Source organism: Tauraco erythrolophus, chromosome 6 (assembly GCF_009769465.1).
Source record: "Tauraco erythrolophus isolate bTauEry1 chromosome 6, bTauEry1.pri, whole genome shotgun sequence".
Taxonomy (NCBI): domain Eukaryota; kingdom Metazoa; phylum Chordata; class Aves; order Musophagiformes; family Musophagidae; genus Tauraco; species Tauraco erythrolophus.
Genome location: NC_141470.1, coordinates 70174187 through 70291012, shown reverse-complemented (window position 1 = coordinate 70291012; position 116826 = coordinate 70174187). Strand labels below are relative to the sequence as shown.

Below are 116826 nucleotides of genomic sequence, written 5' to 3'. Positions count from 1 at the left end.
GAAGCCACATCCCGACAAAGCCATGCCCTCACCGGCAGCCTTGGGGATGGCTCTGCCAGCCCGGAGCTTTCTCCACCAGCACCGTTCCCACGTCCTGTGCCGCGAACGGCGGCGGGAGCTTTGCTGTCGTGAAGGCAGCAAAAGCTTCTTAACGGGGATGACAAAGTCTTGCCACCTTTTCACTTTTGCTGTTACAACAGAGATATTTATGAAGGGCTGATCCTCTCTTTTCCCATATGTGTTACTAAAGGCTCTCTCGAGCTCGCCCTGGGCAGAGTAAAGTCAGGTTTTACATATAAACAGCGTGGAGGATTTGGGCTAAGGTGGCCGATGCTGGCAGAGGGAAATTGGGTAACGCTGCCCTAAACAGTGGGAGCGTGGACAGCAGATGACCTCCCCCACCAAATCCTCCCGGGGCCTTAATCCCCATCAATGTAACCCCCATTTCATTCCCCCGAATTTGGAAGCTGGAGCGTAATTTACAAGGTGACGGCTTGGGAGGGCAGAGGAAAGCCTGTCTGTAACAATAAAGCTTTCACAGATTTTATCTCCGTGTTCCTCCAGTGTGAAACAATAGGGCAATAAATAGAAAGGGTTACTCTCAGCTCCGACGGGTTTGGACGAGGTTCCCAGCTGATGCAATTCAATACGGCTCTGCCAGAGCTAGTAACCTTTTAGTACAGCTGATTGCACGCCGTGGGGGAGAGGCTGCCGGTTCCGTGGGCTCTTAAAACCGTTTTGCGGAGTTTCTTTTTCCCTGAGGACGGGGAAAGCCACTCTCTCTGCCCTCTCCATCCCAGCCAGGGCCCGGTGCCGCCATCCCCCGGGCTCTCCTTTCCTCCCAGCGCCGGTGGGTGTGCAGACAGGCGGGCGGCGTGGTCGCCAGTGCTCGGTCGAGATGCAAAGCAAGGTCAAAAATGCTCCGGCGAGGCTCTTGCGTCAGAGGCAGCCAAGCATCCCCGGGGCTCTTCCCACTGTTTGCAAGAAGTCCTAGCTCCGGACGAGCAGTAATAGCCAAATAAGGTGCCGAAACACGCGGCCGCTTCCATCGGGACGGGGATGATACCTACCAGATCTGCCGGCAGCGCAGCTCCCGGCCCGCCGCTCCTTCTGCCTCCGCTCCGCGGAAACCGGGGTGCTTTTCCAATGAAATGACTCAACGGGCATCTTTGGGAAATCAGCGATGGAGCCGAGCGGCTCCTTCCCTGTCGCGGGTTTATTCAACGTGTTTTGCCCTTTTTTTTATTCATGTTCTATTTGTGGGTTTTAAACTGTTAGGTGCAATTGTTGAAACCAGCTGGTTTTCCTGTTCCGGGGCTGTGGGCAAGCCGGTCAGACTAGCTTTTCCCAGGGTGACCGGCCACGGAAACCTGCCCTGTGCCTTTGGGTGCCTCAGCTGGGTGACTGGAGCAGGAAAAGTGGCATGACTGGGTGCCCAGCCCGGCTCTGTGTACAGCAGCAGAGAAATTCCCCAAACCTCTGTGTAAACAAAAGCTCCTTTTCCTCAAATGCTCCGGCACGGCCGAGCGCAATGTGCTGTGCCTGGGTGGTGGGCAGCCCCGGCTCTGTTCCTGTCACCCCTCCGGTTCAGCCGGGTCTCGGTATTCCCTGTCTGCAGCTTCTTCCTTGACAAGGGTGAAGTTTCAAAAGAAAACCCAATAAAGGAGAAATGCAGGCGCCTGTTTTTCCCCCGGCAATTTTTGCATCTCTGAAACATTTTCCCTTGTGTGCTCCTTTACAACTCACTAGAAATAAACTTGGGCAGTGACTGAACAGCAGCACAAACCAATTATTGCCTCCTCCCCCATCTCCAGCACCGCGTAACAGCAGGTGAGAAAGGTTCAAACCACCCGGGTGGTCTTCCCTGTGTGTCTCCATCTCCTTCCACCTCTAAGCAGCTTTCAGATGTAGCCAAGGTTCACTTTCACAAAGGACCACTTCCCAGCAGAGCGAAGGTCGCGCTTCTGGCAAAGGAAACGTGCTGGGTAACTCCATTTCCTTGTTTATTCCCAGCCACGTTCATTCTTCCCTGATTTTGTCATTTCGGAAATGTCCACGTGACTTGGCTTTTTGATTTTCCTGAATGTATATGTGGACTAACGAAGCTGTCACAGATACGTATTGTACGAATGCACAGTCACCCGGAAGACATATGGAGTTATTCAGTGTCCTTGTGATGAAAGGATGAATAATATTTGGGATGAAGGTCTTGAAGAAGCACTTGAGATGTGGAGGTTTAGTCTTTCTAGACTGTAGTAATTCCCTCTCGTGATCTTGCAAAGATTATTCGGCATCTCCGTACCTTGCTGCCCAGCGGTAAAATAATATTTGCTCATGTCCCTTAGGACACAACTCCAGTGATGCAGTCCCTCTGCTTTGCTCCTGCGTAGGCTTCCTCCAGGCTCATCATCTCAGCTGGATGTAATGTTTGCTTCTGATGAATGAGGTCAGAAGAATTCCCAGGAGTTTGTCTCAGCTGTGGGCCTGTCCGTGACGGAGCCTTGGTACCCTTTTCTGGGTGGGTTTGTAGCTGGTGTGGTGTCTTTGGGTGGAGGAGAACAGAGATGACAGCAGGTATCGGAGCTGGGGGGGGTATGTGGGGACCAAGGTTGAACACACAAGGCAACACTGGCTGTCTTCACAGAGTTTGGGGGTCAGGAATAGGTTTGTAGACTCAAGTCCTTACATCTTCAGAATGGGATATTTGTCTTAATTACTTCAAGGAAAGTTCAGGCAACCTGATGTGGAAATGCAGCTGGGTGCTCTGGGCAAGGAGTACTGATGCCAAGAGGGGTATCTCTACCTAAAATGAGAGCCATGGACCTTAGGAGGGCCATGTGGCCAGATCTCTCCTCCTGATGGCCAAGGACACATGGGTTGAAGACGGACCAAGATTTGAGACTGTCAGACACATCCCATTTGGTCCTTCATGCCCAAAGGTTACAAAACACACCCTTGGTGCTAGAATAAATCCTAAATTACAGGAGATAGCCACGCTCAGATAAGAGACACGGAGCGGGAGTGAGCTGCCTCCTCCCTTGATATATCAAGCCAAGGTTTCATTGCCCTACAGCTACAAAATTGCATCGCGTTTCCATTCTGCATGTGCCTGACATCACTGCGGTGCACCAGAGCCTGCTGGGCTTGTGCCGCAGGACGGACCTTCCTGCGGGGCTCTTCTCTGTCTGTCCCTGTTTCACCTTCTCGCCAGTAATTGGGGTCAATTAAGCTCTCAAAGCCTCAGGCTGGGAGGTTTGTTTCCCAACCTCCTCCTCCACAATCATCTCTTCGTAACAAATAACTCCACTGTCTCTCCTGGCTCGCTGTGTGTCAGGCATTAGTTTCCTGTTGACATTAATCCCTGTGTCATAGTTTATCTTTTATCCTTTTCCTATCATGCGGTTGTGTCCTTATGACATTTCCAGCTGCCACGAGTGACCTCCACCAAGTGCGACTCTGGCCCAGAAAGGATGCAATGTACCCCAAATCATTCTCCAGTCATCCCCAGGATCAGAAAGGTCCTTGGATTTTTGTATCTGAAAGGGCTGGTGGGTCCTGGAGCACCCTCTTGACATCTGTTTTAGCCAGAGGGAGTTGTTAGCAGAACACTTGAATCCACGCGACAGAGAATTTGGATAAATCCCAGGTAAGTTCTCCTAGAAGCTGATTCATCCCAGGGCTGAAAATGTCCTTCCAGCTCCCTGCCTGGTGCCTGAGTGTCTCACAAAAGCCATGACCAGGACCCTGCTCCCTGATCTTCCTCCGCGTCACCTGTGCTTGGCTTATGGATCTGGTACCGCTCGTCATCCTCACCTTGGACACTTAATGTCACCTCGTGGCTTGCAGCAGCAAATCATGCTGCTCTGCATAGAGGAGGCAGAAACGCTGCACAGGGATGCAGGAACGTGTCCCTCTCAGCTCCTGCCATCCCCATCGGTCTCTCAAACAGCCCCAGCACCCCCAGGGACGTTGGATCGTTGCCTCCATCCAGCCCACTACCAAGGTTTGCAAATTCTTTTAGCAAAACCTGTCCCAAATGTAGCTTCCCTGGGCTGCTTGCACCGGCTCTCGGAGGGTGCTCTGCTGAAGATGCTTTGCGTGGTGCAATCAGCAAGCGGTCAGTGTAACTTCTTTTCTAGAAACCCCGAATGGGAAACGCTGTGTTTTGATGCAATAATCCCAGAATGTGATCGGTCTGTAGAGTTTTTTGGCTAAAAGTGACTTCAAAGAGTCCTTTACCGCACTACGGGTTCGTATCTGCCCAAGAGAAAGGGGGTAACTCCGGCCCAAAGGTTCAAATATTTCACACCCTCCCTCTTCTCCCCTAATATGCAACATATTAAACCACTTTCTATTGTCCATCAGATTTTTTGAGCCTTTGCCATTCCCACCCTGGCTTTTCTCCACCTCCAGAAGGCCTCCTATTCATTTGCCTTTACAAACACAAAGTCCAGGCTGGAAGGCTGAATTTCTCCTGCGGAGCTGGGGCTGGAAGAAAACCCGAATGTCACGCAACGCTCAATCACCAGCCCTGAAACTGGTGACTCTGGGGTGTTAGAAGAAACACCCGGCGTCATTTATCCACTGCTAGTCAGCATGAAGAAAAATAAAAGAATCCCCAGTAATTCATCTGATGGCTCCGACACCCTCATCTGCAGAGCTGGACAGAGTGGAAAGTGCCTATTTGAAGTGATTTACTGGGAAGCAGTGGGGGGAAAAAGATAAATCCCCAAATCACACCATCAATAACTCATAGCTGCTATTCAGGCCCTTTCGGGGTGGCCGCTTGGTGGGAAGCGGAGCTGCGGGAAAGCACCCTGTGCTGGCACCCAGCACCCTGTGCATCTCCCCAGGTCACAAAGGAGGGGAGGAAAACTGCCCCTGGCACCCTGCGTTGCCCCGTCCTGCCTATTTGCAAAGTGGCAGCCCTGCAGCTGGCGTCACCGAGTGCTATGGCATCAAACCCCCACCCTGAGCCCTGGCACCGGCACTCCCCGTTATCTCTCCAGCCCCAGCTCTCTCCTCCCCAACGGTCTGGGGAAGCTGGCTCCCAGCCTGCGGGTTTTCCCTCATCAGGGTGGGGAGCAGTGGGTGAAGCTCGTTGGTCAGGCTTCGTTAAGGGGGACCCGATGAGTAGGGCATCCCTTGAGACATGTCAGACTGTTCCCACCCCTATGGATGCGCTCTGGAGTGGGGTCGAAATCAGCTCAAGATATACAGGAGTCAAAGACAAAGCCCAGTGAGAGCAGATCCATGTCCTGCCCACCCCTGGGGTTTCACCACACTGGATTTTCTCTGCAAGCGTTGCTTGAATTTTCCCCCCGCATTATGTGAAAAATTTTGCTCAGCATACGATGAGTTCTTCAGGGCACTGTTTGGCCCCATGGCATTGCAAAAATCACCAAATCCTGAAATAGAGTAGCAAATCCAGTCCTGGGGACCGGCTGCCCAGTGGTGCTCAAGGGACATGAGGATGAGGAGGGACTGGGATGATTTTCCCCAGTGTAGAAACCTCAGAAACCCCAGCCTAGGCCACCAGTCCTCTCTGGTCTGTACTGGGATGCTCCCCACTAGCTGCACCACTGACCTGCCTTGTGCTGATGTCCTGGTCAGTGGGGACCTGGACCACAGCCCCCAAAAGATGCTCTGAGTTGGGTTTATTCTTCACCTACCATGACCAGGGGGTACGACAGAGGGGTGAATGGGCAGACCCAGACAATCCCTTTGTGATGTAGAAAGCAAACACCAGTGGGGCAGCTGGGACACCCTCATGGCCCAATTATCCCCCAAACCCCTGTGTCTCCCCTTCGTGTGGCATCCCAAGATGGAGCCACGTGGCCCCACACTTCCCGGGGAGACACTGCCCGACACCCCAAAGCCAGTAGGAAGGAGAAACCGTCAGCGACAGCGCCCTGGAAAAGCCACCATTTCATTTCCATCACCCAATCCCAAAAGCATCCAAAACCTCGGGAATAACAGACTCGGAGCAAACCATGCCGGTGCAGGGAGCAAAGAGGTCCCCAAGGCTGCAAAGCCCCAAAGGCCAAACAAGAACAGCAGCAGCCCCATAAATCACACTCATCCTATAAATCACACCCTCTTGATAAATCCCACCGCCGCTGTGGGAAGCTGTGAAGGCTGGAGGAGGAGGAGGACGGAGCTGCTAGGGTTTGGCTGCCTTTGCCCATGAGCTGCTGGAGGACAAAAAGCTCTGAACGAGGGTTTTTATCGAAACACACGTCAGAGCCCTGTGAGAGCTGGGCTGATAACAGGCACTGAGCAAAGGAACTGATGTGACGTGGGCACTGCGGGCACACTGTGCCTCGAGGGGGGCATCTGGCCCCGCAGCTCTGACGGAGCCATCACACAGGGCACTTTCGCCCTGTGTGAACCACCTAAATTTGCCCCAGACCCCAGGTTGTGGGTGCAGGGGGGAGCGACCCAGCATCGTCCCCTGCAACCGTTTCACTTGGGCACCCATGGGGCTCCCCACAGCCCCCCAGGCTGCTCTTCTGTCGTATTTTTAACCAACCACGAGCATATCCTGAGCCCCTGGACAAGGGGCAATGGCTTTAAACTGGAAGAGGGGAGATTTAGATTGGATATAAGGAAGAAATTTTTCACTCAGAGGGTGGTGAGGTACTGGAACAGGTTGCCCAGAGAAGTTGTGGCTGCCCCATCCCTGGAAGTGTTCAAGGCCAGGTTGGATGAGGCTTTGGGCAACCTGGTGTAGTGGAGGGTGTCCCTGCCCATGGCAGGGTTGTTGGAACTAGATGATCTTTGAGGTCCCTTCCAACCCAAACCATTCTGTGGTTCCATGATTCTATGATTCTGTGAGTCTGGGGTGTTTGTGAGCAGCCTCCCTGGGAACACGTCACCCAGCTTTCCCAGTCAAGTCTGGGTATGAATGACTGCAGCCAAGGAAACTGAGGCAATTTTGTCCCCATTTTACAGATGGAGATGCTGAGGCTGGGTGCATGGCAGATGCTTACAGCCGTTGAGGATACAGCTCCGCACTGGAGCTGGGATCGTGCTGCCCGGGGTGGCTGCGGTGGTTTAGTACGGTGGAAAAGTACAACTGTCTCTGTGTGCAAGTTTAGGTCAAAAATAACCCCAAACTACTTCCTTTTTTTTTTGGGAAAATAACACTGGGAGGCTACAGGGAAACCAGAGGGTTAGTGCACTGGTGGACGTTGGGCTCAGATTTCCTGACCACGTCCATGTCTCTCCGCTGCAGATTGCTTCGGCTCTCGATGCTGTGGTGAAGCTTTCTGAGCTGAATAAAGGGATTTGAGGAACATCAGGCAGAAAACAAAAGCATCTATGAAAGGGGGAGGGCAGTTGATACCTTTTACTTGCATCTCAAACACCTGAGATGCCCTGTGGAGCTGCAGCGGCCAAGCAATGTTTGGGACCCTGTTGCGCCGAGGGAAGCTGGAGATGGATAATGCCCAGACAGCTGGGCATTTTTGACTTCAGTCTTCACCAGAAAGGTCAGATGCAAGAGGGATGGTAACGCAGTTAGTGCTGGAAAAATAGAGACAGAGCAGATCGGAGTGGTTTAATAAGGTAGATGTTATTGAATCAGCTGGGGGGGATGAACTTCTCTAAGCAGAGTGATCTGAGTGATGGGCAGCTCCTGTAGGAAGGAGAAGCGGGCTCTCAGCTGGCCAGGAATGGGCAACATGGGGAGATTTGGGGAATCCCTGAAACCCCACTGAAGCATGAAGTTGTGGTGACTTGCGAGCTCTTAGAAGACGCAGGGTGGTCTGCAGCCACGGGTGCTGTCATCCCCTGCAAACTGGGGACAGGCAGGCTCGATGGGGTCCCAGGTCCTCAAGGGCCAGCAAAAATACCAGCGACACAGCCCAGGTAGGAGTGGAGAGGTGACAAGCACTGGGCAACCAAGACCCTTCATCCCTGCTGCCAGACCCTTCATGCCTGCTACCAGCTACTGCCGTAGGAAGCTGATTTGGGGACTGCTCCTGAGATATGGCAGGATGACACTCATGGATGATGGCAGGTTGGTCACGTCTTGGACCTGCCGCTCCTCGAGAAATGAGGCCAAGATGAGGTTGTGTTTCATGTTTAAAGCTGCAGCCCTCATGCACCGGGCACAGTGAAGAGTCAAGCCCTGTCACTAGGGCAAAAAACTGCAAAAACCAGCTGGGGCTTGGAAAAGAAAAATAAAAAAAGAACAGCCAGAAAATAATCCGCCGCGTTGAGAGCTGACTGTAAGTGACGGTTGTTTAAACATGGCAGAGAATCAGAGCGCTCGAGGAGCTGGATGTGTGTACAGGAGGAAGGTGGCTGGAGGTGGGTGCCAGTATTTTCTGGCAGCGTCGGGTTGGAAATATCCTTCAACTCCTTAGATAGCAAGCTGGAGATTACGATGCGAAGGAACATGCTGTGAGCCACTGCTGTGCACTGCCGTGGGAGGGTGGGAGGAGAAGCCAAGCCCCATGGCAGCTTGATAGGAAACAGGCTGGAGATGCATGGGGAAGAGGAGAAAATCAGAACAATGCTTAACAGGCCATTGGGAAGCTCTTGAGAAGAACACTGACACAGTGGGAGATGCATCAGGTGAGAGGAGGTCTCCACAGCAGAGAAATCATAGAATGGTTTGGGTTGGAAGGACCTTAAAGATCATCCAGTTCCAACCCCTCTGCCATGGGCAGGGACACCTTCCACTACATCACAGAATCACACAGAATCACAGAATGTTAGGGATTAGGAGAGACCTCAAAGGATCATCTAGTCTAATCCCCCTGCCGGAGCAGGACCACCTAGATCAGGTCACAAAGTAACATCAGGTTGCTTAAAGCCTCATCCATCCTGGCCTTGAACACTTCCAGGGATGGGGCAGCCACAGCTTCTCTGGGCAACCTGTTCCAGTGCCTCCTCACCCTCAGACGGAAGAATTTCTTCCTTATATCTAATCTGAATCTCCCCTCTTTCAGTTTAAAGCCATTGCCCCTTGTCCTGTCACTACACGCCCTTGTCCAAAGCCCCTCTCCAGCTTTCTTGTAGCCCCTTTAGGTACTGGAAGGCTGCTGGAAGGTCTCCCTGGAGCCTTCTCTTCTCTGGGCTGAAGAACCCAACTCTCTCCGCCTGTCTTCACAGAAGAGGTGCTCCAACCTGACCTTGAATGTTTCCAGGGATTGCTCATCTACCACCTCTCTGGACAACCTGGTCCAGTGTTTCATCATAGAATCACAGAATGGTTTGGGTTGGAAGGGACCTCAAAGATCATCTAGTTCCAACCCCTCTGCCATGGGCAGGGAAATCCTCCACTACACCAGGTTGCCCAAAGCCTCATCCAACCTGGCCTTGAACACCTCCAGGGATGGGGCATCCACAACTTCTCTGGGCAACCTGTTCCAGTACCTCACCACCCTCAATGTAAAGAATTTCTTTCTTATATCTAACCTAAATCTCCCCTCTTTCAGTTTAAATCCATTGTCCCTTGTCCTATCACTACACGCCCTTGTAAAAAGTCCCTCTCCAAATCACCCTCATCATAAAAAATTTCTTCCTTATATTTAGTCTGATGGGGTGGTGGTTATTCCCCCTGATGGAAGCCATGGTTTCAGCTGGAACCGCTGCTCCACCAGCAGCACAAACACAGCGAGAGCCCCGGGGAGCGTGAACTGAACTGATGAGCGGGAGGGAGATTTAGTGTCACCTTCTGGGGCACTGGGCAGGTTTGGGATCCCAACCCAGGCCCCCGCTGCCCTCCCACCTTGACCTATCAAGTTATGATCTTGCATGCCAGGGCATGCAGACCTGGGGTTGGCCATGAGTCCCTTTGCTGAGGTGCCATGCTCACGTGGCACGCAGGAGCACAAGAAAGCATTTATCGCTTCGTTTGGCTCCCCAGAGCTCTCTGCACTGAGCACCTCCATCTCCACGCAACAATCCCAAACCTGATGCATCTGCCTGGCGCTGGCCAGACCCTTGGAGGTCCATGGCACCCTGTGCCCAGCGCTGTCCCCATGCCAGCGGCTGTGCCGACGGGGAAGGACAAGTCTCGAACACGTCTCCTTGGCAGGGAACCCGCGGGAGGGGAGGTGATACCGGAAAGTATCTCAGCTGCTTGTTTGAATGCGCGGCCAGCAAAAAGATATTCCCAAGACCTCACTCATTTTCCCAGCTACATGGAAACATGGCAACGGACAGAAGGAGAGACCTGTTTTGGCCGTCCAAGTTGCTTTTCCTTCTCCAAGCTCTTTAACTAAGGCCCTGAGCAGCCACTGCTGTTCACACTGAGCTTGCAGCCACCAGCTCTTTATTTCAGTCGGTTTTAAATAACATGAATGTTGAGCTCCGTCAGTTCCTTTGGGAGATTTCCTTTTTTTTTGAAAGGCAGAGTCCAGGAGATTTTGCTGCCAGAAGATTTTTTCCAAGCATCAAGTCCTCTCTCCCTTCCGGCAGGTCTATGGCGTGGCCAGGCTTTGCTTCCATCTCTCCAGTGTGTTTTGGGCACTGGAGATGCTGCCAGCTGAGCACAGATGGGTTATTCCGACATTTGTTCTTTGCAGGGAAACACCTCTGACTCCCCCTCCATCTCCCGAGTGATGATGCTGGATGGTGACAGTGCCAGGCCAGGAAAAAACAGTGACAGCAGCACTGGAAAGAGTAAGAAAAAAACCAAAACAAAACCCACAGCAAAAAAAAAATAATCAAAGTTCCATCAAATCGTGTGGAAATTAGGCACTGTGTTGCAGAAGTCACTCCTGGATCTCAGAGAGGTTCCAAGGCCATGTGGATCATGAGCCTGTGCAGGCTGGTTATAAATGACATGTCCCTCCTGGAAGGGACCCCACGTGAAGACGGTAGCTGCTGTCTAATGGAGCAAGACCTTTCTTTTGAGAGCCTGAGTCCTGGGAGCAGGGCTGGCATCTCAGATGGCTTTGGCACGTGACACCACGATTGCCACCTTCTGTACCCGAACGGGGTCACAGCGAGGCATCTTGGTGTGACATCCCAAGTGGCACAGGAAAGAGCAGCTCAGGCTTTGAGGAGGGGCAGGAGGTACCTGATTCCCAATTTCTTTTCCTTGGGAGTGGTGCCAGGATCAGGCAGGGCCACCCTGCGGTGCCAACTGACGGTGTCCTTACGTGTCTCCTGCCGTCAACCCGACACACAGGGATGCGCCGCTGGGGAGTCACTCAGCTGGAATAACTTTCTCCGTAGCATCGCGCCAGCGGAGCGGCTGCCGGCAAAACTCCCAGGGTAAGCCCGGAGTTAACTTTCCAGGCAAAGTTGTAGGAAATGAGAAGTGCTACAAGGGAGAGCGCAAAGACTGGCACGTTCCTGCTCTCCTGCGTCTCAGAACATCAAACAGATGGGATTGTCCTGCGAGGCGGAGAAATTCGAGGGGGAAAAGAAAAAAAAAGGAGGAGATGCTTCTTTGCAGGATAGCTGCTCCAGAGATCATGGGGGACATTTCCAGCAGGGCAAGGCATGCTATGCGGTCACGTCCCAGCTAATACAAGGAAGATATGGGCTCGTTTCCAAGCGTTCTGGCTTCAGGCCAGTCACTTAACTCTCGGCATCTCAGTTCCTTTAGCTGGAAAACAGGCGAGCTGTTCTTCCCGGCCTCCCTGGCATCTCCTGGGCTGTTAGGACTTCGGGAGGTGGGGATGGGGTGTACATCTACAATCTCTCCTGCAGCAAGCTGTCACTGGTAGGGTGCGATGGACACTGGTTTTCAGGAACCCGGTCCCGTGCTCGCAGGTGCAAGCCTGTTTTCTGCAAGGTCAGGTTCAGGAAGCATCATCTGAATGATTTATGGGCTGCTTTTATGAGGAGCTGTTTCCTTCTGTTGGCCAAGTGCTGGAAGCCACCCACTGCTAAGGACAGGGTGCTGGGATCACTGGGATGGCTCTGACAAAAGCCCCGTGCTCCTGACTTGCCCTCTCTGAGGAAATTTGACATCAGCGGTGATGGTCACTGCACCAAGAGCTCTGGGGAACAGCAAAAGTATCTCAAAGTATCGCATTGCCAACAGATAAAATGCCAAGTTCATCCAATCCAGATCTCTTGGAGATTCCCTTGGGCTTTTCCTAGATGGCCTGGGCACAAAAATGCACGTTTGGGATGCATAGGGCACCGGTGGGCATTGGAGCAGGACTTCCCAGCTTCTGGAAAACCATTTCTGGGGCACAAGAGCTACGAAGCACACAAAGCACCCAAGAACCAGGTAAGCAACTTTCTTCTCCCTCCGCTCTCTGGGACACCCATCCTCTCCTCCCAGGAGCTGGGATGTTTTAGAGCTCACGGAGCCGATTCACAAAGCAAACCGCAGACTAGAAAACCTTCTGTCAGGAAGAAGTCGCAGGCGTCTTAACCAGAAACATATTTGGGGAGTGAGTCAGTGGAGGGGGAAGCAAAAAAGAAAGTTGCGCCCTTCTACTTGATGAAAAAAGCATACGGCGACGGCCAGCGCTGTGAACAACGCTCCTCGCTCCGACAACCGAGCCAGAAAAAAAAAACCTCATGACTCAACTGCTGCATTTCATCCAAATCGAAAGAAAAATTCTCCTTCAGGAGGAGTATAGCTTCAGGGAGAGTCAGCAAGAACTGATTTAGCCGGTTAATTAACTAAATTGTTTGGAGCGGGTAAAATTATTCCGCAGAAGCTTTCAGGCTCGTTTAAAGCCCGCAGCTTTAGAAGGAAAAACGGAGAGACGTTTTTTTTTTGCGCGGAGAAACGAGCGTGCTCTGCAGACATATAATCTATATAATGCACAGAGTGTTTTCACCCGTGCTCACGTACACACACGGCTTTCTCCGGATGCCGCAGGATAAACCCAGGAGGACCTTAACGCTTACAGAGAAACAGCTTGCATCCAGAGCTCCTGCTTCCCCCAGAAGGCTGCGAATGTGTCACCATAAATCATAAATCCGAGGAGGCCAAGAATGCCATCGCGATTATAAAACAGGACTGGAGATTGGCAAAACGTTCACTGCAAAATCCGGACAACTCCGGGTAGCCGGAATAAAAGAATAGGACGCATTGGAGGACCAAGACGATGTTTTCAGGCACTGTGGCTCGCTAAGGCTGTTCAGAATCAAAATTCACTGCAGAGAGTGGCTGTCTGGAGCCGCCAGTCCTCAACATTTTTTTTTTTTTCCCCAAGAATTTGTGGTTGCAGATATCAAAGCCGTAATGTTTGGTCAGCCCGGCGACTTGGGAAAGAAAGTGAACAATCTCTAGAAAGCAGCCCCGGCGATGCTGGGGGAGGAAGCTGTTGCCTGCAGGAGCTCAGGCAAGACCCACCGGTCCCTCCTGGCCTGAGGTATCCATCAATGTCCGAGTTTGGGCGGCTCTGGGTTGGGAAGCGAAGGCTCCTGTTGCCCACACATGGCAAACAGGCTGGAGACCATGCACCAGATAACACCCAAGATCGGGACAGGCTCAGAAAAATGAGTTTCAGTTCCCCAGAGACACACGGGGACACCATGGGCTCCCTGCTCCGGTTCTGGGAGGTCCCACTGAAGCAGACGGGACACAAGCTGCCTTGCAGGAGTGTCCCCGGGCTCCGTGTGGTCACCGGGGTGATTAGGAGAAGCCTTGCAAGAGCGATATTTTGGGTGAGCAGCAGCACCTTAGCTCAGGTGCGTTGTTGGCGAGTAGGAAGGGATCACTGAACCCTGAAGAATACAAGGGTGCTGGGGGCAGGCACAGGACCGATCCCTCCCTGGGGACAAAGGGGCCATAGCTCTCGCCCCGCTCGCTGCCATCCGCCTTGCGCCCACGTCTCCGACGGGAGCATCAAGCCACAACATGTGTCGAACACGTGCTGGCTGATACACATCGGGCCGTTCCGCAGCGCTGCCAAGCTTCGCCTTGATTTAATCAGCGCTTCTCCTGCCTGGTTTTTTCTTCCTTCCCCCCCACCCCATGCAGATGGGGTCTCTCGAACACGAAGGAGACCGCAGGTTTCTTTCGTTGGAAGGAACGTTTCTATCCTTTTCCCTTTTCTGCTGCCCCCACAAAGCGACCTCACCTCCCTCCCTTCCCCCTGCTGATTTTTAATATTCTGTTTTATAAGAAAATTAAAAAAAAAAACAACCAGCAAACCAAACCCCACACTGCATCGCATGCGAGGGGCAGTCTGGTAAGCATAAAGGAGAACAAGCGGAGGAGCGTGCCAGGAGACATAACTGTCCCATCCCAACATGGTGCTCCGTAAACACAAGAACGTCCAGCTGCTGTTTCAGCATCCGCCGTTCCTGCAAAGCGCCCGAGGCTGAACCCCGGTGCTTGGAATCGAGCTGTGGAAGGATGCCTTTTCCAACAGCATCTCCCCTCGCACAAAGCACGGAGGTTAACCGAAGGACCCTTCCCAGCCTGGAAGCTTTAAAACTGAGTCGTGGGAAACGTAGCGGTGACATCCCTGCGATGCACCCCCGCGGGATCCCAGCTGGGAGACGAGCAGGGTTTGTTTCGGAAGAGGTCTGGTCGCCTTTGCAAATAAGGTCTAACCATTTCCTTACTGAAAGCGCACCCGGCGGTGTTGAAAGTACCTCAAGTTATTTTTAAAGTATTGGTTGCTCAAAAGTAACGATGACCACGAAGATAATTTTTCTGACAAATCCTGCAGCGTTAAACGTTCTGGAAAGTTATCAGAGCAGGACGTTGGCGTTTTTAGGCTGAAAAACTGCATGTTCCTCATTTGGCCCTTCAGCACAACAGGGTGGGAGCGGGATGAAAAGGTGGGCAGAGAAAACATTTGTGCACGTTTTGGAGGGTTCTCTTCATCTCGCAGAGATTTTTGCCACTTTGCATTTCCGTGCCAATTCACACCTCCCTGGGGAAACACCTACCCTGGGAGCCGGCAGGGGAGCCTGGTCCTGCCCAGCTGGACTCCCAGTGACAAACCATTGGAATTGTGGCAGCCCCCACAGCAAACCATGGCGAGGGGGGAGCCCAGCACCCCCTGCGCAGGCTGGGCGAGCTCTGAAAGCACACCAGAGATGATGTGGTCCATCAGCCTCTTTCTGGTGGTAGCACTGAGTCGTTTCCAATTCTGGGTTGGTGTGAGAGACAGCAGTACATGGAAAGATTATGGAATCATAGAATCACAGAATGGTTTGGGTTGGAAGGGACCTTCAAGATCATTGAGTTCCAACCCCCCTGCCATGGGCAGGGACACCCTCCACGACACCAGGTTGCCCAAAGCCTCATCCAACCTGGCCTTGAACACTTCCAGGGGTGGGGCAGCCACAGCTTCTCTGGGCAACCTGTGCCAGTGCCTCACCACCCTCAGAAGGAAGAATTTCTTCCTGATATCTAATCAAAATCACAAATTTAAAATCAGAAGGGCTGCTTTCCTTTTCTCCTTCCTGTGGCTTTGGTTTCCAACCAGTCTGGGCTTTGCAGGCAGAAGGACATGAACACCACTATAGAAAACCAGAATTCAACCCCAGTGTGATTTCTCTGTTCAAGAGATTCAAGGGTTCAGGACTGGCCAACTGGCAACCTAAATGCCAAAGCCTTTTATTCCCCCACATAATCCATATTATACATATTCACCTAAGAGATGGTAGGAAGAGCAACCAGCGCTAAAGACACTCGGAATACGATCCCAAACTCACTGAAGGGAAGACCTTTGTTTCAGCAGGGTTGGGATCTGGCTGTTAGAGAAGCAGCATAAGCAGGACCACATTGGTAGCTTGAGGTGGTCTGACACATTGCCAGTGATATTATATCCGAGAGAAAAAAATCTGGATTCATAAGGCACTGGTTAGGATTAATTTCTACTTTAAACAGCTATTACGAGTTCAATATCCAAGCTAAAGGAGCTGCCTTCTTAAAATGAAGTAGGCTTGAGAGGTGGGCCTGTGAGAACCTCATGGAGTTCAACAAGGCCAAGTGCAAGGTCCTGCATGTAGGTTGGGGCAATCCCAAGCACAAATATAGGCTGGGTGGAGAATGGATTGAGAGCAGCTCTGAGGAGAAGGACTTGGGGGTGTTGGTTAAGGAGAAGCTCAACATGAGCCAGCAATGTGCGCTGGCAGCCCAGAAAGCCAACCGTGTCCTGGGCTGCATCCAAAGCAGCGTGGGCAGCAGGTCGAGGGAGGGGATTCTGCCCCTCTGCTCTGCTCTTGTGAGACCCCACCTGGAATACCGCGATCAGCTCTGGGGGTCCTCAACACAAGAAGGACATGGAGCTGCTGGAGCGGGTCCAGAGGAGGGCCACGAAGATGATCCGAGGGCTGGAGCACCTCTGCTATGGAGACAGGCTGAGAGAGTTGGGGTTATTTAGCCTGGAGAAGAGAAGGCTCCGGGGAGACCTTCCAGCAGCCTTCCAGTACCTAAAGGGGGCCTACAGGAAAGCTGGAGAGGGACTTTTTGCAAGGGCGTGTAGTGATAGGACAAGGGCTGATGGCTTTAAACTGAAAGAGGGGAGATTTCAATGAGATCTAAGGAAGAAATTTTTCACTCTGGGGTGGTGAGGTTCTGGAACAGGTTGCCCAGAGAAGCTGTGGCTGCTCCATCCCTGGAAGTGTTCAAGGCCAGGTTGGATGAGGCTTTGAGCAACCTGATCTAGTGGAAGGTGTCCCTGCCCATGGCAGGGGCGTTGGAACTAGATGATCTTTGAGGTCTCTTCCAACCCAAACCATTCTATGATTCTATGAAAGTAGTAAAATCAAAAAAACTGAGGTGCTTTGGCACAAACGTGCTTGAAAGTTCTGTATTAAAGTGAAAGTCAAGGATCTTCTTTATCAAGGGGTACGATGAAATGGTAAGACCTTTTAAGTAGCTGCTCTTTAACTACAAAGTATGGGACTACTCTGTGATGAGATCCTGATTTTCAAGGAGATAACGAAAGAGTCATAGAACCAGCAGGAACAACAAACTGGACGTGGGGTCCTTGGAGCTTGAGCATCTGGTCAAGGCAGTGGTCTGTAGAGAAGTTTGCACTTCATCTCTCCCATGTCCATGCTTCCGATCGATGAGGCACCAGGGAACAGGCAGAGTAGCTGCAAGAAATGGTATTTTATTTAAGAAACAAAGAGAGAAGCTAATCCGTGGCAGATGCTCCCAGAATTGTCAAATGAGAACCCTCTCATTGGATAAATCATGGAGGATTTCAAAACCACAAGAGATTGCTCCTGGGACATCTCATGTTTGCAGGGGACTCACTGACTTTTCACTCTTACAGGGAGAGGACTGGCCAAGGTCTACTCAAGAGCTGCTGCAACTGCAGCTGGGGAGACAGGGTGTTTTCAGGGGAAACGGCAGATGTCGGAATTTGCTTTCCAATGGGACCTGAGAGCACTGACCTCCAGGGTGAACTGAAACTGATAGGCATTTCCACAGAACTTGGGACTTCTCTTATTCCTTGGAAGAGGAGACGGTGTCAACACGCTGTGAGCTGTGCATGCAGTTCTAAGTGCTTCTGCAATGGCACGCAGAGAAACACAAAACATTGTGACATCTACAGCAAAGCGTGGGTCAAATGGGCCTTGAGGGATGCAGGAGAAATCCAAAGAGCAAGGAACCAGTCTTGGGAGAGGCCAGCCCACATCCAGTGCTCGCTAACACGCCAAATTTCATTGACAATGACAGAAAATGCTTTGTCAGTCCCAGAGTTAAGCTGACCGATGGAAGGCACAGACACAGGGAAGAGAGAACATGCAAACCCATCCTGAAAGCCAAACACACCCAGGTGGGCTTTGCTGATGCTGAGCTTTGAGGAGACAGCTCCAGGATCACATCAGCAATATGTGCCTCTTGGGTTCCACGTGGGTTTTGAAGTTTCCACCTTAGGTCTTGAGGACGCGCAGGCCATGCTCAGACAAGCAGAGTCTTGAAGCAAGCATCGATTCCAGTGGACAGAAAAAGCAAAAATGGAAACTGGAGGCTTCAGGAGAAGCTTGAGTGTGGTGGGTAAGAGACAAGCTGAACTAAAACATACCTATGGAAGAGGGAGGGGAAAGCTAAACCAAGAGAAAGTTTGATTTTGTGGAAAATGATAGTTAAATGCAGATCAAACACCGAATGCGAGAAAAAGTCAGACTCTGAAGTCCAGTCGATAAACCAGAAAATGGGATTGTCATTTAAAAAAAGATTTTAAAGCTTTTCAAAAGATCAGGAAAGCCAACAGGCACGGACTCTAGGGAAGCAATGGAACGTGGTCACTACAACTGCAGATGGAGAGCGACCAGTGAGATAATGCTTGGAAAGCTGAAAATAGCTCAGTACATGTGGCAGTCCATTCCTGGGACTTGGTGTGTGAAAGCTTACTGAACCCCTGATGGTCACCAAAGACATATGGCAGAGATGGGTGAGATGACCCTGTAAAACACTATGGGTCAACCACCCGCCATCCGACTTCAGTAGGAAAACGGTGTGTGGAGGCACGACCCTCATCTCCAGGCTACTAACAGGAAAACGGGAAAGGACACATTTCAAATGAACTTGCTGGGCAGAGGCCACACAAATATACATTAACTATCTAACTGCAAGCAGTTGACATAGTGATTCATGAACTCAACTTGGAAAAAAATCAATCCCCACCGATTTAGCTACAGGCAGAACCAGCTCGACTGACACGCGGCGTGGGAAACGAGCACCGGGACAACAGAAAACCGAGAAGGAGGAAGAGGTGGCAACCAGGTATAATATATATATCTGAGAATATGAAACGTGTTTCAGTTCAGCTTAATAACACTCATTAGGAAAGGAGATAAAATAATGGAAGTTGGCCAGCTAGACTATCACGGTAAAATAAAGCAAACTCCTCTAACTCCAGAAACACCGGCAATAAAAGCCGAGAGTGAGCACATACAGGGGAAGGAAGGTTGTGGTTAAACCATGACAAAGGGATGGAATTCATCTAAAAAAAAATAAAATTAAAGCTGACTATCTGTAAAAATGACCTCGTAGCAAAAAAAAAAAAAAAAAATTTAAGCGTCAAATTTGGACAAAGTGCTCAAGGACAAGTTTCAGAAAACAGCTCGGTATCAGTCAGAAAACTGACAGCGGCGCGGAACATTTCCCTTATCTTGGTTTCTCAAGAAAAACCACCAGTCAACACAGCTTGTAAAGTTAAACATCATTCCTGCAGAAGAAAACAAGTCAGTAATTGGAAGCCAGGACATTCCAGCTCTCTATTATGCCACGGACCATCTGACCAGAAAGTTTTAAGCGTGAAATTTAGACTCCAGCACGCAGAGACGTGACCCTACTTGAATCTGTGTTACACTGCACAACAGAAACGGGGCGACCCTTTTCCTAACAACTTCAAAATTGAATTTTCAAACGGTATTTCATCTTTGCAGGAGGATGAGATCCTTTTTGAGGATGAAAAAGATGAAAGTCTGCCCACAGCACGCTTAACATCTTTGCATACGCTTTAGAATAAATCTCCATTTATTCTTTCGAGGGATGTTTTATCTTTGTAATTAAGCTTGAAGATTAGTAGATGCTCCATGAAGTTACAAATTAGAACGGAATCATACATGCATATGTCCAATTAACTCAGGAAAAATGCACAGTGATGAACAGGGTATTGGTCCTTATCATCCCTTCACACCTACCAGCAATATGGATTAGTTCTCAGCTCCGTCTTCTCCCTGATTTACCAAGGGGCACGTACATAAAAGTAGGATCTCATCCCTTATATGGAGAGCAGTCAGCAAGTACCAGCACGTTCCGATGCGAGGGGAACAGCTATTCCATAAATCTGAAACATGTTCTGGACAACAGCAGAGTTTACACAGACCACAAGAATTAAGGGAATTAACCCCCTTTTGTTTGCAGCGTTTAAGAAGAGACCGAGCGTAGAACCCGTAGTGTAAGGGGGTATCACAGCAGTGACATGACCCAACTCAAAGCACTGGGACACAAACCATGGACGTTTGGAAATGTTTTGCACGTTCTAAATATAAAAGATTCTCCTTTTATGCTCAAGCTCTCCTAATTAGGAAGAGCTGATTAAATAACTTATCTGGAAAGCCAGCAATGCAAACAAAAGCCTGTTTTCCGGAGCAGAGATGTCAAGCTTCTTTCTCTTAGAGGGTTGATTTTAATTTTTTACTGTTGTTCATCAACCAAGATAAACACGTCGGGGAAGGGAGTTACAATTCACTGAGGCCAGAAGGATTTTTCAGAGATCCATCTGAACATCTCTGTTGGGTGTTGCTTCACTGCGTTTACAGTAGTGCTGTTTCTGTCATCTTCTTCCCTTCCCATTCCCCTCCACTCCCCTCTTTCCTTTTTCTTTGCACAGTTTTTTCCCCCCTTCATAATTATTCCTAAATCCATAACCCCAACATACAGGCCCAGCTCCCAATTCCTTCCCCATCACACCATGGACCGGGGAAAACAAGTGACAGGCCAAGTGATAGTATTCAGGATAATGATATTCTCTCTCTTCCTCACAGAATTTCAGAAAGGGACATCTGGGTGGTTTCCACCTCTTGGAGCCGCTGGCTGAGGCTGGCTGCTGATGTTGCCACATGGCCTTGTCTGGAGGCCACAAAGATGATCCAAGGGCTGGAGCACCTCTCCTATGAAGACAGGCGGAGAGAATTGGGGTTGTTCAGCCTGGAAAAGAGAAGGCTCCAGGGAGACCTTCCAGCAGCCTTCCAGTACCTAAAGGGGCTACAAGAAAGCTGGAGAGGGACTTTGGACAAGGGTGTGTAGTGACAGGACACGGGGTAATGGCTTTAAACTAAAAGAGGGGAGAGTTAGATAAGCTCTAAGGAAGAAAATTTTTACACTGAGAGTGCTGAGGCACTGGCACAGGTTGCCCAGAGAAGCTGTGGCTGCTCCATCCCTGGAAGTGTTCAAGGCCAGGTTGGATGAGGCTTTGGGCGACCTGGTGTAGTGAAGGGTGTCCCTGCCCATGGCAGGGGGGTTGGAACTAGATGATCTTTGAGGTCCCTTCCAACCCAAACCATTCTGAGATTCTGTGATTCTATCTGTTCACACTGAAAACACTACAGCTTGATTTGTTTGGGTTTTTTTAAACAAAAGTTTAGGTTCTCCAGCATCTGCATATGCCATAGATCACAAATAGCACGGCCAGAGGCAGCTCCGAGGCCATACATCTGATGCTTCTACTCCAGAGTTTTAAAATCTCAGCAATGACCTTTCAGCATTTCATTTGGAGATGATTCCCTTTCATCACAACACTTCCCTCTCGACTTCCCCTGAATTAGTTCCAGATACAAATCTAATCTAAGCTCGGCTATTCTCAGGCCTCACCACGTTTATTTTAAGCTGCTCGCTTTCCTCTTGACAGGTCCCTTGTGCATAAATACACAAACACGTACGTTTTTATACAAACACACATGTATATACATTTAGTAATGGTACGCAAAAGACAGCTGGATCCTCTGCAAACCAAGCCTAACGTGGGGTCAAAACCTTCCCGTGCCTGAGAAACACTTGGAACCTAAAAAGCAAAGGCAGTTACTTACCATCGAGAAGAATGTGACTGAGGTCATTTGTGTGAAACCACAAATATTTATTTTTAATGAAAAAATACTTAAAGTGTGCCACAGTGTCCATATATTCATTTGAGTAGTAGTACAAAGATATGTATTTCTGAGAAAAAGTCTTAACACTGTAGAAAATAAATGTGGTTCTTAAATTATGTCAAAAGAAACCAGTAAAAAAGTAATGTTTTATACACTGGAATAAAATGAAACAATCAGAGAGAATAATAAATTATAATTACAGTATTTCAAATATTTGCTTCATGCTTTTTTTCAGCATTAGTTTCTAAATACGTCACGCCTAAGACGCCCTCAGAAGCCAGCAGTCGGAATGGTCTTTCCATGGTACTGTGGATAATAGGATGTGGAGCTGAATAAAGTCCTAGAAAAATGACACCACTGTTTGTTATTTACTGATACATAAAACATCGGAACATGGCAGTTTTAGGTTTGTATCTAACATATGTTTTGGTTAATGGAAATTAATTTAGGTTGGGTTTGTTTTTTTTTTTTTAAAAAATCAACTAATCTTTTATACTTTTAATGAACTAAACAGCAATTATGGTCGTTAACAAGAATGTCACCCAAGCACACTGCACAACCGTGCTTACGGGATGCTACACGTTGTATTGGCTTTTTATACAGTCAGAGTCAACACGGATTTGGAATCAGTTCAGGTCTAATTAAGCACTGCAAAATGTTTAAAACTATAAAGTGCTTTTAAATACAAATCATTTTTTACTCCTTAGAAATAGGAAAAAATCCAAACATGCACTTAAACCTGAAACCTCCATGCCATATATACTGCAGTTCAGCAGTAAAACATCAGTTTTGTGCCATTCGTTTTAAAATTTCCTTTCCCGTCCCGCCCCATCCCCAGTCGAAAAATTCACATGGTGTCTAAATTGGATTTGTCGGGATCTTCTTGGTCGTGTTTGCACATGAAGGTTAGAAGGAAAAGAGCAATATCCAGAGATGACCAATAGGCAGTGTGTGATGTGACTGCGGACCAGTATCTGCTCTCCACGAGACCTTCCCTGAGCTCGAAGTCAATCCTGTGCTCCAGTTCCACTAGAAACGGAACAGGAAACAAAAATGATGTTAGAATGGGACGTCGGAAGAAGAAAAGACACCGGTGTGTTTTTCCATCAGCTTTGGGTTCTGATTCTACTCGCTCCATACAAAATGCACATAATATCTCTGTGTTGATGTGTAGCTCACCTAAGTCAACTGTGATTTTTTATAATAAATACACATATTTTGATGCACGTGCATTTAGCAAACCTGACTGAAGAGCGGTGCTTAGTTCAGGGGTGAAAAAAAATTAAAAGGAAACTAAACCTAAAGCTTGGAAAAAGCTGGCATTTTTTTAAAGCAGCTGTTTCCCTTATAGTAACTACATAAATACATTTGTTTATGCTCCTTACGATAACTACACAGAAGCATCCAGCAAATGTTGAGGCCCCATTAGGAAACACTGACTTTCAGAAGGCGGATGCTCAGAACTTTCCGAAATAAATGGACTTCTCCCGTCTTCAAGCGGCTATACAAGGAGACTACACCCAATATTACAAGCCCTTTCTGAAAACCAGCCGTCCCTACGCAGCACTAGCCCTTTGCATTCCCAGATTATTCCCAGTACGTTTCAGCAGTTATCCTTTCATTTCAATGGCTGCTTTGATTAATACCACACTCAAAGCAATTCTCGCTGCGGGTTTAACTGGGCCAATGGCTGACCTATTGTTAAGGCACTTCGGCGGTTAGAAAACCCTCTACGAGGAGCAGGGGAATAAAAAGGACAGAACTAAAAGCCTGCTCAGCTACAAAAGCCAAAACCCCATATTGAGTAAAAAAACGCAGCCATTTATCAAAGCCAGTTTCAAGGAATTTTAATTCTTGGCTCAGGGAGGGCATAAAGGGAGCATCGCACCAGCGCTGCCTCCGCCGTCGCGCTTTCGCGGGAGCAAAAGCGGCGAGGGGAGGGAGCCGGAGCCTTCCAACAGAAGGAGACGACCGCCGTCACTTCCACGAAGAGGAACATATGCAAAAAACCAAAACCAGTCGCCTGGGTCTCCGCCTGACGAGCAGCCGTTGCAGGAGGTTGGGAGGCAGCCAACCCCCCCCCGCCCGCCCCGCGGCCGCCCGCGCAGAAGCGAAGGCTTCGGCGGCGGATTGCATCATCCGGCTCCGAGTTCTCCTTCTATGGAGCAGGGACGGGCTTTTCGGCAGAGAGGGATGCGGGAACCGTGCGGAAGGCCCTCGACGTGCCACCGCTCTCCCCTCTGGAAAGGATCTCGGCGGCGGCTCCGCAATATTCGCTGTCGTGCTGCTCTGTTTTCCCTGGAGTTTCAAACCAAGTCTGTGTCCTCCAAGAGTGACTCAGGCAGGTTACGTGCTGAGATTAGCGGTGATGAACGGACAGCAGCGGATCATGTGAAGGCTATCACAAGATACGACGTACTTGTGACTCCTTAGATTGCAAAAAGCCCCGCCTTGCAACTGTGCCAATGAGAAGTTTAGAAATAAAATCCAGTATGAATTGCTGTAAAGGAAGTACCTATGCTTTTCCAAAAAAACAGCTGCTAAAATTGCACTTTCTGTTCCGGGCGGTTCAGATCAGGACAAGGGCAGCTTCTGTTTCCAGTCATATGTGCCTTCAAAGCCAGGTTGCTTTAGAATTGCAAATGTATGGGGAAAGTTAAATAAATCCATTTTACGATAAGTGGTGAGAGGGATTCTCTGCAGCAATTATATTGCTTTTCCTAGTGAGAGCCTAGGAATTACTGAGAGGCAGATCTCGTCAGCCAAAACTCGTTGCGTACGCGGTGTACGTGTATGTACAAACACGGATACAGATAAACCTCCTTTAAGAGATAAAGGAGAGAACAAAGAGTCCGTCCTTGGACAATCTTAACAGATTCAAAAAGCAGGAACGCATTCGATTTTTATCGCTTCAGAGTAAACCAACAAAAAATCAAATAGCTGCACATGTTGTTACGGTGCTTCCAGCCTCCTACAACACGTGGACACAGCTCACTACAGGTCTTATTTCCACCAGGTTTGTAAGGTGGAGACGTCACTAACCTGCGGGTTCGAGAAAGGCCGAGCTGCTGTGCGGCAAAGGTGGGGTCCCAACAGTCGTGGCCTTCTTGTCGTCCCCCTCGGCTCCATCTTTTCCCGTCTCGAGCGTCTGCGGGGTGGTTGTACTAGAGCGGCCGAATCTGGAGAAGAGCATCCCGCCGAGGCCCTTCCCAATACTGGCAGCTCCTGCATTCAGCACGGAGGGAGAAAAGAAAAAACAAACCCAAGCACAAGGGCAGCTAAATCAAACAGCAAATTAAAGGCACTGTAGCACCCATCAATTAGAGCTGAGCGATGGATGAAGGAAAACACTCTTTGGTGCTTTTCTAGGGTGGGAACGGCTTATCTGCCTTCTGTGCACACTGCTTATCGTGAGACTCATCTAGCACACGAGCAAAGGCTATAATTTGGAAACTGCAGTTAGAGGAACAGAAATACATGACACCAATTCTGCAGCAAGAAATCTGGTACTTTTAAGGATATGTTGTAACTCCTCTTTCATAAAAAGTCTAAGATTAAGTCAAAAATGATTTATAATCATGTTAGTACCTTCTGTACATAAGAATCTCATCAGGACATTTCAGACACTCCTCCCATTAAGGGTCCTTAGGTTGGCACCACCCTTACAGACCTTTAGAAATGCTCTATCATCCTTTAAAAGACTATTTTGGTTGCTCAGGAGGAAGGATGTGAAAGTTAAGAACAAATCTGTCTTGTTTTCTCCCGACTTTGCTGCCACCTCATGGCCATGACATTAAAGTTCCTATAGTAACGGCAAAAACTTTGAACTACTGCGTATTTCTACTTACGGACTCAACTGCTTTTATACACTTTACTTATTTGATCGGGAAGATTCTTGGCACTAGGTCACGTTAGCCTTCTTCCAAATCCCACGTAGAGAGCTCAAGAAAAGCCTTGAGTCAACAAAAACTGCAAGTGCATGTTCAAATCTAAGCTTCAGCGAAAGTGGATTTAAGCTCAGTTAAACCAGGGCTTGTTTTCAATCAGAAAGCCAGAAAGGAACAGACTTTTTATTAAAAAAGCCTGAATTTCCTATTGTAAAATCACGATTTAAATGGAACTGTAATAGTTTACATAGAGAGATTTTTCTCCTATTTGCCAATACCAGAATACGTAGTCACCAAACAAGCTTTAAATTGTTTTTTTTTTGTGAAGTACAGTGGAAACTATTAAATCACCAGGATGTTACTTCAATAAGGCAGACAACAATAACGCAGCAAAAGCATAAACTCCCTGACCCACATCCTCTCCCTGCAAGCCTTGACTCCCGTGTACGTAAACTGTCTTTTCTTCAAAGTAAACGTTAGCTGGGATTAAAACAAGATATATTAACTACACAGGACAAACAGAACCAGCCAGGAATGGTTTTCTTACAGCTGCACCTCAGACACCACACCACGGAGCAGTGAAGCTCTGCAAGAAGGTTGTATATATATGAAAAAAAAAAGATGATCAAGTGCAATTACCTAATATACTTGCTTTGCCTATGTTTGTTATAGACTCCCCGTAGTGGCGTCGCACCATGACTGGTGAAGTGGTTGGGCTCGGTCCGGTCGAAACACTTTCGCTATCGGTAACTGAGGTAGGTTCTTTTGTTGGGTTGAGAAAACTTGGCTTCATGTGCTCGTAAGGTAGAGGGTTTGTGGTGTTGTACCAGTGGATCTGCACGGGCGAAATGTTGCTGTAGTGTTTCAAAATTAAAGGTTCTAACCTATAGGCCTGCAAGAAGTAATCCAGAAAAGGCAACGCTGAGTGTCAAGACTGAAAAAAAAAAAAAAATCACATGCCCTTCCCATACAGAATCCTCTCCAACCTCAAATCCAAAATATCCGTAGCGAGTGAAGCCTAGAAGGTGACAGAGCGCTGGCGTTATGTTCTGGTTCGCTTTTATTTTCACAGCCTGGAAGATGTCTCAGCTGCCCAGTTGCTTGTGCACTCACATTTGCACATTTCTCTGCAACGCTCCTACTACACGTTGTTACGAGCACGCAAGTTAGTGCTAACAGATGTTTGCTGTTACCCATCGACTGAGCGAGCTTTGCACACAGTTAAACTGATTCTGCACAACACAACAGAGAGGGAGGAACTGGCTACGTAAACATTTTGTTTGATGACTCTTCATTGATCCTTGTGCAAACCACAAATTGGTGTGCTTATTAAAAAAAAATCATTTTCTATTGATTCTTTATCTTTCTTTGTTTACTCAGATGTAGAAAAGCACTCTGTGCTTCTTTATCTTAACGCTAAGTAAAGTTACTGTTTGCAGAGTGGGATGACAGACTGCAGCCTGACCAATCGTCCTAGATGTCCCAGGAAAATTCTGGTTTTGGAGTAGCTGGAGCTGAACAAGATCTTGAGATGAGCAGAACCAGCGTGTTTGGATTGAAGTCTGAATAAACTCATATTCGAGTAGAGTTTAAACACAAAAGTATCCCAAATTACTATTCTGCAGTAAGCACGAAATCCCAAATCAAGCTTCCATCGAAGAAGTCGCCAAGGGGAGGCAGATCAAAGGGCCAGCATCCTGCCTTGGATAACAGCGGACACTGGGGCCTATGGAAGAGTGTAGGAACAGGGCAAAGCTATACCAAAACTGCCCTCCCAAGTACCAGCCCACTCTCTAACAATCTGTCACTCCGGACTCCTTGGAAAAAAAAAAAACCCAACAGTGTCTTTGTTTTTCTACAGTATCTTGTAAACTGCTCGTGAAGCGTTTTTTAACAGCAGTAGTAGCTTTGGACAGATGATGTTTAATGGAAGTCAACAAGTTAACCATGTTGGAACCTGACTGAGAAGGATTATTTCTTACATCTTTAAAAAGAAAACCAACAAAAACCCAGAGTAATCTCGAATCTTATGCTTATTAATATGAAAAGAGAAGCAAAGTATATGGTATTTAAGACAATTATTTACAAAAACTGTTACTCTACAGTTACAAAAACCCAAGACATTGCACAATAATCATCAACAAATAGTCCTGTGCTGGAACAGACTTGCATTGATTCACGCGCTTTGAAGATCACACATTATCACACAGCTGATGCTTAAAAATAGTCAAGGTAAAAGCTTGCAACTGCAATTAAAACTCACCACTGGATCTGTTGGATGAAAAATATTTAGTAAGCGGTTACAAATTGTTCTGGGCAGAATATGATCTTGACTACCGCTGTTTCCTGGACGGATGCCACGCAATGCCAAAAACACTGCTAATGGAGATCCCATACAGAAGAAATTCTCAACCTAAGGAGAGATTTCGTCCACGTTAATAAGGATGGAAATAATGCTTTCTAACATGGCTGGATTTGATTTCTCTCTTTCAGCTGATTTCTCAGTTTCAGCTGAGGGACTTGTATAGTATTAGTAAGTCAAAAGGGCAAAGACCACTCTATCATACATACTGTAACATGAAGGTTAAGTTTCCCACTTCCCAAAACTCACCACAGCTCCCCAATCTTACCCTAACCAAGTACCCCATGACTCGTTTGGCTACACACATTTGTTGATGAAGTAGAAAACGCAAGTTACACTGAGTATCAAAGACAGCCTGGAGAACACTGACAGTAGTTGTGCACACATAGAGGCTGGTGTTATGTATAACCTCTTCAAAACACCTAGTGCTAAGTGAACAGAATGGTGCTTGTCAAAAGTGCCACCTCATCACACGTCAGGAACCACTGCCCAGGACATGTGCAGCACCCCAGGCAACTCCGCAGGCTACTCTCACGCCGTCCAAAGCTACTGCTGTGCCTTGGCTCTAAAAGGACCACCTTGGACACTGTGAGACAATTGTGTAAACCCAGACTGCTGCTGCTAACCCGTCTGACACAGGCCACTGAACTGGTAACGACTTCTGGCCACCACCAACCTAGGTCGGGATTCAACAGTGACCTGGAGGTGAATGTCTTCGCATCCCATTACCAATCCTCAGACATCATCTCCTAGAAACATCAAATGTACAGCTCTGTAGTCGACAATATTTTTCTAAGTCAAAATTACTTTTTAACCTTTAAAGTATTTTCTTCTATGAAAAATTATGTTTTACCATCAGAACTTCACTGCAGCTTTCTCAACAGTAGCTCCCAGTTTGCAAAGCACTACAACTGAGCAACATCTAGGGTGCTGCTACTTAACCAGCAAGAGGAATTGCTGCGTTCTTGCTAAGTGCACACGAAGGACGCTTGGATTCCCATGCGCCGTCGCTCTATGTCATTGCATGGAGCGGGAGCGCAGAAATAATGGTTCATTTCATCCATCAGATTCCAGCACTGCACAAAACATGCCTCCTCCTCTGGCTTGGCACTGGTACTCCGCCTCTTCCTTCCAAAAGAATGTGCAAATCTCAACTCAATGGAAAAAAAAAACCCAACCCCAGGCCTTCAGCAAAGCTCTCCGATGTCCCATGCTGCAGGGCACTGCTCTGTCACCCGCATTGTTAGTCCAGTCTAGCGCAACGCTCCTCTCCTTTCTTATAACCAAGCTTTACAGAGACCCTTACATTTTTGTAGTTTGGACAAAAAGCTTTCTCATCTTCAAATACAATAGAAACAGACATTCACAGCGCAATCCTTTAAGTAACCTTCAACCCCATCCATCTGATATTCCCGTATCGAGCGCCCGGAGTACACAATTACAGTCCTTCTGCTATAGAAAGAAATGAGAAGGTGACTGCCAGCTCACACTTGCTAGCAGACGCTTAAAAGATATTTTTATGAATTCACCTTAAGCCGCTACAGATCAGGCAAAAATCTCAAAAGGCCAACGGTTTCAGCGGTTAGATGGTGAGTGGCTTTTGTTCCGCTGTTTCTATGGATAAACACGGGATTAGCAGTGTCCACAGTCAGATGCTTTCTTCTTGGAGGGCACTGTTCTTTGCTACGTATGCTCTTACACATGCGAGACTTTCAATGTGGTCTTCCAGCTCTGGGGACACTTACAAAGACCAAGTACCAACTGGGGGATACTTTAGCAGGTGGCACCAGACCAATACCAAAGCGGCAAATGCTGAAATCCAAAGTACGTCTCCCAGAAATTAAGTCCTTTAAATTGCAGCCATTAGATTCTCAGCACTGTTGCAAAGTGGCTGAAGAGAAGACTGCCATGCCATGAAACCTACTGGGAACAGAGGGTTAAAATCTTTCTAGAAAACATTGATTAATTTTGGTGTTTCTCCTAGAAGCAGGAGTGGGGCACTTCACATGTACTCCTGTCCATGTTTTAACAATGGAGGAGAAATGTTTAAGATGACCTTTCAGGATAGCACTTTTCTCCTGGGTGTGACTCATAAACAGAAGAATTAATGAACTTATTAGTCGTTTAAGCAGAAGCTGAGACAGACAGTGATCCATTCAACTTAAGACTGCAGTATTTTCAGAATTAAAAGGGGAAAAAAAAAAGCTAAACGAGCCAACAGCAGTGAGGCAGGACAGCTCTTTTGTGCATGGGTAAGCGTGGGGGACAAATGATTGTGTTTAGTGGTGATGTTAGAACAGAAGACACAGAAGGTGATTACAATTTATGCTTCTGTGCTGCCATTCAGCCTGGAGGACCCCAAACATCCTCCCAGAGTAAGGAAATACAGACCCCTCTGCAACAGCCTCTACCTGTTCCTGCACCCAGGAACGTCCTGTAGCCTTAGCAAAGGCAACAGAGACTTACACCAGTATTACAGGAGAATTTAACTGGGTGGTTGTGTGTTCATAGAAGCACAGAATGGTTTGGGTTGGAAGGGACTGTAAAGATCATCCAGTCCCAACCCCCCTGCCATGGGCAGGGACACCCTCCACTACACCAGGTTGCTCAAAGCCTCATCCAGCCTGGCCTGGAACACCTCCAGGGATGGGGCATCCATGACTTCTCTGGGTAACCTGTTCCAGTGCCTCACCATCCTTGTTGTAAACAATTTCTTCCTTAGATCTAATCAAAATCTATCTAGTGTTGAACTACTACGGTGCATTTCTGCATTCAGTTTAAAGGCTTCTTCCTCTCAGATAAGGCCACACGTCAGCATCCCATTAAGCTCTCATAATTCTTGTCTATGTGGTAAATCACTAGTATCTTATAAATAATTTGTGACAGTTGTTATCAACGTTGATATCACTGTCAGATCATGCTACATAGAAACTACAAGGTTAAATACAAGCTGGAGCTTCTTCCAGAAGAGTTTCTGTAATCCTGGGTGAACGAAAAGTGCCAAGGAACCCTGAAGCACTTTGGGGCAGCACCTCGACAAGTCCAGATTTCAATTAATTTCCTTCTCAGTACTATGGAGCAACTGTGGTACATCCTGCCCTCCTCTTCCCCACTGCGACTGAAAATCTCCCAACACTGTTATTTTCATGCACCACAGAATCATAAAGAGGTAGGTATCACACTGTTCCCTACGTTTTCAAGTTCTTCAGACCCCTTAGCCTTCAACTCCAACTCCTCTTACACAGCTGGTGGGGAGAAGGCTCCGCTTCTAAGCTTTATACTTACAATGGGGTGTTGGCTTTGCTTTTAACCCACACAGGTCCTAATGATTTAGTAGTTTATTCAGTTATGCCATCCGAGGAGAAGCAGAGGAAGAGAGAGAAAGATACCTCACCTTCGAGTTCCCATTCTGGTGCCTTGTCCAATACACTATCAGAGTACAAGACACTCCCTATCTTTAGGTTTGGTTGTGGGTTGTTTTTTCCCTCCCAAAAGGGTCAAACACACAGATCATTTCCTCTGATATTAAATACCAGCCCAGTTTGCTGCTGTACTCACTCTTGTCTTGCCAAAAGCTACCTTTGTGTTTGCTCAACCTCAAGCAAGCTTAACTCTGCTTAAAGTAGGACTAGTGACTCTGCCTCATCCTGGGAAGCTTAATTTGTTTCAGTCCACAAAAGAGGCAACACATCAACAGTGGCTCGCCTTCTCCATTACAGCTGTACATGCCCATTTCGTTGTGTAACACAACTTAGGGAGACCAGTGACCAACGACTCCCAGTGTCCTGCATCACACAGACCAAAGTAATTTGTGGATCAAGCATTTGTGGTGAATTGCAACTCATGATCAAGCTCTGGTCTGCCATGAAGAGCCAAGGTGCAGGTAGTTGGTACCTACAAAGCAGCTTCTTCTCTTTCAACAAGCTAGTTGCCCTCAGTAAGCTGGGCTGGCTTGCTGATGAGCAATTGTCTTTCAACGACATCGTGTTGAAATCCTCCCTTGGCAGAAGCACTTTGCCATCACCATGTTCATGGAAAGCCTCTCTCCTCCCCTGGAGCTCTGTCTCAGGCACGGTACTCAAGCGATGGGAGTCACTAGTGTAGACAGAGAGCTTCACAGAAACAAAACACCTTCCTTTCAGTAAGAAAAAGGATGTACTGCAATGGAAAATTACCTAGCAGTAATCTGTATTGATAAAGGCCTCTTTTCTTCTCTCCCTTTTCTTTTCCTCTCCTTTCTTGCTCCCTCTAAAAAGCATCTGTTCAAAAAAATCGTCAGTTTAAACACAACTGAGTGAAGAATAATCTCTTGCAGAGCTGGAGGAGTGTCAGCCTGACTCCATCTTCCTTGATGGTAGAGATAATAGCACGATACATGCTTTAAAGCGGTGATGAAAAGGAGAAGGCTATGACAAATTGAATTATGGTTAGTTTCCTCTTTTTTATGGCTCAAGATTGACCTTGGCTTCTAGGAGTCCTTCTGAACTCAGAAGGGAAGAAAAATGGCAAGTTAAGAAACAATAATCTATTTTCTTCTCATCTATCAAGTCACATTTTTATGGTTTAATATTTCAGGACACAGTCGAGTGACTACAAAGTGTTGCACATCCCACCAAGAAGCTAGAAAATTACTTTTCCCAATGATATGAAACCATAGCAATTTATAGAGCAGATTAGCAAGCAATCTATTTCACGAGATCAAAAGTAACTTGTGCTAACTGTCAAACCAGTGTAATTTGAAAGGAAAATCCACTGCTGGAGGAAATTCAATCAGATCGGCTCAGAGATGTGACAGTCAACCAAGTAGAAGTGAAATTGTTTAAGACACATGATTACTGCAATTTGCCAAAAGGCTTTTACCTTCCCCATAGCTCTGTGTGTGTGTGTAATATAACAATCCATATACAAGCTTATATATTTACAGATAAACAGATATATTTGTAATAAATAGTAATATATGAATATAGTAACGTGTTTACACACACTACAACCAACACATTAAAACTATTCTATCAACATCGTGTCTGGGGACATGGGAAAAAAAAAACAACTAAGCAGAATAACTCGTAGTGCAGGTGTACTTTTACAGCAAGCAGAACATTCAGCAAAAACCTCTCGAACATACATACCTTAAATTTTAAGACAGGTGGTTTTGATATGGTGGATGCCTTTAACCCATGCAACCTCTCTTCTATCTCTCTCAACCTAGAAAACAGAGATCTTTCTGAGATCCAATAGAAAACGTAGCCTTAACCTCTCTGATCCAAACAGGCATTCCTGTGGGGTCCAACAGTTTTGTCTGCTGGGAAGAGAGAGTGATGGTGTCAGTATTTCTTGGAGACAGTCCAATTGCTTAAGAATCAATGTATGTGAAACCCTGGTTCTCTGACCACAGAAGGAATCAATCAAGACATGATAGTTTCCTTGTTCACCACTCCAAGCATCTGCACACTCTCCTTCCTTAAGAGTAGGTGACTCACCTACTCTTTGATGTTTTAGCAACCAAATCACCTGTTTTGGGTTTTGTGTGTGGTTTTTTTTTTTTAAAAAAAACACAAAGCCACAAGAAACTCCATGGCCCAAGCGTTATGGAGTTCTGTATTCTGGTGGAATATCTAGAGGACAGTGTCCCACCCTTTCAACTATCATTAAAAAACATTGTTCACCTGTTCTTCTAGTTAGCCTGAACTAAAAAAGCAGCTACAATACAAAGCACCTCATAAGGACTGGTAAAACTGTCCAGCCCCAGCATTAGAGCATTACACCCTCTTCAGAGCAGGAAAACACCATCTCCTCAAGCTCCTCAAAAGCATTGTGGAAAGAAACACGTTAAACTTAAATCTCTGCCATCTTGGTTAGAAAGAAGCAAGTCTGGAGCCAAAACTTCCCAAAGAGCAGCACTTTCAAAAAAGTTCGTATGCTTTAATGAGCCTGATTCAGTCTTAAAAATGACGGCATGCAGAATTCTTGACTCCTGTGAACTGTTGTTGAAGAGTTTCAATTCACAGCCTCACATGCTGTACTTATGTTATTCTACAATGTAGAATATTTATACATGCTATGTCATACGCTACTCAGGCACAAAGCATTTCCAGAAACTCACTGTTTGCCATCCTTAAAACGCTAGAAATGTAGAAGTTATAGGATGGCAGTAGTATAGTTTCCATAATTTCAGACTTTCAGAATTGCATGAAGATGGAGAGCCACTCTAGCTATACAGAAGTGCCAGTGTCAAATGATACTTGGATTACTGTGGATGCAACCTCAAGCACTTCAGAGGACACCTAAGGAGCTGGAGTGTGAAAACAGTAATTTTCCCCTGATCATGTGCTAGTGATATGCTTGAAGGGTCATCTTACCACTGGATAACTTCATTAGGTTTCTCACTTCCCTTCTCGCAGAAAGATTGTGCTTTATCCAGCCTTGCAGCCGACAGAGATGTCCTGTACCAATCCCTAATTACACACATACCGATTTCAAGCACTGCAGGAGATCTGATGCTGTATTAATGCTTCCAAGTACTGCTAATGCTAAGATAGGTTTCAAGAAGGAACCAAAAAGAACTGTGATCATGATTTATCCTCACTTCCCACTGGCAAGATTGAAGCTCAAGCTACTATTATTGGATTTGCTGTCTATAAGTGTCTCATAGCACCTTGATATCCAGGTTCAAACAGGGAAGTCACCTTAACACTGTGGAGACATCACAATGATCTGCAAGGTCCCCTAACAGTCAGAATCCCTACCAACACTTGCCAGGTGCTGAAACGGAGATCCTGTTGGTCACAGTGGGCAGTGCTGCTTCATGCTTCCAGCATGGACATGTGACACCCTTTCCCACAGCATCCTCCTGGAGAAACTGGCTGCTCATGACTTGGATGGGTGTAGTCTTCCCTGGGTAAAAAACTGGCTGTCTGGCCGGGCCCAAAGAGTTGTGGTGAATGGAGATAAATCCAGTTGGCAGCCGGTCACAAGTGGTGCTCCCCAGGGCCCAGTACTGGGGTCAGTTCTGTTTAATATCTTTATCCATGATCTGGTCAAGGGGATCGAGTGCACCCTCAGTGAGTTTGCAGCCAACACCAAGTTGGGCTGGAGTGTTGATCTGCTTGAGGGTGGGAAGGCTCTGCAGACGGATCTGGACAGGCTGGGCTGATGGGCCGAGGCCAAATGTATGAGGTTCTACAGGGCTCAGTGACGGGTCCTGCACTTGGGTCACCACAGCCCCATGAAATGCTACAGGCTTGGGGAAGAGTGGCTGGAATGCTTCCTGGTGGAAAAGGACCTGGAGGTGCTGGTCAACAGCCGCCTGAGTGTGAGCCAGCAGTGTGCCCAGGTGGCCAAGGAGGCCAAGAGCATCCTGGCTTGTATCAGCAATAGTGTGGCCAGCAGGACCAGGGCAGTGATTGTTCCCTGTACTGGTGAGGCCGCGCCTCGAATAGTGTGTTCAGTTTTGAGCCCCTCACTACAAGATCTTGAGGTGTTGGAGTGTGTCCAAAGAAGGGCAGCAAAGCTAGTGAAGGGTCTGGAGCTGGTGAAGACTTCTGGTGAAGTCTTATGAGAGCAGCTGAGGGAACTGGGGTTGTTCAGCCTGGAGAGAAGGAGGCTGAGGGGAGACCTTCTCGCTCTCTACAACTACCTGAAAGGAGGTTGTCAAGCACTGGCACAGGCTGCCCAGGGCAGTGGTTGAGTCACCATCCCTGGAGATAAATATTTAAAAGACGTGTAGATGTGGTGTGTAGGGACACGGTTTAGCGGTGGACTTGGCAGTGTTAGGTTAACAGTTGGACTTGATGATCTTAGAAGTCTTTGCCAACCTAAACAATTCTATGATTCTCATTTCTAGATGGCAGCAGGAAGAAGCTGGTAAATGATCTGCAGCAGAGTAGGAACTCCATAAAACCCTCACAGCAATTACAACATCCATATCCAGCTGGTGGAGCTCGATTTCCAAGCTCAGCCTAGGAGAAAACTTCTCATTTTCCTCTAGAAACTTAGGAACTTCACTGCTCAGGTTCTCCTCAGTATTACAGCTCATTGCCCTACCTGCAAGCTACTTTGTCGTGTTTCTCCTCAAGTATCTGGAGGGCTAATGGCCTGACATCCTCCTTTCTACCTGGCTATGACCTGCTCCGAGTGCACCTGGTCAGTGAGCAGGAGCTAGTTGCTTGGTTGTGGTACAGCCCGTAGGATGTGGATTCAGAGCTCCTACTAGCCGTGCCAGCTCCCTATGCCTGCTTGTTTACCACTGCCATTCATCACCAGCAGAAGAACATGAGCCACAAAAGATTAACAACCATGGTGGGTTCTGGAAACACTCAAAGGGTATCATCTAGTGATGTGGTTTTCTCCTTTAACCATCAGAAGTGGATGCATTACCGTTGTTTAGTTATGTAAAGTTCTTCAAGTAAACGTTGCTCCTCGTAGCTCATCCAACGGTCTTCAAGCTCCTCCTCCTCCTCCTTCTGCAGCAACTGTTCGTAAAGCCTGACCGGGTTCCAGCCAGTCATGATATCATAGGTGATGACGCAGCCCAGCGAGTGGGACACAATCGAGACTTTCCCTCCTTTCTCCTCGAACTCTGGATTCCGGGAGCAGAAAAGCGTGTACAGCCGGTTCAGCTCCTGCTGCAGCCCTTTGACCAGCTGTTTCAAGAAGGTAAGGAAGGAAAGTTTAATATCAACATTTTATCCCTCCTGTTCATGTACTACACTGACCAGCTTCTCCAGCATGCATCTAGGACAAGCATAGTGGTCTCTTCACTTAGGCTGGGAAAATGAGCAAAATCTCATGGTCAGCAGCAGCCGTTTGGTTGACTTGTCGCTGACTCCAGTGGTCCCCTTCTCCTCTCCAGACCCAGTAGCAACCACTACACAGGACACATGGTGACCCTCGAACTGCTACATGACACAGCGCAAGGCATTACATTGAAATAAACCCTTAACTAAACAACAGTATTTCCTTTTTTCCTTGTTTCTCCCCCAGTTTCTCTGCCTTTTCCCAGCAGTGCACACTTCTCCTCTATCAGAGGTTCAGCTCCTTTTTTGACCTAAGGAGGCTGGGAGGAGTCTGAGCCACACGTGATGTAGAATCATCTCACATCTCTGCCACAAGCCTGGCACGTAACCCTTGACAAGTCATACTTCTCATCTCCATTTATCAAAGTGATCAACAGCATTCCCACCTTATTGCAGGGGCCTGGGAAGATAAATCCACTAAAATGGATATGCTCAGATACTACAACGACAGCCTAAATGGGTTCTGGGAAAGCATCCTCAAATTGCTTTTGGATCTTCGTAAAGCATACTTGAACTCAAGTCTTTCATTATTCTGCTTACTACTTGGCTAAAAGGAGATGCAGGTTTCTGTCCTGCTTCTCCTCCTACCAGACCACACCTATTGTCATTTCTTCCCAAGGAATCGGAATGAAATGATGCTGCTAAAGAATAAAAAGTCTCGTCTCAGGCAAAAAAAAAAAAAAAAAAAAAAAGGAGAAGCAGTGCAAATGAGATGGGCAGAGCCAGAATTTGAACATTTGATATAAAAAGTTTTCCAGTTATATGTTTCTAGGAGTTTTTTTTGGGGGGGAAAAAACATGAATGCAATGTGGTTCTCAAACACCACAGGCTAATCCTGTAGTACTAACACAATAAATATGTATTAGCCTTACGTTAAGTGTGTCTTGAGAGCCTTATCTGCTTCAAATCCTACACCAGGGTACATATGCATTAAAATGTTCGGATTCACAGAAAGGAATTTTTGGAGAGGAACAGTGAAAGCCATGAGATTCAGGAACTAGGCAATACAAAAAAAAGGCAGCTTTGCTTGCGACACTCAGCACGGTAACAGCAATGCTTCCAGGCGATGGCACAGCGGAGGACAAACAAGAAACTGCAAATCATTCCCTCGTTAGCAACAGGAAATTAAAGCTATAGAACATGTAATTTGAACATGATTTTTCAAGAGCCTGAATCACTACCCAAGATAAATATGAATGGCACTAGGGCTGTCAGTGTTTGATACACATTGTACTGAGCGAGGATCCACACATCGAACCCTACGCCTAAAGCCCTGTGAAACGATCAACGAAGCCTTGTACCAGCTTGGAGAAATAACTACCATAATACCTATTTTCAAGTATTTTTGGCTGCGATGCTGCCTAATTCTTGCATTTGGCTCTATACGGAGTTTGGGCACTGCTTTCACGCACGAACAAACAGGGAGGGAGGTGAAAATAGAAATCAGGACTAGCTTTGGCTGGCTGGTATCTTCTCCGTTTAAAAAGGTTTTGATTAAAACCCAGAACAAACCAGCAGAGATGGGTTGAGATCAAAGCCTTTTGGGATTCCTGCCAGGAGCTCAGCGAAATAAGGCAACGCTGCTCTGCAGCAGTTGGGGTGGCTGGCTGCTGTGGTACCCTCCCAGGGAGCCAACATACACGGTCCCACCATCAGGGAACTCAGCAGGGAGCCCGGAATGCCCAGCTAGATGCTCTGGATGGAGTGCTGGCTCCTGGTTTCAGAGCTGGCAGTGTAAAAATGCCAAGCAAACTACTGCTGGACTCATCACAGCTTCCAGCATCTCCATCAGTGCAGCAGGGAGATGAGTAATGCCATCTTGTTTCAAAAAATCCTAAATAAGCGGTATTAATACCTCTCAGCATCGCCAAATTTTTCCTCTGATGGGAAAAGATACACAACAACTCAACTGCTTCCCATGGGTTCTTGTTGTATAAAAGCTATCACTCCCGATGTCCTGCCCAACGTGCTCTCCAGCCCTGCACCCAACTCTCCTGAACAGCCTATTTCCCTGGAAAAACAGGTATCTTCCAGGAAGAATGATATTATGTCAGTCTCCCCTAGAGCCCATAGGCACAGAGCAGCTAAGCAATCACAGAATCATAGAATGGTTTGGGTTGGAAGGGACCTTCAAGATCATCCAGTTCCAACCCCCCTGCCATGGGCAGGGACACCTTCCACTAGATCAGGTTGCTCAAAGCCCCATCCCTTGAAGACTTCCATGGGTGTGGCATCCACAACTTCTCTGGGCAACCTGTTCCAGTCCCTCACCTCTCTCAGAGGGAAGAATCTTCTGGCATCACAGCATTTCATTACAAAGGTCTTGTTCTCTTGCAATCTAGGGGCATAAGACAATATTTTTTGGAAGTCTTGGTTGGACACCAAGTCCAACCCTGGTTTTTACTGTCCTGCTCCTTAAAAACATGCTGTTACTGCAAAGTTAGGCAAAAACATGGACAGCAACTACGAAACTGTGCATGGATTTCCAAATAGCTGCATACAGGACATAGGACAAGGGGTAATCAATTTAAAGAGAAAGAGAGGAGATTTCAATTAGATCTAAAGAATAACTTCGTCCCTCTGAGGGTGGTGAGGCACTGGCACAGGTTGCCCAGAGAAGTTGTGGATGCCCCATCCCTGGAAGTGTTCAAGGCCAGGTTGGATGAGGCTTTGGGCAACCTGGTGGAGGGTGTCCCTGCCCATGGCAGGGGGGTTGGAACTAGATGATCTTGAAGGCCCCTTCCAACCCAAACTATTCTAGGATTCTATGATATTTTGAAGTATGCAGACCAGAGTTCAAGCATTTAATTCAACTGAAACATCTGATCAAGATTGTTTCTAAACTCCAAATCACTGATTAACTTAATTGTAGAGTAGAAGGATCCTGCAGATTTTCAGGCTCTATGAATGGTCTGGCTTCCTGCTATGACAAAACCAGAAGCCCTCCACCTGCAGTGAGCGTTTAGGGCAGTTTGTATCTTGCCAACACTTCTGTACCAGTAGTAAGATTAGAAACTGAACCTTCCAGTATATAATAAGGACAAAAAAAATAAAAAGGAAAAGAAAATGTATATTGAGAAAAAGTATATTCATTTTAAATCTCAGATAAAAAATTATTTGGTTAAGCAGTATATGAAGATAATATGTAACCCTGATTTGCTTTCTTAGTCTTAAAAAGTGTACAATACTCTAACTTGTAAAAGAAAAGCTTGTTTTGAAAAGGGCTTTAGTCCAGCAAGTGCAACATGAAGTGCTTTCAAATCTCTTTTGTAGTTACAGCTCAAAATATACCCTAACATTCCATAAAAAAATACCTTCTATAAACATCAATTTGCTTTATATTTGTTAAAATCAGTGACTTCTTCCATGAAAAACATAACTACTTATCTAGTTTTCTCTCCTAAATGGCATCACTGTAATTAAACCCAACTTTTTAGGAGCTGATTTTCTTTTTTAATCCACAGCTCATCTTTTTGCTCCCTCTAAAGGGTCTACAAGAGCCTGTTTAATTAAAAAAAAAAAAAAACACCAATAAAATGGAGTGGAAGGTGTCCCTGTCCATGGCAGGGGGGCTGGAACTGGATGATCTTTGAGGTCCCTTCCAACCCAAACCATTCTGTGATTCTATGAAAATGACAACTGGCTCCTTTGCCTCCCGAAATGATGCTCGAGTGCCGGCTCTGTGTCTACACCTGGGTGCCAGGTTGTGAGGGTGCCTCACCCAGAGCTGGCTGACAGCTCCTCCTACATCCAATGCCCTCCTGATGCCAATCCCAAGCCTCACCACCTCCCAGTCCACGGGATCACAGGAAGCACCTGCTGTTTCTGGATGAAAACAGGAAAGTAGGAATCATCCAGGAAAAAAAAAAAAGGAATAGTGGAAGGCAACACGGCCAGACACTTCTCTCTCATTCTCTCCCCTCTTGTCTCCTCCCTCCCAGTTCCCACCTGATTTTGGACATCAGTGGGATTGAATGTTAACCGAGAGCCATTTCTCCAGCTCCGCAGCAGCACTGCTCTTTGGCAGGACTTTCAGTAGGGCTTTCCCCTCCAAAAGGCTGGAGTTTCCTTGACATTTTGCCCAACCTGTATTACCATCTCCTGAGGCTTCTCCCACAGACTAAACAAGCTCAAATATCTCGCAAAAGAATAAACGTGGCAGTAGTTGATTGAGTCGATATTTTTTTTCCCCTGTGCAGCTGCTCCCGCAGACCCTGCTCTGACTGCTGCTCCGCTTGGTCGCCCACAACTCTTCCAGAAGGACCAGTGAAAGTCAGCATGATTACATGTTTGTTACTGAACAGATAGAATCATAGAATCATAGAATCGTTAGGGCTGGAAGGGACCTTCAAAGGTCATCTAGTCCAACCCCCCTGCAAGGAACAGGGATATCTCCAACTAGATCAGGTTGCTCAGGGCCTCATCCAACCGGGCCTTGAACGTCTCCAGGGATGGAGCATCCACCACCTCTCTGGGTAACCTGTTCCAGTGTTCTACAACTCTCATAGTAAAAAATTTTTTCCTAATATCCAACCTGAATCTACCTCCCTCTATTTTAAAACCATTACCCCTTGTCCTATCACAACTGGCCCTCCAGAACAGCCTCTCCCCATCTTTCTTGTAGGCCCCCTTGAGGTACTGGAAGACCGCTATAAGGTCACCCCGGAGCCTCCTCTTCTCCAGGCTGAACAGCCCCAACTCCTTCAGCCTGTATCAACCCACTGTATCAAAAGGAACACTTCCTATTTCTGCCCAAAAATTGCCATATCAAATCCCTTCCTCCCAGTCGACCTTTCTATCGCAGCATTAGTTCAGCATCAGCCTAAGGACGCTGTGATTGTTGAAAGAAAGGTAAAGAAAATCTTCTAGTGTTCCTGTTTTCTTCCCCTGAGAAGTCCTTCCTCCCTGTTCTCATTTTTAGGGAAAAATTTCCTGAGCGCCTTTCGCGGATGAATTTTTTTCAGCACAAAAGTTTAGTGCAAGATTAAAATGCTACAAGCCTTGTAGATGCACCACTGCAAATACCCCCAGACACCCAGAGAAATGAAATACAAATAAAGCAGGGCTTTGCGATGCCTGAAGCCTTTAACACAATGAAATTACCGAGACTGATTTTCTGGCCAGTAATAACCAGGCACATGAAGCACCTCGCAGCCCTCAGGCTGGGAGAGAGCCCTTACGTACTATCCAATAGTCCTTATGGACCATGGAATTAATTTTCAGACCTGCTCAATGCCAGCAGGAGCACAGACACTTGAGACACAGCTTTGATAGAGTTTGACAGAGAGGTATGCAAGCAATGGATGCTTTTCCTACGTGTTCTAGTCTGGTCCCGAAGGGTAACGGAGAGACTTGATTTCCAGCAGTCAAAGATCCCATTAAAACAGGGTGAATGGAGAGAAAAAAAACACCAGAAGACAACTGAGCAGATGCGGTACACTGTTGTTCCCCTCTGAAGCTCTTCTGGAAACATGTTTCATTTTTGCTTTATGGAAAGGAGATTGATTACTAGTTGCCTGAAGCTCCCTTTATTGGCTGAAGTTTTGCCAAGGAATCTCTCATGCTGGAAACTCAAGCCCTCAGGATCAAGTTGCTCAGGAGTCATCAGCTTCTATTCTGACAAACTGAGGTTAAACGCTCTATGCCCTTCACAAACCAAATCAAAGGCAGAGTAAGGACCATTCCTTACTCCACATGTTCACAGCCGGCCGGTGTGACAGTCGTGAAATTCGAAGGGAAGCAAAAAAACCCAGACTGTCGACCAAGGAATGAGTTGCTGGACCTGATCAGGCTCCAAAATCCCCTCTGCTTTCCAGTTACATGCCTGCTTGGGCATATGGCTTCCAAGAAGTCAAAAAATAACCGCCCATTCCACCCATTCAGGAATCCTGGTGGCGAGGGCATGTGTTTTATAAAGACAAGAGGGGAGTCTGAGTGAGATGAGACACGCCATTATCTCGGGCAGAAGAAGGAGCTGTGGGGAGGCTGGAAATAAGGGCAGAAGGATCATGTCTCTAATCTTGGGTACCAAGTAAGCCTGGACTGCTGGAACACGATGGGGAGCAAGTAACCGCGTAAGCAGTGAAGCATCCAGAGCTGTTGTCTGGCTCAGCAGAAGCCCTTTTGAACAGAACATGAACAGCATCCTGTGCTGAGCTTGAAAAAAAACCCAAACCTCTGAATCCCTGGCATCAGCACCCAAAACAGCTGTTCATTCCTCCTCTGATGCAAAAGAAGCCTTGGAAGACACCAGCGTAAACCAGCATGCCTGGTTCTTGCAAAGCAGAAGGAAGTCAGCTGTGCGTGGTGGAGAAACATCTCCTGGATCTACATCAAGGAGATCCCAGCAGGAGGAAGAACTTCTTCTAGTGGGCAGACTGCTGGGGTTGAAGGGGCTTTTCAGTGCATGCCAAAAGTTCCAGAGTAGAAAATCACATTTTCCCCTCAATATCCAGGAAATGAGGGTTTTTTTCAAGAAAACAAGGAGTACAAAACCCTTGGGCTGGCACCCTGAGCACAGGAGTACCGTGGAGCTTGCACTGCTCTTGCTCAATTCCTCAATGACTCGTTTGCTGCTAAAATTTGGATACAGCACTCCAGTCCCAAGCTCTTTGATCTGGCAGAGCCAACAAAACCACGTGCTCTCCTCTTGGGCTCTGGTGACTGTCCTCTTCTGGGACTGCTCTCAGGTCTGACCACCCCTTTGCTGCAACTTTTGGAGACCCTTTCTCTCTGCTGTCTCCATAGCCCCCCCACCCACTGGACAATCTTCTCACAGCTTGAAGCCCAAGAGGAAAAAAGAGAATAATAACAGGCAGCTACATATGAAAAGGGAGTGCAGGAAAACTGACCTCTGCACCCCTCCAGCCTGAATAGCATGACTGTTTTCTGTAGGCTTCGTGGGAAAGGAATTTTAAGGAGATGTGAGGAACAGCGAGTTTTGCAAGCAGCAACCCTCCGAATGTCAAGAGGACTTCAGGAGAAAGTGCAAACTTGTTTGAAATTCAGCAAGCAGGCAATAAGAAGGTGTGTGAGCCAACCGAAGGTAGAAGAAGGTCCTTAAAAGCCAACGAAAGAGCTGCAGCTCAAGGACAGATCATAAAAGACAACAAAAGCAAAGATAAGGAGTGTTTTGCTTGCTTCATGTGAACCAGAAGAATGTGCCAGCATGCAATGCAGAGATGGCGCGACCTCTGACCCTCCAGAACACAACAGTTGTCACGCTCCCTGACGGCATCGCTGACGGATGCCAGAAGAGTGTCACAACAACAGATGAGAGTCCAGAAGACAACTTAGCTGTGTGAACAGACAGGAAGGGCTGCGTGTCTCGGTGGCGTTACAGAAAAAGGTTCTGCAGATCTGCCCAGACTCGAGTCTCTCTCTCTTGGTACGTCTGTTTCTGTTGGAAAGCTGAGTCAAACCCACTTCTGACCGAGTCACTGGGTTCAAGACCAAGTTTAGGTTCAGGCAGACCCAGTAACCTTTCACTTTATAAAGTTGTGAATACGTTCAAGGACCATCAAGTGAATTAAGCAAGCCGTGAAAGAGCTGCCAAGCAGCTCCTCGACTACGAGGTTCAAAAGAATAAGCAAAACCAGTGTCGAAATAGTCTCAGTTAAAAATTTCCTGCTTCACATCCCTCTGGTTTTCCAACACAAACAAAGCAATTGCCTGTTCTTGCTGAAAGGAGGACGTTTCCATTGCAAAACCTTGTATCAAAGAGGGATGAAAGCTCTAGTAAAAGTTAACACTCATCCTGAATTTCAAGAGTGCAGTCATTAATTCCCCTTTGTAATACGTATCTAACAGCAAACCACCAAGCTGTTTCAAGGTGGACGGTGAAGTCTGGCCAAGGCAGCAATCCTAGGTTGGCTGCATCACACCACATTCCTTCTGGCCTCCCAAAGCCTGTATTGCACCTCCAACACTAAGCCCACAGTCACCATGTCCCAGATCCCAGCTTCTTTGTTTCCTGACCTCAGCTGGTAACCACCGTGTTCGGTATCCACCGTGTTTCCCTGCTCTTCAGCTGTGGCAGAAATAATCCATAAACATCTCCTACTAATCTGCTGAGAGTACTGCAATATCTGCACTAAATCTTCAGGGATCTTGCGATGACGGATGTAAATAACGTTCACCCTGTACTAAAGGCATTTTCTGCCAAGACATATATCAATAATTTACGGAATTACAATTAGACTGCAAGTAAGTACAGTGCAGATCAGTAAAATAAGCACTTAACAATATAATGAAGGTGGCAACACTGAATTCACCATGCATCAATTAGTCTTTTTCATCTCTGTTACAGCCATTTGTTATTAAAGAAATACGAAGCTGCAGTGGCACAGACGTGAAACGAGGTCACCCACTGAAGACACTAAACCCCCAGATTACGTTACCATCGATGGCCCCAGCAAGGTCAGAACGAAAACACAATGATTGATCATTTAGAAACACGCGTGTGTGCATCCAAATATCAATTTCTTGCTTTTCCTTATTATCTGTGTCATGTTTAAAGAGAGATTCTGTTCTACTCATCGTGGACCACTGCACAGACGAAGACAATTCACTCGCAGCCACACACAAAGACCACGGTTGAATCTGGTGGCTGCAGACACCCTCCAGACTGAACTTGGAGACCTGTCCGAGATGTTCATAGGGCTGTACTGAATTATTAACACGTGTCTGGTACCACATTACATGCCAGAAGCCAGAGACACCTTTTGGATAACCTCCTACTGTGCTGCAGAAGAAACAATAGTTGAAATCAGAGAAGGGGTGACCCACCACGCTCCCATAACGCTGAGCAGGGCCATCCCACTGAACCTGGAACAGCTCTCTGCTATCTCATGAGAAAGCTGATACAACAAGGCTTCTTCCCCCTGAAAGAAGACAGTGGCTACCCACTTGCAAATGCCTTAAGGAGTTGTTTAAAGAGCGGCCAAAAGCTTTAAAGAAGCAGTTACATTAATTCTAGATGTGGGGGGAAATCCTTGGAAGTAGAAAGAGAATTCATATGGAAGTACTGTTGAGTGTTGTTGAGTGAATAGTGGCTTTACTCTTCTCGAGGATGAACTCCCTGCACTGCTGAATTTATTTCACAGGGGCACAGCAATGTTTAATTAGCTCCTTTTGAGATGCTTTTAGGATTTCTGGAAGGAAATTTCATGAGGAGTGCCCAACAGAACCCAAAGAACCACGCCAGCATTATGAAGCGGCGAGCAGGAATGCTAATTCTGAGCAACGTGGAACCACGTGAATACTTGAAGACAAGGCTCATTTCTGAGCTGGAACAAGCACTCAGAGCAAAGTGCCACAAAACGGCTCCACAATGAACATGGGAAAAGTCCCAACTTTTTCCAGAAGAATGTGCAACTTGATACTATTGTGTTTAAATTATGCAAAGTTAGGTCACAGAAAATAAAATGGGGTAAGGAAGAGTAACCAAAAAAAAACCCCAAACCAATCCCAAATCAAAACAAGTCTCCTTTTGGTAGGTAAAGGCAAAATAAAAGGTGAAAAATATGCAAAAACTATTTAATGACTATGAGATTTACACAACTTCCAAGCAAACAAGCAGAATCAAACAGGAAGTCACATCCCTGAAATCTCACTGGCACAACATGAACTTTGTAGCTGAATGAACAACAAGAACCTACACCCCAAACATTTTGACTGCATCACCAAAGATGCAATTCAAAAACCTGTTCTTCAAGGTTTTAATGTTTCATTTGTAACAGCACTTTCTTTTTTTTTTTTTTTACAAACACTGGCAATTTAAATTGTTAAAGTTTGCTTTAACTTTAGAAACAACTTGAGAAAGTTGTAAGATTTATCATTGCAGCCTGAATAAGGTAAAGTATGATCAACTAGTTGCAAACATTTCAAGAAAATTCACCTGATTGAGTGACGAAAACAACTTAAGTCTTTTGTTATCATAGAATCCTAGAATGGTTTGGGTTGGAAGGGATCTCAAAGATCATCTAGTTCCAACCCCCCTGCCATGGGCAGGGACACCTTCCGCTACACCAGGTTGCTCAAAGCCTCATCCAACCTGGCCTTGAACACCTCCAGGGATGGGGCAGCCACAACTTCTCTGGGCAACCCGTTCCAGTGCCTCACCAGTCTCAGAGGGAAGAAGTTCTTCCTTATATCTAATCCAAATCCATCCTCTTTCAGTTTAAAGCCATTACCCCTTGTCCTATCACTACATGTCTTTGTCCAAAGTCCCTCTCCAGCTTTCTTGTAGGCCCCTTTAGGTACTGGAAGGCTACTGGAAGGTCTCCCCTCAGAGCCTTCTCTTCTCCGGGCTGAACAGCCCCAACTCTCTCAGCCTGTCTTCATAGCAGAGGTGCTCCAGCCCTCAGATCATCTTTGTGGCCTCCTCTGGACACACTCCAACAGCTCCATGTCCTTCTGATGCTGAGGACCCCAGAGCCGAATGTAGTACTGTGGGAGGGGTCTCACGAGAGCAGAGCAGAGGGGCAGAATCCCCTCCCTCGACCTGCTGCCCACGCTGCTTTGGATGCAGCCCAGGACACGGTTGGCTTTCTGGGCTTCCAGCGCACATTGACGGCTCATGTTGAGCTTCTCCTGAACCAACATCCCCAAGTCCTTTTCCTCAGGGCTGTTCTCAATCCATTCTCCACCCAGCCTGGACCTGTGCTTGAGATTGCCCCGACTCACATGCAGCACCTTGCACATCAGATCTAAGCACAGCCACAGCACACTCATTTTATTTGTCAACTCTCACACCTGAGGGATGGTGATATACCTGGAAAACTACAGTTCCACTGAGCAATGAATTAAATTTTTCATGCATTGTTGGCCAGCATGTCTGACCTTTACTTGCTAATCCATTTCCCGTAAGATGCCCACAGACATGCCAAATCTCTAATGCAATTTAAAAAAAGAAAAAAAAAAATCTATTTAAAAGCTGCCAGTGAAGTTTTCATCACTTGCCACAAAAGTTCATGCTGGCCTCAGTTCCACAACAGACAGAGAAACCTGATACACCAGGGGAGAACCCAGGAGCCCTGAACAATAAAATCTGCATTACTGAGCAACAAGCTTTCAGTGCACCTATTGCTAGTGGTGGAAGCTTAAAAGGCTCATAGCATCTCAGCACCACTGCTGCTAGCAGGAAAAGAAGTATTATCAGGTAGTTTAGGGTTTAAAATTATATTGCCAGTCTAAAGGACATACACATATCTAATTTTAATAAAAAGTAGCATCAAATCCACAGGTAAACTTCGAAAGCCTCTCTCCCCTGCCCCAGTCTAACCACAGAGCACCAGGGCTGCAAAAAGATTGCCATTAGTCTGTACATAATGTAGTCAATACAGAAAAAAATTAGAATTCCTATAGAAACTAATCCTAAAACACTCCTCCCAGGGGTTTTCCTGCTAGCGTGACACCGAAAGGATGCTTCTGGGGGGTGATGTGCTGTATGAATTTATATGCTACTTTTAGTAGCACATAAAACCAGTTACTCAAGGCTTTTCCCTTCTGATTAGTGGGGTCACTCTGCAGCTACACAGACCAAAGCAGACATGCACGTACACACGTGCGGCACGGTAAGACGGGAGCTTCCACTTCTGGAGCAGTCCCCTAACAAAGAGGTAACTGAGGGCTGTCTTGCTTTTCCTGCAAGGCAAGGGTACCCAAATGCATGACAACCGGCCCGGGCACGCGTACACATTCTGCCATCCCATCTGGCACAATCAAAATGACAAACACCCCCAGATTTTGCAAGAGGTAAGAACCACCTCAGCTCTGCGGATTCCCATTGCTCCGAATATGCAGGTGCATGAAAACACTGTAAAAACCTTTCCCATTTCTAAGCTGATACAGATCCCCTTTAGATCGCCGTTTCTGCTCCAAATGCAGATTTAAACCTACACTGGTCGTACTTTTTGTTGTTTCTCTATTCCTCTCACTCTTAAAACTCTGTATTTTGATTACTATGGATGACCACTACATACTTGCAAAGCGTTAGGGTCTCTCCGAAGGAAACTTCGCTTACATTCCTGAGTCCAGTTTGTCTCAGCCTCTACGCCCTGCTCTAGTAAAACTTAGATAAAACCACACTTACTTCATCTCTGTAAAGAGGACTTGTATAATACATGATATCCATCGCGCTGCTGTTCAGCATATCCCTTAAACCTCGTACTTTATCCGGAGTAATGGAGTCCACGGTGTCTGAAAAAAACCCAAACAAACAAAAAGAGACTTGAGTTACAGGCAGGAGAATGATAAAATCCAAACAAGGCACGTGCAGAGAACACGGCGTGAAACTTCTGGGAGCAATTTTGCAGACTGCAGCTACTGGAACAGTGAAAGAACCGAGTACTGTACCTCCATCGAGGGTAAGTTTTGATCTCCATTCAACCGGAAGAAATTCAACATGCGTTGCAAGATTGGAAAAATACTTTTCTTCTATTTTTCTTGCAGTATCTCGCATCCTATAAAACAGAAAAAAACCCAGATGTTCCTGTAAAGACTACCATTGGGGCCCTTATCAAATAAAGCCAACGCATCCAGTAACAACACAGTTCTTGCATTACTACTTTTCAAGTATGCAACACATGCTCACTAACACAGGTAATTACCTCACCTCCTGCTTTTGTTCTAAAGTACTTAAATTCTCATATAATGAAAAATTCTGCACGTTACACGCTCAAAAAAATATACTATGGGCTTAGCTTAAACCACTTAAATTCAATTGAAAGATATCTGTTAACTCTGGTGGGTTTGGGGTAGAATGTGATCCGAAAATCAAGAATTTTGCAACTGCCTTCAAATCCCAAATCCACTGAAATCAACCATTTAGACCAGTATGTAAGGAAAACGATTCAGTTATTTTAAACACAAAGAAAAACTATTTAAAATAGTGTTTGAAAAGTCAGAATTTTATTTTAATTTCGCATATCAAATGGGAAGGCTTAAGAGCTCTCAGGGAGAAATGGGGCCATTTATTAGCATTTCAACTTGCAGTAGCAGATGGACAGGCTAACTGCCCTCTTAAAAGACTTTTCATTTTTAAAGCATATCGGAAAATGAACATTGATGCACCTCTCAAGGGATGAGAGAAATTTAAATTTCAACGTATCTCTGACCCTCTCTGTTGTTTGGAGGAAAAGAGGAATAATAGTATGTTATAGTCTTTTTAAAATGCCACTTGTGTTGTGTGAAAGACCCATCAGTAAGAAATGAAAATCAGCATGAAATTATACAAGATAGTAAAAGATTCATGCGTTCTACCAAAAACATTCAGTAAAAAAACTGAGAAAGTGTTATATTTTCCTTTCTTTCCTTTACATGACTCTCGGGTCCCAATGGTATTAGCATCTTCGAAGACGAGCACGACAAACTAAACCCAACTGAGTTTCCAGCAGCTGGTTCCCCGTTCAAGCATCAGAAGGCTTTTTATTTCTGATACAACGCTCAGAGTGTCAACATGGGTGGGTTGTTTTTTGTTGTGTGTTTTTTTTTTTCTTCCTATTTTCAAAGCAAACCCCTTTTAATGATCACTACAACCACAGGCATGATGACATTCATCTGCCATCTGTACTTCTACCAGTCCAAACACAGTTTCGTAAGCTGGGACACTTTCCTTGACTACATTAACGCTCCCCCATTCTCCTTCCATAGAAATGAGCCACTTCAGCCTAAATCACTACCAACACCTGAGACAGTAATCGCTTAAGCTGCTCCATTTGATGAGCAAAATGCTGTCTGCACCAACACGGCGATCCCCTATAGACATCGTGGCCAAACTCCTGTCTTGAGGCTCAGCCCCCCTTAAAACAAAGTCTGTAGTCTTGCAGGTAGGCGCAAGAAGAAGTCAAGGGCTGCCCAAATCTCCTCTGCACGATTGCCACCAGAGGTGATGATACACATGAAAAGGAAAAAGTGTTGACAGAATTTGTTCTGAACCTCCCAGCGTAGCTGCTGCGTCGTTAGGATACAGCTCACTTGTGGGATTTAGGCTGAAGGCAGATATGTCCAGTGGAAAGAAATCCAGAGATGAATTCCAGCCTTCAGCTCCTGGGGGCTGCAGAGACACGTCATGGTGGCTTGGGGCAAAAACACCTTCTACGTTTTGACATCAGCCTGATGAGCTGCACAGCAAGAAACACATTTCACCGGGGAAGGGGTATGAAAGTCAGTGTCTTGCTGAAACGTTTTCTACAAAGATAATAACTTTTCTTTTTTAGCATGTTTTTCCCAGGAAAAGGAAGAGCACATTATGCTACTGAAAAAGCAGATGAATGACGTATCAAATTTTTGAAGCAGGCAGTCAAAACACTTTTCTGTAAGTGACACCGAAGGGAATGGGACAGGGAGAGGGGAAGGGACAGGGAGAGGGGAAGGGACAGGGACGAGGAGCATCCTTTACCAAACAGCCAAGGAATGCAACTAATCAGCATCTCTATTTTTAAAGCCTGGTTTGATTGTGCTCCTAATCTCCTAGTCTCCAGCCCAGGAGATGACAAAGGTTTAAGTAAAGCAGAACGTGCTTCCCTTGATGACAGAAAGAAAAAAACAATTCAGCACGAGTATCTGCTTAAATCAGGGTCGATGTAAGGCCTGAACTGACCCAGCCTTGCAAAGCACACAACCACCCTCCCCACCACCCCTCCAAGGACACTGATTTGGGAGCCCGACTTCAGCCCCACGGAACTTCTAGATAAAAATTCAGTAAATACATTAACATTCCTAGAGTCCCTGAATAACCAAAAGAAGAGAGAAACACACCTGTCTGAACAAAATCAGATGATCACCAGCACAAGGAAACATAGGGACCTAAAATCTAAAGGGATATTCTTTGGAAATGCTAACAATTCTTTGGTATTGCCAAGTCAGCTTTACTTTCTCTGCGTGGCCAGCTAAGAAGAACTCAGAAACAGTAAGTTCAGCAGGAAACCAGCCAAGCAGCAAGCTAAAGCTGCTGGGCTTAAAAGCAGTAAAAGCACAGAAATGTTGTATGAATAAAGCACAGAATTGTACACAGCGACAATAACTAAGTGAAGGAACCAGTAAATAACCTGGCCCTAAATAGTGCAGGAAAAACCACCCAAATTATTTACACTTCAATAGCAGCTGTAAATATTGCGCAGAAATAGCTATTAGAGCATCTTCAAACAGGACAGCTACAGGGTTTCTTCCTGATCAAAAGGGTCCAAGTCTTACTAAAGCTATTCACAGGCAAACTGACACAGAGGATTTTTCCTTTTTTTTTAACTGAAAGTCTCCTTTCTAAAGCTAGATATACGAGTTTGGGAAACACAGTGCAGCCTAGCAGTTCTGCCAAAACTTTTGGGAAAAGCTTCAAGCCTCCCCTCCTAAAAGCGTGCCAGCTCTGTGTCCTTATCCAAAATTTTCTGAAATGCGAAAACTTAATTTTACTCGGATCTTGCGGGTTCCCCCCACGTCAGCTGAGGTTGTCCAGACATGGTCCAGCCTCCAGCAGAATAGTCCCAAACTTCTGCTAGAATGGATTACGGCCAAACATTCAAAAGTAGAATCTACAACTACATTGTTACAAAAACATCTTATTTTTTCTCGCCTCCCACTAAACTTTCTGAGGTTGCCAGCCAAATTCTGTCAGAGGTGCAACGATTCCCTCTCTCGTTATTTTTCAGCCCAATCTCCAGAGCACAAGAACAACAGAGGCATTAAAACACACCAGCAGAACAATTCCCAGCACAACGCATCTCATTTGCGGCAAATGGCACTATTCAACAGCTCCCACTGATTTTCATCAACGATTTTATATTGGAAATTCTAATTAAAATTGTAGTGTAATTGCTGAGCAACGTGACTGCACTCACGTGCAAAACCCCAGAATATACACCTGCTACACACATGCTTATGTGTTCTGCTATAAAGTCTTTTTTTCCCCTCCCTTCTATAAAGTCTTTTTTTCCCCTCCCTTCTTCTGGCTTTTTTTAAATAAATATTTTGAGCTATTTTATTAGATGGCAAGTCCCTCTGCTCACTTGCTAAATTAACACCAACTGAAGTAATAAATCCTCATTTAAACAGGCAGAGAATTAGTCTCCTTTCCATTACAAATGGATGTTGAAATAGTGACCCCAGAGCAACAATTACTTAAATCTATACATCAAAACACAGGGTAATAACTACAATTTATTATTTTTCTAAGGAAAAAAAAAAAATCACTCGGATGCAGATGCAACACATACCTTAGAAAGCATTTTGACATATTGCTCTTCTCCATGCAAGAAGTAATGGTCTGAAAGTAGATACTTTGAGACTCATCATAAATAAAACGTGCTTGGCTGCCTTTCTCTGATTAAAATAATAAATAATAAACCCAGATTTTCACAGGTATGCGTCCTTGCTTAAGCAGGTATATATTCCAGAGATATATTAACAAAATTGCAATTATTGCTGTGTTACGCTACTGATTTTAATCTTGGGGAGCACTCACAATTACTACATTAAAAACTGGAGAGCTACAAACAAGTGAGCTTCAGCTAGTTCACAAATTTTATAAAATGACCTTGATAGCTCGTAACAGAGCAAAATGCCTGAAGGCTTGAAGATTTTATTCCCAAGTCATCTTTGCAGACTCTCTTCAGTCAGATGATCCATAGCCAAGAAAAAGGGAATAGACTTTAACTTCAAAAGCTTTACACCAGCCAACATCCTACTCTGAACTCTGGATTTAAGAGATAGTCCGATGGGATGTCCCAACAAAAAAAATACACCTTAGTGTCTCACTACTGCCTGCAAAACTGTGTGGATCCGTTCCTGGTTTTTGGTCACACAAGTGGTAAATTATGGTCTAAAGCATCCCCCAACTGCTTCCACCACCCTGGAGTTCCCTCAAGCGGAGGGCAGCGCTCGCTGCCTCTTTGAGGAAATAATACCACGAGTTATTGAGGAAACTCGGGGCTGGCTCGAGCTAAATTGGGTAAGTTGAAGTGAGAGTAGCCGGCATGAGTAATAAAAATTGAGATCCGCTCAAGCCAGAGGAGGTGAAAGGGAGATTGTTTTCAAAAGCTTAGCTACACCACAGAAATGCAAACTCAAGTCTTACTCTAGGCAGATTTCAAAGAGCAACCGCAAGACACCAAGTCATCTTCTGCCACTCTTCTTCAGGCATTCATCTGCTCTCAGCCCAGCCCCATTAACACCACTGCTCTGGGACATACGCAGACTTGTTTTACTTCCAAAGAAAGATGGAAATTCCAGGATGCAACCAAAGTAAGCACGATCGTGACTCATACTTCATCCTTTTCAAGAATAACGGGACTCTGCATGACCAAAGGAACTCAAGTTGCTCGCTTAGTTGACTATGGGATCCCTGAGACAAGCCTGTGGAGATCCAGGCGCTCCAAGTGCAAGCGCCTCCCTCTCCAGCACGGCTTTCCAAACGGTGGCAAGGTTGACCTTCAGGGAGATGCTGGCTTTGGCATCAGGCATTCCCTGTCCCCATTGTTGTTCCCTGCCTCCTCGCCACTCACTCCCATCTTCCAGACAGGGTGCCAGTTTTTTCGGACCAACTGCAGTGATCCAGTTTATGACGAGACTGTACAGACAGTCGTACTGGTGTGGGCAGGGAAAGGGCAGTACCAGGCAGAAACAAGGCCTGGGGGAAGGACGGGGACAAGAACAGATCCAGAGATACCTGTATGTCCTGAACAGGCTATTACGGCTGCCGCCCAACACGCAGTCATGCGTTAGATAATTAATAAATGCACACAAAACGAGCTCTTACAGGAGTATTTAATGCCCTGACTATCACCTTTTACCTCTTGGGCTGAACTTCTCATTCAACTTGCAAGACAAGCTCAGGTTGAAACCTGCAAGACAATTTTTACCATTCAGATACTCAATTTCAGAATTATTACCAGCACCAAAGAGTGGAAAACAAGCACGCAATATGTATCTGATGTAATGTGAGCATTTAAATGGAAAATAAGCAAACCAACCAAATATTCGGAAAGCTAAAAATGATTGGAAAAATCTTACAGGAAACAATGATTTAAGATTCCAACAGCGCATATTTAATGGCCTGAGAGGCTCTGTGCTCTGTAAGGGCTTGCATACCAGTGGAAATTCACCAAAATAGCTATTGTGAAGTAATTATTATAATGATAATTCACAACTAAAATGCTTTCTAATTGGACTTGCAATAAAAAACGTAATTGGTGATTATGGAACACCAAGATGATGATGCTTGTGCAGACAGCAGTTTTTGTGCTACAGGCAAATATAATTTTCGAATCAAAGCAGGAGATTCAGACAGATACCAGCTTTGGGGTAAGAGCAGCCAAGAAGCCTCACAACATTACAGCTATTATGGAAATACACAGAAGAGTTACTCCATTCAATTTTCAAGCACAGGAGCTGATGAAATTTAGAGGGCCAGTCTAAAGGTCCGACCTTTACCTAGGTCAGGTAAAACAATAAGATTTTTTAAAAGGAGATTGGAAATATGGATAGTAGCATTCTTAAATTCTATTTAATATGTGTAAGGATACTGCGTCCCCCCAATCTAGAAGCACAAATTCAAGAAAATCAGAGATTACGCTTCAGTGAAAAAATATTCTAAATAGCAATATGAAAGTGTATACAGTAAAATAAAAGGATCTCAAATGTTTTTGTTATTTTTTTTTAAAGTTAACATTGTACCTTACCTGAAACCTGACACTACACCTGGTGGCAAATAAAAACCCCTCCAATTAAGTACCTTATGTCATAACATCTTAGTTTCTATTAAACGGAAATAATAGAATATTTGGCAGGGGGTTGGAACTAGATGATCTTTGAGGTCTCTTCCAACCCTAACCATTCTATGATAAATATCCTATCTTCTTCCTTAACCAATCATTCCTATGCTACTGAAGCAGCTCATAGCACATTATCCTGTTCACGTTAGGTCAGCTAAATCACTGTTCCAGTCTGGAGGAGGTACTGCCTCTTCCCAGACGGGTTCTGCGGTTAATATCAGCCCTGGCAGGAGCAGCTTGTTGTACCAGCTGCCGTGCCACATTTCGATAATAAATGTGTTTAACTACGCTGTGAAGAAACAAAATCATGTCACATCTACCACAGACCTGTTCATTCAAGCATCGATAAAATGCACCTTCTCCATTTACCTACTCACAGGACACCCTGCGACCACAGCGTCTAACCACGTTAATGACTAGATTGAACTCCATGCCTTAATGAAATTAGTGCATATAATTTGAAATTACCCTGGAAGAAGAGTTCTGGTTTCACCTCTGTAACCACCAGGATCTGCCTAATGAGGCAGATGCATCACACGAGCTGCATCAATTTCTTCTCGAGGCGGTAACCTGAGGACAGAGCATCTCAAATGAGCTCTGGTAAGGTCTCTCGCTGGCCTGGGTTACAGAGAGGGTATTCCATTTCTGTGCTATAAGCTGTATTTTTGCACTTTTCTTTCTTTTTCTTTCTTTTAAGAACACTTGTTCAAGTGAGGCTACGTTTTTGTGCTACGACCTGAAGTGTTGCTCTCACACAGGTTGGATTTTTTTTTTTTTTTGTCTTTGCCACGTACATTTATTATTGCTTCTTTTGAGTTCATTCTACTCTGAGATAAAACTTTTGTATTTATTTATAGAATCATAGAATCACAGAATGGTTTGGGTTGGAAGGGACCTTCAAGATCATCCAGTTCCAACCCCTCTGCCATGGGCAGGGACACCCTCCACTACACCAGGTGGCTCAAAGCCTCATCCAACCTGGCTTTGAACACTTCCAGGAATGAGGCAGCCACAACTTCTCTGGGCAACCTGTTCCAGTGTTTCACCACCCCTCATTGTAAAAAACTTCTTCCTTATATCTCATCTAAATCTACCCTCTTTCAGTTCAAAGTCCTTCAAAGCTGCTTGCAGCCCAAGACAATGATGGCTGAGGGCTGATGGTGCCTTCTACATCTGCTGGTGGCACTCAGCTATGGAGGAGGGAAGAAAGGAGTGGTGACACCAATGGGCAGACTGATGGCTTAAGTTACAGGTTTAGCATGGCTGCAACTACAGGTTTCCTACTAAAGAACACGCATTTAAAAGGAAAAAAAAAAAAAACCACTAAAGTCTTTTCTCCTTATCTTCTACTTTAAAGTGTGAATGGTCAAAAAATATTTCTCCTTATCCATCTTATCAATTTTCAAAACGCAGCATTTGACTCTCTGCGTTCCCAATGCAAAAGAATGTGAAAAAAGTAAAATACACACATATATCACGGATGAAGGTGCTAACAGAAAGCGCTAGTATGGCTAGTGAGAGCTGCCATTGTGTTGGCCTGGCAGACACATCTTCTGAAAATCTCTTCCTAGAACATATGGGGTGTTCCTCACTGATTAAGTTTTAAGCTACAAAAAAGAAAAGAAAAGAAAAAAAGATACTTCAATCTAAAATGATGCTTTCATTTGCAGATTTTGTACACAATATGCAATTTATGCATTTTAATTAGCATTTTAAAAGACCATGCAATACTGTCTAATATTCATTGAGGATATGAGCGAGATTTACTGAAGCACAAAAAGTCTTGTTTCCCTTTTAGATAAAGGATTTCACATAATGGGCTGGCAATTAAAGCAAGACTTATGGAATGAACGCCTACACACTGTGTCCTGAGCTGAAGTTAATGCATCCATACAACCCCTGTATGTATGTTCAATGGAAAATGGGGTAGGCAGAAAAACCTTAACGATCCCAAGGTGAAAGTTTTATTTCCCGTCACTGTAAACCCAGCAACTTATATTTAGGGTATTTGCGTTTCCAGTGTAATTGCATCCTACAAAATTTTAAGTTTTTACATTTATTGCGGTGACTAACTTCAGCTTTTTGTCAAGGGCTGTGGATCCTTTTCTCTTTGGTTTTGACTGTTTGCTCTTAAAGAACACGAACAAAAAGAGCAGGGAAGTGCCAGAACAAGGGGAGTAGGGAGCAGCAGGTTGTTGCTTTGAGATGACAAACGACACAGCGGTGAAATCAAGAGGTCTACTCTCCCACACCAGAGGACACTAGAGTGGAACAATGAGCTGAACAAACACAAGAGCCCGCTGACATGATGGATCACACCACAGCGACGGCACACAGGCACTGATCCACGTTGCCGTTCGGGATTTAAAGGGAGGTTCACAAAGCTCTTATCACGAGACCAGCAGTCCCAGCTCTACACGCACTTTCACAGGGTATGTCACTATTTCTGTCAGCTTCAATGGAACGTGGAACTATCTGGGACACACATTCTAAACCATCTGCACAACACAGATCTGCAGTTAACACTTTTTTAGCCTCTTCTTTCAGTGAACGAAGCATTGCTTAACATCACCTTGTCCCTCACGATGCTGCCATCAAGACTTTACAATTTCTTCTAATACTAGAAAAAAATCTTTCCAGGGATTCTCAATAGCTCAGGAGTTTCTCTTCCCATTCACCTGCACCCTAAGCGGCCTTCTGAATTAGCTCAGATGTCAAATCAAAAAGCATTTGCAAATCAGTCTTCACAAAGGACATTCAATGAAAGATCCGGTCAGCTTTCAATCATGTTTTACTTTTTATCAGGCATCTATGCACAGAGTTTGATGAGCAGACACACAGCAATAGCTTCCAACTACATGAAATAACTCTGTCCTGCTAGAAACACCAACATTCCCACTAGTTCCTCACTTCCCCTCTCTTACCGCTATGAACTTCACTTGTCCACTATTCTGACAACCAGCAGCAATGATGGAATCATAGAATCACAGAATGGTTTGGGTTGGAACGGACCTTCAAGATCATCCAGTTCCCACCTCCCTGCCATGGGCAGGGACACCTTCCACTACACCAGGTTGCCCAAAGCCTCATCCAACCTGGCCTTGAACACTTCCAGGGATGGGGCAGCCACAACTTCTCTGGGCAACCTGTTCCAGTGCCTCGCCACCCTCAGAGTGAAAAATTTCTTCCTTATATCCAATCTAAATCTCCCCTCTTTCAGTTTAAAACCATCGCCCCTTGTCCTATCACTACATGCCCTTGTAAAAAGTCCCTCTCCAGCTTTCCTGTAGGCCCCCTTTAAGTACTGGAAGGCTGCAATAATATCACCCCGGAGCCTTCTCTTCTCCAGGCTGAACAACCCCAACTCTCTCAGCCTGTCTTCATAGGTGAGGTGCTCCAGCCCTCGGAGACTCCCCTTGATTTTGATCAAATGAAAAAAGTCTCTTCCCACTTAGCAAAGTCACTGACCACAGCTGCTAGAAATTCACGGGCCAGTTCCCTAAAAGTCACAAGTGTTAGTCATAAAACCAGAATATATCTTTGCTCTTCCTGCTCTTCTGGCTTGCAGCTGCCCTCGCTAAGTCCATACATCCGAATTAATATATAAAGTGGTGTACCCATAATATATAGACTAATGACTCAGGAGAAAAGGAAAAAGAAAACAGGAAGAGATACATCTTAAACTGAAGGGTCTGCTGTCGTTTATAATGTCAGCCTTATATTCAGGCTAGAGTTGGTACTGCAAATATTTCGAAGCACTCACATAGCTGTATTTTTGATGATCCTTCCTTGGTCCATTTTCTGCCCAATACCATGCACAACAAACACAATGTGACTAGTTTGTGGTGGCTTGTCTTCTAACGTAGCTTCTTCTACATAGCCTCTATGTAGCCTTGTCCCACTACTTGAAGCTGTAGAAAAAACATCCTAGATCAGTTACATTCTACGAAGTGCAATGGTCTTACATGCTGACAGAAGCTCGACTTGTCTCAGACCAATACATTCAATTATTTTGAAAATGAGATTATACAGAAAGGAACAGCATGTATTTTTAAATATCTGCAAGTTTAAACTCCTGAGAGATTTGAGCAACTAAGTGACATTAATTGTATCAATGTATTAACAGCCCATTTCTACTGTAAAGATAACTCATTTCAGAGATGTTTAGAAAAACAACTTTTTAGAAAACAGTTGTATGATTGTCCATCCACTTTTACAACACAATACCCTTCTTCTGTGTGTCTCAATCATTAAACCTCCTTATATCTCCACCTTACTTCCAGAGCATGGAAGGATCACGGAAACGATCCAGCCATGAAATCGATGACCATCATCGTTCTTTCTCTGGTCCAGTTGAAAAACTTTACAATTTCTCATTTTGATGGGGAAAACCTATGTTTTATTTCAAGCCGATCCAACATCTCACCTCCCCGACTCGTTCTCCAGTTCAGTGGCCAAACTAAAAATCGATTCCCCAGGGCAAATGTGGGTATTTTCTCAGTGTCCCGCAGATGGCTCGAGAGAAACCCACTGGCACAACGTGTCTCCATCTCCCTCTAGTGACAGCCCCACAGAGGACCGCAGCCTTGTGCCAGGGCCAGCAACCCCTCCGGATGGCCACGAAGAGGAAGGCAGCACCCTTCTCCGCCACCAAAAAATGAAACAACTCGTTTTGTTTTTAAAGAGGGGGAAAACACTACAAAACTGCTGAGGGCAGTTTTTACACACGACAGGTTTCGCTTACCGAGTGGGCTTTTATTTGATATTTCTCCTCTCCAAACCATTTAGGATAGATCTTACTTATTATTTATGATACACTATCCAAATCATGTTCTGGCTACAGAATATTTTATTTCTTCTGGAACTGAAGTATTGAATTTTAAGTAATATTTGCCAAAAATTAATAAGTATCCACCCAAGAATCCCGTGGGGTAAGAGGGCATTAATTACAGGACAGAGACATGGAGATTAAAGCCAAACCTATTACCCCATCTTGTCTCTTTAGAAACCAAGGAACAAAACAGATGCATATGTTCTTGGTTTTGCAGTTGTCCAGCAGTGCACAGGAGCACCACGACAGAGAGGACAAGTTCCAGTTTTCTAGGTGGGCAATAATCTGCCTTTTGCTTGAGAGACACCATCCTCTCGTCCAACCATCTCAGCTTTATGACTGGTAGTTTTGAGCTTAAATGAGCCTGGATTCCTACTGGAAACAATTTCTGTCTCAATTGTCACCCCTCCCCTCAGCTCATACACCTGTTTAACAAACAGAAAAAAAGGCGAGAGGTGGTGAGAGGAGCAGGTATGATCACGTATTTCTGAATTGCATCACAGGATGCAAGTACACAGAGGTAAAGTTAAGGTTGCAAAGGGAACTGTAATTCTTATATTGTAGCTGCTAGACCCTGCCACTGTAATATTTTCACATACTTACTATGTAATGCTAACTGCTGCACCCCAAATAATAATAAAATATGTAATAAAAATCAGTCCTAGTCTATTCACTCTTCTGTAATACACTCTTCTGTAAAAACTGCAATGGCCAACGTGGGCTAGTCACATATTAAAACGTCAAACTTGAAACCTCCCTCCAGCATCAAAGCAACAAACTTAAAATACTGGTATTTACAATATTCTTTACAAACTCTGAGAAATATTACCTTTGGAAAACCCCAACTTTTGTGTAACAGTTCTTGCAATTTTAGATGTTGTTGCATCACTGTAAAGATACACTTCATCCACACTGTGCCAGTCCACATGGTTGCGACTCAACTTTAGACTATGAATAGCTGCAGCAAAAAGGAACAACATTTAATTTAGATGGGTAAGAGGGAAAAAAAAGCCTCTTCAAACAGAGAGAGAGAGAGAGAGAGAGAGAGAAGGATAATTTACATACAGGTTAAAATCTAGAGCTCCTTTATACCTAAATCCGTATTACTTCTTACCTTGAAAAGTTTTTACATTTAGGATTAACCTGACCAGGACAAGCAGCAGTTTGGAGACCACTTCTGAGGACATTTCATATCGTTCTCCTCCCACCCTCATTTTGGGATGGCAGGTTTCCAAAATACTCCCTTAGCTGAAAACAAAATATGGGGGTGGGTGGGCAGGGTAAAGCATCCCGAAATATTGCAGGTTGGTGTGATGACCAGGTGGCTGCCCCGTGCACTCTCATCAGTAGAAAAAGGGCAATTTCACTCCCGTTTTCACTGTCCTGTGTCCATACAGTGAGATCCCTGGCTCTGACTGCACTCCGCAGTGCCTTTCCAGGCTCTATTACTCGAAGGCTCCATTGCGTTTCTGTCCTTTCAGAAATATCTAGGAGCTGGAAACGCAGTTCAATGAGAAAGCCTCTGAATGAGTCATTTCTGGCACAGAACTGAACCTAGCTCTTTCGAAAGCCACTAAGAGCTGCGGTGGTTTTTGTGCCGTTATTGTGTTTTCCAGATTTGGAACCGATGGAGCTCTGGGACCCGCTCTGCCTGACTGTGGGTGTTAAGCACAGCAGGCACGACACAACGGCTCTAACGAAAATAGTCTCTCATCTAAGTCTCAAGACTTAGATTAGTCGCTCATCCAAGGCTCGGAGTTTGCATGAGCAAAGCTTTATCACAGCTGTATCGCTAATAATTCAGATTTCACCTAAGTATGGAAATCTGCTGCTTAGGTCTCATCTAATGTGAGATACGCAACATTCGGAGACCTGACAACAGTCATAGCCCTGTGGCAAAAAAAAAAAAGTGTTACTTAGCTGTCATTGGTCTTGCTAAAAAGCACAAAGTCATGGAAGACACCCAGAGGGGTTGTTTTGGGTTTGTCTGTTGTTTTTTTTTTCCATAACAAGCGCAGCTCTAACCTGTCCCCTACCTGAAGCCACTCAAATGAATTTTTTATACTCTTCTAAAAACATTCTGAGAAAGCCTGGCCCATCACAATTTCATATTTTAACCCCGCTACAGCACGAACCAGCCGTGTAGAGCTAGATGTCGTGACCTTTCTCCTGGAGTATTTTTTGTTTCTTTGCCAAGGCAGATAGACCTGACATAGTCTGATGAAAAATGAAATGAAGTCTGTAAGAAAACAAGGGGATTAGGAAAGGATCACCCCTTCTGCTACAGTAAACAACCGATTCACAAAAAATAACCCGAACTATGTTGCTGTTTTACACTGACAGAGCAAGAACAGGAAAGGAGTAAGCCTGACTTTGAGGGTACACATGTCAGCTCAGGGTAATGACTGGCCAGAGCAAGAAGCAACCTAGTGAGAACTCAACAAATGTGCAAACTGATTGTTCATAAACGTCCTTGCAGGTGCAGAGATGAAGTCATGTCCAGAAATCTCAGTTTAGAGCTGGAGCAGGAAAGGAAATTCCCAGCAAGACTTCCTCCTTCAGACTTGGAGACAGTGCAACACTGGCTGTGATGTCCAGAGACAGGCATGTAGTCTAGTGGCAAAGACAAGGGACCTCCTTGCAGATGTCTCTGCAATCTCCTCCTTTCTCAATTCCATGACCTATGTAGACTTTTCATGCATTGTCTAGCAGGTCTGTAAGAGCTGTTCCATCTGCATTCTGTAAAATCCCTCTCAGACGACGCTCCTGGGGAAGCTGACAGAGGAGGGCTGGATGCTTGATGCCTTTGGAGAGCGTTGTGCTCAATGTCCAAAGCATGCAGGGGAAGAGACGGCGAGGTTGAGCCACTTATTGCCACTGGAAAAACAGCAGTTTGGGGAGGAACGATCCTCAAACTCTGGAATCAAGTCCAGCCTCTCTATTGGAAAGAATATAGAGAAAGAAGTAGGTTTTCCCTACCCTGCCTGAATTATTCTCACTTGGGAAGAACGAATTCCTAACTTTTACTCTTCCAGTGTTCTTCAAAAACACCTATGTTGAAGGACACATCAAAATCAAATACCAGACATGCAAGCACACAGGAACTGCTAACGAAATATCCAACACTATTTCTCTGCATGTTTAGTAATGTCTTCAGAAGGGAATCTGAAAAATTTGGTCTGCTGCTAAGACAAGCACCACACCAAACTACCAGCGACTTCTAGTAGGACCGTACTTCCTTGTCTCTTGACAACAGAGTAACTTACCTCTCTGAGATGTGTTGTTAATGTACATGCTGCATTCGAGCTCAGATATATTTTTACAGCACTTAGAGTATGAGTATACCCCCCTCCTTTCTACCCAGCATCCACAATGAAGGAAAAAAAAGAAAAAAGTGTTTGTTTGTTCTTGCTTCTCAGTTTTCTTTCAACCACAAAGTGTCAAGAGTTCTTAGGGAAGTGGCAGGATCCAGAACACGCACACAGACAACGCTTTTCAGAGAATCTACCAATTTGCCCGTAAGATGACAAATTTTGCAATTTGAATCGACATATTTACCTTTTATTTTGCATCTCCCAATAAATTTTGTTTACCAACACATGCACTGCTTTGCATTTGAGTGCCTGTCCATGTGCATGCTCCAGAGCAAAGTCTAAACCAGAAGCAGAGAGGCTCAATCCCTGAAAAACAGTGGCTGCAGGACATTTCACAGGCACCATCCACTCCAGTGCAGTATTTTGGATTAGTTTAGATGACGCTTCCAGGGTGTCTGTCTTACCAACCATGATGTTCATTTAAAAGGCAACTAGAGTCATATGGGTCAAAACCAACCAAGCTGGGTGCTCCACCTTGGTACTTGGTTTTGAAATCCCATAGAATGCACTGTTTAAAAACCCTGCCTGTGGATCGATGCATTCATTCCTCAGACCAACCCACCCTCTAACTGAGGTGGGGTGAGATTTTTGTCTTCCCTTTTAAAATGTATATAAACATTGGGATATCTGTTCATCTTCAGACTCTGGTTGTGATGTCCATCAGTGGAACAAAAATCCCCTAATAAGGGAAAAATCTATCACCCTGAGCTCCAGGCCCTCTTGGTGTGCAAGATTACCCCTTGAAAACAAGAGTGACACCTCGCTTGATGACCATGGTTGTGTGCTCTCTGTCCTTACGTAAGCATCTGTCCCAGTGATGACAATGTCTGGGGAGAGGAAAATGGTACACCCTTGCAGATTTGCACTGATTTGCACAAAATCCAGAGATTTTGTACTCAGAAACCCAACTGAGGGAAGAGCTGCCTGGCTGAGATCAGTCACAGGGATAAGTGATTTACAAGCCATCATAGAATGGTTTGGATTGGAAGGGACATTGAAGACCATCTAGTTCCAACCCCCCTGCCATGGGCAGGGGCATCTTCCACTACATCAGGCTGCTCAAAGCCTCGTCCAACCTGGCCTTGAACACTTCCAGGGACGGGGCATCCACAACTTCTCTGGGCAACCTGATCCACTGTCTCAGCTCTTCATGAGGGCCAACATCAAGGACTGTGAAGAGATTCTCAAGACTCAAAAGCCCAACCAAAAGGAGCTTCTGCTGCTCACAGTCTGTTGGTGTATTAATTTTGAGGCAGGTAACAAAAAAAAGTGTCTTTGGAAAGGATCTGACAGCAGTCTGAAAATAAACATCTTAAAAAAAAAATCAAAATATGCAAACTGTGCTCTCCAGGTATGGGATAACAAGGGCTGTCATCGCCGTTTTGAAATTGAACACGAGGAAGAGAAAGTTCTGTCTTCCTGAAGATGATGAGATAACATGATTTACATTCTCTTTTCAGAATAAACAGTGCCTGTTCTATAAACCTCTTGCATGCTGCAGAGCTGATCAAACTGACAACTCGACAGCTGTTCATACCAGGAGATGTCAAGAAGTCACCAAGGCTGGGGAAGCAAAGCTGCAGAATTCAGATTAGGCAGTGGGTATGGCACAGGGGAATGCTCTTTGTGTTCGTTCCTCTGCCTTCGGGGTCCTTCAGGAGCATGCCTTCTACGCTTGTGGATTCTCTCCAGGGCACCACACTAGGAAGTTGCTGAGCTTCACCAAGATCTGGCTGTGGCTACGGCATCTCTGAACGGCAGGCACAGAAGATGAAGGGTCTCCCATAAAACCATGGGACAGGAGTCTCCCTCTGGACCAGACTTCTCGCAGCTTTGTTTTCACACAAACTACTTCTCTGACACTGACAACACGCACAGCTTGCTTAGCGGGCATCTCCGTAGGTGCATCTTCCCCAGTTGCAGAAAGCCCTAGGTATTCTGCACACTCTGAAGTTTTCTAGCTTGAGAGTGAAGGCCAAGCCCATGGAAACGAGACCAAATTTTGGGTTCCTTTATAGCTAGAAACTAGAAACATTTTTCAGGAATACCAACCAAGATAGACATCTAGAGTACGAGCAGGTGGAAGGCACAACCCCACTGTAGAGGCAAGACAGCCTGATGCTAGACAGGAGAGAGTAAGCCATGCAAAACCAAGGAGAGAAGCAGAGGGGAAGTGAGAGGGCTCAAGAAAGGCCTTCCTTCAACTGAAGAAATCAACAGGTACTATCACACAAACCTCCAGTTTCACCAAGAGGGAAAAATCCCTCTAAAAAGTTTAAATATGAAAAACAAAGAGGTTAACATAAACTAGAGACTACCTACTGCTAAAGCCTTGAAAAACCTGGTCTCAATTAGACTGCAGAAACTCATCTTGAGTCAAAATAACTGGACACTAACTAAGGAGTAGAAAGCCTGCGCTATTTTTCACGCTTACAGCATAAAAGCCTTGGAGAAGTTGGGGACGTGCACGCTGTGTGCTGGTTTGCTAGTGCAAGCATGTCCCCAGCTCAAGAGCTTGAGGAGCTGAGCACCTCCAGGAGTACGTGCAGACAGCACTCGAACACAGCATTTCACGGGGCAAACAGTTTAAAATTAAATATCTTTTAAGGTAAGCACCTGGTTTTCACTTGATACTTTCATCCACCTGCCAAGGCCAAAGCACGGGGTGATTCTGTTCTACCAGAGTTGACCATGGCCAAGACAAAATCAATCTAGAGGAAAGCACCTTTGAAGTGCTAAGAGCTGATGTCATCTCCATTTCCTCCACCAGTCAGGGCTAAACACCAGAGAAGGGATACATACTGTCTGAAAAACCTCTTCTGCCTTCTTTTTTTCAGGGATTTTAAAATAGATCAGTGAGCACTAGTTTCTGCACAAAACTCTACCACATCATACCCAGAGCTGAGAGCGTAATTTGGCTGCTATTGTTCTTTCTTAAACAATTCTGAAACTCTGGTATGTAAACCTGAGGTACAGCTGTAGATTTTAAAACCTTTTTTTTTTATTTATTGGAAAAAAAAAAAAAGGCAAAGTCATCAAAAAGGCTATGACACTTAACTAAATTAGGCTGTTTCATGTTGTCATTTTTATATTGCACTTCACCACCTCTCAATTCATCAGTGTCACTATGTGTCATACAAGCACCTACTTCTGATTTTTTAATTCAAGCCCATTCATTACCACAACTGAACATGACTTGGAGAAAATAATATACACAATAATTTCAAAATTACAATCACAAAATAAAAGGCAGAAGTCCTCTCTTACTGCTCAAGACAGCAGTTACGCTTAGTCACCTTTAACAGATTTGAGTCCCATGTGTGACAAGAGGCAGGAAAAAGTTCACTATTAACATTTTAATTATAAAATGCCTGGAATCATAATCACAGAATAATAGAATCATTCTTTGATTTTGATTTTCATTTGGACTCAATTATAGAAAAATATAATTAAAGGAAGTCAAAAGGCAAACATTTACGCATGTTGAAATAAATTCTCATACTTTACAATTTTCCCAGGAGCTAAAGGAATATATGGTATGACAAGAATAACTCTAAACCTACCATGTGCATTTACACTTTAAATCGAGGGTGCAGTTTTCAGAAGTCTAGTTCCACAGTCACTGAAGTCAGTAAAAGTCTAACCATCACTGGCTTTAATGGTGGCAGAGAAAGACCAGTGACAAGTACTTTTGAGCTTTCTGCAATCACTAATGGCTCCTGTAAGATCTACTCCCACTTTCTGAAACAAATTTGCACAGTATCAGCTGCTGCAAAGTTCAAAGGTGTATTCTGCAACACAGCAGCCTTTATCACGTATTCCAGACAGCCTCCCCTTTTTATACCCTATGTCCAAAGTCTCGTGTCATTCCAGTACTCATACAAAAGTTGCAGTAAAACCAACTTACAACATGAAATTAAAGATGCATGCATCATCCAAAACAGTGGCAAAACAAAAAAATTCCTCTGTGACATAATTTATCTTATACCAGGCCTGCTGTGATTCTAAAGTCACTTTTAATTCAGTGAAAAAGCCAAACCACATATAAAGAGCGTGAGAAACAAACATTTACAGTTTTCATCACAGTCAGAAACAATCATAATAAGGATTACTGCAGGATACTGTTGGCATCTACTTTTCTCTAAGATTCACAGCACTTCTACTTTTCTGCTAAGATCTGTGATGCTTTTTCCTTCCCTTTTGAAGGAAATAGCATGAATACAGCTCAAGAAATTGAAGCATGTAAATCTAACACATTTAAATAATGTAAGCAAACTAGAATTTAAAGCTTCCTAAGGCAGGAGTACTACAAAAAAAGAAATCTACAGTTACTGTACCTTGGGAACGCTTTCGCTTAAGACATGCAGCATCTGAGTTCTCCTTATATCCTCTCCATTTGAACAAAGAAGGGAGGGAGAAGGGAGGGAGGTAGTAGAGAACTAAAAGTAAAAACACTGAGCTTCAAAGTAAAATTTTTAAAAGGGGTGTCATTTTTTTCATTAGTATTACCATTGTTAAGAGAAAAAAAAAAAAGTTGGCACATTTTCTGAAAAAGTATATACACGTAAAAAACTGGTTTTGTAGCTGAAGTGTCAGGTCACATTAGCCAAATTCAGTTTCTTCACTCTTCATAAACACTTATGACATCACAACAAAGCTAAAGGCATTAGTAAAAGACAGCTGGAACACAGTGTAATCTGACTCACCGAGTGCCTTTGCATTTACACGTTCAAAAGCATAAATGCTCTATTTGTACAGGGTAGAACACAGTAACCCTTCTTAAGTATACATGAAAGAAACATTGGGAAAAACCCCAAGAAATTCAATTTTAAGCACAGCTCTATCATTTTCCCCAAAGAGCAGAAGAGGATCATTACAAGTTAGATCAGACAAAATATCCTGCTGTCATCACCCTGTTCTGTAAGTCCTCCAGAAGCTGCCTTCCACGGTGAAACGCAACAGCATGTGCGCTTTGCCTCGAGCTTCAACTTGATCGTAAGGCAAGTCTGTGACTTCCATCACACTTTCAATTCTGGTATTTCACTCCTCGTGAGAACGTTGAAATATCGCACAGCAGCCCAAAAGATTCTTTTTCAGGGACTTAGATGCTGGTGCTGTGCGATTACGGAAGAAATACTTTCAGGTAAGTGAAAGCTGCTGCTAAGGGGCAGGTAAAGGTCTGTGAAGAGGAGGAAGCTGCTCTTGGTACTTACACAACAGGAGACTCGTATTCACTGTTAATTCGATTATGTCCCATCCCTGGAGGTGTTCAAGACCACGTTGGATGAGGCTCTGAGCAACCTGGTCTAGTGGAAGGTGTCCCTGCTCGTGGCAGGGGCATTGGAACTGTATGATCTTTGAGGTCGCTTCCAACCAAAACCATGCTATGATTCTATGATGGATACCTTTTAGGTTTCTTCAGGGGTTCCCAAGCAAGGCTGAAAGTGAAGTCCTACAAATCTGTGTCTTCTGTGCTATTGCTCTGTGGGCCCTCACTCACAGAAATAGTCTTAATGTCCTAAACAAATTGAGTAATTTCAAAACAGTTCAGCCTCCAAAAAAAATGATGTAGTCAGGAGAGTGAGTTTAAGTCCAACGGGAAATCAAGACTCTCCAGCCTGCCTTCTGAACCCACAGCCATTAAGCTGTGATTACTCAGAATCAGCTTGCTGGAGAGTGGGAAGAAACGTAACAGAATGACATCTTCCCTTACCAACACCAGTAGTTAATACTCTGTGATCCGGTAACTTATGCCAGTATGGGAGAGCGATATTCCATGCTTGTGTCAAGGGCTTCGACTGCCCCAGTTCTACTGGTGCAGGTCACACCTCTTCATACCCTCAGCTAACAGCTCTGTCAGCAGGTGCCTTAATACAGATGCAAGTGAAGGATATGACTGTTCGACATCAGTTTTCTCCTTTTTGTATCGTATGAAAACATCAGTTTTCTAGAGGAGAGGAAAATTAGGCTCATAGCTACTGCACTTGGAACTTGATGGAATAATTTAGTCTATAGAATAGTTTACTGGCTGTGGCAACTCAAGAATACACATAGAAAATTGAAGTAAATTATAAGAAAAAAAAAATCTTTTTTATGGTAAGGGTGATAAAACACTGGTAGAGATTGCCCAGAGGACAGATCCAAGTTGGATCCAATTTCAAATTTGGATCAGGTTGCTCAGGTGATTTCCAAACTGAATTTTGAGCATCTCTGTGCAAATACAACGAACTATGTCTATCCCTATCTTACTGTCACATATATTAGCCTTTCAGCTTCACTTCATCCTAATTAAATGAATATACCTGAAGAAGATGATGGAGCAACAGATCATAGAATGATAGAATGGTTTGGGTTGGAACGGACCTTCAAGATCATCTAGTTCCAACCCCCCTGCCATGGGCAGGGACACCTTCCACTACACCAGGTTGCTCAAAGTCTCATCCAACCTGGCCTTGAACACTTCCAGGGATGGGGCAGCCACAACTTCTCTGGACAACCTGTGCCAGTGCCTCACCACTCTGAGTGAAAATTTCTTCCTTAGATCTAATGCAAATCTCCTCTCTTTCAGTTTAAAGCCATTGCCCCTTGTCCTATCACTACACACCCTTGTCCAAAGCCCCTCTCCAGCTTTCTTGTAGCCCCTTTAGGTGCTGGAAGGTCTCCCCGGAGCCTTCTCTTCTCCAGGCTGAACAGCCCCAACTCTCTCAGCCTGTCTTCATAGGAGAGGTGCTCCAGCCCTTGGATCACCTTTGTGGCCTCCTCTGGACCTGCTCCAACAGGTCCATATCCTTCTGGTGTTGGGAACCCCAGAGCTGAACGCAGCACTCCAGCTCTGTAGTACTTAACCTACAGTTGATAGGTACTCAACTGTATTTATGATAGTAACAGTTAACCAAGTATTCTTAAGGTATTGATAGCAAATGTTAAAGCTGTTAGAGGATGTTATTTATACCAGGGACCAGTTTATGATGTACTCTTTGAATCACCGCTCAGTGGTCAGCAGTGGGAAGCATCACCTGCCACTACCTCCCCAGGCGCATGCCGAGCACTTGCTGTTCCTGCTCCGCTGTTTGGATAAACACCACCATAAAGAAGACAAGAGATGGCAGTTTGACTGTGTACCAGTCAGCTGCAGGTCCCACAGACTGAACCTCCAGCTGAAAGTCAGTCTGGGTGACAAAAGCTGCTCGTCCATCCTTGACCACCTCCCTGCACTTGCCTGCTAACAAGCTCCTCTGTGCTTGGGGAACTCGCAGCAAGGGATATGTGGGCTCCAACCACAGAGCAAGAGAGAAAAATCAACACTGAAGTAGCAACTTTGACCCTTCATCAAGAAGGTCTTGGTGTGATCGTCACTGCCTTTATTGTGGTTCAACGCTGTCTGCAGAATATCTAGTCTGAGAACCCTTAGGCATCTGCTATGATCCGAGTCCATGGTCTTGTTTTATCTTACAACGGCCTTGATATTACTGAAGTCACTTGAGAACGCTGCTCCTTTGATAAAATACTTTAGATAGGTCCTGAGCTCATCGTCTGCCAAAAAGCAGTTTCTAAATCTTACATTATTTTCTACATTTTAAGCTTATTGACTGCTAAAAAGGCATTATGATACCCTTTTCTGTATTCCTTTCAAAATGGTTTCAGCTGAAATATTGCTTCGAAGAACAAGTGGTGTAAACTAGGTCTTTCTCAGAAATGTTTATAGAATTATTTTACAGTAGTAACATAAATTTAAGTGTAAGCACTGGGTATAGGTAGTACAAGGAAGGTCAGTATTCCTGCACAAAGGCAGAGTCATAAACCTTTCTCAGTGTGAGCAAATAAACACACCAGACATTTCCAGATTTTAGGGGCTGAAGTTTTTATCATTTAAAATTTTGAACCTAAGAATTCAGAGCAAAACACTACCTTACGTCTTGTGTTGACGTTGATTTACGTATGTTAAGTCTGAAGAATGAATATTCCGTAAGGAGGACAAGTAAAGCCAACATATAAAAAACACTTGTGTTACTTGGATTGAAAAAAAAAAAAGTACTGGAAAAATGAATTTGAGGGCCTCAAAAAACCCCAACATGGTCTACATATCAACAGAGTGGCAGAAGTAGTGGTTCAGGGCCAGGTTGGATGAGCAACCTCATCTAGAGGAAGGTGTCCCTGCCCATGGCAGGGGGGGTTGGAACTAGATGATCTTGAAGGTCCCTTCTAACTCAAACCATTCTGTGATTCTATGAACGACAAATCAGTCCTGGAAGCCCACATATACTGTTACAGTATGTGCATTTAAGGATTTAAAGCATCATCAGACTCGATTGTTTTTAGCAGAGACTTGAGTGGCTCCTCAACACAGCGATAAAACGACAATGTGGGTCTGACTCTCATTTGGCTCAAAAAAAATCATGTAAAATTACTTTATGCAAAGACAAGCCAGAAGATGCCTTTCCTGAACCTGCCAATCCGCAGATTCACATTGGTTCAAATTTGTGATCTGCATTAACTCCAATCCAGGCTGCAGACATTCAGTTTCATGACACTGCAGTCGAAATGCAGCCAGATCCCCAATTCCTCATCCTAAGTGTGGTTTCCTCCTGTAGCTGTACCGGTTACTCCGTCTTAAAAGACAAAATAGCAATGTTTTTTGGTGTATCCATCAATAAGAAAATGAACCATTCAAACTGAAAAACGTATGTGGAATCTGGCCAGGATCAAAGGGCACACCGGGGTGATGAGATGTGAAACAGAGTGTGGTCAAGCCATGGAGGAGACAAGTGATGCCCTTGCAGCACTGGCTTGCACCAGCACTTCAGCAGCATTCCTCTGGCCTGGTTTTAGGCACCCTGTGGAGTTGATGAAGAGAGAGGCTGATGCCCTCAGCATCCCTCCCAGACATGCACACATTCTGCTTGGTCTGTGGTCTGGGGAGTTGGTTGCCACATGCCAGCACCTCCTATGGATGCTCCACTTCAGAGGTTGCCAGGCAGAGTAGTTGGCCTTTTACAAGTGTTACAGATGCCAATACATTTAGAATCAAGTATCGCTCCAGAAATCTCAGAAATTTAACTCATTTCTTTACAAGCAGCAGGTACCTGGGAACCACACCTGTGAACTCCTATGGGACATAACCTTCTTGGAGACAAATCCAGGTCAACCGGATATGGCAAATCTAAAGGTGTGACATAATCTGGTTGGATAGTCCTAAGAAATAAAGTGCCAGCCTATCACCAACAAAAGCCCTGGTTGAAGCTTAGTTATCTCCTTGTTAACACGCTACAACCCAGGAGCAAAATTAATAAATCAAATCAGTGGAGTGGGAAATAATTTTTTGTAAGGGTACTCTCCTAAAATGTATCCCAAAACTAAAGATAGAAGGAAAGAAGAGGGACACCTTGTGCTGAGCAGCTACTCTTCACAGGTAACGTACTTAGTGCTCACTCAGCTTCTGCATGGATGCCCCCACCCGTACGCACGACCCCACGTGCAGTGGGGAAGCAGCACCACTCGCCCTGTGCTTAAAGAGGGCGATTCCATCGCCAGCAACGCTTCGGGCAGGCTGCTCGAGAGCTGAGGGTGCTAAACACCTCGTAATCCTGCTCACAACCCTGTCTTCTTCACAAAAAGATCTCAGAGGGCAATAAAATAAATCAATAAAGATGATTAAAATGCAAAGAAATTGCCAACTGAGCCTTGGATGCTAAATTCCAAGATATCGTATGTCGCCCCGAGTTAGTGGGCTGAACAAGAGAAAACTAACTGGAACAGGAGCAGCAAAGTGGAACCTGCTCCCAACTTTTCAGCCGCTGTTTAAGAGCACGGCTGGGGTGAAATCAAGAGTCGGTAGGTTTGTCTACTGCCTATCAACAGGATGCTTGTTGACAAGCCAGCTTTTTGTTATTCATGATGCAAACTGGCACGCTCATATAAGAAAGTAATTTTGTCTAAGGATTAAGAGACTGTTACAGCAGATTGAATTAATTTTGCTGCAGAATTAGAGAAGATGGCTCAGTTTTCATCATTTACAATGCTTCATCACAGCGCTGCGAAGAGTCACTTTGCTTCCCAGTGATATTTACAGATTGATCCTAACTTTCACCAGTCATAAATAACAGCTGACTGTAAACCTTGATGGGACCAAAATACGCTGCATACAGGATGCAATTACAGCAAATTGTAGCATTTAAGAAATTTATAAACTGAATTCAGCACGCCTCCAACTAATCATGTTTACTTCATCAGCAATAACGTACGTTGTAAAGCTTCTCCCAGTGCCACGTGCAGATGGCAATCATGGATGCCAGCTGATCAGAGATGTATTGAGAGGCATATTATAATGGCAAAACCACTTTTCACATACTGTTAGCTATAATTTTTCTGCAACTTTCCTATTACCACAAAAAAAAACCCTATTGAAAGTTATTGGTGACTTGACACATATTCTATTTTGCAGTGAGTGCATACATAGCTTAGGGTTTTTTTTTTGTTGTGCCTTTTTTTTTTTTAACTTTAGTTTTAGAAAAGGCACTGGTGTCTGAATTTGGAGGGTTTTTTTCTGATCTTTTATGTTTTCATAAATATCAGGGATTATATCTTTCTCATCACTCTCCCCAGTCTTTCCAACCTCAAATCTGAAAATTTATGCTCCACAGACCAGACATTTTCTGGAAAAAAAATTAACTCCCTTCCTTACTTGATAAGAAGAATCTATGTACAACTGAAGCCATCCTTTCTTCCTTCCATCAGAAATTAAGCTACCAAAGGCTGGCAGCAGTTGTACTGGCACAGTGCTGTGGCTCAGGGGTCACACTTTTTTATGCATCTATCTGACAGAGCTGTTAAAGCAGAAGTCTGTACTGCAGGCTTGGCCAGAGGGAAAGATCTTTGAAAGGGGTACAAACAGAAAAAAAAATATTCCCAGAGTCCTCTCTAGCTTTGAGGGGAGTTAGAAACTTAACTAATCTCTGCACTGTTGAAAAAACGTCTCTTCAAGTCAATAAATGCTATTCTGGTTTTCTTTACGGTAATCACAGAAGAACCCTGAATACTGCCTTGCTTCTAATTTACTAACAAGTGTGGTCACATAGTTCACACCTAAGAACTTCTCCATGCTCATGGCCAAAACACAGCCACTCCTGCCTTCTGTAGCTGTTTTGTACAAAGCTGCAGTTTAAAGAGTTGGAAAATAAAGTTGCTTTATAAAGAGTAACACAACCAAAATCCTACCAAAACACACTGTGAGGCCTCTGTACTCGCAGCTCTTGGTTTGTAGGTTGTTCATCAAGTGACAACTAACAAACAGAAGTGAAGTGTGAAAGCCAAAAATACTGAACTTCTGCTGTGCTATACTTGCCCTGGTCAACCAATTCAACTGCGTAGATTAAATAATGGATCAGTAGTTTCAGAAGGCTATTCTTAAAAATATGCATTTGCCCGAGATTCCCAAGAACATTAACTGAATGTCATCAGCCTGGTCATTAAAAATATAAAGACTGCCATAACAGAATGAATGCTCAAGATTTACTGTAGCTGAAAACTACTCTAACAAAGTCACAGGCTGAACTAGAATGGAAAATGAAATGTGATCTGTAAAACTGATACTCCCTGGAGGGCAGAATTAGGAACGCTGGCCAGAGAGCTAATAGCCACTTTGCGTTTGGACACTGACTCTCCTTGTCCCATCAAGAGATTTCAGTTTGAAGTGAGATTTCAAACACAATTAAAAGAGATGAAACACCAAGCAAAATGAGAACAAGTTTATCCACAAATACAGTTTTTACAATGTTCATCAAACGTGCTGCAGCAGGAAATCCAACAATGGCATGATGCACTGAACAATGGGAGAGCAAACTGATGCCTCTTAACAACGTTCCCCACCGCGCAGGATGGAAAACCATCACAGATCATTCTTAAACTTCAGAAAAACAGACCTCAACTGCCCAAAAACATACTATAAAAACAGTGATCTAAACAATCTTACCCTCCTTCCCGTCAACAGGTTTTGATACTTCCATATCAAAGCTCTCTTGCAGCTGCTGGCCTCTGAAGCGGTTGAGGTGCTCCTGTTCTATTAGGTTACTTTCCTCTTCTTCTAGAGGTTGCCATGTACCATCAATAAACCACTGTCCACGCATTACAGGGATCTTTTCTGTTTCTGAAAATCAAACGAGAGTTGTCTTTTTTTTATGCAACAAATCACAAACTGACAGCAGACAAGAGGGAAAGGGAATTCTCTTTGGTGTTTTGATGAAAAAGTTCCACTCCCATTGCTGGGACCTCTAACAAGGTAACCACAAATGCCTCAAGAAACATCACCCCCTTTTCCCATGGGACTGAAATGAGTAGTGAAAGTAGTGCTAATCCACAAACTGCTAAGCTGATGAGCTCAAGTTTTCAGAGTGTGTGCAAGGATGTGAGAGATGGACAGAAAGATGCAGATTCTGCAAAATTTATTAAGGGTTAAGTTCAAAGAACAGGCCAACTTTAACAGGATATACTCCTCTCTACCCACCTGCCTTGTATTTTCAAAAAATTAGGAACTTTGCGAGACTCATGCTCCTATGTAAAATTTGACTGATAACAACCACTGGTCTCTAAGTTATCAAGAAGATGAGGAGTGAGAAGATACAAAACCACTGATTCTTACCCTTACTGCAGAGAGCCTTGTTTCCTTTGGGAATTGCACTCACAATAACCCAAATTATATCTCAATTAGCATAAAGGACGATTTTAAAAAGGAAAGCGTTTTTTAATTAAAATCAGTCTCTCACCAAGGGCTGTTTTCAGCCACTGCCATTGTAGTTGCAGTTTCAGCACTCCAAACGAGGAAGCTGGGTGCCCAGCATTTGCTGCCCACGTGACAAAAGAGAAGTCTATAAAAAAGTGTCCTGGTGTCTATTCTTCATCAAACTGTGCTTGATGTGCCCACTAACTACTGGGGCTGTAAGGGGCAAGAATTCCCCCCTTCTGCCTAACCCTGCAAGCAAGCTGAGACAATAATATCTGTTGTAGCTCAGCTCAGAATTTCTCCTCCTATATCTGGAAAAATCAAGAATCCTAGAGTGGTTTGAGTTGGAAGGGACCTTCAAGATCATCTAGTTCCAACCACCCTGCCATGGCCAAGGAAACTCTCCACTACACCAGGTTGTTCGAAGCCTCATCCAACCTGGCCTTGAACACTGCCAGGGATAAGGGAGCCACAACTCCTCTGGGCAACCTGTTACAGTGCCTCACCACCCTCAATGTAAACATTTTCTTCCTTAGATCTCATCGAAATCTCCCCTCTTTCAGCTGAAAGCCATTGCCCCTTGTCCTAGATAGAAGGATAAATACTGTGTGTGCCTGTGCTCCACAAGCCTGTAAGACTCCAACCTCCAGCCTCATGGGCCCAGTCCAGCTCCAGTTCTGCTGCCATTGGAACACTGACCTCCAGTGCACACTAACACGTACTGCTGTATATTGCAAACGTATAGAGAGACTCGGCCAAACGCACACATCCCGTGTGTGTGCACACTAACTGCACAAGCTCAGCTCTCCAAAGCAGCTGAGACCTCAACCGCAAAAGGAGAGTCTCAAAAAAGGAGATGAGGGGAAAAAGCAGGCTTTGCTACTCAAAAGATTTGCTCCTACCTAGAAGGTGAGAAAAAAGCTGGTAAGGACAGCTTGGAAAAGAAACAATCGATGCAAAGAAATAGTAAATGAAAATTAGGCAAAAAAAGAACAAGAAAGAATAGAGAGCATGGAGATTTCAGGGTCGCTGAGCAAAGGAAGGGATATCTGATCTGTCGCCAGACCAGTACAAAGGCAGCTGGGCAAGGTGACCCAGCCGAGAGGCAGTGGTTTTTCAGCCCAGCTACACCACTCCATCAGCACAGCCCTTAGCTCAGGTCATGAAAGCATTTGCTTCACAGAGCACTGTCCTGGGACATCCCACCAAGCTTGATGGTGGGTCAGAAGTCTCTGCGCTGCCTCCATTACAGATATGCTGCTAGTGCTCGTTATGCCCATGGACATGCAATTGGGTATACACCAAAAGTATTTTTCATGCAGATGAGAATGTAATGGAGAATTGCAAGCGCTTCCATAATATACTTGGAACCTCTAAACTGTTCTGAATTCTTCATCCCTCAGACTGCTGCACCTATAAGCTCTGAAAGTAAAAGGAAAATCTTCAAATAATGTCCCCACAGGGCAAGTAACACTCAAAATGTTTCCAAAGCCAATTTCAAAGCCCTTCCCATAGCAGATGTACAGGAAAATGCTGTTTCTACAGTATTAGAACCGACAATAATCTCTTAACACCCCACCTTTGTAACAGGAGGGCACACTTGTGGGTGACGGCATCCTTAAGTTGGCCCTGCAGCACCCAGCAAGGAAAAGCAAACAGCAGGAAAGCTCGAGGCAGGGAGGAAAGTTTTGGATGTTGATGATCAATCAGACAAGTAAAGAGGCTGGGGTGTTCAAAGGGCATGGCTATCTAATGAAAATGAATCCCAACATATCTGAAGAACAAGAGGTCTGAGCGGCTTTAAACTGCAGAAGTCAATAGTCACTACAAATGACATAGGAAACTCAACTGCCTGTGAAACTTAAATCTAATTTTGAAGTCTACGTCCCATCAGTGAAGTGTGAAATACGAGTATTTAGTTTTCATGAAATGAAAGTCAACTACAGCAGCGTTGGCTGTCACCATATCCAGTAGCTCCTCATCACGCACTTGTCTCAACCTTTGCTGTGTTCCCCCCCGTTTTACACCTGTCGGACACCGGCGTTGGTCAGCAGAGCTCATACACACAGATCCAGTCGGGCTGCCCTTACAAACAAAGCACTGTCTGTAGGAAAAAAAACAAAATGCACATACTGTGTGAGCGTAGATAAAGGATCCCGTTGTTCCTGAAGCAATGACATGACCACGTCAGATGTTAATCTTTACTAGGAAAATCTGTAAGCAATTCCTCAATTCTTGACTAAGCATTCTGACGAGGCTCCATTCATTGAATTCATAAAAAGATTTTTTTTAAAAAATTAATAATCACATGAATACTATTTTGTACTCCAAACTAACTGAATACAAGACATCTCTTCTTCAGTTTTGAGGGGCTTTAAGTTTTTCACACGGGAATTTCCACCTACAGATTTCTAAAATTCTACACATCAAGCAATAAAATGAACATTTTCAGGCTCTTTTTGCCTGAGAGAAACTTTCCCATAGTGGTTCTTTACAAGAGTAGACTGTAGCACTCAACAGCAGCTCTCAAACGTAAGACGGGCAGTGCCTTTTGCAGAAAGGCTCGGCCAGGAAGAACCAGCATGTTCGAAACAAGAAAAAGATTAGTGTAAAATCTTTACAGGACAGTTTAGTTTGGAGATAAAATAATATATCTGGCTCTGGCAAGGGCATTTATATGGAAATACAACTCACTTTCAGATCCAAAGACAGATTATTACAGAGCTTTGTTTTCAGACTCGGGCTTTAAAACCTGAAGTGAGGCAATTCTGCTTTCCAAAGCTCAGTGGGATTTTAGGGGGACCCAGGAGATGCTTTTTTTTTTTTTTTTAATTATCCCCTCCTTTAAAGCATTGCACAATATGTGTGCAGCCACGGCATCCTGAACAAGCTTGTCTTATTTCAGATTGCAGCCAGCCGGCAGGTTTGATCACCATGCTACTGGGAAACCTCAAGAGAAAAACCATGGGGTAGAGGAAAGCCAGTAAATGACATTTCCTTCCACCAGAGGCATGGGTGGGTTTTAAGAAAACCAAACATCATCTTTCAGAGCCAAAATAATCAAATTTCATATTACTTCTCATTAGAGAGGAGGCTTGGTAAAGTGGGGAAAAATCTTCCCGTTAACATCTGTGTTTTCAAAACTGACCTACGATGGTTATAGAATCCTAGAACAGTTTGGGTCGGAAGGGACCTCAAAGATCATCTAGTTCCAACCCCCCTGCCTTGGGCAGGGACACCCTCCACTACACCAGGTTGCTCAAAGCCTCATCCAATAATATATAATATTATATATCATGCTGCATTTCAGTCCAGGTCAAAGTCTAACTCCAAATATGATAATTATGACCTACTAAAAGCCACCAGCTCCAAAAGCAAGAAGTATTTCAATTAAGAAGTAAGTTTGGTATATTAAAGATAATGACACTGAACACTGGTGGGGAAACGAGGCGACTGCAACAGAAGAAGAGATTTTTCAGTATAATCTGTTGGCCGTGGGACAGAGTAAAGGCACGCCTTCAGAAACACAATTTCTCTGTTTCATCTTGGACAGGTGCTGTTATTGAAAGATTTCCCTGTGATTCATCCAGAGAACTTGATGCAAGCTATTACAGCAATCACCATTAAAAAGCGATGAACGAAAATTGCCCTTTTAGCACTCAATTTCACTCACTCTTTTCCGCCTTCAATAAATTCATTCATGTCTTGGACATTCAGATGATTTTAGAATCATAGAATGGCATAGGCTGGAAGGGACCTTAGAGATCATCTAACCCAATCTCCCTGCCATGGGCAGGGACGCCTCTCAACTAGACCAGGCTACTCAAGGCTCCGTCCAACCTGGCCTTGAACACCTCCAGGGAGGGGGCATCCACAACTTCTCTGGGCAATTTATTCCAAAGTCTTACTGCCCTCGTACTGAAGAATTTCTTCCTAAGATCTAATCTAAATCTGTTCTCCTTCAACTTAAACCCATTTCCCCTTGTCCTATCAGTGGACACTCTTGTAAAAAGTCCCTCCCCAGCCTTCCTGTAGGTTCGCTTCAGGTATTGGAAGGCAGCTATTAGGTCACCCCGAAGTCTTCTCTTTTCAAGGCTCCCGCAACCTGTCCTCGTAGCAGAGGTGCTCCAGCCTCTGGATCATCTTTGTGGCCCTCCTCTGAACACGCTCCAACAAATCTATGTCTCTCTTATGGTGGGGACACCAGAACTGGACACAGTATTCAAGGTGGGGTCTCACAAGAGCAGAGTAGAGGGGGAGAATCACCTCTCTTGACCTGCTGACCACGCTTCTCTTGATACATCTCAGGATGCGGTTGGCCTTCTGGGCCACGAGTGCCCTCACGGCTCATGTTGAGCTTCTCATCTATAAACACCCCCAAATCCTTCTCTTCAGGGCTACTCTCAACCCACTCTGTGCCCAGTTTGTATTTGTGCCTAGGATTGGCCCGACCGAGGTGAAGGACCTTGCATTTTGACCTGTTGAAGCTCATGCACTTAGCACTAGCCCATTTCTCAAGCCTATCAAGGCCCCTCTGTATGGCATCTCTTCCCTCAAGTGAGTCCACAGCACCACACAACTTGGTGTCATCCGCAAACTTACTGAGGGTGCACTCAATGCCGTCATCCATGTCGCTGACAAAGATGTTGAACGGCACTGGGCCCAGAACAGACCCCTGAGGGAGTACTGCGTCCAGTTCTGGAGTCCCCAACATAAGAAGGACATGGACCAGTTGGAGAGGGTCCAGAGGAGGGCCACGAAGATGATAAGAGGGCTGGAGCACCTTTCCTATGAGGACAGGCTGAAAGAGTTGGGGCTGTTCAGCCTGGAGAAGAGGAGGCTCCGGGGTGACCTTATAGCGGTCTTCCAGTACCTCAAGGGGGCCTACAGGAAAGATGGGGAGAGGCTGTTCAGGAGGGCCAGTTATGATAGGACAAGGGGTAACGGTTTTAAAATAGAGGGAGGTAGGTTCAGGTTGGATATTAGGAAAAAATTTTTTACCATGAGAGTGGTAGAACACTGGAACAGGTTGCCCAGAGAGGTGGTGGATGCTCCATCCCTGGAGACGTTCAAGGCCAGGTTGGACAAGGCCCTGAGCAACCTGATCTAGTTGGAGATATCCCTGTTCCTTGCAGGGGGGTTGGACTAGATGACCTTTGAAGGTCCCTTCCAGCCCTAACCATTCTATGATTCTATGATTCTATGACACCGCTTGACACTGGTCTCCATGTAGACATCGCATCATTGAGCACGACTCTTTGAGTGTGACCATCCAGCCAGTTCTTTATCCACCAAGTGGTCCATCTGTCAAATCCGTGTCTCTCCATTTTAGAGACAAGGATGTCATGTGGGACAGTGTCAAACACCTTGCACAAGTCCAGGAAAGTGACATCTGTTGCTTTACCCACGTCAACCAGCGCTGTAGCTTTGTCGTAGAAGGTCACTAAACTAGTCAAGCAGGACTTGCCCCTAGTGAAGCCATGTTGACTGTCACCAACCGCTTGGTTATTTTTTATGTGCCTTAGTACAGCTACCAGGAGAATCTGTTCCATGATTTTATCTGGCACAGAGGTAAGACTGTCCGGTCTGTAGTTTCCCGGGTTGTCCTTGGTCCCTTTTTTAAAGATGGGGGTTATGTTCGCCCTTTTCCAATCTGTAGGAACCTCACCAGACTGCCAGGACCTCTCAAATATGATGGCTAGTGGCGTAACCTTAAACTAGAAACCTTAAACTACATTCTTTCTGTTATTTTTGTTTTATGGGAGAATTAAATACATGTCTATTTACACCATGCTGTAATTTATTTTTTTTTTTTTCCCAATACAGAACTACAAATCTATAAAACGAAGTGTTATTTATCTTTGTCCTGACAACCTTGATCCCTAGGAAAGGATTTGCCTTGATTTCTTTACTGCCTTAAGTCTTACGCCATATAATCTGCAGTTGGCAGTGCTTCAGACTGAAAGATACCAATATATTTGGCCGGTTATCCACTTGCATGGTTTATATAAATAAGAATTTCTCAATAAATTTGAATGGCAGAGATTATGAGCTGATGAAAGGCGCTTTAATTAGTCATACATATTTTACCACTTCTAGAGGAAAACAGTTTAAGAGATCTAGACTGCAACAAAGGATCTATTTATTTTTACCAAAAAATGGTCCTTTTTTTCCTTTAAAATGCAAAGAATAAAAGAATACAAGTGCTGATGTAAAAGAACGCCACCACGACTGATTTGCATTATGATAATCACCTAAATCCTCCAAAGAACAAAAATTATGTTAAAAAAATATATGCAAAACATAGTACATACATACAGTAATTCATAAATGTATAGCCCAGCTACTCCCTTTTTTGTGAAGACCTTTAAACTGTGTAATCACATCCACTGAGGTTTTAAGAAACCCTAGTGAACATAAACCTCATAAAAATCTACATAATCCATCAGAACGCTATGAAAAGTAGTAACTGAGCAGAATTTGCCTCTATTTTTATTTCTTGTGCTATGACATGAATGCTACAATTTGTTTCCTGCCACCATATTGTTGGAAATGGTGCGTACCTAAATTTAAATATTGTACAGCTCACCAAGATGATGCAGACATAATAACTAAAGTTTAACAAACAGAGGTTCGACAAGCAGCCAAAAGGAGGTCTGTTTTGGAAATACCAACACCAGCTAGCATGCAACCTGAACGACAGACAGAATAAAATTATAAGAGAGCAAGATGCAGTAAACTTCTGCTTTGCTCCTTCAAAGCTGAGGTCCTGTTCAGATGGCTTGACGGCAAGGTGAGGGCACTTCTGGCACTATTCACCCCTCAGTCTCAAGACAGCCGTAACAATTTACCCACGAATCAGATCTAAAAGGTTAATACAATATTCAAAGGCTCCAAAATTTAAATTAAAACTTGGGTTTTGCTGAATTCACAATCCCAATTTCCCAGCTCTCCAAGCCCAAAGCCAAGAGGTTGGACAAGAGACGCAAGTTCATAAAACGCAGTCAGCTCGAGATGCTTTTCAGTGCAGTAATTTCAGATTACTGCTTTTCAGTGTAGTAACTTCTGTTCCTTACGTTTTACTTATTACTACAGTTGCAAACAATTTGCAGGGCAGGAGGAGAACATCTGCACAAGCTGAAGGTAACTGTGAGGCTACCATATGTGACATCTCAAGCTGAAAGCTATTTAGATAATGAAGAGAAGTGCCCACATGTTTACCAAAGGAAAAAAAACCCACCACCTGAGCAAAATGGTCTTTTTCTTGTCTTTTTAAACATTTTTCCCCCCAAAGGCCTGCTAGAAGTGCTGAACGTTGTACGTCTTGGAGCACAGCACTCCCAGCAATTGTAATACACACACGAACCTGAACTGAACGTTGACATGAGCTACTGAAATAAATGTATTTCAAAATAATACAGTGAGTACTGTTGGAGATTTTTTAAAAATCTGCTATCCATTCATAGATGGAATAGATGGAAAAGACCTGAAAGATCATCCAGTTCCCACCCCCCTGCCATGGGCAGGGACACCCTCCACTACACCAGGTTGCTCAAAGCTTCATCCAACCTGGCCTTGAACATTTCCAGGGATGGGGCAGCCACAGCTTCTCTGGGCAACCTGTGCCAGTGCCTCACCACCCTCAGCGTAAAAAATTTCTTCCTTAGATCTAATCAAAATCTCCCCTTTTTTCAGTTTAAAGCCATCACCCCTGTCCTATCACTACAACAATTCCTATTGTATCAAGCCTAAAATTGTATTTTGAGTATATTAACCATTGCACAGCCTGTAAGACTTTTTGCTAATGCAAACACCATTAAGTGTAAGGACAGGTATTACTCGAGCTCTGCACCAGTGTGCATCCTCCCCACCCAGCAGCCATGGCCACTAATGCCTCTACAGTAACAACAATTTGCAGAGTCTATTTTTGCCAATGCAAATGCACAGAGTGCAGTTTGTGGGACAAGATCTGTTCCTTTTACGCAGTCCCCTCATGGCTGGGTTTGTAGAGCCTTGTGAAGGAAAACAAACAAAAACCCCAACCAAAACCACTCACGAGGACAGGAAGCTTTATTATGAGAATAGGTGGTTACAGAAACCGATCAAGAGATTAAAGATTCCTAAATTTTACTGTTGTGCATGCTGAGTGAACAAACAGTTGTTATAATAAAATAGCCCCAAACCAAAAATTTCATTATTTCACATTTGCTAGGTAGCATAACAAACTTTTTGTCCTTTGTCCAGTACCTAAAGGGGCTACAAGAAAGCTGGAGAGGGACTTTGGACAAGGGTGTGTAGTGATAGGACAAGGGGCAATGGCTTTAAACTGAAAGAGGGGAGATTTAGATTGGATATAAGGAAGAAATTTTTCACTCTGAGGGTGGTGAGGCACTGGAACAGGTTGCCCAGAGAAGTTGTAGATGCCCCATCCCTGGAAGTGTTCAAGGCCAGGCTGGATGAGACTTTGAGCAACCTGGTGTAGTGGAAGGTGTCCCTGCCCATGGCAGGGGGGTTGGAACTACATGATCTTGAAGGTCCCTTCCAACCCAAACCATTCTATGATGTTATGATTATTATTTTTTTTTAATAGCTTAATGTTCTGTAGCTTTCCAGCTATTCCCTAACACAGTATTTCAGAACAGAGCAGGTTACTGACATTGAAATAAATGGAGCCACTCATTTAATTGCAGCCCGGGTGACCTTCCTTTGTCTAACTACAAACACATGCAATCCCTTCTGCTCTTTCAACAGTTACAACATAACCTCAAGAGGAGTTAGGATGAAATCCTGGCCTCAGAAAACTTAAGAGCTACATGAATTCACAGACTTTTACTTTTTATTCAGTGTCTGAGATGAAAAGAGATTTCTTTCACTAAGCAGTAAAGGATATTATTTTGCTGGTCCATCAAATAATTCTATATTGCTTTATTGAAGCAATTTCAAAATTACAGGTGGAAGTTACTTTTGAGTTTCACAGAGACTAAGCATATTAAGATTGGCATAGACAGGATTTTCTGTCCAGACTCTCATCTACAGAGCAGCTACTCATGCAAGCCTCTGCACTTGCTTCACTGTGAGATGCACCACGGGAGGAACTTTGCTCCACCGTGAATGTGAAATCACCTCTGTTTTACCAAGACCGCCTGAAGTATTCGAGCAACAGCTTGGAACTGTTTTTCCCCGAACCATTTTTTAATTGGTTTACACCATGAACCGAGCAATCCAAAACAACAACAAAAAGCTGATCTTTGGGGCTGGTTCAAATATCAAACACAGAAGGAACCCCTCAAAAAGAGATGAACGCCCTCAAAGTCATCTCTCATCTCAATTGCTATATATCAGCTCAAAATACAGCGTGCATCATGTTTTCCAAGAATGATTTTTCTGGTTAAAGTTAGTTCTTTAATTAACATCTCTGCAATTGCTCTTTACACAGAGTCAAAATCAATTGTCAAAGTCAAAATCCTAAAGCTCAGCTTACTAGTTGGGTCAATGATGAGCAGGAAACACTCATCAAAAACCCTGGACTGTTGAAACACGAAAAAGGGCTGCAGTTTTACGTTTAGGGCTTTATTTTTGTTGAACTCTTATCAAATAAAATAGTTTACCAAATTTCAACACTAGTACTCCGAATCTAAGCACTTCCACCACCAGCATTTGCTGCTGGAGTCCATAAGCTGTAGGAGCTGGTCCCTTATCAGCTCTTTCCTCACCCAGAGAAGCTTGTGTATTTTGAAACAGCATTAGGTGGAAGCTAAACCGACCCCACAAAAGAACAACTGTGCCACATGACAAACGGGTGAGTACCTCCTAAAATGCAAGCACGTGCTCAAATCCCATGGAAAGTCATGAGACTTTCCTCAGCTCCAAGCGCGTGCTCAATCGGTCTTTGTTCACCAGCACCGCCGACCGCGTACGTACAGTTTGAGCAAGCAGGTTCCTATACAGGAATATCTTTTAAAAAAGGGAAGAGCAAGATTTTCCCCATGCATGCCTCAGACCTACCACTAATGAACAAGATGAAGTCATTAAAGAGCACACTAACCTTCGCTTTCAACTCCTTCTCCCTTCCCCTCTGCAGGGATTTTTTTTTTCCCACACTCTCCTCCTGGCCTCACTTCCTCTTTCTGTCTACTCCACCCTATCTCCTGATTTCCCTACACTTTCATCCCCAGATTTCACTTTTTCTTTCCATTTTTTTTTACCCTATAGGGTTCCTCGGTCCCCAGAAAACAACAAATTTTAGTCTCTCTCATCTTAAATACCACTCGCTGGGACTCCACTTGCACCTCACACTCCATCCCAGCACTCACTAACCTATTTACAACACAATCTCTGGAGCTTCTCCTCTCCAGCTCCACACCAGGCACACTAGTGTGCCTTCAGCCACTTGCAATTCACTCAAAAAGATCATACTCCACTAGTGACCATTTCTCTGGCCAACACTCAGAACCACTACTTCATCTTCGCTTTTTTCAACCTTAGAGATACCACTGAGGGAATTGCACATGCTTCTTATTTTAACTTCTTGCTCTTTTGCAAGTTTTTCTTCCATCCAGTCCTTCTCCTTACTAACTTACAGTGTCAGCCCTTACAAATTCTTGTTGTGCTCCTCCCAGAGCAGAATGAAGCTCTGCCCAAGGTCTCTCTTTGCCTTCAGTACCCCTTTTTTTCCCCCTAGCCAGCATCTGTCCCTCACACACATACACACAGAAATTCACCTTCCATCTACCTTTAATCTGGCCTTGTCACCTCCAAATTAAATCCCATCCTATTTCCTTGATATCGCCACAGTCGAATCAATATTCAAGCCTGAATTAAATCAGAACAGAACTCCTGATCCTTCTCATCCCACAAACATTTTCTGCTTTCTCAGTTACAGTAGATGACACCCCCTCAACCACAACTTGTAACTCAAGTATTCCCTGCATCTCTGCCTTCTTCCTTGTTGACTGCATCCAGCAGGAAAAGTGCTGGAACACATCTAAGGTCAAGCACAACTCACTTTCTAAGCTGGGTCCATCCTTCGCTGCTCTCCTGTAGCTGACACCATCTGCTGGAGAGCGATTCTGCGATTCTGGTATCATTTACAGGAGTAAGACAACAGATCCATTTTGCTTATAAATAATGCTCGTAAATCGCAAACGTAAAAGCTGAGGACATGGAAGAAACTTGCCCTCAAAGATATATCCAAGCAAAGTGCTGACATCTCCCACCTGCTCTAGTAAAAGCATCCTAAATGTCACAAGTTCTCTCTATCAAAAGAAGGAAAGGTACCAGAGATCACAAACATAAACAGAACATACACACAAACGAAAGTAATCTGTGATTTAATACAAGGAGCATTGCAAATATAAAATTTTTTTCATCTATGTGTGTTAGGTCTTGTGGTCAGGAAGCAGCTGGCCAAAACCAAGCTACAAGATACGTTTGGAAGGATGGTATGGTAGGATGGTACGGAAGTAAAAAAGTAAAACCCAGGAAAAATTTTGAGTAGTAAAAGTAACGCTTTACCTTGCCACATAAATTATCAGTATTTTATTTGCAAAATAACAACATACCTGGAGAGAAAAGCAAGAAAAGAGTATTCAGGAATTCAGCTTTTGATCAAAAGGTCTTTTACATAAAGGTAATGGTATGAAGCAAGTTCAAAGACTGTCCAACACACCAAAAGCAATGCTCTAAGCACGCTGTAAAGCAACTAAAAATGGGTTCTGCTGCTAAAACCAGACTAAAACAAATGCAAACCACAAACATACCGATGAACTCCTGGTTCCAAACCCTTTATTTTCATCTTGCCTCGTGAACTGGTTTGAATACTATATCTGTTTCCGAATACAAGACAAAACACATAAACTGAATGAAGCCTCAGAACACCAGACATTGATTAAATCAGCCAGGCAAGAGGTCTAGTGGGACCCGTGCCTCAAGATGGGTTTAGGGTTGCCAGTCAGTAAAGTATCACCACAGAAATTTATGCTGCCAGCTCTAGGGAAAGCACAAGCACCCAATGCTCCTGCAAAAAGCAAAGAGCAGAGAAGCACCTTACAGCTCTAAAATGTTGGGTTTTAGTCTCAACAGTGCAGCCCAAAGACCTGCTAGTTCTGTAACACTGGCTGAGGCACAAAAGGCTTCGTATCTTACTGCTAATGTTCACCTTCTACATCAAAACAAGCACATGATTAAAAAAAAAAATCCGTTAAGAAAAGAGCCTTTTGTACTCATCTAGTACCAAGCATCAACTCCTGTACTCCAAGATTTTCCACAGATCTTGATCGACTCCAAGTTCAGAGGGCAGATAACACTGCCCTGGCATTCATGTCTCATTTTGCAAAAGCTCAGCTGGCAGAAGCTTTGCACAACGTGCTCACGACTGCCTCTTCTTCCAGTTTACAAAGCAGCTCACGGAGATCTTACAAAAGAAAATACAGAGTCTTGGATACTTCTTTCAGTCCAAGCTTAAAGGCAGCTGGAATAGTTTTAAAAAGCTGCTCAGTTGCAGCCTGAGCATACAAATTTTAACATTAAGACTCAGTGGTCCACTCTTAATTTTAAAATTAAGACCTGTAAAATACATTCACAGGTATTTCTAGGCTAAGGTCAGTAAAATATCTGCTATATCAGTACAGCAGAAGTTACTCTTACCTCTTCACTCAGAGATGGCCCTACCAAATAATTTTTTTTAAATACAACAGGTATTTTACTTAATAGACTTCTCCAACTATTAGGTACAAAAACATATATGTTAAAAAACAAACAAAAAAACACCCACCCTTACCAACCCTGTGTGCAGGAGGGGAATACTCTATCCTTCCCTGAACCACAATGCTCCACGGACTCCCCAAATGGCTGTAAAAATACACGTTTTGTTGTTGCTTCTCTCCACGTACCAACAGATTTTACAAAAGCCTTACTTCAGTTTGAAAAACTACTGTTGTGAGACAGACGTCAGCTGAGGTGATAAGTGTCCCCAGTACATGCTCAGGATTCAAACTGGAGGGATGAAGACTACCTGGAGAGTGAAAGCGGACTGATTTATAAGAAAGCACTACAAGAACTAAATACATGCAACTTGACAATGTAACCATCGAAAAGCAAACACCAGACAGGACAAGAGTGGAATGGGACAAACTTATGAGCCAAGGAACAAGAGAGAGTCACTGAGAAGTCCACAGGCTGCGGGTTCAACAGACTCACCCAGGACTTTGAAAACCAGACTGAGTAAATCTATAGAAAACTGGTTGTAAAACAGCCCTCTTCAACTGGTAGGGCAGAAGAAGGCTGGATAACCTAAGATGATTCAAAAAGGGGAATCACTCGCTGTTATGTCCACAGAAGACAAGCAGCAGCCCAGCTCCAAGTTACTCACTTTATCTGAAAGCCTACACTAATGATTTTTGTCCTCTTGCGCTGTTCTTTGCTAGTTCTACAATACTAATTAAATAAATCCCAGAGGTCACAAGGTAAGGATAAAATTCTCAGTAATTAATCTGCTCGAATTGTAACTCAGTCTGATATTCCTGATGTTACAAACGAATCCTGTGATGAGCTTAAGATGTTTGAAGATGTGGAGTGAAAAAAATATTTCAGCACGTGCCAAGCTACAATCAGCATTTCCCTGTCATTAAGATGCTACAATAGCTGGAGAACTGTCAGCACGTTCAGTATTGCAGCGGTGAGATAGCAGCCTTCCCTGGAGTACAGCTCAGACGTGAAAAAGAACAACAGAACGGGCAAGAACAACAAAGATAAAAGCTTTTGACCTTTGCTCTAAACCGAAAATGTGAATCAGCGAAAGCGGGTAGCAGTTTCTGTACTCTTTAACGTGCACCTCAGCATATTTTAAGTCAGTTGTACTAATTATACTTCATGCTTGTGTGATCAGAGAGCAAGGTTCTCCCTCACTCAAGGGCTTGGCCAGTGTGAGATCTGGTTTGCCACCACCGGCTCCCTCCCACACTATGGCGACCCAACGTCATACCTATCCTTTGGATCCAAAATTAGATGGCTATCATATGGGAATAATTTGGGAACAACAGCTACACCAAGGCCTTCAAAAGCCCAGATGAAACTGAATCCTTGGGATCTGACCTTGCTGCTTGCTCAGGTCTGGACGGAGGAGTTGGGAGGTAAGAAGGGGCGAAAGGCAAGAGCGCTCACATACACAGGGAAAAGGGGCAAGGAAACGTGTAAGTGAAGGAGCAGTTAGACCAGAAGACACTGACAGACCCTTTAAACATCAAAAGTTTATCTCAGTCTTGCGAAGGAGTGGTCTTGCTAATAAGAAAAGACTTGAGCACTCTCCTTAATCAGCTTTCCGAGGACTAAAAAACATCCCTGTCACTAGTCTTCTCAGGACCATGAGTTTATTTCTCCCCTGTCTAGCACCACTTGTGGTGCTAACCCTTGGGAATCAATCCTCCCAGGCATCAGAAATCACCTCTGCATAGCGTATGTTGTCATTTGAAACATCTGCTCCTCAGGCTTAATGCGACTGAATCAGCTTCCAAAATGGACAAGGCACAGGGTCAAGAAATTAAACCTTTAAGCTGCTGATGAGCACAGCCTCACGCTCCCGTTACCGGGAGCAATCCTGCCTCACCTGACAGCTCTGCTCACTCCTGCTCCTCTCTCCCTACAGCAGTTACAAAAGGGACAGCAGCAGTTCCCTCATCCCTGGGATGACCTGCATCATCTCTTTCCAGTAACCGTGTGGCACGTGCATCAAGTACCAACAGCAGGGGTTCAGGGTGGCGACAGGGAGAACCACCTCCACTTTCTGCTCGAGGAGCTGTGCTCAGGCTCCTCTTTAACTCAAAACGTGTGGATTGAGACCTCTGCTCGCTCCTCGAGCTCAGCGTCTGTCTGCTGGGGCAATGATTTGAAAGAAATTGTCACAGCACAAAGCGAATCGCACCACCTGATATTGTCATTTATGGGTCTCCCTCCCGTAAAGATGCTGAGAAAGAAGAGAGGAAACAACCAAAAGTCCATATCTGAAACTGTTCAGCTGTTCCTCTGTGATTCCCATCTGAGTCTCAAAAATATGCTGAGGAGATGAGAGAAACCTGCCTGTGTGCACCTCTCCCAAGTTCATACCAGGACAGCGTCTACTGCTCGGCCACTCTGCATCTCTCGCTCTACTCCATAATATTTTCCCTTGCCCTTGAAGGAATGCAGTTGGAAAGCAAGTCCTCAGGGATGGAGGGCAAGCAGTGGCATGGCTCATCTGCTCCGGGAGAGCAGATGTCCACTTGTCCAGCAAGACCATGGGAGACATTCCCTCCAAGGGAAGGGGCAGATGAGCTGAGGTGTCTGCTCGCCTTTCATCCCTGTTCCCCAAAGTCAGCAAAGCACAAATGAATGCAAAGGGAAGGGTGGGAGAGAGGGTGCATCATCACCTCATTTTGAAGTTGAGGAGATGAAGCAAATTCCCCTCTATTGGAAGAGTCAGAAGCAAGGACCGTGTGCGTGTATCTGAGATGCCTGTTGCATCCCTTCCAATAAAAAGAAGTCCCATTTCATACTCCCAGTGCACAGGTGACAGGGAAGAGAAGATGAAGCCAAATATCGCAATTTTCCTAGTGGAGAGGACAAGGGTAGCAGAGAGAAAGCCAGGTATCAGCCCTCCCTTCCATCGCTCCTCACTGAAGAAGAAGGATCAGAAGCGTGCGTGTGGCAGGGAGGTGGTGGACAAACAATTGCTGTTTCTACCCTGCTCCTTCTGGAGGAAGGGTGTGCCTATTGAGGGAAGGGGGGAGTGCTGAAGGCAAATCCCTACCCTCGCTCACCCTCTGTTTAGGAAAAGCGAAGCATAAGCAAGAAGGGTCTCAGTCACCTTCCCTCTCACTTCATTCTGCGTGTTTCAAGAGACAAGATGATGCCCAGACCTCCCTTTCCCGTGTCTCTTTATGCTAGAGTGTGAATGCCCAGATTCTGCCCTTCCTTCAGGTGCATGTGTGCAGAGGGGCGAGAGGGAGACATGCCCAGTCCCCTCTGCAGCTGGAACTGGGTGAAAAGGTGCCTAGTACATCCTTCCTGCATAATCCCATACAGCAGATGAGTGTAACCCAATGCCTCTCATCCTTTGGGTGGGGAGGGGGGATGCCCCCCTCTCTCAAGTGAGCGCTGAGGGATGCCTGCACCAATTCCCTTATGAGTGTGCCTGGGAGGGTGGAATGTCCAGTGCCGTGTTGCTCCTGCCTTCCCCTCCATGTCCGAGACTTGGAAGGGGAATTGCCAGCCCCTCCTTGCCCAGGTGTGCGTTAGAGATGGGCACTCGGGGTCCTCTCTCCCTGGAGAGTGTTTTGTCCTGCATCCCTTAACCCCAAGCGCACAAGGGCAGTGAGTGGTGCCCACTCCCCTTGGCCTGGGGGTGCGCTGGAGGGGCTGGAAGGTCTACGTGGTGTCCCCACGGGGAGGGGGAAACCCAGTGCAGGATCTCCAGGGGATGTCCGGCGTCTCTTTTTTGGGACAGCGGGAGGCGAGAGGCAGCCCAGCCACCCCCCAGGTGCCCCCCGCGGTCTCGGTGCGAGGAGCCCGCGACCCCCCGGTCCCCGTGGGAGAGGAAGGGGCGTCCCCCGGTCCCCGCGGGCGGGACGGCGGTACTCACGGTTCCAGTAGACGGGGTAGCTCTCCGCGTTGGCCACGTCCACCTCGTAGAGCCCGCTCCGCACGCACACCGGCTCCACCGCCGCCGCCTCGCCCTCCCGCGGCTCGCTCGGGCCGCCGGCTCCGAGGGCGCGGTAGGCCAGCTCGATCCGCAGCGAGTCGTAGCCGATGAAGGGCTTCCAGGTTTTCCGGTCCTCCCGGTAGAACCAGCGCACCTCCTCGGCGCCCAGCTCCCGCACCACCTCATAGCGGGGCCGGCCGCCGCCCGGCCGCCTCCTCTCGGGCAGCGCGGCGGCCGCCAGGGAGAAGCCGCTGCCGCCGCTCTCGCTGCTCGCCAGCCCCGCTCCCTCGCCCTCGCTGCCCGTGCCCGTGGAGTAGCGCAGCGAGGCGCCGGACTCGGCCGAGTCGAAATCGCCGCCGCCGCCGGCCTCGTCGCTCAGGCTGGGCTCCCGCGGCGGGGCGGCCGCCGCCGCCTCCGGCTCCCCCTCGGAGGAGGAGGTGGAGAGCGCGGCGCGGAGCAGCGGCGCGGAGCGCTGCTGGAGGCGGCGGGGCGGGCGGGCGAGGGGATGCTGCACGCCGCGGCTCGCCGCCGCCGCTTCCTCCTCCTCCGCCGCTTCCTCCTCGTCGCGGGCCGGCCGTTCGTAGCAGCCGCTGTCTTCGCCCGGCAGGTCCCAGGCGCCCTGCGGCGAGCGGCGCTCGGGGTAATCCATGCCGCAGCGCACCCGGCCCGGCGGCGCCGCCTCACCTCGCCCGCCCCCGCGCCGCCCCGCTCACGCCCGGCCCGCGGCTGCCGCAGCCGCCGCCGGCTCCGTCCGGGCGGGGGCGGCGCCGCATCGTCACGCGCGGCGCGACGCGGCCGGGGGCGGGGCGGGGCGGTGGCACGCGGGGGGCGGGAGGGGGCGGGGGGGGCGGGAGGCGGGTGAGGGGCGTCCTCGGGCACGGCCCGCGGGAGCGGTGGCGGGGAGGGGGGTGTGCGTGAGACACCCTCAAGCACAGCCTACAGCGCCGTGTGCGTGTGCGATCATGCCCAGGGGGTCACTGTGTGTGAGATTTGAGACCCCACCTGGAATACTGCGTTCAGCTCTGGAGTCCCCAACACAAGAAGGACATGGAGCTGTTGGAGCGGGTCCAGAGGAGGCCACGGAGATGACCCGAGGGCTGGAGCACCTCTGCTATGGAGACAGGCTGAGAGAGTTGGGGCTGTTCAGCCTGGAGAAGAGAAGGCTCCGGGGTGATCTTATTGCAGCTTTCCAGTACCTAAAGGGGGCCTACAGGAAAGCTGGAGAGGGGCTTTTTACAAGGGCTTGTAGTGATAGGACAAGGGGCAACGAATTTAAACTGAAAGAGGGGAGATTTAGGTTAGATACAAGAAAGAAATTTTTCACTGTGAGGGTGGTGAGGTACTGGAACAGGTTGCCCAGAGAAGTTGTGGCTGCCCCATCCCTGGAAGTGTTCAAGGCCAGGTTGTATGAGGCTTTGGGCAAACTGGTGTAGTGGAGGGTTTCCCTGCCCATGGCAGGGGGGTTGGAACTAGATGATCTTTAAGGTCCCTTCCAACCCAAACCATTCTATGATTCTATGTCCTCCCCTAGCAAAACACCCCAACGGCCTGGCAGAGGGAGGTGGTTGGGTCTGACTTGTGCTTGTTGGTGTGACATCCCTTATCCCTTCAGCCAGGCGTTTCTCGGTTGTATGGAGGGGAGCAGTGTGAGACAGGCATGTCCCAAACACACGGTCTGAAAACTAACGGGGGTAACAACCTGGAGTCACCCTTGTGCAAGAGGGACCCCACTCCCCTAAATGCTAGCTATGCCTCCCAAAACTGGAGGGGCTGGTGTTCATCTGTGCTTGTTTGTGTGTGTGAGGGAGAAACACCCACCTCCATCCCTGATACACACCTTGTAATCAACACGAGGGGGTGCTGAGATGCATATCTTTGTGATATAACACCTGGCACCCTAGAGCAGGAAAAAGGATGAGGGAGTGTGCCCGGGTATTGCACCTATGTGAGAAAAATCCCCATCCCAACACACCCTACGACCGAGTGAGGGGCAGTGATGGATCACCCCTGTGGTGCCATCCATCCTTTCTCATGGATTGAGGGTTGCTGTGTAGGGAGGAAAGAGGTAGACTCCCAGAAACACACCCCGGCTTACTGGGGTGGGATCACCTGTTTATGAAACACCTCCACTTTTCGCAACATGCCCAGGAGGAAGGAGGCAATGAGAGGGTATGTGAGTGATACTCCTATCTCAGTTACACCTGGAAGGGTGAGGGAGTTGGTACCTCCGCGTTTGTCACATCTGTGTGTACAACGTCTCTGCTGCCTTACTCATACACACACCACAGCCGGCAGGTCAGGGTGCTGGTCTGCACCCTCTAGCCATAGACACCCTGCAGCGTGACGGGGGGATGTGGCTGTGCACAGGTTGTACCCCAGCCCAACCTTCATACATGCACACAGACACAATCGCAGACTTTTTCCTAAGAAAAGGGGGACGACTGGATAATAATTCACCTCTGCGTGTGAATTATCCAAAACAGCCAACTGCCTGTGCTGGCCTGGGGTGGATGGCTGGGTTTCACCCCACTTAAGAGAAGCAGCTAGAGGGTGGGTGGGTGCGTACAGTCTGAATGCAGGACGGAAAGTAGTTGGTTGTGTGTCATATACATTTGTGTGCCCCCACCCCTAAAGGTCTGTGTGTGTTCTTGATATACAGCGAAACTCCTCTCACAGCCCTGTATGTCGGTTGTGGGGGAAAAAAAAAAAGAACCAAAACAGGACACAGTGCATGTGTTCCCTGATTCCCTCGTCTCCTACACGCTCTGCTTGTCTCCATCCTACAGTCTCCTGCGACAACGGGACTTCTGTGTATTGCACAGCATTGTACGTCCAAAAATAGGTTTGTGGTCTACCTCCTACGTCCGCTTTCAGCTGGGGAATCCTGTTAATGGAGTGTGTTAAAACGCAGAGAGAGGCCAGATTAAGTTCAGGCTGGACGGGTAGGTGAAGCTTTTAAAAATGTTCACTGCTGGTGCATTGTTTCCCCAAGTCAATAAAATCATGAGAAGCTGCACATGGATCCTTGAATACGTCGGCAGCGCTCCCTTTTCAATCCTAAAATCTCCAAGAACTTTGTTAGCATTCGTGAGTCCCCATCACAGGAGCTTTGTGCGTGCTTGTTCTACCTTTGAAATGGAGAAAGAGAGGGAAAAGAGAGGAAGTAAACAAGGTAGAAGCAAGAAGCCGGGGGAGGAGGCTGTGCTAGGGTGTTTGACTACATTGCTCTAGCAACAGGGGCTTGATCTGTGGGTTTAACTTATCTTTTGCATTTTAATGAAATCCATAAGGTAATCTCTCTGTGAAGGCAGTCCCAGATTTTTTTCTCCACCACGGGGAAGAAAAAGGGAATGTTACTTGCCCTGTAGATTGCTTTGAAGACACAGATTGTAGGTTTCTCACTTTTTATCCTCTTTTCCATCAAAGCCAAGGAGATTTCACCGTTTTTTCTCATTCAACAAATGTTTCGTCTTGCTTCGTGTCATCCTACTCAAATTCTCCCTCCTTTTGCTCCTTGTCTAAGACCAAGGAAAGATTGTCCGAATGAACAAGCAGCACTGTAAATGTTTGTTACCTTTTTATGTATTCTTTCAGATGATTTGATTTATTTCTTGATGTGTATTTCTGGGGGTGTTTGTCTGCTCTCCATATGCAGATGCTACATTCTTGTTCACAGTCTCTCTGTAGACAACAGGCAGAAAGACTGAGCACTAGTGGTTCATCATCATCAAACTGAACCACAGCACGGAGAGTTGCAATGTGGCTGTTCTTCATTACAGCCATCCTGGAGACCTACGGAGACATGTGGACTGAAAACTGGTTTATTAATGTCAAAGTGAAGGGAACTCGAGAGCCTGGAGTCCCTCACGAAAGAGTCCTAATGGCTTTCGCTTTGATTTTGTGAGGAAGGTCTTTGCTGGGGTAGGTTGGTATGAATGAAGTCGAGAGCCCAGACCTCTCTCAAGAGGAGTGTTTTCCTCTTTTTACTGTTAGCATCTCTGAGCTCACAGGTATAGAGTAACTTGAAAGTTCCTGGCATGACACAGGGCTCGAGTTCCATCACCATAGAGTCACACGAAATAAAAAAGACCAAATGTATAAACTTCCTTTACCATCAGAGGAGGAAAGTTTCCTTACAGTGGAATGAATGTGGAAGCGTGTAAGTGTCTATATGGAAGTTTTAAAGCGAAGTTACATTTATTTTGAGATGTCATTTGTGTAGCACTGTGAATTTCCGTGCAGATGCACAGAACGCACTGCAGACTGCAGTGGATGCTGTGATCCTTCTATCATGAGACCTTCACAGAAGACTTCTATAGCCATATACGTATACGTGTTTTCTTTCTGCAGAGTTAATGCAGTTGGGAATTTCCTGGAAAAGAGTTAGAGAGGTACCGTGAGGACCTCCCAAGGACCTCCCAAGGACCTCCCTTTATCCAAGAGAAAAAGAGGTGCCATGAAGGTAGGGAGTATGTGTGTAACTGGAAGTATAATGCACTGCAAAACATCTCTGAACATCCTCCAGTTTTTAACATCACTTAAAATAAATGTGCACACTAGAACTGGACTCTGAATTTCTGCAGCAACTTCACCAAAAATGAAACCCAGCAATGCCTCCTTTTTATCCCGTTCATTTGCCCAGGGTTGCTGCTAGCTCCGTTGGCCACAGCATTTCGCTGGAGTTCGCTCACTATCAATGTCCCTGAAGTACAGTTTTCCACAGTCCACTCTGCTGCTTTCCAGGGTATGGACTAACCAGGACGCACTTCTGCATTTTGAGATTACGGCTATGTGACCCTGCACTGTGGTGCTGGATATTTGTTCCTAAGTGTGGGACTTTGCACTTGCCTGTCCAAAGACTTGCTGAGCTCATTTTACCAAATTGTCCTAATTATCCTGTCCCAGCAGTCTTTGTTTGCAAGCTACTCCCATTAGTGAAATTTAAATACTATAGTCAGTTTTGAAAGTCTCTCACAGTTCACAAATGATGCGATCGTTTGGTGTTTTCTTGCAGATCCTGAATAAAATACAATGAATAGCACAAGTGCAAGTGCCTGCAAGAGTCCATTAGAAACAGTCTTTATTCATTGATGAATCCTTTATAACAAAGCTGTTTTAAGATCTTTCCATTAGCTATTTTTAACCCATTTATTATGCATTCATATTGATTTTGTTTTGGTTTGGTTTGGTTTGTTTTCTCAGATCTGGATACTGTGCAGCACTGAGTCAACAGTCACTGATATCAACCAGGCTCGTGATTTTATTAGCGAATGAGATGAAATTTGTTCTTTGACAGGAACCATTTCCCATGAAAACTGCTGATTGCTGTTTCTTTACATCCCCACTCTCCACCTCCTTATTAATTGGTACAAACCACTTCATTATACTTAGGTCAGGAGCGATGTTGGACTAGCCAGCCTGAAATTACGTTGGCTTACCTTAGTCACACTTTTCAAATATTGACACAACATTGTTTTTCTTCTTAGAAATAGTCTCCTGGACCGTTTCTAAACTCTTGCATTCCCACCTTATGTGGGAACAGTCGTCTGAAGAACCAGCTCTTAAAATTGCGACGTGCAAGTCCTCTAGATGCACTGCTTTTAAAATGTTCGTTGTGCTGTTTGATGTTCTTTTTTAAATCGCTTGCCTAGGAAGTGTTTCGTCATCATTATATAATGTGGAAATGGAATTCAACTTTGTCCCAAATACAGGCAGGAAATATTTATCAAACACTTCTGCTTTTTCAGTTTCACAGCTATCCAAATATATTTGGATACACTGTTGCTATTAGTAATTGGACTCCGCTAAAATATTGTTCATCAAATTAAGCAGAGTTCTAAAAAATCTTTGCTTACAACATGATATTTTCCGCTTAGGGAACATGAAGTCTCTGGCTCCTTTAGAAGGGACGTTGGTCCACTGGGTTAAAAAAACCCCTTGTGAGAGTTTTATCCTACTGTCAGACATGATTCTATGATTCTGTGAGAGGCTTGTCTGCTTGTTCTTGTTTTTCTTTTCCTTGAACATGAGCAATTTTGCTACAGCTGTTATGCCAAGGTCAAAAGTGTCTTTCACTAGATCTGAAACGTTCTTCCAAAGATACAACTCCATGTTCCTTTACCCATGCTGCAAGCAGCAGGAGAATATCCCCCTAGCTCTGAAAGACAAGAACTAGGGGGCAAGGAGAGGGTCATTTCTGTGCTATCAGATACTATCTCTTTCAATGCAGCATTGTTAAATTGTACAGGCTTTTTTTTTTCCTTTTATTTTTTTTTCTTTTGCCTTTGTTCCAGGGCAAACAAAGGAAGAAAGCAAAGTAATGATCCCTGGCAGAAATATTTACCCTTTCAGACTTTGATTTGGCGAAGCCCTAGTGTTAAGCATTCACCTACGTGTTGGTGAGACTCCCAGAAAGCCATGCACAGGCAGATTGCTGGCAGCATTTGCAAAGAAAAGGCTGAACAGGAGCGGTGCTGCTGGTGTGGGCTCAGTCACTCCATCTCCTCTTGGCTCCTCTTAACTCCTTCTGCATCTCCAAGGGTACGGATTTTGCCCTTCTTGCAGGAGTGAATGAGAACGGGGTAACTTGTTCAACAAGACAAAGGGGTTGAAGGGATTAAAGGAAGAGTTTCTGATGGTGAGTCTGTCTGTTTTCACACAAACTAATATTATCATAGATATGTCAGACATGAACTGTTGCTCTCTCTTTCTCTAAAAAAATAAATCCTGGCCCTGCACTTATCTCCTTGGTAAAGAAGAGGGCAAAGATGTGAAAGGATAGAAAAACATCAAATGGAGTGACCACACTGAGTCTTCTAGATAGGACCCCTCTAGCCTTCTTTTGAGGAGTGTTAGAAAGGAGTTAGTCGCAAGGTAGGCTCACTAAAATAATGGTCTGTGTGTGTGCGCAGGCTCATAGAGGTGGATAAAAGGCTTCTCCCGTAAATGTGACTGATATCCAGATGCATGTCCTGCACTGGAGATAGTCCTTCAAACCCACGTACTTCTCACAGAGTATTGACGTAGCCCATCTCCAAGGATGCCAACAGCTGCTCCGTGTACACCCTGTCCTGTAAATGATGCCATCTCATTTGTAGGATATTTCCCTTCCTTCCAGAATATTATTCCAAGAGAGTTTTGTCACATGTCCCTTGGCTCTGGGATTGGAGCAGTTCCCAGTATTAGAGGGGTCGCTATAATTGATTTTTTTTCCCCTTGTTAGAGATGGTGAGCACGTGGATGAAAATAATGTAGAAAAGGTATTTCTTGTGGTGTTTTTTACCCCCAGCTGTAACAGGATGCAGAAGGTGCCTGAAGTTCCACTTTCTCCAGGTCTTTCATTTAGCAAAAGCTGATAAAATATAATCTGAGAGTAAACATATTTCTTCCCATGGTTGTTTTGTTTGTTTTATTTTTTTCCTTCCTGATGAGATACTATGAGTATGGGCACACAGGAGGCGAATGAGTTTTGTGGATCCAAGAACAATAAAGTTGACACAGATAATTTTTTTAGGGCAGGGAGAGGGGCAGGGAGAGGGGTGTTGTGTAACATTCTGGTAAGTGTTGATTGTGGACTTGACCAGATCAAGGTTGAAAACAAGGGCTCCGTATTCATACCATGCCAAGCACTAAGCCAAGAGATGAAGCACAATGACCTTCCAGAGGAAATCATCGTAGACCTTTGGGAAAGCGGAAACCTGGCTCCTTTCTGTAGACACTGAAGTAAAGAGTAGGAGGCCACTGTCTCCACACACCTTGAAGCTGTCTGAAAGGGTACGATGCACACAGCACAAGATGGAAGTGCCACAAGGAAAAGAAAAAAACCCTTTATTCTGCACAAAACCCCCTGTCTATTGAGTGGCTGAAAAGCCAAGAACCAGAGGTGGTTACAAGTTGTCAAAAACTCCTGCACATAGGGATTATGAGGGAACAAACCAAAAATACTCACCCATTCACTTGGGAGAGGGTTGGTGTACACAGGGCTGGGGGAAGGAGGGTTTTGTAGCAGCGTGGAGCTGTGCCAGAGTTCACAGCTAAGGATCTTGGGAACGGGGTCAGATGAGGAACGAAGAAATTCTAAAGGCTTCTGTACCAGAGTCACAAGGTCTGGAGGGTTACACACAAATGTGTGGTCTAATAATAACACCCAAAAGCATAGCTGGAGCTGCAGGACCTTGGGAAGACTTGGCACGGAAAGTGACCTTGAGGTCACTGTCAGTGTGATGGAGTGCGAAATCCCAGCTTTACTGAGACCGGTGGGAGTCCTGCTGTTGATTTCAGCAGGGTTAAAATTTCACCCGGTCTCATGGTTCATCCTTTTCCCCTCCCGAGTGTTTATTATCCTCAATTGATCACAATCCACTGGAGGTATTTCTGGCTCAAACTCGAGATAACTGTTACACATGATGAATCATAAGAGATACAAACTGTATTACCTAGTCCTCACAGTACACGGTGTTCTGGAAAAGCAGAGTAGCAATGGTCGTCATTGCATCCTTGATGGAAGTACTGAGGGACATGCTAAACTCCAAGCCTGAGAGCAGTAATGGAAATACTCATGTGAAGTAGAGTACTGTCTGAGATATCCTACTGAAACAGGGTCTGATTGAGAAGACCTTTAAGCCTGCACATATCTGCAGAGACGCAAACGTTACCTCTTGACAAGAGGACATCTGATAGCTGGTGGGTGACCTTGGGTCATCCGATGCCGTCACATTGCCCCGATGCGAATGTCCTTGTGTTTTCGTAGGTAAAACGAGATCTTTGCTGCTTGGGGCAGTAGCACGTGCAGGAGGGTTGTGGAAAGCTGCTATGGTAGCGTGGAGTCATCTGGCCAGAGCTGTCTGTTAGGCAGGTGACGGGTAGGACCAGATTCCATCTATAAATATACCACATTTTATTCATTATGTGGAAATGCTTTCATCAAAAGCCTCCGAGTCCTACAGGCCTCGGGACACTCCGGTTTTGCTCTTTGCCGAATATTCCAGCTACTTTGTTCTGCCTCCATTGCCAGATTTATCCACTTCTCTAAAATACTGTTAAAAGTTCCCACTTTTATGCCGTGTCTGGCAATGGATTGAACTGTAGCTTTGGACTGAGGGCCAACTGTTCCTACAGCTCAGGCCAGTGGCGCAGGCAGGAGATCTCCTTTCTCTTTATGGTGGAAGTACTGTTATAGCAAGTAGTAAAGGACCTGGCAAGGAAAGTCAGGAGAGGGTCCGCGGAGAGTGAGATCTTTCCAGTTAAACTTGTTTAGCCTTCACGTTATCCCAGATTGTTGCTGTATTATGGGCTGAAATGAGACAGTCTGTACTCATGTGGTACAGAGGGATTAAAAAAAAAAAAAAAAAGAAAGAAAAGAACAAGTGTCTGATGTGGAAAATCTTCCTGTGGTAGAAAATCTGACTGTGGTAGGAAAACTGACTGTAGTGGAAATCTTCCAAAGACTCAACTTATTTTAAAGGTCACACGAAGAAATTTCCTCCCTGTTTCTTTGCAGAGGTAACCAACCATCTAACTGTGAAATACACCTTTTGCTTCTTTTGCTTTTTTCTTTTACATCGACTTACTGTCCCAAAATTTCCCATTTACATAATGCATGGTGACATATAAGGGCATTTTCAGCACCTCTTGCCTGGGCAGCATGGACAGGGACACTGCACAGCTGCTTGAAAGACTGTATTCCTCCTGCTACTGACCTGTGGATCTGTTGTAGAGTCATAGAATGGTTTGGGTTGGAAGAAACCTTCAAGATCACCTAGTTCCAACCCCCCTGCCATGGGCAGGGACACCTTCCACTACACCAGGTTGCTCAAAGCCTCATCCAACCTGGCCTTGAACACCTCCAGGGATGGGGCAGCCACAACTTCTCTGGGCAACCTGTGCCAGTGCCTCACCACCCTCAGAGTGAAGAAGTTCTTCCTTAGATCTCATCTAAATCTTCCCTTTTTCAGTTTAAAGCCGTTGCCCCTTGACCTATCACTACACACCCTTGTACAAAGCCCCTCTCCAGCTTTCTTGTAGGCCCTTTAGGTACTGGAAGGCTGCTGGAAGGTCTCCCTGGAGCCTTCTCTTCTCCAGGCTGAACAACCCTGACTCTCTCAGCCTATCTTCATAGCAGAGGTGCTCCAGCCCTCGGATCATCTTTGTGGCCTCCTCTGGACTCGCTCCAACAGCTCCATGTCCTTCTGATGCTGGGGACCCCAGAGCTGAACGCTCTATTCCAGGTGGGGTCTCACGAGAGCAGAGCAGAGGGGCAGAATCCCCTCCCTTGACCAGCTCCCCACGCTGCTTTGGATGCAGCCCAGGATAGGGTTGGCTTTCTGGGCTGCCAGCGCACATTGCCGGCTCATGTTGAGCTTCTCATCAACCAGCATCTCCAAGTCCCTCTCCTCAGGGCTGCTCTCAATCCATTCTCTGCCCAGCCTGTACTTGGGATTGCCCTGACCCATGTGTAGGACCTCGAACTTGGCTTTGTTGAACTTCATGAGGTTCTCACAGGCCCACCTCTCCAGCCTGTCAAGGTCCATCAGAATGACATCCCTTCTGTCCAGCGTGTCGACCACACCACACAGCTTGGTGTCTTCAGCAAAGTTGCTGAGGGTGCACTCTATCCCACTGTCCCTGACAAATTGTCCCTGGGCTGGCATAAATGCAGTAATTGAAACCTTTCAGAGTATTTTCCCTCTTCGGTAAGTTGAATTATACCCCTTCTTTGAGTATTTTGGCTCTCCAAAGCCTTCCTAGGAAAAGGCTTCTTGGCTGTTTAAATCCTGGGTCACTGTAGCCCTCTCACCCAAGATGAACTATGTGAGTTAAAAGCTTACAGTCAGGTACACCATGCTTGTAAAGCAAGCTGTAATGGGTGGATCTCCAAAACAGCAATGCCTTTAATGATCCTTGCCCTGTTCCCCAAACAGATACTTGTGCTGGAAAACAAGGTTCCTGCCCTCTCAAACTGGCTCAGATGGCATTTTAGGCGGGTGAGGGATGAACAAATGTTTTGTGCCACTCTCACTGCATCTGATTTCACACCCTGATCTGAGGGTTTGTTTTTCCTACGGGACTTTGTCACTTGGATGTTACATGGGATTTGTACTTTATGTGGCAGATTCTGGTGATAGAGTCGCGTATCCAAAGCTGGCATCAGCATTTCAGTTGGCTTGCTGAGCAGCACGAGTAATGACAGGTTTAATGATGTGAACATCCATATTCAGATATTAATATTCAGATAGTAATGTCCTGTGCCTCTTTCTCTTCTTACAGTGATATTAAGTCAACAGTTTCTGATGGCGGGGGGGGAGTAAAATCAGAACCACGTTCTGTTTTCTCACCCCTCCTGGCCTGAGTGGGTGGCTGACATCGCAGATCGTGCCTTGGGAAGGTGATGTACAATCAGCCACAGTAGATATGCTGCAATTAGACCTCTCTGGGCAGATAAAACTCCAGAGGGTCTGTTTGTCCATCATTTTCTGTTCAGGTCCTTAAGAAATTGGAGGGAAGAACATTTCTGGGAGGAGGTATCCGTATGGCCGTGAGTAGCCTTTATCATCGTGGCTTCCACATCCATGAAGTCTTGGGCCCCTAGCAAGTATCAGGGTGCCAGTGTTGGACCTTTCATTGCCTTGTTTCTGAGACAGACCCCAGTAAGACCAGCCCAGCAAAAGTGACTGTCTTTCCTGCTGCCTTTTGCTATGCACTGAACATTGCTCAAAATTTAAGAGGCACAACTTCCACTCTTGTTACCATTCTTGTGAGGTTGTTTTTTTTTCCCTCCATCCATTGCATCTGCTTTCCTTCTTTCTTTTCCTAAGGCCTAGCAGAGCCAGCCAAGAATCCACATTTTGCAACCGTTGTAAGTGTCGTAACTATTTCTGATGCAGGAAAAGCAATATCCAAGGAAAGAGGCCAAAGCTAGCAAAAACGTGTCAGCTTTCAGGACGCCTGATAAGATGGGGAAAGCGTCTGTTTCCCCAGCAGCCAAATCACAAACGACAGCTGAAACCAAGCAGTGATTTCTATTTTCATTCATCTTTTCTCTCTACTTTACCGTGCATTCATCATAGCTTTTTGTGAAAAGAAAGCAAGAGCCTATTGCTTATACTGCTTGGGGAAAGCTGGGGATCTGGGCTGGGTTTTTGCAGACCCTCTGTCCGTTTGTGGGACCAAGAACAGGAGCAAAGACATCAGCCTCCCCTGTGGATTACATGGCAGACTAAATGCCTACAACATGGGCTAATTCTGACAATGTGATTTTTGTAGGATTTGGTGAAGTCTTACATGATCACTTCACCCTGATTAAGATATTAGATTGGGTTTTTTTGCCTTGTGGCTCTGACCATTAAACCTCCAGACGTTGATAAGAACCTGAGCACCTTCACCAGGTGCTTTCAGGCCAAGGATTGCAAAAACCTCTGAGCCTTGTCCCAGCAGCGGGCTCACGACCACAGTTTTGGGTATGGCTGCACAAGCAAATACAGGTACCGCAAACATGCAGCCCCTCCTCCTTTATCACCCACTTCATGGCAATCATGGCAATCGCTGGTGCAAAAGACCTTTGTCAAGTAGTTTTCCCTCATTTTTGCGGTCTACTCGAGCTCATTTGTTCCATCTAAACTAACAGCAATGCTATGCTTAGAAAAAACAACCCCCTGCCTTGTGACTTTCTCTTAGGGCCATGATGCCTCCCTTTCTCTCGCATCCAGCTTTTTCTCTTTATGTGGCTTGTGGATGTTTCGGCTCACGGACGTGACGGCGAACAATACCCATCTCTGTGTCTGTGCTCAGCATGAACAAAACAGTCCCCACAGACGGCTCAGCTCCCACTGGCGCGGGCTGCTGCTGGCGTTTTTGGTGTTTCACTCTTCCTCTGAGAAGCAGCTTTTCCCCCTACGAGGGTTCACTCTGCCAGGTCAGCTTGGAAACACTTTTCTTGGAGCAGGCAGGAGAAGCTCCTGGTTTAGACCTCTGGATGCTGGTGCCTGTTATAAACCAGTCGATAGTGCTCGAGTGGAAGGACTCTTTGGCTTGATGCGAAGTCATCACCCTTCTCTAAGGGTTTGATTCAGTCAAGGCAGCAGGAGCCTTTCCAGGAGCTTCCATGTGCTTTGGGATCAGCCCTTCTTAGTTTATTTATTTTACTCAAATGTTGGGACCTGAGGCACCTCTAGCAGCTGCACTCTCCATCCTAGGGACAACATGGGGTCTTTTCTCCCTCCTTCACCCTGACCTTGCTGTGGATTTTTCTCCAGCCATGCTGCAAAAGTCACAGCAGGCCCTTTGCAGCCATCTCCAACCAGTGCCCTGGAGGCATGAAACTGGTGGGGGAAGGGTTGCCCCACACTAAGCATCCAGCCCTCACACCACCTCCATCCCTGGAGGTGAGACGAGGAAGCCCAGGAGAAGGGAGGGCTCCCAGGGAAGCCAGCTGGCCCAGAGCTGGTCCTCAGTGCCAGGGGATGGCAGGATGGGGCAATGCAAAGAGCAAACACAGCCACTTTGTGCCATGGATGCGCATAGGTCTTGAAAAGCATCTCCATACAGACTGCTCTTTCCTTAACCCACAGCAATCCATCTGAGGCTACCTTAGTGTGTGTAGAAAGATGACTCGAGGCAGCAAATTTGGGGAATTCAAGCTTCCTTCTGGGTTGATTTCTTCCTGGCAGGTGAAGCGCTGCTTGGTTGATTGTTCTTTAGGATCTGAAATGGCTTTTGTATCAGTTTGATTTGCACATGATGATGGTCTTTTATTTCAGATCATGCTTTCCTCCCTTTTAGCAATGACATAGCTGATGATCCAAAAATGCCTGGTCAAGTTGGAACATATCTAGCTTGTCCAAGAGGCTTCAATGACTCTTAATAAATATGATTACAAATAATTTAAAGGCCTTAACCAAAACAGAGCACCACTGTGCTGAGTGTGGTGCCAAAGACAGAGGTGCAACCACGTTTGCCTTCTAAAATGTGCAAGCTCTAAGGAGAAACTGAAAAATCAAGAAAAAGGAAGTATTTTAACATGATGTTGGCAGAGGGTAAAGTGAGGCTTTGCACGATTGAACGATTTGTGGGAGGGCACTTGGGGCTCTTGCAGAGCCTGGATGTGAATCCAGCTCAGAAGGCATCTAGCTGCTCTCCAAGCCTTCTGGCAGTGCAAATTTTGCACAAATAACAGCTGTTGCCTCTCTGGCATCTGTCTTTAGGGTCCCTCTTAAAAAAAAAAAAGGTGAGGAAAAATTCTCCATGATGAAAACATCACTACAAGAAAGGGCTAAGGGGAAGGACTTGTGTCTCCTGCAGCCCCACTTCTGGCCCATCCTTCTTCCCCTCTTGGCAGGAGGAGAACATTAATGCTGGGGAGAGAGGAGATTAATGCACAGACCTTTCAACCAGCTCAGGGAAGGCACCACTGTGTCCTTGGTCTGCAAAAGGCAAGTTCAGACGTGTGTAAGTACAGCCAAGCTGGCTGCATTTCTGTGTTAGATAAATACTGATTGATAAAAAGCTCCCAAGTGTTTAAATAACTGGCTTTTTTTTTTTTTTTCCCCTAGAGTTTGCTAGTTTTTCTGCAGCAAGACCGTCCCAAACATTTGGTACCCATCTGTAGTGACTGTGCCTCCAACATTGTCCAAAAGGACGTGATGGAGGGATCAGAGAATTAAGCCTCCTGTCCCCTGCGGCTCCTTACAAGCGTCGTTAAAAGCAGCCTTTCCAAATGTATGCTGCGGTGATGAGACCCTGCTTTTTTCTCATCCTGTCTCCACTTTTTCATTCCCAGATTTGCCCACTGGCGGAGAGAACCGCTCATGGTAGCACAGCCCTTCATGGCTGTCGGTGAAATGCTGATTTTTTTCATGCCGTGTAGCTTCTGTGCAACACCACCAGGAAATAAGCCAGTGGGTGCCTGTGGTGGGTTAAGCTGCTCCGGCAACTATACCCGACACAGTCCCCTCTCACCCTCCCACACCTCAGGGATGAGGGAGAGAATCAAAGAGGAAAAAGAAAAGAGACCCGAGGGTTGAGATAAGAACAATTTACTACTACTGCTACCAATATATGTATATACAGATATGTACAAGGATAAACATATGCAAACGAGTGATGTACGGTGTAATTGCTCACCACCCCTTGACCGAGGCCCGTCTCGTCCCGAAACTGCAATCCCAAACCAGATAGAACTCGATACCGCAATCCCGGATGAACGGGAGGCCCCGAGACAGAGAGCGAGAGAGAGAGGGAAAACACTCTGAGCACCCGAAAGTGAGAGTCCCGGAAGGGCAAAAGCCCTTCTTTCCGGCTGACCCTGACTCTTATACTGGGCATGACGCTGCATGATATGGAATACTAATTGGCCAGTTTGGCCCTCAATCTTAAGTTCAAGTTCAAATCATAAGGAGAGTCGTGGACCCCTTGTCCCAGCTATGCTCCCCCCTTATCCTGTTGTGCTCCTGCACACTGGCAAGAACCCGGCAGACTGAAAAGTCCTTGAGACCTCAGTGCCATCTATAAACATCAGTGCACTATCAGCATTCTTCTCAGAGTGAGTCTCTGAGTAAAACCAAAACACGGAGCTCTTCTAGCTGCTAGAAAGAAGAGCTAATCCTGGTCCCAGCTAAAACCAGGACAGTGCCTTTAGAAATCCGTACAGCAATTTTAGCAATAGGTCCAGTTACAAAAAATCAGTACTTATCTGAGCCTCACACGCAAAATTTGTGCTTTTCAGATGTACCTTTGATGTCTGCAGGAATCTGACTGTTTAAATGAAAGAAAAAAAATACATAAGCAATTAAAACCCCTTCTTTTTGTGAGATGTTTTCTTCCTAAAATAGTTCCTAAATAATTAATGTCCTAAAGACATCATCTGCAGTGCATAATAATGAGAAATGCATGATAGTCCTGAGGACTTGGAACTCCACCCAAATCCTTGCTCTGCACAGAACATATAACTCACTTTCAGTGCAGAAATTGTATCATACGGAATTTCTTGACCATAGATTGAAATTTTCGTGTTAGGCAACGTTAATCGGTTTGAGGCTGATCTAATCAAAGATGTGAGGAGTCGGCTTCGGCTCTGTTGGCAGGATGAAGCCTGCTAATCCAAGTGCCACAGATGCTGAGACATTCCTTCATAGGGAATGAGCCAAGTCCTGCACGCTGCCAAGTGCTCCCTCTGAAATTCATGGGAACCGGGAGTGTGTGGCACCTGGCAAGACCAAGCTTGCTGCAAAAACCCTTTGGAAAGGACAGGGTTTGCATACCAGAGCCTGGTGTAGTAAACTGATGGTGGCCCCAGTCTTGTTGTTTGCCAGCACGAGCCGAGAGCAGGATCACGGTGTAGGAAAGCTTGTAAACCAGGGTGGGGAGTCTGCAGCCCGAGCGAGCGTTCACAGGCTGGAATTCCATTCATACAGCCCTGATCACATGGATCATTCTTCCATGGTTTTACAATGAAATCTTGGCTAATGTGTTAGTAAAGCCTATTTTGCCTGGAGAAAGGAAGAGGTTCCCCACCGTTGTTGCTGAAAAACGTCAGATCCTTTGCACAACTCTGCCGGGAAACACGCAGAGGTGCTCAGCAGCTTAGCCAGCCTGTGCCTAGACTTGGTATTGACTTTGTAAGCACCACAAGAGGCCTGAACTTGATTAAACCTTCTCACCAAATCCAGATAGAGAATGGAAAAAGGCAGATTTTCCCTCTTCCACCTGTGAGTGCCAACTTCTTAAGCTTCACAGTCCAGACGCACATGCTGATGAGACATGCACCCACATCTTAAGAGAAGGTCCCCAGAGCTCACCAGCTCTGCAGAACGGTAGCTCAGGTATTGCTGGAGCTGTGGTAGTGGCTGGGAAACACCAGGAGAGGATGAGATCTCATGGCCAAGGCCAATGGCAGAACAAAAGAACCAAAGGGCAGAACTGCTTTGCCAAACCTTTTTGCTGATATTTTGTGTTTTGAAGCTCATCCCTTTAGGTAATTTTCCTGAAGCCAAGTTCACGGGTGTTGTCAAGAGGGGTTTTTCAATCATTCCTGCACCACAATGCTGCTACAAATCTCGCTTACCTGGCAGCTGACATCCTTTCTTACTGGTGATTCTTATCTCTGGGTTGAGCAAAGTATGTGAAATATGCTTTCATCTGATCTGGAAGCAAGTTGAGCTAAGAAGGAACTGGTTGGCCAGTGTGAAAGCAAAGCAGATTACAGGAACCTTGCATCAGTCCTGCACAAACAGCCAGCTGGCTGACAGAGCCCGCGAGAAGCAATGATTGGGGCTCACCCCAAAATGTTTGGTGCACCTGGTTTGCTGGGGATGGGACTAAAGCTCTGGCACAGAGGTGTTTATGAGCTTTGGCGAAGATTCCTGGCTCTTGTTCCTCCACCCTCCTCTATCCTTCCTTCCACCCACTGGCGTGCTGGCATGGACCTGTGCTCATACAGTGATCAGCCTGGGACTGTCTGCTCTGGGCGCTCATTTGGGGGGACCCTGCTCCTGCAGCAGAAAGCAGATATTTTGGGGTGATTCCTCACAGATTCAGTGTGGATCCACACAGCAAGCCCTATGTTACTTGAATTTTTCCATTATCTCACCTACTCCAGCTCCCATGAGCTGGACAATGAAATTTGACCGAATACTGAAGACAAGTAACAAGAGTCTAGCTCTCTGGGGCATTAGAAGTCAGTTTAAGTCATCTCTTCTCTCCTTACACATTTACTGCTCTATTTCAGCCTCTAGGTCTCATTTATTTTGCTGTTCGCACATCCCAGTTTTTCAGGGGAAAACTTTTGGATTTTATTATTATTATTATATGTTTCGAAGGTTTGATCCAAAATCTACTCCAAATGAGAAAAGTATGTAAAAGGAAAGTGGCCTGTTCTGCTGAAGGACCTTACACAACACAGCCATGAACATTTTGTAGTAATGGCTGGTCCAAGGGAACTACTGAGACATGACCCTTGCTTTGCTTTTGGAACACTCAAAATAAAAGTGTTCTTTTGAGGATTTTTTGTAGGCCTGGATTGATTGTCAGGCGATGCAGGTCTAGAACTTAAATTTGGTGCCAGCCTTTAGCCCTTGACATCAGATATGAGTCTTGTCCCAAGAACTAAGTGGCAGATGAGCAGGTATTACATGACTGCCCATGCACCACCATTTAGTTGTACGTAACAAAGCAGCGGTTGAAAATGGCAAGTGCTTGCTGAATGTTGCCTGACAGCTAGAGATGCAGTGAGCCACGTCAGGCATAGAGTGTACCAGTGGACAAGCTCTTCCTTGTTGACCTTACCTCTCTAAGATGAGACACAAACACCTCGTCTTGGATTATTTCTGGAGTTACTAGTGTGACACATTTATATCAGTGTAGTCAGCTAAGGCAAGCCCTTCTGTAGGCTCCATGAAGTAATATTGCAAGCAGGCTTCCTTTCCTGTGCACTGAAGAAAGCTAATAGAGATAATGAATCATAGAATGGTTTGGGTTGGAAGAAGAGCGTCTAGTTCCAACCGTCCTGCCATGGGCAGTGACACCTTCCACTACACCAGGTTGCTCAAAGCCTCATCCAACCTGGCCTTGAACACTTCCAGGGATGAGGTAGCCACAACTTCTCTGGGCAGTCTGTTCTAGTGCCAGATTTTAAGTTCAAAAAGAATCCACTGTAGGTTTTAGGTTCAAAAAGAAATATTTTAACAGTTTAGTCTGATCGTATCCAGGCTTCTTGCTAGACTTCAGGTTTTGCCAGTGCTGGGGAAGGACCTACTGCTGAAGTTCAATTTCTGTGTGGAAAGCCCAGCATGTCTAGTAACTCTAGATCAACTCGGCGTTTTCTGTAATACACAACGCTGCCCCAGAGAAGACATGATTTAGAGCAACCTACTGCCTCTAGGACTACTTAGGTACCTGGCATTGGACACCAGCTTTGCCACCAGACTGTTACAGAGCTATAGCTGACAGACCAGAGCTAGCCAAGCAATGGTGATGGGAGGCAGGATATGTGAAATTTTGTAGGAGTGATGAACCATGCATAGGATTTGCGTTCCCTTTGCAGTTGCCTCTTGAAAGTACCAGCCAAAGGAAATGTCTCAGTGGGCTGTCAGCGATTTTTTAGATTGTACCAAACACATCTCTTGTCGATGCACGGGTATCATGGACTTATTTGGTGTACATAGTGTCTGAGGAAGCCAGGGCTTTACAATGGTGACCACACAGGTGTCATTGAGCATAAAGACGTTGAATTGAACAGGCCTTTTAGTCAGGTGGTTGCTGGCCGTGGTGACATGTAGCAGGACAAGGGAGCAGGGTACGACATGATGGTTATACACATCCGCTAATAGCTGGACCAGAGCAGCTTTGGGAATGTATCTTAATTTATGCACAAAGTAACCTCATGAGCATCCGTAGGTCCCAGTGACACTCTGAATCACATCGAATGAGTCTGGAAAAGAGAACAGGGACAAAAGCTTGGTCCTGCTGGAAAAAAACAACCAAACTCCCATCAGCTCCGCCAAAGCCAGGACGTTACCCTGGGACTCAAGGGTGTGTCACTAAGTGTTCAAGGCCAGGTTGGATGAGGCTTTGGGCAACCTGGTGTAGTGGAAGGTGTCCCTGCCCGTGGCAGGGAGGTTGGAACTAGATGATCTTTGAGGTCCCTTCCAACCCAAACCGTTCTGTGATTCTATGATTCTATGACTCTCTGTACCACAAGCTGTTGTGTGCAGATGGACCTCTGATTCTGTTCAAAGCTTCGCTGGTTTTCCTGGGGCTGCAGATGGCTTGGAGACCTGCTGCACGGAGCAGGGCTGGAGCAAGCGCTCAGAGGAAGGAGCCAACAAACAGCATCTCCAACTCGGAGCAGCTGCAGCGTGCTGTAGCTTGGCCCGCTGGCTTTGCAGACCCTCCAGCCTTCTGAAGCCTCCCTGCCTCGGGTGGTGGGCCAGAAGGTATTAACCAGGAGTCAGGGGAAGATGGCTGCAAAGTTCAAACCAGAGCGTATTGCTGAGCACTGCTTGAAATCCCCTGGAGCTCTCAAGGATGACGAGCGATGTTAAACCCTCCTCTCCTTTTAGAGTCCACCTTTTTCAAATGTCACTTGGTGGAAAATGAAGTATCGTCTCCCATGTGTCGTGAAAAGGTCAGAACCACCGCAATTTGGGAATATGATGCTTCCAACCAGGACTTTCCTGGGGAAAACATTTCTCAGAAATTTTTGACGTTGTCAATCCTGGAAAAGTACCTCTGGAGCCATAAGTGATGGGTAGGTCAGAAGGAAAAAAATAGGAAGATGTCTCGTATGACCACGAGATGGCAGCTGGAGCCTGCGAAGTTTTTTTGCGGACACAGTAGCTCCCGTGGAAAACTGAGTCGTTTGCCAACCCAGTTTTAAATCGCACAAGACAAGCGTCTGCGTTTGGGAATATGCACCTGCACCGCTTTGGCTTTGAACATTTCGCCTGTGCGCTCGGAGCGGGCGAGCTCCCGAATATCTGATTACCCCTTTCATTTCCCAGCTCCTCTGAGCCTTCCTCGATTAGTCAGTATCAAATAAATGGTTTAACCAACGTAATCCCTGTTGATGGGAAAACAGCAGTGCGTCTGGTTTAACGCCGCCGTTACGATCTAGTCTGCCCCAACACCTAATCCAACAGAGACCCGCAGCCAGACGCTCTGCCCTCCTCCTGCCACCACCACCTCTGTCTGCAATTTCTCCTGCGCTCCTTCACTCGCCTCTTTAAACATCCAATCATGTGTATTGTTCGTCAATGATGGTGTTTCATTCCGGAACGGACCAGCAGCTTAAGCAAACCTTAGGATGCCCTTGGTTTCTGCAGGGCAATTCAGTTGGGCTCGGGCTCTGCAAAGGTCTGACACGTGGTGATGCTCTCAGGAGTTGCTGCCCTCACCAAGGCTTGGGAGGTGATTCACAAGCAGAGTTAAACACCCCTCGGTGCAGATGGCGTGAGACCTGACATTTCTCAGCCTTGTTAAAGTCCTCGCAGAGGAGGAGGCCAGAGAAACGTGAGCTGGAAGGTGGGGGTTTAGGGAAGAACTTAATTATCCTGGTAGAAGAAAGGAACAAGCATTTACAGAGATGGATTTTAAGACCGTAGAGGAAGCACATGCGGTGGTCAAGGTAGTAATTTGGAAGTCCTGCTGTAAAGCCATTTGGTCTGGAGCCAGGGTACATGAAAAGCGTTGGTGCGTTTGGCTGCTTTCCCCAGAAGCGACAGCGTGGTACGCTCGATCCCCACCTTTCGCAGCTGCTCAGCATATGCCAGTGCCGCACGGGATTGAATCCTGGCCTTTGCATAATGACAAATACACTAATATTTCCATATTTCTGCCTGTGGGAGATCTTCACATGATGTGCAGTTATCACTGCCCATCTTCACTCCGTTCCAGCTCTGTATTTCCCTGTTGAGCCGTTGTTTTCCCAGTTGGGGTGGTGATAACCACGCCACGAACTGCTGCGATACTGAACCATTTCTCAGATGAGCCAAGTAACAGCACTTGCTGCTTCAGAACCACCTTAAAACCCAAAAGAAACAGATACTCGGTTCACAGTTTGTCTGGTTGTGACACACATTGCTGCTGGCTGACACAAGGTCAAGGTGAAGTGACACAAGGAGGAACTGATTCACCCACACTCCAAGCTAGGACAGACCTACCCCCCTAAAGGCTGGTACCCCCCACAGCCGGCCACACCACCCATGGTACCTCCTGCCAGAACAAAACATACCTGCTCCTTCTTGCCCATACCACCTTGCTCTTTCATGCCATGAGCAGATAGTTCCTAGGAGCTGTCACGCTCCTCGCAGCAGCAGGGGATTTCTTGGCAATCGGGAGGCGGTAGGAAACAGTCGCAGTGGGAACGCTGAACAGGACAAGGAGGAAATTGTTATCGGCCGTGGAAAAAGGTGGAGAATCATCCCAGCAATTTCTGTGTTTCTTGAATGGTTTGGTTTGTGGAATGGAAACTACCAGCGCTCTGGGTGGAATTTGTTTAGCGAGTTTTCCTCTCTTAAGAGTGTAAGCTTATTTTATAGGACAGGGGAACACGGCCAGAGATGAGCTCTTAGCTTCTTTTTTCCCTGACCTATCGTGAGTTATTTACAAAGGTTTAGACCGAGTTAAAGCAAAGATGAATTTCTGAGTCTGCTGGTTAATATCTTGCAGCTGCTCTTCCGAGGCCTCATCCAAAGACCAGTAACGTTACCAGGCACCTTCCCTCTGACATCAGGGGGCGTTAGGATGGGGTTTTGCATTTGACAGAGGTTTTCTAATAATTTATTTAAACACTGGAGAGAGCAGCAGCAATCCAAGTGAGGTCGAGGGTCCAAGTTCAGAGATCTCTCGAGCACATGCCTTGTGGGTTCACGTGTTTGTGAATGCAGCACTAACCTTGTGAATGATACGGTCCTGATGAGAAAGGAACAATTCCTGCCCCGCTCCCTCCTCATCTTCAAAGCTATTGTATCTCAATGACGTCCCCTTGCTGTCCCTGGGGCTCTGTGGGTTCTCAGGAGCCAGGTAGTAGAGCTCATATGCTGATGGATTCACACTGCTTCTGTCCCACTGCTTTCTGAGCATTATCTATAACCAGCAAGTTAATTGTCCATGGATGAAGGCAAACATCATCTTCTAGAGATGATTCACCTGTGCAATCTGATGCATTGGGTCTGTGTGTCTCGATATGAAACCGGTTCTGCAGCCGGGAGCTCAGATACCAATTGATGTACCCTGCAGAAGAAAGAGGGAATTAAGAGAACAGGAGAGTGATCTTGTAGATCGTGTTAGGGACGGTGAACAGCAAAGCTTGAATGCCAGGAGGTAGTTAAGGAAGATACAGAGGCAAAGGATCCAATGGACAGGAGATAATGGAGGTTTGGGTTACGTGAAGATTAAAGGAGCCATTGAGAAAAGTTAATCAACATCATCTTTTGGTCATTGTAGAAGGCAGCATGTCCCAGCAATGCAACTGTTTGCAGTGATGTCCTCTGGACAGTGCCTGCTGTGAAGTGGGACACTGGAGAAGGAGTGGGCCTCTGCTCTTCTAAAACATATGAATCTTCTGAGGCTTTTGGGTCCCCCTCAGCCTCCCCTAAGCCCCCATCCCCTGCTGCGCAGTGCGAGGCAGACACGCATGGTGACTCGTGCACGTGTTCCATCACAGCTGTGCACGTAGGTGTGAACTCACAAATGCAGAGGGAGATCTGAGGACGGCAAAACTGGCCCAGCTCTGCTCCCACAGCGCAGCTGCCTGAGCAGATCACTGGGAAGAGGCATTGACTGTAACATCCCAATGATACTCGCTGCTGGAAAGGGCGCAGCGTGAGGTTGCTGGAGTCCTTTTTGCCTTCCTGTCCTGGCAGAACCTGAGCTGAGGGTCCCTGAGCAAGCATGAACCTGGTGCAGAAATGGTTGTATCCTTCACAGAGACAGCATATGCACCTGAACCCTTTCCCTGCCCTGCAGAACTACAACAACCGTGTGTGACTTTATGAATCGAGCATGGATTTGGCAAATCAGTGAGTGAAAGACCAGAGGACCTCATGGTTTTAAGACTCTTGAGTATGCAAAGAGCAGCTCCTTCGTGCAACGTGCTCCCTTGAAACTGTTGGGGCAGCTGAGTGCTTTTCAGCCAGTAGCATCAGTCGCCTGTTGGGATGTTGCTTCTGCAGCCTGGCTAAGGGAAGAGCTTGCAGAACTCCCAGCCCATCCCTTTTCCTGGCACACAGATGCTGGGCTGCTGCGGGTCCTGTCTAACCAGAGGCAGGCTCACGACTGTGCTCCAGTTGTATGGAGGCCTCGGGATTGTAAACAGACCTGTAAATTGGGACAACCCTGAGAACTTGTTTCCGTGGCCATCCTCAACCATAAATACCAGGGCTGTGATTTAAAAATCACATTTCTAAATCCAGGTTTCTTTCTGACTGA

At 45.8% G+C, this 116826-nt stretch overlaps 1 protein-coding gene across 2 annotated transcripts; it reads right to left on the bottom strand.

Moving 5' to 3' along the window:
• Positions 1-22351: 22351 nt before the first annotated feature.
• Positions 22352-93556, bottom strand: DDHD1 (DDHD domain containing 1). Of its 2 annotated transcripts, none has more exons than XM_086613668.1 (13): positions 92818-93556; positions 75489-75665; positions 67858-67959; positions 60976-61104; positions 59079-59226; positions 48906-49012; positions 48643-48749; positions 36130-36395; positions 32883-32958; positions 27655-27804; positions 26031-26283; positions 24547-24729; positions 22352-22533 (listed from the first exon to the last, which is right to left on the bottom strand). In XM_086613668.1, the coding sequence occupies exons 1-13, from the start codon at positions 93554-93556 to the stop codon at positions 22352-22354; spliced, it is 2619 nt and encodes an 872-aa protein (XP_086469794.1). The 2 variants fall into 2 exon arrangements, with proteins under 2 accessions (XP_086469794.1, XP_086469795.1); XM_086613669.1 differs by having other exon boundaries at positions 75489-75662; positions 92848-93556.
• Positions 93557-116826: the final 23270 nt, after the last annotated feature.

Coding starts and splice junctions, on each gene's coding strand:
- DDHD1 (XM_086613668.1), bottom strand. CDS start 93,556: ATGGATTACCCCGAGCGCCGCTCGCCGCAGGGCGCCTGGGACCTGCCG. Junction 59,227..60,975: donor AAAGTTGGGGTTTTCCAAAG/GTAATATTTCTC, acceptor TTTTTTCTACAG/CTTCAAGTAGTGGGACAAGG. Junction 32,959..36,129: donor CTTTACATAACTAAACAACG/GTAATGCATCCA, acceptor TCTGTTTTCTAG/GTTGAGAGAGATAGAAGAGA.